Consider the following 115,588-nt stretch of genomic DNA (forward strand, 5'->3'; position numbering starts at 1 on the left):
CATGAATCATGCTGCATGTCAGCATATGTCAGTGAATGCATTGCATACTGCAAATGGCTGGTGCCCTGACCTGACAAATGTAATAAATCTGTTTCTGGTTGCGAGCATATGTGAACCGCAATGTGATCCCATTCACATACATTAGCTGTGATGCAGCATGTTCAGGGAATACAATAATGCAATTTTTGTCATGGTCAAAGCCACTGTGTAGCTCTAACCTAATAGTGTCACCTTTTGTTCTTCATACAGTAATATTGCCTGACCCACACTAAAACATTGGTCTCCTCATTGCCGACAATCAGATGTAGAGCCAATTTTAGGCTTCACATAGTAATAATTCTCGCCTTAATGCCCCTCACTGTAATACCAACCCTTACAAAGTAATACTCCCTTTGTGCCCTTTACAGTATCATAATTCTCCTTACAGCCTACTCAACCTGATCACACAACTATTTGATAAAGTATACACAACACTGCGTTACTAAACACAACCATATGACACAGAAAACTCAACACTCCATTACTAATCACACAACCATGTGATACAGAATACTCAGCGCTCCATTACTAATCACGCAACCATATGATACAGAATACTAATCGCTCCATTACTAATCACACAACCAGATGATACAGAATACTCTACACTCCATTACTAATCACACAACCATAGGATACATAATACTCAGCGCTCCATTACTAATCATACAACCATAGGATACAGAATACTCAGCACCCCATTACATGACCATATGATACAGAATACTCAGCGCTCCATTACTAATCACATGACCATATGATACAGAATACTCAGAACTCAATTACTAATCACATGACCATAGGATGCAGAATACTCAGCGCTCCATTACTAATCACACAACCAGATGATACAGAATACTCAGCGTTCCATTACTAATCACATGACCATACGATACAGAATACTCAGCGCTCCATAACTAATCACACAACCATAGGATACAGAATACTCAGCACCCCATTACTAATCACACAACCATAGGATACAAAATACTCAGCACCCCATTACTAATCACACAACCATATTGTTAGGATTCGGCAGGCTGGATGTGGATCCTCTGTGTCAGCGAGGGATTGGCGTGGACCGTGTCGGTGGACCGGTTCTAGGTTGCTACTGGTATTCACCAGAGCCCGCCGCAAAGCGGGATGGTCTTGCTGCGGCGGTAGCAACCAGGTCGTATCCACCGGCAACGGCTCAACCTCGCTGACTGCTGAGAAGGCGTGGGACAGAAGGACTAGACAGAGGCAACGTCAGACGTAGCAGAAGGTCGGGGCAGGCGGCAAGGTTCGTAGTCAATGGCGATAGCAAGAGGTCAGGAACACTGGTAAGGCAAACACTATAAACGCTTTCTCTGGCACAAGGCAACAAGATCCGGCAAGGAAGTGAAGGGGAAGTGAGGTTATATGAGCATGGAGCAGGTGGAGGCTAATTAGACTGATTGGGCAAGGCACCAATCATTGGTGCACTGGCCCTTTAAATATTAGAGAGCTGGCGCGCGCGCGCCCTAAGGAGCAGAGCCGCGCGTGCCAGGACGTGACAGCCGGGGACTGGGACAGGTGAGTGACTTGGAATGCGATTCGCGAGCGGGCTCGTCCCGCTATGCGAATCGCATCCCCACCGGCAGTGTCAGTGCAGCGCTGACCGGGGCGCTGCAGAGAGAGGAACGCCGTGAGCGCTCCGGGGAGGAGCAGGGACCCGGAGCGCTTGGCGTAACACATATGATACAGAATACTCAGCGCTCCATTACTAATCATACAACCATAGGATACAGAATACTCAGCGCTCCATTACTAATCACACAACCATATGATACAGAATACTCAGTGCTCCATTACTAATCACACAACCATGTGATACAGAATACTCAGCGCTCAATTACTAATCACATGACCATATGATACAGAATACTCAGCACTCCATTACTAATCACATGACCATATGATACAGAATACTCAGCAATCCATTACTAATCTCACAACCATATGATACAGAATTCTCAGCGTTCCATTACTAATCACATGACCATATGATACAGAATACTCAGCGCTCAATTACTAATCACATGACCATATGATACAGAATACTCAGCGCTCCATTACTAATCACATAACCATATGATACAGAATACTCAGCGCTCCATTACTAATCACATAACCATATGATACAGAATACTCAGCGCTCCATTACTAATCACACAACCATATGATACAGAATACTCAGCGCTCAATTACTAATCACAAGAACATATGATACAGAATACTCAGCGCTCCATTACTAATCACATGACCATATGATACAGAATACTCAGCAATCCATTACTAATCACACAACCATATGATACAGAATACTCAGCGCTCCATTGCTAATCACACAACCATATGATACAGAATAATCAGCGCTCCTTTACTAATCACATTACCATATGATACAGAATACTCAGCACTCCATTACTAATCACATGACCATATGATACAGAATACTCAGCAATCCATTACTAATCTCACAACCATATGATACAAAATACTCAGCGTTCCATTACTAATCACACAACCAGATGATACAGAACACTCAGCGCTCCATTACTAATCACACAACCATGTTACATAGATAAAAAAGGCAAAGTCCAGCGCAGTATCAATGCAATACGTGTAATTTATTCAGCAATCAGCCAACATGGAGAATAGGTGACACGTTTCGGCCACGGTGAGTAGCCTTAGTCATGACTATGGCTATGACTAAGGCTACTCACCGTGGCCAAAACACGTCACCTGTTCTCCATGTTGGCTGATTGCTAAATAAATTACATGTATTGATATGATACTGTGCTGAACTTTGCCTTCTTTATCAATTTACTTCAGGAGACCTTGATCCGGTCTCCTCCGTGCTGCAGTTTAGACGGGAGGGTAAGCTGTACCAATAAGCTTCGGTGAACCATGTTACATAGTTATATAGTTAGTATGGTCAAAAAAAGACATACACCCATCAAGCTCAACCAAGGAATTTAAGGGAAGGGGTATAGTGGGATGAAGAGGAAAGGGTGTGATTATATTTCTGCATAAGCATTAATGTTATTTTGTTGTAGGAATGCAACTAACCCTTTTTTAAAGTTTTCAACTGTTTCTGCTGTGACCAGTTCCTGAGGTAGACTGTTCCATAAATTTACAGTTCTTTTGGTAAAGAAGGAGTGTCGCCACTTCAGACCAAACCTTTTTTTCTCCAGACGGAAGGAGTGCCCCCTTTTCCTTTGAGGGGAGGTAACCTGGAACAGTTTTTCTTCATATTTTTTTGTATGGGCCATTTATATACTTGCTTTATAAAGGGGAAGTATTATGTCCCTGTCCCTTGAGTCCATGCCTCTTTTGAGACAGAGCAATATCCTGCTGGCCTGAGAAGCAGCTGCCTGACACTGCATGCTATTCTGTAATATATGATCTATAAGTACACCCAGATCCTTCTCTACCAGTGACTCACCCAGTTTAAAGGGGTAGTCCAGTGGTGAAAAACGTATCCCCTATCCTAAGGATAGGGGATAAGTTTGAGATCGCGGGGGGTCCGACCGCTGGGGCCCCCTGCGATCTCTCTGTACGGGGCCCCGGCTCTCCGGCCAGATATCGGGTGTCGACCCCCGCACGAAGCGGCGGCTGACACGCCCCCTCAATACATCTCTATGGCAGAGCCGGAGATTGCCAAAGGCAGCGCTTCGGCTCTGCCATAGAGTTGTATTGACGGGGCGTGTCGGCCGCCGCCTCGTGCGGAGGTCGACACGCCCCCCTCCCGCGGGCTGTCGGGGCTCCGTACAGGAGATCGCAGGGGGCCCCAGCGGTCGGACCCCCCGCGATCTGAAACTTATCCCCTATCCTTAGGATAGGGGATAAGTTGCTCACCACTGAGTCACCACTGGACTACTCCTTTAACTCCACCTAAGACATAGGATGCATGCAGATTTTTAGTAACCAAATGCATAACTTTACATTTACCCACATTGAACCTCATTTGCCAAGTGGCTGCCCAGAGACTTAGTCTATTCAAGTCATCTTGTAACTTATGCACATCCTCTATAGACTGTACCATACTACAAAGCTTGGTGTAATCTGCAAAAATAGAAACAGAGTTGTTAATACCATCCGCTATATCAGTGGTCTTCAACCTGCGGACCTCCAAATGTTGCGAAACTACAACTCCCAGCATGCCCGGACAGCCGTTGGCTGTCTGGGCATGCTGGGAGTTGTAGTTTTGCAACATCTGGAGGTCCGCAGGTTGAAGACCACTGCGCTATATCATTAATAAATAAATTAAACAAGAGCAGGCCCAGTACTGAACCTTGGGGTACACCACTAATAACCGGGGACCAATCAGAGTACGAATCACGACCACCACTTTCTGGGTACGATCCTTAAGCCAGTTTTCAATCCAGTTACAAACTAAAGTTTCCAAACCTAAATACCTTAACGTACCTATCAGATGTCTATGAGGGACAGTATCAAACGGTTTTGCTAAATCCAACACTATATCCACAGCTATTCCTCTGCCAAGGCTTCTACTTACATCTTCATCAAAGCATATTAGGTTGGTTTGACAACTTCTATCCTTAGTAAATCCATGCTGGCTATCACTTTTAATACAATTATCCCCTATGTATTCCTGTATGTAATCCCTTATGAGTCCTTCAAACTATTTACCCACAATGCACGTTAAGCTTACAGGTCTATAATTACCTGGAGAAGACCTAATCTTTTTGAAGATTGGTACCACATTCGCCTTGCGCCAATCCCTCAGCACAATACCAGACACCAGAGAATCTCTAAATATCATGAACAAGGGTACAGAAATGACTGAGCTTAATTCTCTAAGAACTCTTGGGTATAATCCATCTGGTCCTGGAAATTACATTTACTTTACTTAATTTATCTTGGACCATATCTACATTAAAGCCAGTTCAGTACATTACATGATGTGTTACCAGCACTGGCCCGGCATGTGTCAGCTCCTCCCTCGTCCTTGGTATATACAGAACTAAAGAACCCATTCAGTAGCTCCGCCTTCCCTTGATCACCAGTGACTACCTTCCCATTATCTGTTTCAATAGTTTTTATTGAAAAAAAAAATTAGTTTTTCATAATAAACATCAAACAAACACCGGTTATCAGTGCCATGTGAAAAAGTTGATAACAATGAAGGCTACATGAGCCAATTCTGCATACATCATAATAAACAAGAAACATATCACAAAACATGTGAACACATGCAAAGAAAAGCACAGAATGTGAGGAAACAGGTCAGAAACACAGTAATACAATTCAGTTTCATTATGCAAACAAAACACGGCTCAAATAATACATAAGGAAAGAAATAAAGGCATTGTCCACACATTCGACCCAAGATGAACGGTCTGTTATTGGCTATGGGAAACTAGTCGTTGGACATGCTCTGGGTGGGACAACAAGAAAGGGCTAGCCCTCCAGAGATATGTAGGAGAGGTATTGGAGTTTTCATGCAAGGACAGTGATCTGGCCAGGACATGAATTCAATGGTAGATGCCGCTAAGCTAGATAGCAGGGATCGTTCCACCAGGAACATGTCCAAGCGAGAACATGTATTATGGGTCAGAGAGTGGTGGGTGAAGTCTTTGTCAATCGGATGCTGTATTCGCCAAGTGTCATATAGTTCTTCAGACCAAAGCAGGTGAGCCAGAGAGGCAAGAGATATACGTGCAGTAGAGATGGAGTCTAGAGACGGGTCCACGACCAGATTAAAATCACTGCTTATGACCAGTGGGCCCTTCTTTATGCGGTTGGCAAGTTTTAAGGTGCTGAGGAGAAAGCGGTGCTGGCCCAAATTGGGTGCATACAGCTATACAAGAGTGTATGGCAGGTTATTTATAGTGCTGGAGAGAATTATATATCGCCCATGAGGATTAATGACAACGTCAGTAACAACAAAAGCTACTGTGTTCCTGATCGCCAGCATCACCCCACTGGATTTAGCTTTGTGGTATGAGTGGAAGTGAGGGTAAGATGAGTGCTTCAACCTTAAAGCATCCTTATCAAGGAGATGTGTCTCCTGGACACTAATTATATCTGCTCCCAGTGATACAGCCTCCTTTCACAGATAGGCACGTTTATGTGGACTATTTAGACCGTTCACATTAATACTAATCAATTTAATTACCATAAAGTAATATGAAAAGCATAACAATAGTTGGTAATGACAAATAGGAGGTTGACCCCAAGCGCCTCCCAGCCATCGTGCTTGGGTCACAAGTGAGTGGACAATGCTTAAAGGACAAAAGATTAGTGCGCCACCTCACAGGACACAAAAACACATTAAACAGTGCAAACCAATAAACTAATAAACTGGTAAAGGATATGACAGGTGAAGGCCGAAGCTTATCTTCCTGAGTGGGGGTAATGTCCATGCCAAAGCCAGACCAAACTTTAAAGCCGAGCAGCCCAAAATGAGAATGATGATCTCAAAGTCCAGAGTCAGCGAACTGTGGACCAGTCATCATGCATTTTGCGTAGGGATGTGCGAGGTGGACCTTTGCTGAATTCCATAGACAAGAATTAGAAACAGATTAGGAAAAATCGAGTATATTTCAGTATTTGGCTCTAAGGCTGGGTTCACACTACGTTTTTAGCAATACGGGACCATATACAGCTGGGGGGAGTGAAAACCGTGTGTTCCCGTATATTCGGCCCGTATGTAATGCATTTCAATGAGCCAACCAGAGTCAAACGCTGACTCCGGCCGGCTCATTTTTGCTTCGTACATGGTTCTCTAACTGGACCTAAAACCTTTAGTATACCACGGTTTTAGGTCCGGTGGGAGATCCGTATACGGGACAAAAATGAGCCGACCGTAATCAGGATAGAAGTAATTTACAAATCTGTTTAACTTTCTGGAACCAGTTGATTTAAAAAAAAACATTTTCCATCGGAGTACCCTTTTAAACAAAACATTAACCTTTCTAATATCCTTCATAAAAAAATTAAGAACACTATTATTTTAATTCTTTTTCATAGCAATCATGGCTTATAAAAAACACCACTAGAGCAGTGGTTGTCAACCTTTTTTGCCTGAGTATCCCTTGACAGCCCATTTGCGAACAATTGTACCCCCATATTAGAGACATTTTGTAATGATTATAGCATAATTAATGTGCTTTACTTTCCTCTATACCAGGCCCCATGTTCCTCTTCCTATCTCCCCAGTCCCCCGATTTACAGGTGACGTCTTTTCTAACCGGAGTTGTTTACTTTTCTTTTTTTCACTATCTGGCCTAGACCGCCGTTAAGATTTCTCCCATACAAGGCTTCTCCACAGAACCAGCCAAACAAACATTTTAGGCTCCTTTCTGCAGTACAAAACCCACCTATTTACAAACTCCCAATGTTTATTGTCACACACAGTAATAGTACCCACTTTGTATCCCCATAAAATTGTTAGGCCCCCTCTGTTCCCCCAAATATAGCTGTAGGCCCCCAAACTGCCCCCATATATATAGTTGTAGGCCACCATACTGTCCCGCTTTGGTGCTCCACTGCTTCTCTGATCTGGGGACCTATTGCTATGGCTCATAGCAGTAGGTCCCCAGTCTGCAGGGGCAGAGGACCAACAAAGCTGATGCTAGTTATTGCCCACAGCAGCCCCGTGCCCACGCTTCCCCTTTTCTGTCCTCTTGCTCTGCTCCTGGGTGCAGTGACGTCAGCCTACCATTTCTTTTAAAGTGGTCCAGACCAGTAACCAGTGGCTGTGGCTGCCATTACTGATTTTTTTTTCAAGTACCCCCTGGAGAACTGCTAATTACTCCTGTGGGTACTTGTAACCCAGGTTGAGAACCACTGCACTAGAGGGTCCCTATACTATCCAGAACATAATCCTGTCTGGCTGAAACACAGGCTTGGACAAAGTCCAGTAAGTGAGGGAGGAACACTCCTCTGTGCTCACTCCTGTTCTATCAGATTGCAGCACTAAGACAGGAGGGAGTTACAGAGCAGCTTGCAGTGATTGGATGAAGAGACCCAGAACATCACAGCAGAGTCAGGGAGAAAGATGAGTTATGCAGAGTGAGGGCAAGAGACAGAAATGCCCCCTCCAAAACACAGGATAAAAAAAGTGTTCTGGCTGCCTTAAAGTGGTTATTTAATATAAGGCGACTTTAGTATTTACCTGCGAGACAGTAATGAACATGCTTAGAAAGTATCCATGCTTGTCTTGGGGTTAAATGGCCGTGTTGTGAGTTCACTATAATGCAGCTGCTTTCTTTTTGTTAAATGGCTGTTTCCTGTTTGAGTTCCCTCCCTACAAAGTCCCAGGATCTCTTGTTTGTAAGCATAAGGTCACTTTTCTCTCTCCCACACATCAGTCACCCCACCCATTGAGGCACAGCTAAGATCCCTTCTATGCAAGCTATGCTTGAAACTACAATTCCCTGCAGCCCTGTGGAGAACGATCTCCCTCCAACCCAGTGGCTGTTCCACCCACTGAAGCACTGCCATGCTCCCTGCCAGTGTCAGCTCCTTGACTAGTGATGTAATGTCTCGGGCTGCACTGCAACCTGTGAGAAGCACACTCATTTTGTATTTTGCTAAAAATTTACATTGGGGAAAAGATCACATAAAAATTGTGAGACCAGCCATCAAAGACAGGTGCAGACACTATATTATCAACTGCACTAACTTTACAGCCCCTGTGGCACAGTCAAAAGAAAATCCAGGAATACCCCTTTAAAAAAAAAATTGCATATTCCCCTGCCCTTGAATGCTGCCCGTTATGCTGTTCCATTGATAGGCTCTCAGCTAGGATAGCAACCTATTGGTATCCCGTGACCACGGCATCTAATGGGTTAAAAGGCATTGATCAGATTTATTTCTGAGCCCAGTCATTAGAGCAGGGTGTTGACTGTATAAAACGCTGGCAAGGTATGCTATCACATGTCGAATCCTGAACAGTATGAAACAAACAAAGAACAATTCTATTTCCAGCTCCAGGGTCTATTGAAACTTTATTCCAAACCTAATAAAACTTTAAAGCTTTGTAAAAAAAAATGCAGCACTAACGCCAATACGTTTCAAACAGGAGTGCATTTATATTCAATTTTATGCCATGGATTCACAGGAACATAATAGTATGTCGTAGGACAGCAAGAAAATACTTGTTTTTTGTTCATATACTGTATTTAAATCTCAATTAAACTAAAATGAAATACACAAAGCATTGGCTTTAAATAAGTCATGAAAGAGATCAGCGTTTAGAAGGTAAATCTTAAAAGGGTACTCCACTGATAAACATCTTCTCTCCTACCCAAAGGATAGGGGATAAGCTGTCTGATCGTGGGGGTCCCGCTGCTAGGCGATCTCCCACAGAATCTGGCATTCTAAACAAATACCGGGTTTCTGCAGCAGTGACTATGACGTCACTGTCAAGGCCCTTGTGACATCACGCCCCCTCCATTCATGTCTAAGGGAGGGGGCGTTTCTGCCATGTATTCATGGCAGACTCCCTCTCTTTATGCACACTATCCTTTTCACTCAGATGTGTGGTCATCAAAGGGAATCATGAGAAAATAATTTTTCCCACATATAGGTGGTCATCAGCAACAAATCATAATACTAATACAATGCAAAAATTACAATGTATGGTATATGGATGTATTCTGTACTGACATGTGAATGACACCCATAATCAGGCTATTTTATTATATTTACTTGCATCACTGCTGGTTACTGAGAAGCTACTATTAATTTGCATATGCAGGACAATGAGGTGACATATCAATACCACATGCATCTATATTTGGGATAGAACTATTTATTATGGCACTGTCTCTAACTCAGGGTTAGTGTTGTATTCTACTGTTTTTAAAGGGCTAGTGTGGTATTAGCCACAATTGTCAGTATATGAACAGTATCTTTTCTGACTTGTTAGGTGTGTTTGTAGGTTTTATCATCTACATGTTATGACACCCATGTTATGGTCTTTAATTATATGCTTTTGTCTACATTATTGCTATCTCATTGAGTATTCTCCCCCGGACTCCTGAGGACCCCATCGTAAAATATGGGAGAAACACGTAAGGATGTCAGGGCATTGATGATAAAAAAAAATTTAAAAAATCATCAAATACATAAAAAGGGGTTATTTTTGTGATTTAGATTTTTCCTCCTCACCTTCTAAGACCCATACCTCTTTTGTTTTTCTATCTACAGACCCATATGAGGGCTTGTTTTTGCGCTACCAATTATTCTGTGTAATGACATCTTTTATTTTACTATAAAATCTACAGCGCCACCGAAATTTTGTTATTTTTGGTGGGGAAATTGATAAGAAACCTGTTGTTGGGGCTCGTAACTTTGGGACAGAATTAGATTTGGCTCCAAAGGTTATACAACCAGTTAAATATCTGCAGACCATGCCTCTGAGGTCATCAATGGCTGAGACACAAGAGGAACAACTATCATAAATGAAACACACAAAATAATATAACTGAAAAAATACTTAGCTTTGGGGAACGTTTACGGCAAGTATGAGAAACAAAGACAGGAATCAGAAGTAGCTGAAGTCCTTTTTCTCAGGATCAGGCCCAAACAGGAAGTTGAAAGGGAGTTGGTGTCCCACCAGGAAGTGGAATGGAAGGTGTTATGGTTGCTGGCCCGGAAAAGAAAGAGAGGCTTTTGGTCCCTTTCAATTGTGTTATATCCGCCCCTTTTTCCAGCCCACATGCTGGTTGGTTTTGTACAAAAACACCTTGCCCGGCAGATATGCCTGGGATACCCAATTTACCTGTGGGACAGACTCCATCCTGCCTTTCTCTAAACTAACTCCATGTGGCTTTCTGGTACAGAATCACAAATAGACTGCAATAACACCTGTAATTTTGCAAGTTTTTCTTTTTATGTAGTGCATTTTATGGTAAAACCTACTCTTTATTCTGTCAATCAATACAACTAAAATGATACCCATCTTTGCACGCTTTTCCAACTTTTTTAAACAAAATGAGTATGTTTAAAATTGCCCTATTATGATTCCCTTTAACTCTCTCATTTTTCCATGTAGAAAGCTGTATGAGGGCTAATTTTTTGCACTGAGATCTGTTGTTTCCATTTTTATCACGTTATACCACACGTATATGTGATTTTTTAAAATTATTTTTATGTTTTTCTGGGATGTGATGTGAAAATCAGCAATTCGGGAGTTTGATACTTGTTTTACGTTTATGCAGTTCACCGAATGCGGCGATACCAAGTATGTTGACACTGATCAATGTAAGCAGCCAGAAGTCAGACCCAGAGAAGATGACCCTGTGATGATGGCTGGAGGCAGGTGAGGAAATTTGGCTTATCTGATCTCCGCGGTCATGTCGCTGGTGATTAGATCAGCTATCGGAACCGCTGCATTGGCATGGATGATCGCTGATGTCTGCCATTACTGGCAGGTCCCTGGCAGCTGTTAGCAGCCGGAATCCTCAGTCTATGATGTGAGCACAGCTCCTTCACTCACTTCATAGCCTCAACGGGACTCAGGATGTACCTGTACGTCATGGTGCACAAAGTCCAAGGTGCCCAGCCGTACCTGTATGCCCTGTGTCCTCTAGGGGTTAAGTCAGTGTTTTTTTTTTTTTTTTTTTTTTTTTTACAGATTAGAGCCAGATACAAAGATACTACCAGACACTATCTTTTTCCATTCTGTTTCTGTTCTATTTTTTGATTGTAATATATTTTTTATTTATTTTCAGTACATTATTATTGGGGCAGCCATCTTACCTGATATGTTTTTAACAGCATTTAGGGGTGCTGTAAAGCCCCATGGACATAGGCACAATAGACCGGCTCAGACCTTACTCATTTGTATTAAAGAGGGTTGTAGGCATGCCCTGTGACCTGTGCATTGGTCATTCCATAGGCATGGGAGGTTGAGCTGATACGGTCTTATCTATACACTGGTGTCACTTTTTACTGTAATATTGTCTGTTATAATGAGGAGGACACTGCTGGAAAGTGGTCTGTACAGAACAGGTCAGAATGAAAACAGAAAACATTTTAGGATTATTTTAAAATACAAACAGTATAAAACTAGAAATAAACATTACTAAAGACTGTTTTAAAATGTATTTAACAATAAAACAATCTAAACAATAGGCCATTTTCTGATCACATATTCCCTTAAAATGAACATTACTTAATTTCGGGAGCAAAGCATTGCAGGTAAAAGTTGAGTCCTGATGCCTGAGCTGTCCTAAGGGCCCCATTGCCTCATGAAAAGACATCAGTATTATAGATTATTACCCTCTCATTTTGTACAAGATCTCAGGAGTTTATTGAATAAAAAAAAGTTAATATTTATATATTAAACTGTACCTGTCATTTTGATTAAATGTAGATAGCACTATTATATGTATATTTGTAATACAGTATACATTGATACATGGTGAAAAATGCTGTCCCTGCAGCTATTGCCTGTGTGTCCCCGTGAGGAGACCAAATACAGGAAGTGAGGACAGGACAAGTAGGGCTCTGTGCAGGCTCCTGGCTTGTCAATCATCCTGCTGTGTGAACTGGGAGCGTGTAACAGAGACTCAGTGCACAGAGCCCTGCTTGTCCTCAGTGCACAGAGCCCTGCTTGTCCTCAGTGCACAGAGCCCTGCTTGTCCTCAGTGCACAGAGCCCTGCTTGTCCTCACTGCACAGAGCCCTGCTTGTCCTCACTGCACAGAGCCCTGCTTGTCCTCACTGCACAGAGCCCTGCTTGTCCTCACTGCATAGAGCCCTGCTTGTCCTCACTGCATAGAGCCCTGCTTGTCCTCACTGCACAGAGCCCTGCTTGTCCTCACTGCACAGAGCCCTGCTTGTCCTCACTGCACAGAACGCTGCTTGTCCACTAACACTTCCTGTATTTGGACTTTTCACAGAGACACACAGACAATAGCTGAAGGGACAAAACACAAATTTTTTAACCAATTGTATATACAGTATACTGGTATTACCTACATTATATAAAAAGTTTTTGTTAACGTCAGGTACACTTTAAGTGTTTTCCTTTGTATCTCTCTGGAGAGCAACACTTGGGCATTTAAGAGCTACAGTCAAACCTCTAAATCTGCATTAAAAAGTGGTCTTTTATGGTGGAAGGTCTTCTCAAAGAATCAAGTGCACAGAATGCTGGTTAAACTGTCTAATGGAGCTGGCGAGCATATACAGCACTAAATTATAATAGAAAATGATGAAAGAAATGAAAAAATAATGTCTTTTATCACATGTTAAATTACTGGTCTCCAATATGACTCTCAATCCTTGTCCCCAACATCGCTCTCCATCTGATTCATAATCCCTAGCAAGGCTACAAATTTCATTCCTGGATCCCAGTCTTGCTCACCATCTTGTTCCTAGTCCACAGCATGGCTTCCCATTTCATCTTTCACCCTTAACATGATTCCCCATATAATTTCTAATCTACAGTATAGCTCATTTCTAGTCCACAGCATGACTCCTCATCTCATTCCCAGACCCCTTCAGGGCTTCTCATTATCTCTTCTTTTCTTCATCCCAAGCATGGCTTCCCATCTCAAGCCTGTACTTTAACATTGCTATTCATGTCATTCTTGGTACCAAGCATGATTCCTATCTTATTCCAGGTCATATGCATAGCTTATTATGTTATTTTTGGTCCCCAGCATACTCCCCATTTCATTACTATACCTCAACATGGCTCCCCATCTCATTCCTAGTCAACAGCATGGCTCCACATCTAACTCCCAGTCTAAAGCAGATATTTCCATATAATTTCTAGTTCTCAGCATGACTTACTATCTTATTTCTAATCCCCAGCATGACTCTCTACTTAATTCCAAATCCCCAGCATGGCTTTCCATCTTATTTTTTTGCCCCATACTTGGTTCCCATCTCAGTAGTCGTCCCAGTATGTCTCCTTTCTCAAAAAGTTTCCCTGTATTTGACTTTGCTGTTGTGACCTTCCTCTGTATTCTAGAAGGTCTTATCTTTCATATTTGGTACATACTGTACATGTAAATAATATCTAATAAGAATGATGATAAGAGGGAGAGAGCTTTGGAGAGAATGGCTGCCAGTTTTTGTGAAAGAGGCTACCCAAGAACATTGGTGGAAAAACAAAAAATGGCAATCATAAAGAAAAATCTGAAGAAAAATGACAAGAAAAACGTAAAATGTATACCATTTGTGACAACCTATGGCGAATGCTCCAACTTGGTGGCTAAAAGTATACGTAGACATTGGCATATTATCAAGGACTGTCATAAACAAGTACCTGATTTTGAACATTCTCCCCTAATGTCATACCGCAGATGCTCTAATTTGAAGGACAAGCTGGTAAAAACCGATGTAGCTATTCCGAAAAATGATACACAAAAATATTTAACGGTCAAGAGAAAAGGATGTTATCCATGCTGTATGTGTGTGAGTTGTAACTACATGTGCAAAGGGGAAAGATTTGTCCATCCACACACAAAAAAAGAATATGACATTAGATTTTATCTTAACTGTAATTCCAGTTTTGTCATCTATGTCTTGTGGTGCCCGTGTGAGATGCTTTATGTAGGAGAAACCAGTCTAGATATCAAAACTAGACTGAACCAGCACCGTTACACCATACGGAAGAAGAGACTGGATTTACCAGTCTCAAAGCACTACAGAGGCTGACCACAAAGAAAGAGACCTAAAGTTTATGATTATTGACCATATCCCAGTGCCAAAAAGAGGTGGTAATAGAAGTTTACTTTAAAAAAAACGTGAACTGCAATGGATCTGTAGACTGGGCGCATTAAAACCTAGAGGGCTAAATGTAGATTTTAAAGTAACCCCTGGTATGTCAATCTAATATTTGTAATTTATTTTATAATACCAGATAAGCTGGATTAATATTTAGGATTTATTCATATTATTTTATCACATTGATATTATTAATTACACAATTTTATGGTATTTTTCTGATACATTATTTAGATTTTAGACTATTATGATGATGTGAAATCAGGAGATTGAGTCTACATGGTGGGATTACTTGGATTGGGGCACCCCCGCAGTGGTCCTCAGGGTGATGGGTTTGCGGTGATCCGAGTAGGATGTTCATTTGACAGTAACATATTCTAAACACTTTTTTTCTCTTTTATTTTTCTAGAAACGTGGAATGGGGAGGCGTTTGCACATAACCATTTACTTTAGAGTCAAGATCCTCATTAATAATGCTCGTCCAAACAGTGTATATCATTGGAAAACTCTGAGTATCTATACTTATCACCTATGGCTTCCAACAGGTCCCATATTATGCATGAATGATTTGACACCCTATACCCTACACTGTGAGCGGCGGTGCGGGGTAGCCAACTGAGTGGGAGGAGCATTGCACCGACTATGTGGTTGGTGCGGTGCCTCGTTCCGCTTTTTCCAGGGACCGTGGTGCTGATGGCTCCATGGTCTCTGGATGGGTCTGCTCACGCACCGCCGACAGGGTTATGGGGTAATCTTTTATATGCACGGACTTTATGCAACTTGCCCATATCTAAGATGGCGACTTGGGGAGCAAAGGAGGTGGGCGTGCATGCGCAAATCATTACTGAAGAGTTTCCGTGACTACGGTGAAGCTTCTACACTATTGGATGAAAATGGGAGCTACAACTTCTGGCTTATCCGGTGCGCGGCTGCGCACCAGAGAGGATCCACGCCAATATGGAGGACAAGCATGGAGATGGGATGTACTGTGTTTACAATGGTATGTGCAACGCCCCCCTCCACCGATTATCGCTATTATTGTTTTTATGAAACACAGGTGGATTAGTTTATAAGGTATTACATGCACTGGCACTTTATGTTTGTAATGTTCTTGAATTTGCACTTATTTTTTATGTGAGACTGTACACTGATGCACTTTATAATGTGTTTACTTGAAAATTATACCTTATATGCACTTTATGATGTTAAATTATGTATAATTATGTAAAGACACTAATTAATGGGAGGGGCTATATATACCCTCCCCATAAGTCACTTGAACATGCTTGAAAATGGCGGCGTGAGGCTGCTGAAACGTAGCACCTATTTTGTAACACTGGGAATGGAATAAATCACCTTCTCTTTTTTTGGATAAACTCCTGTGTGCTGTGGAATCATTGGATGTAATAAGAATGACAAATATCTATCTTACATCCGGCATGCTTTAACTGCACTTCTGCAAGGTTACTAAGGTTAATTGTTCCAGCTATGTTTTGTCCTATTGTCATTTAGCTTAAATGAACAGTTTAGAACATGTAGCCAGTTGTCAACGTTGTAAGCTGACAGCTATTATGATGTGCTTTAAACTAACAGCCATGCACTTGTAAGGTTTGCCTGAGGCACTTTGTATTTTAGTTGAAATTGTTGCACTATGTAAATTTTTTTATTTTTTTTTACCAGGTTGTAGATTTTCATGAAAGGATGAACCCCCATATTTGTTTTCAGTAACTGCTTTATACTTTTACAATGTATTTGTGACAATTGTTTGTTAATCTTGCACCATTTTATGTTCTTTTACATTCCATGTTGCCCTGCCTGGGGCATTGTGGTGGGGCTAAGAGGCAAAAGTCAGTCTAGATCATGTGAGTGCCTGGCACATGGATGGGGTAAGGATAGAGGAAGTGATTGATATAAGGGTTTTGGCACCAAAGGGTTATTACTAGATAATATACTTGGCCAAATTGACCTGTTAGAAGTAGAGTGAAGCATGGTGTACTCCAAATGTAATTGTTTTTGAAACTTTATTAACCAAGGACAAAGCTTAAAGCAGCTGTAAAAAGTGCTATAGTTTTTGGTCCTAAACATTGGTGACTTTCAGACATGAAATGATGCAACCAAGAGAAGTGTGACTTACACGCATGAAGGATTGTGGCAATTACATTATGTACAAGGTTAATAGATTTGGCACAGGTTCTCTCTTTTCAATCCTAAATTTATGCATCACTAGTTGTAAATCTCATCACTAGTTGTGATGGCCTTTTAACGGGGTCCCGTCTTGTTTCATGTCTGCTCTTTTGACAGAAGAAATATCACTGCCAACTGCATTATTCTTCCCATCCAATCTGACAGAACTACTGGGAACACATACTTGCTTCAGTAAGTATAAATATAAATGTACCAATGTAACATTTATACCTAATTAATATTGATTCACCTGAGCCCACTGGTATGTATTTACACATATTATCTATCCATCTATCTATCCTTGCACAAATGTATGGGTGAATAAAACCCACATAATAATGTAAAGTAAGCTTGGTTGCTTTACTGAAGAAGTACTATGTATATTTTGAGGACTATTTACAACTTGCTGTCTACCGCTAAACTGGCAGAGTTAATAGCGAGCAATGAACCATTGCTTGGAAGTGCTAACACTATATGCAAGAGTGAGCATGTTTACTATGGGCTATTGTCTTGTGTCCAGGTCTGCCTGGTGTCTACTTTGAGTCTTCAAGTGTATTGTCAATTTTTCAATGACCCCTATCTCCAGCGTCAAAAATGATCAGTTTATTTTCAACAAATGGTGAACACAGTTCAGTGCAAATTTTCCATGGCTGCGGAGAACAAACCAGTGCATAAGCAGAATGTATGATGGACACATATAGGACTTTCAAAGGATTACAAAAAATATTTTTTGGATTAAAGGAGTACTCTGGTGGAAAACTACAGAGGAAGTTGTATTTCTTTCTTGAATTCATTTCACTCTGACCACAGTGCTCTCTGCTGACACCACTTCCCATGTCAGGAACTGTCCAGAGTACAAGCAAATCCCCATAGCAAACCTCTCCTGCTCTGGACAGTTCCTGATACGGACAGAGGTGTCAGCAGAGAGCACTGTGGTCAGACAGGAAAGAACTCCAGAAAGGAATACAACTTCCTCTGCAGCATACAGCAGTTGTGTCACGATGCCGGCTGGCAGGAGGTGGATCCTCTGTGCCAGAGAGGGATTGGCGTGGACCGTGCTAGTGGACCGGTTCTAAGTCACTACTGGTTTTCACCAGAGCCCGCCGCAAAGCGGGATGGTCTTGCTGCGGCGGTAGTGACCAGGTCGTATCCACTAGCAACGGCTCAACCTCTCTGACTGCTGAAGATAGGCGCGGTACAAGGGAGTAGACAAAAGCAAGGTCGGACGTAGCAGAAGGTCGGGGCAGGCAGCAAGGATCGTAGTCAGGGGCAACGGCAGGAGGTCTGGAACACAGGCTAGGAACACACAAGGGAACGCTTTCACTGGCACAATGGCAACAAGATCCGGCGAGGGAGTGCAGGGGAAGTGAGGTATAAATAGGGAGTGCACAGGTGAACACACTAATTAGAACCACTGCGCCAATCAGCGGCGCAGTGGCCCTTTAAATCGCAGAGACCCGGCGCGCGCGCGCCCTAGGGAGCGGGGCCGCGCGCGCCGGGACAGGACCGACGGAGAGCGAGTCAGGTACGGGAGACGGGGTGCGCATCGCGAGCGGGCGCCACCCGCATCGCGAATCGCATCCCGGCTGGAGGCGGTATCGCAGCGCACCCGGTCAGTGGATCTGACCGGGGCGCTGCGGGAGCGAGAGTGCAGCGAGCGCTCCGGGGAGGAGCGGGGACCCGGAGCGCTCGGCGTAACAGTACCCCCCCCTTGGGTCTCCCCCTCTTCTTGGAGCCTGAGAACCTGAGGACCAGACTTTTATCCAGGATATTGTCCTCAGGTTCCCAGGATCTCTCTTCAGGGCCACAGCCCTCCCAGTCAACCAAAAAGAAGGTTTTTCCTCTGACCTTTTTGGAGGCCAGTATCTCCTTTACAGGAAAGATGTCTGAAGAACCGGAGACAGGAGTGGGAGAGATAAGTTTAGGAGAGAAACGGTTGATGAGTGGTTTAAGAAGAGAAACGTGAAAGGCATTAGGAATACGAAGAGAAGGAGGGAGAAGAAGTTTATAAGAGACAGGATTGATCTGGCACAAAATTTTGAAAGGACCAAGATAGCGTTGTCACGATGCCGGCTGGCAGGTAGTGGATCCTCTGTGCCAGAGAGGGATTGGCGTGGACCGTGCTAGAGGATCGGTTCTAAGTCACTACTGGTTTTCACCAGAGCCCGCCGCAAAGCGGGATGGTCTTGCTGCGGCGGTAGTGACCAGGTCGTATCCCCTAGCAACGGCTCAACCTCTCTGGCTGCTGAAGATAGGCGCGGTACAAGGGAGTAGACAGAAGCAAGGTCGGACGTAGCAGAAGGTCGGGGCAGGCAGCAAGGATCGTAGTCAGGGGCAACGGCAGAAGGTCTGGAATCACAGGCAAGGAACACACAAGGAACGCTTTCACTGGCACTAGGGCAACAAGATCCGGCGAGGGAGAGAAGGGGAAGTGAGGTGATATAGGGAAGTGCACAGGTGTAAACACTAATTGGAACCACTGCACCAATCAGCGGTGCAGTGGCCCTTTAAATCGCAAAGACCCGGCGCGCGCGCGCCCTAGGGAGCGGGGCCGCGCGCGCCGGGACAGAACTGACGGGGAGCGAGTAAGGTACGGGAGCCGGGGTGCGCATCGCGAGCGGGCGCTACCCGCATCGCGAATCGCATCCCGGCCGGAGGTGGTAACGCAGCGCCCCGGGTCCGTGGAACCGACCGGGGCGCTGCAGTGAGGGAAGTGTAGCGAGCGCTCCGGGGAGGAGCGGGGACCCGGAGCGCTCGGCGTAACAGTACCCCCCCCCTTGGGTCTCCCCCTCTTCTTGGGGCCTGAGAACCTGAGGATCAGACTTTTGTCCAGGATATTGTCCTCAGGTTCCCAGGACCTCTCTTCTGGACCACAACCCTCCCAATCCACTAAAAAAAAAATTCTTCCCCTGACCTTTTTAGAGGCCAAAATCTCTTTGACAGAGAAGATGTCCGAGGAGCCGGAAACAGGAGTGGGAGGAACAGATTTAGGAGAAAAACGGTTGAGGATGAGAGGTTTAAGAAGAGAGACGTGAAAGGCATTAGGGATACGAAGAGAAGGAGGAAGAAGAAGTTTGTAAGAGACAGGATTAATTTGACACAAAACTTTAAAAGGACCAAGATAGCGTGGTCCCAACTTATAGCTCGGGACACGGAAACGGACATATTTAGCGGAGAGCCATACCTTGTCTCCAGGGGAAAAAATGGGAGGAGCTCTTCTTTTCTTATCTGCGAATCTCTTCATGCGAGAAGAAGCCTGTAAGAGAGAATTTTGGGTCTCTTTCCATATGGTGGAAAGATCACGAGAAATTTCATCCACAGCGGGCAGACCAGAGGGCAAGGGGGTAGGGAGGGGGGGAAGAGGGTGACGGCCGTACACCACGAAAAACGGAGATTTGGAGGAAGATTCAGAGATTCTGAAATTATACGAGAATTCGGCCCAAGGTAGAAGATCTGCCCAGTCATCCTGGCGGGAGGAAACAAAATGTCGTAAATAGTCACCCAAGATCTGGTTAATTCTCTCTACTTGTCCATTGGATTGAGGATGGTATGCAGAAGAAAAATTTAATTTAATCTTGAGTTGTTTACAGAGAGCCCTCCAGAATTTAGACACAAATTGGACGCCTCTATCCGAGACGATCTGTGTAGGCAACCCGTGAAGACGAAAAATGTGTACAAAAAATTGTTTAGCCAACTGAGGCGCTGAAGGAAGACCAGGAAGAGGGATGAAATGTGCCATTTTGGAGAATCGATCAACGACCACCCAAATAACAGTGTTGCCATGGGATGGGGGTAAGTCAGTAATAAAATCCATACCAATCAGAGACCAAGGTTGTTCGGGGACAGGTAGAGGATGAAGAAAACCAGCGGGCTTCTGGCGAGGAGTCTTATCCCGGGCACAGATAGTGCAGGCTCGCACAAAGTCCACCACATCAGTCTCTAGAGTCGGCCACCAATAGAAGCGAGAGATGAGTTGCACAGATTTCTTGATGCCCGCATGACCTGCGAGATGGGAGGAGTGACCCCATTTGAGGATCCCAAGGCGTTGACGTGGAGAAACAAAGGTCTTTCCTGGAGGAGTTTGCCTGATGGAGGCTGGAGAAGTGGAAATCAGGCAGTCAGGAGGAATGATGTGTTGAGGAGAGAGTTCAATTTCAGAGGCATCTGAGGAACGAGAGAGAGCATCGGCCCTAATGTTTTTATCAGCAGGCCGAAAGTGAATTTCAAAATTAAATCGGGCAAAGAACAGAGACCACCTGGCCTGACGAGGATTCAGCCGTTGGGCAGACTGGAGGTAGGAGAGGTTCTTGTGATCGGTGTAAATAATAACTGGAAATCTTGATCCCTCCAGCAGATGCCTCCATTCCTCAAGTGCTAATTTAATGGCTAGAAGCTCTCGATCCCCGATGGAGTAGTTCCTCTCCGCCGGAGAGAAGGTCCTGGAAAAAAAACCACAAGTAACAGCATGCCCGGAAGAGTTTTTTTGTAGAAGGACAGCTCCAGCTCCCACTGAGGAGGCATCAACCTCCAATAGGAAGGGTTTAGATGGGTCAGGTCTGGAGAGCACGGGAGCCGAAGAAAAGGCAGACTTGAGTCGTTTAAAGGCGTCTTCCGCTTGAGGAGGCCAAGACTTGGGATCGGCATTTTTTTTTGTTAAAGCCACAATAGGAGCCACAATGGTAGAAAAATGTGGAATAAATTGCCTGTAATAATTGGCGAACCCCAAAAAACGTTGGATGGCACGGAGTCCGGAGGGGCGTGGCCAATCTAAGACGGCAGAGAGTTTATCTGGGTCCATTTGTAGTCCCTGGCCAGAGACCAAGTATCCTAGAAAAGGAAGAGATTGGCATTCAAACAGACATTTCTCTATTTTGGCATAGAGTTGATTATCACGAAGTCTCTGAAGAACCATACGGACATGCTGGCGGTGTTCTTCAAGATTGGCAGAAAAAATCAGGATATCGTCCAGATATACAACAACACAGGAGTATAGTAGATCACGAAAAATTTCATTAACAAAGTCTTGGAAGACGGCAGGGGCGTTGCATAGACCAAAGGGCATGACCAGATACTCAAAGTGTCCATCTCTGGTGTTAAATGCCGTTTTCCATTCATCCCCCTCTCTGATGCGGATGAGATTATAAGCACCTCTTAAGTCCAGTTTGGTAAAAATATGGGCACCTTGGAGACGATCAAAGAGTTCAGAGATGAGGGGTAGGGGGTAGCGGTTCTTAACCGTGATTTTATTAAGACCGCGGTAGTCAATGCAAGGACGTAGAGAGCCATCTTTTTTGGACACAAAGAAAAATCCGGCTCCGGCAGGAGAGGAGGATTTACGGATAAAGCCCTTTTTTAAATTTTCTTGGACGTATTCAGACATGGCAAGAGTCTCTGGGACGGACAGAGGATAGATTCTGCCCCGGGGTGGAGTAGTGCCCGGGAGGAGGTCAATGGGACAATCATAAGGCCTGTGAGGAGGTAGAGTCTCAGCTTGTTTTTTGCAAAAAACGTCCGCAAAGTCCATATAGGCCTTAGGGAGACCGGTTACATGAGGAAGCACAGGGACACGGCAAGGTTTACTGGGAACCGGTTTTAAGCAGTCCTTGGAACAAGAGGGCCCCCAACTCTTGATCTCCCCAGTGGACCAATCCAGGATTGGGGAATGGAGTTGAAGCCAGGGAAGTCCAAGAAGGATTTCAGAAGTGCAATTGGGGAGGACCAACAGTTCAATCCTCTCGTGATGAGATCCGATGCACATTAGAAGGGGCTCCGTGCGGAAACGTATAGTACAGTCCAATCTTTCATTGTTTACACAATTGATGTAGAGGGGTCTGGCGAGACTGGTCACCGGGATGTTGAACCTGTTGACGAGGGAGGCTAAGATGAAATTTCCTGCAGATCCAGAGTCCAAGAAGGCCACAGCAGAGAAGGAGAAGGCAGAGGCAGACATCCGCACAGGCACAGTAAGACGTGGAGAAGCAGAGTAGACATCAAGGACTGTCTCACCTTTGTGCGGAGTCAGCGGACGTCTTTCCAGGCGGGGAGGACGGATAGGACAATCCTTCAGGAAGTGTTCGGTACTAGCACAGTACAGGCAGAGATTCTCCATGCGGCGTCGTGTCCTCTCTTGGGGTGTCAGGCGAGACCGGTCGACCTGCATAGCCTCCACGGCGGGAGGCACAGGAACAGATTGCAGGGGACCAGAGGAGAGAGGAGCCGGGGAGAAGAAACGCCTCGTGCGAACAGAGTCCATATCCTGGCGGAGCTCCTGACGCCGTTCGGAAAAACGCATGTCAATGCGAGTGGCAAGATGGATGAGTTCATGTAGGTTAGCAGGGATTTCTCGTGCGGCCAGAACATCTTTAATGTTGCTGGATAGGCCTTTTTTAAAGGTCGCGCAGAGTGCCTCATTATTCCAGGATAATTCTGAAGCAAGGGTACGGAACTGTACGGCATACTCGCCAACGGAAGAATTACCCTGGACCAGGTTCAACAGGGCAGTCTCAGCAGAAGAGGCTCGGGCAGGTTCCTCAAAGACACTTCGAATTTCCGAGAGGAAGGAGTGTACAGAGGCAGTGACGGGGTCATTGCGGTCCCAGAGCGGTGTGGCCCAAGCCAGGGCTTTTCCAGACAGCAGGCTGACTACGAAAGCCACCTTAGACCTTTCAGTGGGGAACTGGTCCGACATCATCTCCAAGTGTAATGAACATTGGGAAAGAAAGCCACGGCAAAACTTAGAGTCCCCATCAAATTTATCCGGCAAGGATAGTCGTATTCCAGAAGCGGCCACTCGCTGCGGAGGAGGTACAGGAGCTGGCGGAGGAGATGATTGCTGGAGCTGTGGTAGTAACTGTTGTAGCATAACAGTCAGTTGAGACAGCTGTTGGCCTTGTTGCACAATCTGTTGTGACTGCTGGGCGACCACCGTGGTGAGGTCAGCGACAACTGGCAGAGGAACTTCAGCGGGATCCATGGCCGGATCTACTGTCACGATGCCGGCTGGCAGGTAGTGGATCCTCTGTGCCAGAGAGGGATTGGCGTGGACCGTGCTAGAGGATCGGTTCTAAGTCACTACTGGTTTTCACCAGAGCCCGCCGCAAAGCGGGATGGTCTTGCTGCGGCGGTAGTGACCAGGTCGTATCCCCTAGCAACGGCTCAACCTCTCTGGCTGCTGAAGATAGGCGCGGTACAAGGGAGTAGACAGAAGCAAGGTCGGACGTAGCAGAAGGTCGGGGCAGGCAGCAAGGATCGTAGTCAGGGGCAACGGCAGAAGGTCTGGAATCACAGGCAAGGAACACACAAGGAACGCTTTCACTGGCACTAGGGCAACAAGATCCGGCGAGGGAGAGAAGGGGAAGTGAGGTGATATAGGGAAGTGCACAGGTGTAAACACTAATTGGAACCACTGCACCAATCAGCGGTGCAGTGGCCCTTTAAATCGCAAAGACCCGGCGCGCGCGCGCCCTAGGGAGCGGGGCCGCGCGCGCCGGGACAGAACTGACGGGGAGCGAGTAAGGTACGGGAGCCGGGGTGCGCATCGCGAGCGGGCGCTACCCGCATCGCGAATCGCATCCCGGCCGGAGGTGGTAACGCAGCGCCCCGGGTCCGTGGAACCGACCGGGGCGCTGCAGTGAGGGAAGTGTAGCGAGCGCTCCGGGGAGGAGCGGGGACCCGGAGCGCTCGGCGTAACAAGCGTGGTCCCAATTTGTAGCTGGGAACACGGAAGCGGACATATTTAGCGGAGAGCCATACCTTGTCTCCAGGAGAAAAAATGGGGGGAGCTCTTCTTTTTTTATCAGCAAACTTCTTCATGCGTGATGAAGCCTGTAAGAGAGAATTTTGGGTCTCTTTCCATATGGTGGAAAGATCACGAGATATTTCATCCACAGCGGGCAAACCAGAGGGCAAGGGAGTAGGGAGGGGGGGGAAGAGGGTGACGGCCGTACACCACGAAAAATGGGGATTTGGAGGAAGATTCAGAGATTCTGAAGTTATACGAGTATTCGGCCCATGGTAGAAGATCTGCCCAGTCATCCTGGCGGGAGGAAACAAAATGCCGTAAATAATCACCCAAGACCTGGTTAATTCTTTCTACTTGCCCATTGGATTGAGGATGATATGCAGAAGAAAAGTTTAATTTAATCTTGAGTTGTTTACAGAGAGCCCTCCAGAATTTTGACACGAATTGGACGCCTCTATCCGAGACGATCTGCGTGGGCAACCCGTGAAGACGAAAAATGTGTACAAAAAATTGTTTTGCCAACTGAGGCGCAGAAGGAAGACCAGGAAGAGGGATGAAATGTGCCATTTTGGAGAATCGATCAACGACCACCCAAACAACAGTGTTGCCACGGGATGGGGGTAAGTCTGTAATAAAGTCCATACCAATCAGGGACCAAGGCTGTTCGGGGACAGGCAGAGGATGAAGAAGACCAGCGGGCTTCTGGCGAGGAGTCTTATCCCAGGCACAGACAGTGCAGGCTCGCACAAAATCCACGACATCCGTCTCCAGAGTCGGCCACCAATAGAAACGAGAGATGAGTTGCACGGATTTCTTGATGCCCGCATGACCTGCGAGATGGGAGGAGTGACCCCATTTGAGGATTCCGAGGCGTTGGCGTGGAGAGACGAAGGTCTTCCCTGGAGGAGTTTGCCTGATGGAGGCTGGAGAAGTGGAGATCAGGCAGTCAGGAGGAATGATGTGTTGCGGAGAGACCTCTACTTCCGAGGCATCCGAGGAACGAGAGAGAGCATCGGCCCTAATGTTCTTATCGGCAGGCCGAAAGTGAATTTCAAAATTAAATCGGGCAAAGAACAGAGACCACCTGGCCTGGCGAGGATTCAGCCGTTGGGCAGACTGGAGATAGGAGAGGTTCTTGTGATCGGTGTAAATAATAACTGGAAATCTTGATCCCTCCAGCAGATGCCTCCATTCCTCAAGTGCTAATTTAATGGCTAGAAGCTCTCGATCCCCGATGGAGTAGTTCCTCTCCGCCGGAGAGAAGGTCCTAGAAAAAAAAACCACACGTAACAGCATGCCCGGAAGAATTTTTTTGTAGAAGGACCGCTCCAGCTCCTACTGAGGAGGCATCAACCTCCAATAGGAAGGGTTTAGATGGGTCAGGTCTGGAGAGCATGGGAGCCGAAGAAAAGGCAGACTTGAGCTGTTTAAAGGCGTCTTCCGCTTGAGGAGTCCATGACTTAGGATTGGCATTCTTTTTGGTTAAAGCCACGATAGGAGCCACAATGGTAGAAAAATGTGGAATAAATTGTCTGTAATAATTGGCGAACCCCAAAAAACGTTGGATAGCACGGAGTCCGGAGGGGCGTGGCCAATCTAAGACGGCAGAGAGTTTGTCTGGATCCATTTGTAGTCCCTGGCCAGAGACCAAGTATCCTAGGAAAGGAAGAGATTGGCATTCAAACAGACATTTCTCCATCTTGGCATAAAGTTGATTGTCACGAAGTCTCTGAAGAACCATACGGACATGCTGGCGGTGTTCTTCTAGATTGGCAGAAAAAATCAGGATATCGTCCAGATATACAACAACACAGGAGTATAAGAGGTCACGAAAAATTTCATTAACAAAGTCTTGGAAGACGGCAGGGGCGTTGCACAGGCCAAAGGGCATGACCAGGTACTCAAAGTGTCCATCTCTAGTGTTAAATGCCGTTTTCCATTCATCCCCCTCTCTGATGCGGATGAGATTATAAGCACCTCTTAAGTCCAGTTTGGTAAAGATGTGGGCACCTTGGAGGCGATCAAAGAGTTCAGAGATGAGAGGTAGGGGGTAGCGGTTTTTTACCGTGATTTTATTAAGACCGCGGTAGTCAATGCAAGGACGTAGGGAGCCATCTTTTTTGGACACAAAGAAAAATCCAGCTCCGGCAGGAGAGGAGGATTTGCGGATAAAGCCCTTTTTTAAATTTTCCTGGATGTACTCAGACATAGCAAGAGTCTCTGGGGCGGACAGAGGATAAATTCTGCCCCGGGGTGGAGTAGTGCCCGGGAGGAGGTCAATAGGACAGTCATAAGGCCTGTGAGGAGGTAGAGTCTCAGCTTGTTTTTTGCAAAAAACATCCGCAAAGTCCATATAGGCCTTAGGGAGACCGGTTACAGGGGGAACCACAGAATCACGGCAAGGGTTACTGGGAACCGGTTTAAGGCAGTCCTTGAAACAAGAGGGACCCCAACTCTTGATCTCTCCAGTGGACCAATCCAGGGTTGGGGAATGGTGTTGAAGCCAGGGTAGTCCAAGGAGAATTTCGGAAGTGCAATTGGGGAGGACCAAAAACTCAATTTTCTCGTGATGAGGTCCGATGCACATTAGGAGGGGCTCCGTGCGGAGACGTATGGTACAGTCCAATCTTTCATTGTTAACAGAATTGATGTAGAGGGGTCTGGCGAGACTGGTCACCGGGATGTTGAACCTGTTGATGAGAGAGGCCAGAATAAAATTTCCTGCAGATCCGGAATCCAAGAAGGCCATAGTAGAGAAGGAGAAGGAGAAGGTAGAGGCAGATATCCGCACAGGCACAGTAAGACGTGGAGAAGCAGAGTTGACATCAAGGACTGTCTCACTTTTGTGCGGAGTCAGCGTACGTTTTTCCAGGCGGGGAGGACGGATAGGACAATCCTTCAGGAAGTGTTCGGTACCGGCACAGTACAGGCAGAGATTCTCCATGCGGCGTCGTGTCCTCTCTTGAGGTGTCAGGCGAGACCGGTCGACCTGCATAGCCTCCACGGCGGGAGGCACAGGAACGGATTGCAGGGGACCAGAGGAGTGAGGAGCCGGGGAGAGAAAACGCCTCGTGCGAACAAAGTCCATATCCTGGCGGAGCTCCTGACGCCTTTCGGAAAAACGCATGTCAATGCGAGTGGCTAGATGAATGAGTTCATGTAGGTTAGCAGGGATTTCTCGTGCGGCCAGAACATCTTTAATGTTGCTGGATAGGCCTTTTTTAAAGGTCGCGCAGAGGGCCTCATTATTCCAGGATAGTTCTGAAGCAAGAGTACGGAATTGTACGGCGTACTCGCCAACGGAAGAATTACCCTGGACCAGGTTCAACAGGGCAGTCTCAGCAGAAGAGGCTCGGGCAGGTTCCTCAAAGACACTTCGAATTTCTGAGAAGAAGGAGTGTACAGAGGCAGTGACGGGGTCATTGCGGTCCCAGAGCGGTGTGGCCCATGACAGAGCTTTTCCAGACAGAAGGCTGACTACGAAAGCCACCTTAGACCTTTCAGTAGGAAACTGGTCCGACATCATCTCCAAGTGCAGGGAACATTGGGAAAGAAAGCCACGGCAAAACTTAGAGTCCCCATCAAATTTATCCGGCAAGGATAGTCGTAGGCCAGAAGCGGCCACTCGCTGCGGAGGAGGTGCAGGAGCTGGCGGAGGAGATGATTGCTGAAGCTGTGGTAGTAGCTGCTGTAGCATCACGGTCAGTTGAGACAGCTGTTGGCCTTGTTGCGCTATCTGTTGTGACTGCTGGGCGACCACCGTGGTGAGGTCGGCGACAACTGGCAGAGGAACTTCAGCGGGATCCATGGCCGGATCTACTGTCACGATGCCGGCTGGCAGGAGGTGGATCCTCTGTGCCAGAGAGGGATTGGCGTGGACCGTGCTAGTGGACCGGTTCTAAGTCACTACTGGTTTTCACCAGAGCCCGCCGCAAAGCGGGATGGTCTTGCTGCGGCGGTAGTGACCAGGTCGTATCCACTAGCAACGGCTCAACCTCTCTGACTGCTGAAGATAGGCGCGGTACAAGGGAGTAGACAAAAGCAAGGTCGGACGTAGCAGAAGGTCGGGGCAGGCAGCAAGGATCGTAGTCAGGGGCAACGGCAGGAGGTCTGGAACACAGGCTAGGAACACACAAGGGAACGCTTTCACTGGCACAATGGCAACAAGATCCGGCGAGGGAGTGCAGGGGAAGTGAGGTATAAATAGGGAGTGCACAGGTGAACACACTAATTAGAACCACTGCGCCAATCAGCGGCGCAGTGGCCCTTTAAATCGCAGAGACCCGGCGCGCGCGCGCCCTAGGGAGCGGGGCCGCGCGCGCCGGGACAGGACCGACAGAGAGCGAGTCAGGTACGGGAGCCGGGGTGCGCATCGCGAGCGGGCGCCACCCGCATCGCGAATCGCATCCCGGCTGGAGGCGGTATCGCAGCGCACCCGGTCAGTGGATCTGACCGGGGCGCTGCGGGAGCGAGAGTGCAGCGAGCGCTCCGGGGAGGAGCGGGGACCCGGAGCGCTCGGCGTAACAAGTTGATAAGTACTTGAAGGGTTAACCTCTTAAAGACCAGGCCGGTTTCCTTTTTTTGCACTTTTGTTTTTTCCTCCTCACCTTCTAAAAAATCATAACACATTTTCCACAAACAGACCCATATTAGGGCTTGTTTTTTGCACCACCAATTTTACTTTGCAATATCATCAATAATTTCACCACAAAATCTACGACGATACCACAAAAATAAAAAATATTTGTGGGACAAAATTAAAAAAAAAAAAAAAAAACACACCCCATTTTGTAACTTTTGGGGGCTTCCGATTCTACCCAGTGCACTTTTCAGTGAAACCTTTTCTTTATTCTGTTGATCTATATGATTAAATTGATACCGAACTTATATACGGTAGGTTTGATTTTGTTAATTATAATAAATAAATAATTATAACTTTTTGCACCAAAATTTGTACGTTTAAATTGTCCTCTTCTGACCTCTAAGTTTTTTATTTTTCCGTATACAGGGACTTGCGAGGGCTCATTTTTTGCACCATGATCTGTAGTTTTCATAGGTTTGTTTCCATATTTTTGTTTTGATAGGCCTTTTTTTTGTGTACGGGCTCCATACATGTACTAGTGACAGGAAAGATTGCCTATATACCTATACAAGATCCTACCCTAGCATAGCGGTCTGAGCTGTGCCATAACCGCGCAATGAGGGCACGCCCAATGGTGAAGGAATAAAATAAGGGAGGGTTGGGAGGGTTCCACAAACATCACATGCTCCACCCCTGGAGGGGAGAGTTATATACACATGCCCCCACCTGTTCCCAATAAGCCCCACCTGGAAGTGCAGGGAGCGATAATTACTTCCGCCCCTCTCACAAATGCAGCCCTGCAGGCTTTAAACTTGTGTTCGGGCTCCATACATGTACTAGTGACAGGAAAAATTGCCTATATACCTATACAAGATCCTACCCTAGCATAGCGGTCTGAGCTGTGCCATAACCGCGCAATGAGGGCACGCCTATAGAGGGCAAAAAGCAACCATGCTAGGATAAATACAATTCCTGAAATAACACATCCTACACCCAGCATCAATCTTCACATACCCAAAGTAGATTATACCTAGTGTGCTGAGAGAGTAGCCTCGACCAATTAGTGACTACTAGAGGTGGTAACCATACCTTGGAAACTGTGGCAGTAACGTCCATCTGTAAAGAAAGACCTGAGAATGATAACATTCCCTGTCAAATAGTAACTGAACTATACCTATTACCATCCCTACTTGTGACATTACTTTAAATGGACACAGAATGGCTAACTTCATGGCAGGTCTGACAAGCACCAATCCCCTGCTATTTATGAGGCAAAACTAAGCTGACAGGTAAATGACAAGAAATACCTATCTACCTGATAGACCGTGTGGATCATGTCGCCTGACAAGGTTCACAAAGGCACCTTACCTGATTGAGACTGTAACAACAGACATACCTAACTAGCCAATGTACTGACCCAACTGGACTTGGGAGTGATGACCCGTTGCCGATGACAGAGCAACGTACCTGTAGACGTGACCAGTGTTTAGGTGAACCATCATGCCTGTAGACCTGACAAGTCTTTGTGACACAGTCGTGCCTGAACTCATCACAGGTCCCCGCAAAACCCTCGAGCCTGTAGACATGACAGGTCTGTGTGAAATCATCGTGCCTGTAAACGTAACAGGTCTTTGTAACCCCCTTTTTTTCCCATAATACATAAGTGTGAAAGGCCATAGTGAGACTGTATGCGATCTGAAACGTGTCAGATTACCTGCACAACCATGTAAAAATCAATTGCTCTGAAATTAGACAGCAGTAACAACGATTCAATCCCCGATCCTAAAGAAATGAGTCATGTAACTGTATTAAATACACAATATATCTGCAACTAAATGCCGACCCTCCTTAAAAGAGAACGTGCAACTATGCCGGATAGTTGAATCTGTGTACTACAACGAAATGATAACATAATCGAGAAATACAACAGACGAGGTTTTATCTGACCTGAAAATGTGTCAGGTCATAACAAATATAACAAACGACAAAATTGCTCTGAAAACGAGTCAGTAACAACTGACATTACCCCTTTAACCTGATTTTTTTCCCTCTGGCCCCTGAGACTGCTGTGGACAAGTGAGGAACAATCAACCATATGGTCTGCTCTGAGGACGCGTCAGCAACAGGTGTGTAATGTTGCTACCCCTACCTAAAGACTATTCTGAGAAATGGGTCAGGAACAGTGGTCTGCGTGGGCTGCTCCGGGAACGTATGAAATAACAAGTACGTGAAGCTGTAGTATAAGTACTGAGACTGTTCTGAAGAAGAGTCAGGAACAGCGGAACTACGTGGCCTGCTCTGAAGACGTGTCAGTAACAAGCATGTGATACAGTACTAAAGAACTGAGACTGTTCTGAAGACAAGTCAGGAACATTAGACTACGTGGCATGCTCTGACTACGTGTCAGTAACGAGTATGTGGATGACGTACTTAACAACCAAGACAGTGGAATTACGTGGCCTGCTCTGAAGACGTGTCAGTAACAAACGTGTGATGCAATACTAAATGAACTAAGACTGTTCTGAAGAGGAGTCAGGAACAGTGGACTACGTGGCCTGCTCTGAAGACGTGTCAGCAACAAGCATGTGGATGACGTACTTAACAACAGACTGTTCTGAAGACGAGTCAGGAACAGTGGAATTACGTGGCCTGCTCTGAAGACGTGTCAGTAACAAACGTGTGATACAGTACTAAAGAACTGAGACTGTTCTGAAGACAAGTCAGGAACAGTAGACAATGTGGCATGCTCTGAATACCTGTCAGTAACAAGTATGTGGATGACATACTTAACAACCGAGACTGTTCTGAAGATGAGTCAGGAACAGTGGAATTACGTGGCCTGCTCTGAAGACGTGTCAGTAACAAACTTGTGATGCAATACTAAATGAACTGAGAAGGTTCTAAAAAGGAGTCAGGAACAGTAGACTACGTGGCGTGCTCTGAATATGTGTCAGCAACAAGCATGTTCACTGATACCCCTACCCAGACTATTTGAGAAAGGAATCAAATTAGTTGTTTGCGTGGTCTGCTCTGTGGACGTGGGCGTGACCCGTGGTACTGTGCACCACCCAGACCCTGAGACTGCTCAGAAGAAGAGTCAGAACCAGGCGACTGTGGCATTGCTCTGAAGATGGGTCAATAACAAACGTGTGCTGCTGTGTTTATGGGGACTGTGACTGATCTGAAGAAGAGAGTCAGAAAAGTGGGTAGCGTGCTGGCTTTGAAATACTTGAGTAAAACGTGAGGGAACGTGTGACTTAAGGAAGCCTGCTCTGAGGACGTGTCAGTACCAAGCCACCAAAAAACCAAAAAAAAAACAAAAAAAAAACCCGACCCTATGAGTGCACTGCGGACATGTCAGGAATGGTCAGTTTACATATGCCGGAAACTAGTTTTTTTTTTTTTTTTAAAACCAATTCCCTGATAGTAACTACACACACCTTAGCAGCACTTAGGAACTTTGATGTTGACACGAAGAAAACTGCATAAACAAAACATAATGACTGCACCTGGCCACTGAATGACAGTGGCTACACCGACCCTCTACTGAGACCGTGGGCCACCTAAATGCCCTGAGAGCCTGAAGGGTAAGAAAAAACAAAGGGGGGGGGGCGCCGCTGGGGTTGCTATGGCGAGTCAGGCAACAGGGTAACATTGTGAGTATTCCTGAAATTGGTTGCTCTGAATGTGAGTCAGTAACAACCGCGATTCAACCCCTAATCCTGAAGGAACGAGTCAGGTGACCGGGTATTGAACAGCCGATTAGTGCCACTAAAATGAATGACCACCCTTTGAACGAGTACATATGCCGGATAGTTGAATATGTGTACTATAACTAACTTATAACGTAGTCGTGAAATACAACAGAGGAGGTTGTATCTGACCTGAGAACGTGTCAGATCATGACAATAAACAACAATGCGATTGCTCTGAATGAGTCAGTAGCAACAGACATTGACCCGTAGACGCTATGGATGAACATGCAGAATAAATACCATTACCCATGTGCAGTAAACGCTATGGATGTTAGTGCAGAGAACATAACAGAATGAATGCTACATGTACGCAGAATAAGTATTACAACGTGTCAGCATAATAAACACTACCATCGTATGTACAGACTGAATGCTACGAATGTCCGTGTAGTGTATTGCTACAATTATATGTGCAATATACATGATGTGAGCATGTCTGTGGTATGAATACAACGAGCGTATATGTGGTATAAATGCTATGAGCGTATAGTGGTATGATACTATGAGCAGTATAATGCTATGAGTATACTTGCGGTATCAATGCTAAGAGCGTATGTGCCTGATGTAGGCCATGTGTATGTGCAGTATAAATGCTACAAGTACCTGTGCAGTATAACCGTCGAGCGCATGTGCGTCATGAGTGCTATGAATTAATATGTGGCTATGAGGTATGAGTACTAAGAGCAGAATAATGCTGTAAACATGCTATGAGCGCGTGGCCACAACCGCATGACACTACGTGTGAGAACAGTATGAACCTGCGTGTATGAATGCGGTGAACAACTTAAGAACCGTGAGCGTGTGGCCACTATAACTGCCATGAGTGTATGAACCGTATAATTGCCATACGCAGTATACTGCCGTAACCAATATGAAATACCATTAACATATGAACCGATTGACACTTTGAGCGTATGAACCAGTGATAAGTACGAGGTGTTTGACTGCCATGAACGTAACATGGTAGAAAGAACGTAAGACCATGAACATGCCAAGAATATGTGAACAGCATAAATGCCAAGTTTGTGGAGCGTGTATAACACCCGCGAGTGAAAGAATAACCATGAGGTGAACAGCATAAACAAGTTTGCACAGTATAAATGCTGTGAATATATCGTCGGTGAGTATATGTACCGTATATAATGATATTAGCACATGAAAATGTATACATACTAAGTGCGTACAAACAGTGTGCCATAAGCGTATGAGTGTTCGGACGATAAGAAACTCATGGAGCAATCAAACCGTGAAGATGCTCTACTCGTGTGCACCTTGTACCAGTAATGCGTGTATACCCATTATAAACCAAGCGTATGAACCGTATGGATACCATGATCGTGCAAATAACGAGTATTACACTGTGTATACTATGATTTAAATAGATGTAGCCTATGTTATATCTCTACAGAGCATTGCACCCTACTGAATACTATATTGAAACAAGACACTCTGCAGAGCACTGCATCACCACACACAGCATATGCTATCCTGCAACGAGATCCTCTGCAGAGTATTGCACCACACCAAACACAGCACAAGCCACCCTGTGTTGCAACGAGACCCTTCGCAGAGCATTGCACCACACTGCACATGCTAACTGTAACGACCCTCTGCAGAGCATTGCACTATACCCTATATAGTATGTTATATTGAAACCATCCCATCTGCAGAGCATTACACTAACTGTATAAAGTTTGTTTATAATGAGACCATCTGCAGAGTATTGCACTATGCTGTATATAGTATTATATTGTAAAAAAGACCATCTGCAGAGCATTGCACCACAACTGTATATCATGTATACTATATTGTAACAAGACCATCTGCAGAGCATTGCACCATAACTATAGATCATGTATACTATATTGTAACGATACCATCTGCAGAGCATTGCACCATAACTGTATATCATGTATACTATATTGTAACGAGACCATCTGCAGAGCATTGCACCATAACTGTATATCACGTATACTATATTGTAACGAGACCATCCGCAGACCACTGCACCATACATTACATGTTATATTGTAAAGAGACCCTTTGCAGAGCATTACACTGTACCGTATACTGCAAGGGCACCGTATACCCGCAGAGCACCGCAGCACACAGCAAAAGTTATATTGAAACGACTCTTTGCAGAGCATTGCACCACACTGTATACAGCAAATGTTATATGGAAACAACCCTCCGCAGAGCATTGCACTATACTTTAGATTAACGATAGCAGACAAGCTGACAGGATCGCCTGACGAGCGGCCATGCAGAGAACTGGGCAGCTGCTGCAACCTGTCCCAAGGGCATAGACAATTGTAGCTGTGCAGGTGGCGGGCGGTCCACATGCCGCCATGAGGCAGCCAGCGGGCTGCGCGAAATGCTGAGGCCGCGCCACCCCCAGCACCGATTTAACTCACCTGCCTGCCGATCCTGGCCCCCACTACCTCTGCAGGCAGAGCCAGCCAGAACCATACCTGCCCAATATTACCTTATAATCAGAGTGAGACACAGCATCCCCAGATAAGACAGCCAGCGGAGCTGCCACACCTGCACCCCCCAAGCCAGACTCATGATCAGCGAGGCCTCGGCACTGTGAGCAGCAGCTCTGAAGATTTTTGTGGACGATTCAGACACCAGACACAGGAAGCAGAGATTCCATAAACGTCACATGCTCCGCCCCTGTAGGAGAGGGGAGAGTTATATACACACGCCCCCACCTGTTCCCAATAAGCCCCACCTGGAAGTGCAGGGAGCGATAATTACTTCCGCCCCTCTCACAAATGCAGCCCTGCAGGCTTTAAACTTATCGCTTTTTATAAAAAAAATTTAGGTATGCAAAGTGACCAAAAATATGCAATTTTGGACTTTGGTATTTTTGTACTTAAATGCCATTGACCATGCGGTTTAATTAACACTATATTTCTATAGTTCGGACATTTACGCATGCGGTGATGTTTTTACAAATTTTTAGGTAATTTTTTTTACATTTTTTTATTAAAAAAATGGGAAAAGGTTAATGCATGTTTTTTTTACACTTTTTTTTAGTCCCCGTAGGGGACTATAACATGCAATCTTCAGATTGCATACACTGATCAATGTTTTTGCATAGCAGACCATTGATCAGTGTTATCGGTGCTTGTTAGGTTCAACCCCAAAGGCCGAGACGTCTTCTGTCTGTGGAGTCCCAATTATTAGTTATGTAGAAAAACAAAAGTCTTCTCAGACAAAAATGGAGTCTCCTCTACCCAATTCTATCAGTGCTCCATTGCTTCAGTCTGGCATAGCGGACTGAAAGCCTGGAACACTGATCGGACGGCAGGGAGGAAGGTAAGAGATCTTCCACTGTCCACTCAGCTGATCGAAATGCCTCGGTTTTGCCACGGCAGTTCCGATCAACCCACTGAGCTAGCCAGAAATGGGATTTACCACTTTTAGACGCCATGATCAACTATATACGTCCATTTGTGGGAAGGGGTTAAGATTTATGAATAGAAGTAATTTACAAATCTGTAGAAATTTGTGGCATCAGTTGAGTACCCCTTTAAGGATTTGCAAACCTGAAAAGACTAAAACTGAATGTGTCTCTCTATCTATGGCATCAATTATGACATTAAGGACTGGAACCAGATAGGTTTAAGTAGCCAGCAGTCAATAGCATGCACCAGTGATTGACTTAGCACACATTTCTCTGATTTGCAGAGTGGGAGACTGCCTGCAACAAGAGTTGCTTTGCAGGGCGAGAAATGGCTTAAAAAAAACTGCATCCCAGAGAGAGATATGGCCTGGTACCAGAGGTCCCAGAGGAGATATTAGTCAGCATGAGAACCCAGGGAATAGCAAGACAAAACCCTAAGCTATCGTACAGCCATCAGACCAAAGATAAATGGTATGTAGAGTATGAAGCCTCTAAATATGAGGGAAATACAGACATCAGCCATGACAACATTTCTCCAGGAAAATGTTGCCATGCTGTTCCAGTACGCTGGTGCTGTCATCATTGCAAGTATTGTAGAGACTGTTTCCATATTTATATGAAGCTCATTTATATTAAGGTGTTACGTTTGCATTGATATGCAGCAGATCCTGTACGTGTGAACATACCCATGAAGCTACATTCATTTTCATAGAGAGGAAATTAACAGAGTTGGCCACCTTCTGACACTTTTAATGAAACACATACTAATTATTGTAATATTGGACTTACTGATGCTCTGATTTGTTCCTTCTGCTGAGCCGTGACTAACAATGAAGCTTGGCCCCAGGTACCCCATCTATCCTTGCAGTGTGATCAGCTCTCCTCTCCATAACATGTCTGCCTATGGTGGACGGTGGACCATGTGACCATTAGTGTTGCTCGCGAATATTCGCAATTCGAATATTATTCGCGAATATCGCATATTCGCGAATTCGCGAATTTCGCGAATATAGCGCTATATATTCGTAATTACGAATATTCGTTTTTTTTTTTTTTTTTTTTTTTCTTCACAGTACACATCACAGTGATCATCCCTCTCTGCTTCCAGCTTGTGTGGTGTAAAGAAGGCTGTAATACTACTGTGTGAGACTGACGTGCGAAAATTCGCATACACAAAAATGCGCATATGCGAAAATTAGCATATGCTAATTTTCGCATATGCGAATTTACGCGCGTGTTAATTTTGTATATGCCAATATTCACATATGGTAATTTTCGCATGCGCGAAATATTCGCATACGCGAAAATAAACGAGAATACGACGAATATGCGAATATTCGCGAATATATGACGAATATTCGTCCATATATTCGCGAATATTCGCGAATTCGAATATGGCCTATGCCGCTCAACACTAGTGACCATACACATCTCTCTACTTTCTTCAATGCCTGCACCAGTTTGTTTTGTGCAGTGAATGTCTATGGAGCAGACAGAGTGACATGTATGGTCGCATGCTCCTCCATAGGCTGACATGTTATGGGCAGGAGAGCTGATCACACTGCAAGGATAGATGGGAAATCTGGGACCGAGCTTTATTGTTATTCATGACTCGCAGAAGTAAAGTAACAGATCATTAGTAATTCCCATATAACAATGATTAGTATATATAACCCCATTATATATATGACCCCATTAACTCCAAGGTGTCTAACAACTCACAGCCTATGAGTTGAGAATAAATCAGTGTGAATACAACACATGTAATGTAGCTAAATACAGAAGAGAAACAATGAGCATTCATTTTAGAAATGATACTACATTAATGCAGAAGCCAGTCTACTTAGAATCAATACATTGCTCAGTCTTCAAAATGTTGTAGTTAAAGGGGTTATCCAGGAAAAACGTTTTTTTATATATCAACTAACTCCAGAAAGTTAAACAGATTTGTAAATTACTTCTATTAAAAAAAAATCTTAATCCTTTCAGTACTTATGAGCTTCTGAAGTTAAGGTTGTTCTTTTCTGTCTAAGTGCTCTCTGATGACACCTGTCTCGGGAACTGCCCAGTTTAGAAGCAAATCCTCATAGAAAACCTCTTCTAAACTGGGCGTTTCCCGAGACAGAAAAGAACAACCTTAACTTCAGAAGCTCATAAGTACTGAAAGGATTAAGATTTTTTAATAGAAATAATTTACAAATCTGTTTAACTTTCTGGAGCCAGTTGATATATATAAAAAAGTTTTTTCCTGGAATACCCCTTTTATGTTAAAAAAAAGTTTCATGTTTGTCAAGGAGGTACTTTGTAATTTGTTAGTCAATAATGTCGAACATTAGCTTTGGGGGAATTAATCTCAGCCCTGGTTATTTTGCAGCCAGACACTTGACTTTTTAAGGGATCACCAAATGTAGATCCAATACTGTACATACTGTACATATATCCTATTAGAAAATGTAGTTTTTATAGAGGGCTCCTCAATTCAGTATCCTCATGTGTTGGCTAAAGTCCAGAGCAGTTAGGGTATGTTCACATGATGGAATTTCTGTGCAGAATTCCACATTAGAATTCTGCACAGAGATTCCACAGCAGCAGAGTCCTATTGATATGAATAGGATTCTTCTGCACTGTGCACACGGCGTATGTTTCTGCTGCGGAAATCCTGATTCCAGAGTCCACAGAAAGAATAGGCATGTGCGGTGTCCACACAGAAATGCATTGCCATCTATGAGATGGCACATTTGTTAGGCCATGTTCACATGGGAGAATGTCGGCACAGAAAATTTCCGAGAGGACATTCCCCTGTTAGCGGTACGCGTACCGCTGACAGGGGAATGTCCACTCGGAAATTTTCTGTGTGGACATTCTCCCACATGAACATGGCTTAACAAAATGCATTTCATACTGTGGAGGACCTGTCCCACAATACAGAGATAGCCCTCTGAATTGGGGGAAACTGGGGGTCTCAGCTGGCAGACACTTTACAATCAGATTAATCTAAAAGAATGCTTCAAACAAGTGGAATGGTCCAAAGCAGAGAATGATCTCTTTTAAGATGTACAATGTTTCCCTAAACAAAAGCTCTGTGCCCTCTATGGCATGTGTGCCCACGTACTGAGGTGTATTGGTTTATAAAGAAGATATGTAGGATCCATAAATAAATACACATGTACAAACATAATAAAGTTTCCTTAAAGGGGTTATCCAGGGAAAAACTTTTTTTTATATATCAACTGGCTCCAGAAAGTTAAACAGATTTGTAAATTACTTCTATAAAAAAATCGTAATCCTTTCAGTACCTATGAGCTTCTGAAGTTGAGTTGTTTCTTTTTGCCTAAGTGCTCTCTGATGACACGTGTCTCGGGAACAGCCCAGTTTAGAAGAGGTTTGCTATGAGGATTTGCTTCTAAACAGGGCAGTTCCCAAGACACGTGTCATCAGAGAGCACTTAGACAGAAAGGAACAACTCAACTTCAGAAGCTCATAAGTACTGAAAGGATTAAGATTGAGTTGTTTTTTCTGTCTAAGTACTCTCTGATGACACGTGTCTCGGGAACCGCCCAGTTTAGAAGAGGTTTGCTATGGGGATTTGCTTCTTAACTGGGCGGTTCCCGAGACACGTGTCATCAGAGAGCACTTAGACAGAAAGAAACAACTCAACTTCAGAAGCTCATAGGTACTGAAAGGATTAAGATTTTTTAATAGAAGTAATTTACAAATCTGTTTAACTTTCTGGACCAAGTTGATATTTTTTTTTAAAAAAAAGTTTTTTTTCCTGGATAACCCCTTTAATCTGTATGAAGCAATATGGCTGTGAATGTTGTCTTCAAAGTGATTTTTAGGACAGTCCAGCAGGTAGGAAGAGACATATGAGATTAATCTGTACTTTCAGTTGATGTTTTCAGCTCTTCTCCGTGACCTGGACCTTTGTAACCAATCCATTGTGATCGTCATCATCTATATGAGCTGCACTATTTCCCATGGAAAGCTTTTAGAAAGAGCTGACACCTTCTAATATCAAGGTCAACTGTAGCACAATAGAAGCTGTTGACACACGCAAGACTTGAGAAATTAAAATGTGAGCAGGAACTGACATCTTTCAGAGGACGTTTCGGAAACACTATTTTGAAGCTTTTGACAAATGCCAGAAATGTTGTCGAAATTGTTAACCACTTAATGACTTGACAGTGAGCCCACCTTCACTAATGTGTAGTGCATGACTTTAGAAGGGGAATATTTATTTTCTTCTTTTTACCTACAACAACAAGTTTACTGTTTTTGTCAAGGACTTTATATAACAAAAGTTACTGTTTGGGAATATTTTTTTTGTAATAACATGAAAGGATGAAATGAATTTATTTATACCTATAATCTGCTTGGAGACCATTATTAGAAGCATATTCCTACACAAATTAAAGCTAAAACTATAGAATTAAATATTTGTACTTTTATTTAGTTAGCAAGGTTGTGTACATACAGTTTATTTTACACATTTTTCTCACAGAATCTCTTTACGCCAAAACACTGTGGGCGGTTGTAGATAAGCAAAGAATTTTGCAAACCAACCTGTTTTAAATAAAAGCATTGAACACATGGAAAGATTGTTTACTAGCTGGGTTATAAAATGACAAGAATTTATTTTTAGATATTTTTGATTTCAGGACCTGTATGCTTTATGGTCTTCATGATTTATTAAAAACAAGCTGGACCATGTCCTCCAACAGGGAGTGAACTCAGGGGAGGGACTTTCAAATCCAAAGGAGAGACTTACCATATATACTCAAGTATACGCCGAATTTTTCAGCACGATTTTTCTGAAAACGCCGCCCTCGGCTTATACTCGAGTGAACTCTCCGCCTGTCAATCTCTTCTCAGTGGTCTTCAACCTGCGGACCTCCAGATTTTGCAAAACTACAATTCCCAGCATGCCCGGACAGCCATCGGCTGTCCGGACATCCTGGGAGTTGTAGTTTTGAAACATCTGGAGGTCCGCAGGTTGAAAACCACTACGACCTTCGTCATCATCCAGACCTCCCTTTAGTTTTCTACTCACCTCTCCTCGGTGGGAAGGAAGGGTGAGCTGGTCCGGGCCATCTATGCTGCTAAGACCGTCCAGTGGGGAGGGTTAGCCGTTCCAGGCTGTCCATCTTCACCAGGAGGCCCTCTTCTCCGCTCCGGCCCCAGACTAGTGATGTTGCCTTGACGACGATGCACAGGGACGTCCGTGCGCAGCAGATGTCCATGATGTCCCTGCGCATGAACATCCCTGTGTGTCGTCATCAAGGCAATGTCACTAGTCCGGGGCTGGACTTAGGGGCCTCGGCTTATATTCGGGTCGGCTTATACTCGAGTATATACAGTATCATAAGTCAAAAGTATGAACTGTCCTTTCTTAAGGAGGATGCTGAACTCTTTTATATCTGTCAGTATGTGGCCTGTTTTAGGCCTGGTTCCAGGGCCAGCTCTGCCTATAGACGAAATAGGCAGCAGCCTAGAGCCTTCTCTAGATGGAGGGGCGCTGCTCTCCTACCTGAAAGAAAGTTAGACAACCAGCATCCAAACCACTCGCTCAGCCAGCAGCTGACATAGCAACTGATTACATGAGGAGGGGGTTTGTTACAGTGTGTCACTTTAATAGTAAGGTGGGGCATGTCAAAGGGTTGGCCAATGGGCAAAGTCAAGGGGGCTGCAAAATTAGCTTTTGCCTAGGGTGGCAAAAATCCTTGTACCAGCCCTGCCTGGTTTTCACTGGAATGGAGGCTATGGGGACTATGATCTGCTCACTGATATTTGTTGATGAAGATAGAACACATCATATTTAGTGGAACCCTTAAATGGGTAAGGGGAGTGAGTTAGCCCCTAGTTATATTGATTTTGGACAGTGGTCAAAGACTACGGTACAATTCTTGTGCACGATTCTTGCGTCACATTTTTCCATGTAGTACACCAGAATTTTTATGTACACCCAACAAACACTACAGTTTGTATTCTGAAACCTACAGGGTTGGCATGTAAAAGGTTTTTAGCTACAAACCATGAAATGTATTTGTTAGATTGTATTTCATTTTTTAATACACAGTACAAATGGTTATCCCCTTAAAGGGGTACTACACTGGAAAAAAAAAATTATCAACTGGACCCAGAAAGGTAAACATATTTTTTAAATTACTTCTATTTAAAAATCTTAATCCTTCCAGTACTTATCAGCTGCTGTATACTACAGAAAAAGTTATTTTCTTTTTGAATTTCTTTCCTGTCTGTCCGCAGTGCTCTCTGATTGACACCTCTGTCCATTTTAGGAACTGTCCAGAGTTGGAAAAAATCCCCATAGCAAACCTATCCTGCTCTGGACAGTTCCTAAAATGGACAGATGTGTCAGCAGAGAGCACTGTGGTAAGACAGAGAGGAAATTCAAAAAGAAAATAACTTCCTGTGGAGCATATAGCAGCTGATAAGTACTGGAAGAATTAAGATTTTTTAATAGAAGTCATTTACAAATATGTTTAACTTTCTGGCACCAGTTGATAAAAAAATGAATAAATGTTTTCCAGTGGAGTACCCCTTTAAAGGACCAGTTACTGATTTTTGCTGATGGTATTAATGTATAGGATTATTATCATTCACACTTGGTCATCTTGGGGCAAAATGCAGTCTGAAAAATACCTGGACATTCGCCATTTCCTTTGACACAATGCATTTCTGAGCAGATTTCACCAAAAGAAAGAAAATGTTTGGAATTTGAATTTCTGCAGTGTGCAGCAGAATCCCATTAAAAACAATGGGAGGCTGCTGCATTGGCATTTCCGAGTGAGATTTCTCAGGGTTTGGAATAAGAGGAGTAGGATTTTGTAGAGTGGGGCTTAAAATCAAGCTGAGCCAGATTCTAGGTACAACTTTTGGACAGGCGAGGTGCTGTTTCAAGAATTTATTTTTTCTTTTTTTAACCGGTGAAGTTTTCAGTACCACTGTAGGTGAAGAGAACAAGTAAAGTAAAAGCATTTACCTCAGTTTGACCAGTGAATATCTTTGTTGAAGAAGAAACACACTCACCTTACATATGTTTACTATAGAATCCTGACACTTTTCCATCCTGAAGATGTATTATTTCCATGTATGTGATGCAACCCAGAGAGAATGTATAAGAAACAACCTGTAGGTTGATTGGGACTTGTAATGCTATGCCGGTCATGGATATTGTCATTCTTGTCACATGGGCATGAGGGCTCCCACAGGAGGCTCCACTGGTTGGCACAGTGAAAGGGGGGCTGCACAGGTGGTAGTAAATGGTTCCTCTGATGCTAGTTTTCTAGCTAGATCTTATATGGGGTGCTCTTGGTATTTGGTGCAGAGAACCCAGACACAGGTATGATGTATATAACAGTTTTTTTTTTACTAAGGAAAAACACTCAAGGTTATGAAGGCACAGTCACTTAGATACTCACAATAATTGATTTTGGATAGATTAAGGGGGTCACCATTGAGGCAGTATAGTAGAATGTGGGGTCCCAAAAACTCGTTAACTCTGCTTTATCCCCCAAAAGTTCTAAACCAACACTTAATCTTGAGTTGCATTGGCCATTGCAGTGAATTGGCTTAGCCAGGTGCTGTAAGGGGTCCTAGAATTGTTATGGGGTATATACAGAAATATTCATTTTTTCTCAACCTTTTCTCCTCCAATTGGGACTTGGAGGATTTTTAAGGATAGAAAGACTCTGTAAGAGCTGTTAGCCCCAAACAATCCTGGGTGAAAGGCCTACTTCTAGAAGGAAGAGGATTGGTTGCTCATCTCTTTTCTTTACCCTGTACCAGACTGTACTGGTTTCTGCTCTCTCTGTACAAGGTTCCCTGTAGAAGCATGTGGGAAGATGTGTAATGTATAGGGGTTAACCCATAACTCACAGCCACTACCAGGATAGATAATAAAACAGTGCAGCAGAGGTATAACCCATTATTAAAACAGTATAATAACAGTATATTTAAAGTCATAGATGAACATAGCATCACCTTGTGACACCCAACTCACAGACCCAACAAGGTATACAGTGGGACACTGCATGTTCTGAACCATTAAAGGGGTACTCTGGTGGTTAAGATTTTTGGCTATATTGCATCTTCTTTTAATGTTCATGTTTTTTGCAATTGACATGTATTATATGTTTGTGTAGCATGTGTCTTATTTTCTTACCTGTTTGTGGGCCAGGAAGTTCTGTAGTTCTGTGTTGGATCTCTTACTGTTGTACACATGTTAGGATTAAGCTGTGGACAACATGTCATGCCTTTTTTTTTCTCTGTTCTTTCAGAACTGCATGACAGAGATAGGCCACGCCCCCTCATCTCCGCCTCCTGCAGGGCGCAGGTGTGCATGAGAGCAAAAAGCTCCTACACAGCTCCTCATCTCCCCTCCCCCTGCTCTGTCTTCTGAGGATGCAGGTCTGCACTGAAAGAAGACAGAGAAGATAAGAGTGTTATCTGAAGGGGAGGATAACAAAGTGCACGGGCTGGGGATGTATAGACTGCAGGGGAATAAATCTGGGACTGGGGATGATTTCTGTGCGTGAAGGGGGGGGGGGGGGACTCCTGAATGACACATGCTGGAAGTTGTAGTCCCTGTTATGTGTGTGTATGCTAGTGTTTGCTAACCAGTTTGCAACACCTGGAGGCACCCTGGTTAGGAAACACTGGTGTATGTCCTATAGAAGTGTGGTGAATTACAACCACCAGGAGACTACAGAGGCAGCATGCTGGTGTTATACCACAGACTGAAGACTCCTGAATGATACATGCTGGGAGTTGTAGTCCTTTTTTTGTGTGTGCATGCAAGTGTATCCCAACCAGGGCTGATTATATTAGTGTATTGTGTATAAGGGGGGCGACACGGGAAAATAGTAGGGTGGGTAAAGGGTGGAACAAACAAACAAAAAAAAAGGAGCTGCCCCAAACCAGCAAGGTATGTGGCATTCTGGGATTTGCAGTTTTCAGCACAGCAAGAAACAGGAAATAGAAGCAAAGATAGGAAAAGAAAGTGGGGGATAAAAAGACAACAAAGAACGGAAATAGAGTAGGCTAAACAACAAGAATAGAAATGAAACAAAACTAATAGGGTAAGTCAAAAAGGGAAAAACACGTTGACCACCGGAGTACCCCTTTAAGTACAGTGTGGAGTATGAAAGATTAAATACCATGATATAACTTCTCTGTATAAGTCAAACTACAAGCTATGTTATGACAGTCTGCAGCATGTTCCCATAGAGAAACTATACTCTGCTCAGTTTGACCATGGTTAATCTATTGTGGACTTTTTCTCCTTTTTGCATCAGGATTGATTTCTGATAGCAGTATATGAACAAATAGTAGATATTGCTACTTCCTAATATGAGCTTAAATGCTAACTATTTAGATGTACTATCTCAGTTCTGCATATGTGTTGTCATTACTTACAATGAGAGCAGAAATTCATGTTCCTTTATATAAAATGCAGAACTTAATTACTTATATTGAAGGCAGAAATCCATGTTGTTCCTTGATATAAATTGCGAAACCTAATTTTCCCTATTTACAAATTGGCCCATCATCTTCATTAGTTTAAACCTTTCATTTCTTCCTATTAGACTGCACTCGTATATATTTAACAGAGCTCCTGGAAGTAGAGGAACATTGCGTCCGCCTTTATTACAAGTGATGAATATTTAAATTTCCTATTTTAAATACATTAATGTGTGCATTCAAGTGTATTATTCATTATTTGTGACTCAATAGACTTTGATTGGAAAGAAACAGTTTTTGGCTAACTGCTAGGTTATACAAGTTTCAGGTTCACTTTCATGACTGAAGGCTTCTAGTTGACTACTATTCTAGTTATGTTTCCATACCTGTATAATTTTCACACTCTCTATAAAAAAAAGATATTTCAATATAAAGAAAATGGTTGCATAGTTTGTCCTGTTTAACTTCTGCACACATCCTGGTCACTGGTCCCTCTAAGTTATGCACTCCTTGTAATAGAGTAACAAGTGTAGACCAGCTGTTTTGCTGAACTGGCTTGTCTTTGGTCAATCGTGGTGCAGAATCTAAGTAACCACTAGTTTTCTCCTTTCCAACTCCAGGATGTGGAAGTAGGACTTGTGGAATCTGCTAGAGTTTACAAGGTTGCCTCCCAAGAGTTGTCCTGGGATGAGTAGCTGTTTGCCCAGCAGACATGTCCCATGTCACACTAGGAAATAGCACTGAAAGGTCAGGGAAAGGTAGGTCAAGGTCTCGGAATGGATCAGGAGCAGGCATCAAGGTGGTGGAGCCAAGTACAGGATAGAGAGTCGAGCCAGGTGACATAAATTCGGGGTCAACAATTAGAGGCAGGCACAGGAGAGTTGGTACAATATGCATTTAGTGCAGGCGTGAAATTGCAATGCAGGTCAGCTGAGTAGTAGTCCTTCAGATGTTATGTCATGTGGAACAGTAGTGTAGCTAACCTGATTGTTCTTCAAGAGTCCATCTATCGTTTGTCACTTGAGTTGTTACCGTAAAGCAAAGTGCTAGAATGAGGCCTCTGGACACTAGGATTCCAGCAAACAACTTTAACACTTTAGTGAAACCTCTTGCTCAAAGCAAATATAATATACAGAAGTTACTTTAGCACATACTTATATTGGATATGTTGTTAATTATGAAGCCTCTAGAAATCTTTTAAAAAAACAAATCAAACTGTTACACTATATCTTTCCATGTATGCCTCCCTCACTGGGATTCATAGCCTAGGGTAGCAGCTCTGTTACTTACAAGCTTTACATTGCTGTATCTTCTTGGCCCATTGCTTGTTCCACTTTGAGGTAACTTTAACTTTGCTTTTAGCTGGGGGGGGGGGGGGGGGGGGGGCATTACAATAAAATGTGTTATACCAAAATTTAAAGGGGTTAACCCACAAACCAAACTTGGTAAAAGCAGATGTGTACTACATACATATATGCATTGGAGGACAAATGAGCTGTTTGTAACTTAAGTAACTTACATCCCTGTACAATTCTTCTCCCCCATACATATAATCGCTTTCTGGTTTTCTCTCTAAACTGTGACTCTGCTGTTGCCAGGCAACAAAGCCTACAACCCCCCCTTGCTTACATGCACAGTGGTGACCAACTGCAATTACCTTCAGGAGACTGCTGAGACCTATTTATCTTAATTGGACCACCCCTTTATTTTTCACAAAACCATGTACCCTAATAACAGCATTATAGCAACTTTCAGACACCTATTTTTAGCTAGTCTTCCTGCTTCCAGTTCTTCTATATGTCTTTCTCTCTCATATACAAGTTACATCGTTTGTAAGGTTGAAAAAAGACAATAGTCTATCAAGTTCAACCTAAAACCCTACTGTGTTGATCCAGAGGAAGGCTAAAAAATCCCCATGAGGCTGATGCCAATTGCCAATTGCTACCGCACATGCACTGTCTTGCTACAAAGAACAAGAAGGATACCTGCTCTAGAAGAATAGTGTGTGGAAAGTATGCATGCCTGCCCTCGGGGGAAGGACTTATCCTTCACCATTCAAGTACAAACTCTGATAACAGGGTAATTACCTGTATTTGCCAATCTTTTTTATTTTACTAGTGGAGGGTAATGTGATTGCTTTTATCAAAATACTCCTTTACTTTTATTGAACATATACAAAGGATTGTTTGGCCGCGAGATCCCCTCTCAGCACTAATCAACTGTTTTCATTGGACAGAAATGCAAAGCCAAAGCACTCTTGTATATCCCTTTTTATTAGAGAGTTTCCCATTCATTTAGTATTTCTCATTGTATCTGAATTCTTTTACTATAAAGTCCCCTTCCTGGCAGTACATCTCAGATTTCCACCCTCCAGCTTTAGAGCATGACCTCTTCTTCTAGCACTTCTCTTCCTCTAAAGTATATGCCCCTCCTGGAATATTTTGGATCCCTTTTATATTTCAGTAAATGTTTGGCACAGTTTTAGCTCTTTGCTGCTTTACTCTCCGGCCATCATTAAATGAGTTCTATATTAGGAAACTGACTTGCTGGTGTTTCAGTCCCATGGCTAACCCTAAATGTTCTATGTTGTATACTCTTTCGTCTTATATTTTTTCTGCAATAAAGGCTTTACAAACATATTCTTGCTCCTGCTGTGAACAGTTTCTGTCTTTCAGAAATGATTATATAGCTTTATTATTTAGCTGAATTTGCTGTATAAACTAGTGTCAGTAAATTAGCCATTACTGATACCTCTCAGATTGGATGATCAAAGATAGACACTTAACCCCTTAACGACAATGGATGTAAATGTACATCCTGGTGTGGAGGTACTTCGCGCACCAGGACGAACATTTACAACCTGCACATGACCGCGCAAGCCTCAGAGCGATGCTCTGGTCATGCACGGCAAGTCCCGGCTACTGAAATCAGTCGCTTCCTATAACCATCAATAAGCTTCTTACACTTCTCGGCCGGAATGTTGGACCACTCTTTCTTTGCAAACCGCTCAAGGTCTCTCTTATTAAAAGGGCACCTTTTCACAACAGCAATTTTAAGATCTCTCCACAGGTGTTCAATGGGATTTGGATCTGGACTCATTGTTGGCCACTTCAGAACTCTCCAGTGCTTTGTTGCCATCAATTTCTGGGTGCTTTTTGACAGGGGCTTGGTAAGGCAGCAGTGGGGCTTCCTGGCCACTGGGTCATTCCCCTGGTGGGCTTGGTGTCTCGGAGGCAGTAATTACTGCCCAGCACTATGCCAGTGTCAGATTAGGGACCCAGTCTGACTAGGTGGCCTTGACATGGCGAGTGGGCTTGTACTTTTTGATCAAACTAGTTTTTTAAATTATGCTGAGAAGCAAGTAGATCAAAATACAAATGGTGGATGTGCAGCTATGTTTCTCTATTTTTGTTGTGCTTTTTGACGTATGTTTGGGGTCATTGTCCTGCTGGAAGACCCAAGATCTTGGACGCAAACCCAGCTTTCTGACACTGGGCTGTACAGTGCGACCCCAAATCCATTGGTAATCCTCAGATTTCATGATGCCTTACACACATTCAAGGCACCCAGTGCCAGAGGCAGCTAAGCAAACCCAAAACATCATTGAACCTCCACCATATTTCACTGTAGGTACTGTGTTCTTTTCTTTGTAGGCCTCAAAGAAAAACAGTAAACAGTAGAATGATGTGCTTTACCAGAAAGTTCTATCTTGGTCTCATCTGTCCACTAGATGTTTTCCCAGAAATGTTTTGGCTTACTCAAGTTCATTTTGGCAAAATGTAGTCTTGCTTTTTTATGTCTCTGTGTCAGCAGTGGGGTCCTCCTGGGTCTCCTGCTATAGCGTTTTATTTCATTTAAATGTCGCCGGATAGTTCCCGCTGACACTGATGCTCTCTGAGCCTGCAGGACGGCTTTAATATCTTTGGAATTTGTTTGGGGCTGCTTATCCACCATCCAGACTATCCTGCTTTAACATCTTTCATGAATTTTTGGCTTCCATCCACGCCCAGGGAGATTAGCTACAGTGCCGTGGGTTGCAAACTTCTTGATAATGTTGCACTGGAGATGGACTTGTAACCTTGAAATTGTTGAAATCCACAATTTTGGTTCTCAAGTCGTCAGACAGTTCTCTTCTCCTCTTTCTGTTGTCCATGCTTAGTGGGGCACACACAGACACACAATGCAGAGACTAAGTGAATTTCTCTCCTTTTTATCTGCTTTCAGGTGTGATTTTTATATTGCCCACACCTGTTACTTGGTCACATGCTTGAAACAATCTTATTTTTCCACAATTTTGAAAGGGTACCAATAATTTTGTCCAGACCATTTTTGGAGTTTGGTTTGACATTATGTCCAATTTGCTTTTTGCTTTTTTTTATTTTTATTTAGTTCCAATACACACAAATGGAATAAACGTGTATAGCAAAACGTGTTACTGCAATCCTTTTCTGTGAGAAATACTTCATTTTCTTGAAAAATTTCATGGGTGCCAACATTTACGACCATGACTGTATATGGCTATGAGACTGCTGAAGAAACACAACAATATCTAAAAATGTAGTTACTGAAATTAAAAGTAAAAAAAATAAATATTTCACAAGTCTAGGCTTTTCAATCTATGGATTTGGCGGAAAAGCTATTGACCTGCGTAAGTCTCAGGCTTCAGCGGCAGCATGAACATGTAATGAAATATCTTGAGCCATCACTGGGGTTGCACTTTAAAGTGGAAGGGGGTCCTCTTACCTACTGGCCACATGTGCGACTGCACAAACTTTACATATTATTTATTCACTCCTAAGAGCATGTACTATTCAACAAATAATTGACCCATAATAATAAATAACAATATATAATAACAATAGCTTGTTGTCACTTTATGTAATGGGAATACATCACAAAGACGAATGCATGAAATGCTTTGTTATTTCACTGACTGCTCCTCACAGTATTTAATATCTAGAAGTTATTTTTTCATGGTATCACTAAACTGTTATGATTTATGCCGTTTCTCCTCTGTATTTATATCTGAAAATTATAATTTTGTATTATTATGCAAAGTTGAGAAATCACTGACACTGTCCTTGGTAAGGCAATAGATTCTGTCCCCTCTGGCACAACAAAAGCTGAAAATGGGCATAATGTTATTATAGCTGAATGGAGTTCTTTACAAACAAAGTAATATTTATTTTGCTTTCTTTCTCTTTTTTATGCATGCACTCATAACCAAGTCTAGACATTTACTAAACGGGTCACAAGGTTATATACATATCTTAAATCCTTCGTAACCATTTTATAGGTTTTCCAGAGAACAATAAACTCAGCAATATAGGGATGAAGAATATGTCCTACTACTTATATATATATTTTTAAATAATATACCCTTATTTTATTAATTTGTAAATTTCATATCTTAAGACATTAATATAACTATTTTGCCACAGGCTGTAACCTTCCTTGCAATAAATGGTAAACTTAAGAAAAGTAATGGCATTGCTGGCTCACATGGGCCGTTTTGTGGACAGTCTTACGTCAGTGTTGGATTGCTCTTGTGTACTAATCCAAGTAGACGTAAGGACGTGTACTATGTGATTCACTTACACAATACTGATAGACATAGAGAAAAGGAACATAAGCATATGTAAGCTTTCATATTTAGTCTAAGAGACACTTTCAGTTTCCTAGTTGCGTTTGATAAGGGCCATTTTCTAGTTACAATGTACTTGTACTTTCAAAAGATTTTTAATAACCTGCATGGTTTTGTTACCATAACCCTTCAGTGCAAAACGAGTGCAAACAATTGCCAAAATTTCTCATTCTCTCCATTTCAGAGTTGGATCCAGAGCTAGATTATTTGCCGGCAGTACTCACACTTGGACTTTCTTTCCTTTTACATCCCTGGCCATTCACAGGACGTAAATAAGGGTGTATTCCCATCACGATTTTCTACTTGCTTCCGTATACGGTTTTGTATTAAGAAAATGTATACAACTGCATAGCAAACTGTACACATTGACCTCTCATACAAAAATGTACACAACAAGATGTATCTGGTTATGTAAGATTTTGTAATTGTATGGCTATGTGTATTTTTTTGCAGGGCACAGTCAACCACGGTTTTGTGTCCAGTTGTGTCCTGTTTTTCTGTTTACAGGATTGAGCATGTATTGAGCACGTGATTGCATACAGTTTTGTCAGTTTTTGAGAAATACGTTTTTTAAAACAAAAACTGATTCAAAACAGTATGGCAAAATTGTGATATGTAGCCTAAAAGATTTTTGAGGGGCAGGGTGGCATCAAAACTCCCCTTTAAATTGCTTCTAGACTAATTTGTTCTTATAGCCCAAGATTGGAAGTGGTTTGCCTGGTAAAAAAAAAAAAAAAGTAACAAAGGTATAATAAAACATAAAAAAAGACACAAAATGTAATTTATTTTTGACAAGTACATCCGGCATATTTATTATTTAAAAATTATACTTTGCAAATTAACTGAGAATGGGCTTCCTGATCATAAAATGAGATCAGCCTCTGTATGTTGCAAAAGATCATACACATAATTTGCATATCACTGTATTATCCTATAATACAAGATGAGCATACTTGTTTTTAGCCATAATCGTTATTATTGTTGACTGACTCATATAAAACAGTCATTTCTTTTACTGCACTGACTTTAACTAGGTAAATGGACAATCTCAGAAGTAGGAATTTCTCTGGCTATTAGTTCACGTTCTCTCTTCTTATGTTCTGGAACATTTTTAGATAAATGTTTTTAATTACTGCGGAAATCTTCTTCCCAGACCAGATGAAAACAAGAAAAAGAACACAACGTAGAGAATTCCTACAATACTTTTCTGATCCAACTGTTTTCAGTATGTCCAAGCAGTAAACAAATTTGGTAAGTATGGCAAGCGCTAATTATTCGGAATCCATGCTGTTTTGCTGCAACAATAGATACACAAATTGCCTTAGTGGAACATCCTAATGTTAATGCAAATGTTTAGATCATAATGAGAAGGGTTGGCAGTGTAGAGGAAGCTCGATGCCAATATTCTTGAGTGTTTGAAGTTGTTCCAAAACTCTGATTATCCAGTCTGTGCCACAACATAAAGTGATGGAAAGGTTCTATAGTTATTAGATAAGTGGCACACAAGTTTCCATGTCCATTCAGCTATATAGGCCATTTATACTTGGACTAGGCTAATGAAAATATTCCTGTACTGCAGTTTCAGTCGAGGACAGAATGCAAGTTTACATGTGACACAGAGACCAGTAATGCAGAATTGAATTGTAATGGTTAACTGTTCTGTGTTATTTTGCTTCTGAGGTTTGTTCTGTTGCTTAGAAACAAACCATTTGGCATGTAGAAGTATTCTTAATTGTGAGAAATACAATTGTATTTAGGACTTAATGCAATTTAAAGAGCAACTCTCTCTTAAAGTGTACCTCTCACTTCAAAAAAAACTTTAAAATGTTGTAAAGACATGTCAAAAGTTTTCATCCGTCTGGGTCTGAGTGTTCATCCCCTGACAGATCACTAGAACATCCCTGGCAGAGAAGGGCAAGGCTGTGCAATTCTCTATCCCCTTTCTGTGCACACTAGTGAGATGGTCCCATGACATTGGGGGTCCATCTTGGTCACATATCACAGGAAAGTGCTTTGTGTTCACTTTTCCTTGATCCTTCTAGTGATCAGTCAAGCAATTAAAGCTTTTCACATGTCTATGACAAGGTGACAGTGCCTGTTTTAGGAAAATATCCACCCTTAAACAACATTCAAAATTCTGCACTGAATAATTTTATTTATATATTTTTATAGCCCTCTAAGCTTTATTTTTATTATACAGAGCTCCAATATTATACAGAATTCCAAATATTAAGACATTTAGTCATTCATGCTACAGGATACATTTTGTGCATCATGTGCACCATTTATTGGTACACTATCTCATTTCAATGACCCCTTCTGATAAACCATGTCTCTTTACCTCTAAAACAAGAAACAGACAGTGCTCCGTAGTGTGATACTGTTATCTAACGGGATAAAAGGTAGAAGTGGTGCTTATTACAAAAAGTTACACTCCGCCAAGTGTAACCATGGATAAAAGCAATAGTGTTAGGTGCCTGCAGCCGCTCCATGTCCTATTCGACATAAATGCAAAAGAAACCTCCAACCTAATGACGGGATTCAAAGGCGCTGGACACACAATTGTAGGGATCTCAGGTTTATTCACACATGATGCAACGCGTTTCACAGTAAGACTGCTTCCTCAGGCATGATGAATGCCTGATGAAGCAGTCTTACTGTGAAAAGCATTGCATCATGGGTGAATAAACTTGAGATCCCTACAATTGTGTGTCCAGCGCCTTTGAATCCCATCGTTAGGTTGGAGGTTTCTCTTTCCCTCTAAGGCCATGTTTACACTGCAGAATTTATGAGTGGAATTCCGCAGATATATTCCACCTGGAAATTCCCATTGATTACTGCTGCACCGTGCATGGTGGAATTTCCACGGCAGATGTTTCTGCTGTGGAAATCTTGTTTTTGGCGTCTGCAGAAACAATAAACATGTTCATGGTTTCTGCAGATTCTGCTCAGAAATGTATTGCTGCCTTTGAAGACAGTGCACTTCCGGGCGGTCCTAGCGCCGTGTTTTACAGGCAGACATTCTGCACATTGTACACCATGTGAAAGTGAGCAAAAAAGTATCTAAAACACAATTAATGTAAAGGGATACTCTGCCCCTAGACATCTTATAAGTGGTATGCACTTATGAGGGCAGGACAGTGCGCTACAATATGATTAAAAAAGTATTTGTGTACAACACCAGCCGGTGAGTACTTTTGCCTGGCCTTTCACAGTATCTAGGCCCTAGAGACTTTAACGGGAACAAGATAGTACACCACTTAGATGTATGTATGTGTTATGCACCTATGAGGGGAGGACAATGCGCTACAGTACACTTAAAAAAGTATTTGTGTACAACACCAGCAGTACACACCAGTGCTGCAGCACACAGTCACTGTGTATTACACCCAATATTGCACCTTCTCTCTCAATATCACTCCCTTACCCTTTCAGTGCTTCTAGGCAGGATTTGTGTTTGAGCAGAATCACTGCTGTTCTGTGCAACACACTGTGAAACACACTGCTCTCTGCTCCTTTCTGTAATAGAACGCTGTAGTGACTGGGAGGTGAATCACTGTAGTAAGAATGCTTTTCTGTGCAACACACACTGCTCTCTGTACCTCTGTGGATGTGCGACCATGTCTTTTCTTTGTCTCTGTATCCACATTTTTGTATTCTCCTTTCCGTTTTTTTTGTTTTTGCTTGGTCTGCACTTCACTCCTCCCCCATAGCCCTTGCACATATAAGTGAGTAGGAAGTGCTCTAGGGCCCCTTCCTGCACCGTGTCTGCGTGGGGGGCGTCCCGTGGGCTGGTTCGAGTGGCATTTGGGGCTGCTCGGCCAGCAGGTCGTTCCCCTCCCGTGGGCACTGGTGTTGTGGCGGTGGTGGTCGCTGCGTGGTGCCGCATCATTTTATGCTAGGGATGTTAGGGACCCGCCACATCCAGGTGGCCGTGACGAGGCTGGCAGGCTTCATGCACTTTATGATCATAAAGTACACAAACGACCTGTTTGTTTTATATATATTGCTGGGAAGTGTTAGATCATTTGTGCATATTGTGGATGTGCGACCATGTCTTTTTTTTTGTCTCTGTATCCACATTTTTTATTCTCCTTTCTGTTTTTTTGTTTTTGCTTGGTCTGCACTTCACCCCTCCCCCATAGTCCTTACACATATAAGTGAGCAGGAAGTGCTCTAGGGCCCCTCCCTTCCTGGCTAGGCTTCCAGTCTCTGGCTGGAGGCACATGGTAAGTGAACTGTTACACCCTGTTCACACTGGTGTGGTACTGCGTGGCGGCTGCTCCCACCGTGGCACCGTGTCTGTGTGGGTGGGGGGGGAGTCCCATGGGCTGGTTCGAGTGGCATTTGGGGCTGCTTGCCCAGCGGGTCATTCCCCTCCCGTGGGCACTGGTGTCGTGGCGGTGGTGGTCGTCGCGTGGTGCCACGCCATTTTATGCTAGGGATGTTAGGGACCCACCACATCCAGGTGGCCATGACGAGGCTGGCGGGCTTCATGCACTTTATGATCATAAAGTACACAAACGACCTGTTTGTTTTATATATATATATATATATTGCTGAGAAGCGTTAGATCATTTGTGCATATTGTGGATGTGCGACCATGTCTTTTTTTTGTCCCTGTATCCATATTGTTGTATTCTCCTTTCCGTTTTTTTGTTTTTGCTTGGTCTGCACTTCACCCCTCCCCCATAGCCCTTGCACATATAAGTGAGCAGGAAGTGCTCTAGGGCCCCTCCCTTCCTGGCTAGGCTTTCAGTCTCTGGCTGGAGGCGCATGGTAAGTGAACTATTACACCCTGTTCACACTGGTGTGGCACTGCATGGCGGCTTCTCCCGCCATTGCACCATGTCTGCGTGGGGTGTCCCATGGGCTGGTTCGAGTGGCAGTTGGGGCTGCTCGGCCAGCGGGTTGTTCCCCTCCCGTGGGCACTGGTGTTGTGGCGGTGGTGGTCGCCGCTGCGTGGTGCCGCGTCATTTTATGCTAGGGATGTTAGGGACCCGCCACATCCAGGTGGCCATGACGAGGCTGGCGGGCTTCATGCACTTTATGATCATAAAGTACACACACGACCTGTTTGTTTTTGTGGTAAGTGAACTATTACACCCTGTTCACACTGGTTTGGTACTGCTTGGCGGCTGCTCCCGCCGTGGCACCATGTCTGCGTGGGGGGGGGGGGGGGGGGGGCGTCCCGTGGGCTGGTTCGAGTAGCATTTGGGGCTGCTCGGCCAGCAGGTCGTTCCCCTCCCGTGGGCACTGGTGTCGTGGCGGTGGTGGCCGCGTGGTGCCGTGTCATTTTATGCTAGGGATGTTAGGGACCCGCCACATCCAGGTGGCCGTGACGCAGCTGGCGGGCTTAAAAGTTTCTAAAACACAATAAATGTAAAGGGGTACTCTGCCCCTAGACATCTTATAAGTGGTATGCACTTATGAGGGCAGGACAATGCGCTACAATATGATTAAAAAAGTATTTGTGTACAACACCAACCGGTGAGTACTTTTGCCTAGCCTTTCACAGTATCTAGGCCCTTGAGACTTTAACAGGAACAAAATAGTGCACCACTTAGATGTATGTATGTGTTATGCACTTATGAGGGGAGGACAATGCGCTACAGTACGCTTAAAAAAGTATTTGTGTACAACACCAGCAGTACACACCAGTGCTGCAGCACACAGTCACTGTGTACTACACCCAAAATTGCACTTTGTCTCTCAATGTCACTCCCTTCCCTATCAGTGCTTCTAGGCAGGATTTGTGTTTGAGGTGAATCGCTGCTGTTCTGTGCAACACACTGTGAAACACACTGCTCTCTGCTCCTCTCTGTAATAAAATGCTGTAGTGACTGGGAGGTGAATCACTGCAGTAATAATGCTTTTCTGTGCAACACACACACTGCTCTCTATCCCTCTGTGCAAAAGAACACTGATATGACTAGGAGCTGAATCGCTGCTGGAAAAAAGCTTTTATGGCCAACACAGCGCTGTCTGTCCCTATCTATCTCTCTGCAAAGAAATGCTGAAGTGACTGGCCGCAATATGGCTGCCGATTATATAGGGCTGTGACATCACAGGGGTGACTGGCTGCTGATAGGCTGCATGCTTCATGTGATTCTGGGTCATCCCACCTACCCTTGTTCTCACCTTCACAGGATTCCTTGCCCCATGTCCTCACAAGTGGATCCGCCATTTTAGATGCCCTGGAGCCTGGACCGCACTAAATGGAGTTTAAGGAAGCGATTTGCGCAATTGATATTCACATTCGTTGCAAATCAAGTTTTTTCTGAAATTCGTAACAAATTCAGACTCGTCAAATTCGATTCGCTCATCCCTAGTGCAGATAATAGCCTATTGCTGCATATATCTCTATATTAAACTATTTTCTGTATTGCAGAAAATACATTCTATCAAAAAGTTACACTTCCTTTTGTGGCATTGCCAGTATTAAATATACATAACATCCATCTCCAATATGACGAGAGGAATACGTGAGAACATAGAGCAGACTGTCTTTTATCAGCATAGTGTGCTCTTGGCCGCTTGCAGCTTATGTCAGCTTGGTTACTTCGTCTTGAGATATATCTGTGCCATTTTCACACTGTCATTAAGTACGCTTCTTTTTATCCTATTCAGTCTTATTAATCCGGCCTGTGAGGCAAGCTATTATTGAAGCAGAGGTGCAATGTTAGCACTTTGTTGACTCTATTCTTTGAAGTACTGTCCAGAAAACCGTAACCCTCGTGTTTCTAAATAGGCTTCACAATGACACCCGAACGGCGGCATACGGCAGATGAACGGCTTTGTAATTAGAATCATTCATCATTTGTATTCTGAATACATCATTAAGCAATTGGATATTGTTAGAAAATCTGGTGAGTTTTCTGTCTCCTGATCTTTTTTGCAGGTATGGTTTTTTATTATAGCTGCACTAATTTTAATGGTTTTAATTATCTGCAATCATCAAATTATTTTCTAAATTTAATAGCATAATTTTGCATCTTGATTTGTAAGTCATTTCTTGTGAATTTCAGCTCTGCTCAGCCTATTAATGCACATTGTATAAATCTGAATATTATGGAGCGTTTGCAGATAGGCAGATCATCAGTGTTGTGCTGCATGACTGAATGGTGCCCTCTTGTGGTAGGAAACACTGACACTTGCACTAAGGATTTATAAATATTCATTGTATGGGGTATTCTGGAGCAAGGGAGCACTAGCAAAACATATTGACACCGTTTTGGCTACAAGGGTGCATTTAAAGGTGGATTTTTATGCCTTGGGTTGTAGTTAAAATGCAAGAACTAGTACAACTGGACTGTTGTTGCCCATGGACCTCCATGCAGCTGCAACTGTACCCCATGTTTGCCATACCTAACATGAAACGTAGAGATGTGAGCACTGCAGAAGAGAGCGGCAGATACTGATAGTTGCCATTGCAGCAATCTTCAGGGCAGGGGCGGATCCAGAGTCTAGTCTCGGGAGGGGCACTATTAGAGAATTTAGTTTTGGTGGACAGAAAATAAGGTGTTTCTTAAAGAACTTACAATATTATTAAATGTATCCAGTATAATAATCAAATACACCAATTGCCAAAGAATGGGAAAGCGCTAAAGAAGTTTTTACAATTTAAAACTACAGCTCCCAGTATGACCTAAGTAGTGGTGAGGAGATGCTGGGAGTTGTTGTTTCACCCATCATTACTGCAAAACTTACAAGTGACTACAGCTCTGATGGGACAGTCAGGACAATACACAATGATATCAGTGACTACAGGTGACGTCTTTTCTATAGTCTTTCCTTATCTAATTCAGATGGTACATACCACCGGGTCCAGCTAAATGTTCTCGCTGAAGAACTTGATGTCCAGATGGCTCCTCTCTATGTCAGCGGATTCTGAACCTCTATATAAAAACAAGTATTATTATAAAACTGCCAAACATCCCATCCTTTGAATATAATTCTGACACACTGTACCCTCTGAATATACTACAACTCACTTTATCCTTTGAATATAATACTGCCACACACTGTACCTAATGAATATAATACTGCCACACATTGTGCCCACTGAATAATACTGCCACACATTGTACCCACTGAATACTGCCACACAATGTACCCACTGAATAATACTGCAACACATTGTACCCACTGAATATAATACTGCCACACACTGCACCCACTGAATATAATACTGCCACACAATGTACCCACTGAATAATACTGCCACACATTGTACCCACTGAATACTGCCACACATTGTACCCACTGAATATAATACTACCACACATTGTACCCACTAAATATAATACTGCCACACATTGTACCCACTGAATACTGCCACACATTGTACCCACGGAATATAATACTGCCACACATTGTACCCGCTGAATACTGCCACACATTGTGCCCACTGAATATAATACTGCCCCACATTGTACCCTCTGAATATAATACTGGCACACACTGTACCCACTGAATATAATACTGCCACCCATTGTACCCGCTGAATACTGCCACACTGTGCCCACTGAATATAATACTGCCACACATTGTACCCGCTGAATACTGCCACACTGTGCCCACAGAATATAATACTGCCACACATTGTACCCTCTGAATATAATACTGACACACACTGTACCCTCTGAATATAATACTGCCACACACTTTACCCACTGAATATAATACTGCCACACATTGTACCCACTGAATACTGCCACACATTGTACTCACTGGATATAATACTGCCACACATTGTACCCACTTAAAATAATACTGCCACACACTGTACCCAATGAATATAATACTGCCACACATTGTACCCACTGAATAATACTGCCACACATTGTACCCACTGAATATAATACTGCCACACACTGTACCCACTGAATATAATACTGCCACACATTGTAACCACTGAATAGTACTGCCACACACTGTACCCTCTGAATATAATACTGCCAAACACTGTACCCCTGAATATAATACTACCACACACTTTACCTCTGAATATAATACTACCACACACTGTACCCCTGAATATAATACTGCCACACACTGTACCCTCTGAATATAATACTGCCACACATTGTACCCACTGAATATAATACTATCACACACTGTACCCCTGAATATAATACTGCCCACACACTGTACCCTCTGAATATAATACTACCACACACTGTACCCCTGAATATAATACTACCACACACTTTACCTCTGAATATAATACTGCCACACACTGTACCCCTGAATATAATACTGCCACACACTCTAACCTCAGAATATAATACTACTACACACTGTATGCTCTAAATATCCCTCTGAATACAATACCGTGATGTATTGTGGCTTATGAAAACCGTACTACCCCAGAAATTCCTTATACTCTGTGCCCCTCATATATAGTAATAATGCCCCATCCTGTGCCTGCACATATAACTATGACCTGTCCTGTTCCCCCTCATTATAATAATGCCCTCTGTCCTGTGCCCCTACCATATAATTCCCCCCTGTGCTGTGCCCCTCACTTATAATGCCCCTGCAATGTTCCCCTCACATATAATGCCCCCATCCTGCTCCCTCAGGGGGCATTTTAAATAAGGGGCACATAACAGGGTGTATTATAAGTAAGGGGCACATAACAGGGTGCATTATAAGTAAGGGGCACATAACAGGGCCTTATAAGTTGAAGTACATTATATGTTAGCGGCTCAAGGGGGGCATTATAAGTGAGGGGCCCAAGACAGGGGGGGCATTATAAGTGAGGGCCTGTAATGCCCCCCTGTCATGTGCCCCTCACATTGAATGCCCCCCTGTCATGTGCCCCTCACATTTAATGCCCTTGCAATGTTCCCCTCACATATAATGCCCCCTGCCCTGCACCCTCAGAGGGCATTTTAAGTAAGGGGCACATAACAGGGGGCATAAGTGAGGGGCACATGACAGGGGGCCGTAAATGTGAAGGGCACATGACAGGGGGGCATTACATGTGAGGGGCACATGACAGGGGTGCATTATACGTGAGGAGCCCCCCTGTTATGTGCCCCTCACTTATAATGCCCCCCTGTCTTGGGCCGCTAACATATAATGTGCTTCGACTTATAATGCCCCCTGTCCTGCACCCTCAGGGGGCATTTTAAGTAAGGGGCACATAAAAGGGGGCATTATAAACCAGAGCACATTATTTGTTAGCGGTACAAGACAGGGGGGCATTATAAGTGAGAGGCACATAACGGGGCCCTGTCAGTCTGCCGGAAGTGGCCATTCCAATGTCCCCCGCAGGAAGCCGCGGCCAACACATGGGATACATGGAGGGGCATGTTGGCCGGCACTCCGTGCAGGGTTCAACACACCCCCTTACAGCAGACTGCAGGGGCCCTGTTCAGGAGATTGTAGGGGGTCCTAGCGCTTGGATGCCCCACAATCTATAACTTATCCTCTGTCTCGGCGTCTAAATAGGCTGTAAATAAATGAAAAATAGATGCTGGCAGCAGTGGAATAGATAGAAAGATAGATATGAGATAGATAGATATGAGATAGATAGATAGATATGAGATAGATAGATAGATAGATAGATATGAGATAGATAGATAGATGATATAGAGACAGATATGCGATAGATGGATATGAGAGATAGGAAATAGATAGATAGATAGATAGATATGAGATAGATAGGTAGATAGATAGAAAGAAATGAGATAAATAGATAGATAAATAGATATAAGAGATAGATAGAAGATAGATCGATAGGATATATATATATACATATATATATATATATATATATATATATATATATATATGGGATAGATAGATAGATATGAGATAGATAGATATGAGATAGATAGATAGCTATGAGAGAGAGAGAGAGAGAGAGAGAGATAGATGATAGATATGAGATAGATAGATATGAGAGATAGATAGGAGATAGATAGATAGATATGAGAGAGATAGATGATAGATATGAGATAGGTAGACAGATAGATCAGTGTTCCCCAACCAGGGTACCTCCAGCTGTTGTAAGACTGCAACTCCAAGTATGCCCACAAAGCAAAATACAAGCTGGGAGTTGCAGTTTTACTACAGTTAGAGGCCTCTGCTGGGAAACACTGATAAGAGTCCCCCTTTACCACTCACTGTCTCCTCCCCCCCCCTCTTCCTCACCCCAAAGTTACTTACCATGAAGGGCAGCATCAGGGTGGGCAGGGGGGGGGGGGTCTGGAGGCATTGGGTGGGTGTCCAGGCCTGTGGTGGAGGTGCAGGAAACTCAGCCCGGCCTGCAGGAAATACAGAGGAGTGAGAGGGGGAGGAGCTTATCTCTCTTCCCAGCCCCTGCACAGTGTAATGCCTGCAGACTGAATGATGCTGAGACCGAAGCATCCTCAGTACTGACAGGCAGCCTGCAGAGGATGGTGTCCCCGCGGTTAACATGCTGCAAATGCTGCAGGTGAGGGGACAGTGGAGCCGGGGCTGACAGCTCCCGCTCATTAATACTATAGTATCGGGAGGGGCAGCAATTTCTGGGGGGGGGGGGGGATGGGGGGGCAATTGCCCCTTTCCGGCCCCCCTGGATTCGCCAATGCTTCAGGATCACAAGACTGCTTTGCTGGCGTGATGTCAGTGTTTCAAACAGGCAGTCATTTAATTGCAACGCTGGTGTTTCAGTCATAGTCATGTGACCCAGTGGTCCTGCACCTAAGAATCTTGTTGCTTGATTCTTCATTCTGCCCCTTGTGGCAGACACGATCTTTAAATAGGCATTGTCAGATAGAAAAACTTTTGATATGTTGTGAAGCATGCAAAACCAGTAGGTTTTACAATTGCTTTCATTCGAAAATTTTCTGTATTTCATACTGAAAAAGCCAGCCGAATAACTGCCCCCCCCCCCCCCCCTGCCTGCTTGGACACATACTAGTCCTGCTGTGTCCATATGTCATCACCTATGTCATGGACACACTTCCTTGATTGACAGCTGTGAGTGCAGGGCTCACAGCTGCAGGACAAATCCTGTGTCCCGCTACTGTCAGTGAGGACAAGCTGGGAGTTGTAGTTTTGCTAATGCTAGGGGAGATGTGAGCCACGCCCCATGCACCCTCCCTTTGAGAGAAATTCAGACTAGTGAGCTAAATTGAAAGTGTAATAAAAAAAAAATAAAGGTGCTAGACACATAAAAATTAGATGTACATGGTCAGGATTAGGTACTGAGTGATATATAAAAAAAATAGTTTTGTTGTTTAATCTGACGGGTACGCTTTAAGTGTGACAGGAATGATATCATAATCATTCAAGTATAATTTTTGTGTGACCTAGGTCCTGTAAAATACACCCTTGGCCATATTACTTCTCTAGTGCCCCTCTGGTTATTGTATTGTGGTAACCTTGGGGGGTGTAGGATAGTTGGGGTGTTGCTGTTCTGGATAACAAAGGGCGCTGTTAACCCTTGTCACTCGTGACGCCAGGGTGAGGGTTAAATACTGTAATGGTGCTGGGCCTATTGCCACCCTTCCCAAGAGCAATAGGTGAATGCGTAATAAATGGATTGTCCACAACCCCTGTTTAACTAAAGAACTTTTACTGAAGATTTTCTGTAGCAGGCAATAGCAATAACAGTCCAGATAACAGAGTATATTCACAGTTGAGCAGCGATTGACAGTTGGTTTGGATCAGATAAGCTCAGTTAGGCTTCTAAAAGATTCCGTAGCATAGATCCGCTGGATTTAGGGGTGCATTTAGGTCCAGTGATCTTGCGGAGAGTAGCAGAGAATTGTAGAAGTACAACAGCTTCGGTATAGGCCGAGGCTGCAAGGCTTTGGCCTAGTAAACGTACTTGAAAGTTGCGGCGGTCCTACCTCATTCAGTGACAGCAACCCAAGAGAGAGAATAATGGCGGCAGCTCCCTTATATGGGCAGGGGCTGAGCCATTTTGGATTGGTCCATAACAACTGTCACTCACCGTTACACGGCATTGTGGGTGAACACGTGGCACAAGAACCACCTAAGGTCCTTCAACATACCATAGAGTTCTGAGTAACGGGTCACATGACCTAAGGTCCTGCGACGCCAAACAAGTGGGTAATGCAATATACATATTTACAATGATAATTTCTATAAATATTAACTTACTAAGGGGTGACTAGGGGCTAACTAGGAATACAGACCCCCTCAGTCCTAGGGACTCTGACTTTGGGGACTAATAACCAAGGTAAAGTATGAAATACTGTACCGGGACACCACAAACCCCCTTACTTAAAACAAGTCGACCCCGACGCTTGTCCCCTAAGGCAGAGGGACTAGGACAAAGACAGAATTATTAAACATTCTTTACATCCTGACAACATTTTCTTTTAATTTGACTAGTATCCTTAATAGACAACTGAAACTCTCTACACATTCTTAGACTAGCGTTCTCACTAGACAATTATGAAGCTATCTAACAAGTAGTCTCAAGCTCCCTAAACATTCATGAAGCTTACTAGGCATTTATGAAGCTCACTAGACATTTATAAAGCTCACTAGACATTTATAAAGCTTACTAGACATTTATACAGCTGCCTACACATTTAGTCTCAAGCTGTCTAGACATTCTTTTTGAAATCTCAACACATTTTTTTTTCTTTTTGCCACGATGAGTCACCTGTTAGTACACAAAAGTTATACTGGCTTGCCTGAGGCCATCTACCAGTAAGTTTAGCTACTAGGGTCTATCGGCTACACGCTACTTGCCGCTAGAACACAACAGAATAACCTTACCTAGGTTACCTTTAGAAATACGTGTTTAATTTTTAAGCTCGCATGAGCACCTACTGGCCAGGTAGAGCATCTCACACACGTAATAAAGAGAAGAGAGAAGTTAGTGTACATAACAGTGGCAGGAATTGAATATTGATAGGCTACAATTCCTAAAGTGTTTCTTGAGTGTGAGATATTTTTTTATTTTTGTGTATTGGAGAAGACTGAAGTAAGTACATTTAAGTGAGCTATTTGAGGTACTATTTTTGAAGACTGAGGTAAGTATATTTAAGTGAGTTATCTGAGGTACTATGTGTGCAAGTACTGCTTGGAAGTCAGTCTTGGTACCTTAAGGGTAGTTTACCCTTAGTAGTCCTTTGAGACCGGTGCTAGCGATTGGTGACGGTAATGCCACTCTCGGAGAAGCCGGGAGAGTCACCTATTTAGCACCTACTAAACACCTTATAGAATTTCCTCTACATTTGTATGTACAGGTAAACAAAAATTATTGAAGTTTTTTCCTTTGGTGTACATATGCATCAAGCAGACATTTTTTCCATGTACAACCTTTACCTATTTTTTATGTTCACTGACACGAGGATACTTTCCTGTGTACAAGAACCATATACATTTTTATTATACAGACTTACACATTTATTAACACTCCAACAAGGTTCAGGCGCATATAGCTAATAAGTGCAATTTTCTTGGCACAAAAGTCTTATGAGTATGTAGGTATATACACAAAACTGGCGTGTATGGATCTGCAGTACGCCTACACTAAGAGTCCATGAAAAACACGGCCTTACCACAATCAGCCTGGCACAAAACTTACGAATCTCCTACTGGCTGGGAGTCTCTTGACCTAATGGTCAGGCACAAGCTTAATGGTTACATTGCAAAAGTTGAAACTGGAACAGGCTTAGCATAGTCCTGCTAGGTACATTTGTTTTGAACTTTTCTGTTACTGAAAAACAAAAGAGATGAACAGCAAAACAACAGACATTACATCACAGTCTCTCAGAAGACATTTTTCCTTATTCTCCTCACTCCTCTTCTGGTTCCCCTATACCTCCCAACATCTGGAGTAGGCAAGGAGTTCACATAACTCTCCCACACCACATTTGTGAGAGTTGAGTGGGACACTGATGGATTCAGAGTGACCAGTGGCTTACTGGCCGCTGGTTTCTTTTCTGGGACAAGTGTGGTTGGTGCTCAATAACTCGACCCCATCCCTCTACCTGGAGTGGGTTGCAGCACATAAGTTGGTTGGTACCCTGGAAACAGGCAAGCTCTCCACGTCGGGAGAGGGCCTTGGTACAAATGTTGGTACCCGTGCAGGAGGCAAACTCTCTTTGCTCCGAGAGGGCCTAGGTACAGTCGTTGGTGCCCGAAGTTTAGGTCTACTTTCCTGGTCATGGGCAGGCCTTGGCACTTTGCTGCATTCTGAAGAAAATGACTGATGTTGCAGAGGCTCCTCCTCCTTGAGTACGTTGGTGGAGTCATCAGGAGCAGGCCATTTCAGCCTCAGGTTGAAGGGATCGGACTCCCAATCAGTTGAAGGAAAATATTTAAATAGAAGCTGTGTTGGAGCTGTTGGCCTGGTGACCGCAGCAGCCCATTCTCCTCGCAGACCCTGGACGGGGTGTATTTCACAATTTCACCCACCTCCAGGGAGTAGAACTTTTTGTGAAGATATGGCCTCTGCACTGCTCGCCAGTTTACGAGGATGGTTTGCCCTGTGTGGCAATCTAGGAGTGTCCCATACCCTCTGACCTTGTCGAACTTGGCCACAGTTGCTCTTCGTCATTCTAAAGGCTCCTCCCCTTCTCGGGGATGATCCCACTTGCGGATGAACAGTGCCTCCATCTCTTTAGTGTTCTCCTGATAACGAATTCTCTCCTCAGGAGGTAAATGCACATGCTTAGGGGCATACAGTTCTCTGTGTCGGGCCTTGATTTTGTCCATCAACTCAGCCAGCTCGGCTTCCTGACGGGCCCTTTCTCTTTGTGCGGTTGGGATTGATGGGAGCGGCTTTCCAGGTGTAGGCTGTAAAACCACGTGCATATATTCAATGAATCCTTGCTCGTCCCCAAAAATCCACTGGGGCAAATTTGATGAGCGCGGTCGTGCACTCCACAAGCTGGACAGGGGTACTTCAGGCTCAGGGCTGGAGGAGGAAGAAAAGGCCGCCTCCGGCCGCCTCCCAAATTGTGAGTTGTACAAACCAGAGGAAAAAAGTAGTCCAGCGCTTGTAGAAAAATGTGGATAAAAATCTCCCTCTAAGTCTTTATTGCAAAAATTCCATAAAATGAACATGTACCATGTACAGAATTTACAGCTTGATGAGTTTCATAATGACCCACTTTATCAAAAGCTTTTGATAAAGTGGGTCACCACAAAATGCGTCAGGCTGTATATTCTGTACATGGTACATGTTCCTTTTATGGAATTTTTGCAATTAAGACTTAGAGGGAGATTTTCAAAACCTGTCCAGAGAACAAGTTGCTGAGTTTCCCATAGCAACCAATCTGATTGCTTCTTTCATTTTTTTAAAAGGCCTCTGAAAATGAAAGAAGTAATCTGATTGCTTTTGATAAATCTCCCCAAAGTGTTTATCTACTTTTTTCCTCTTATTAACAGAATAGGTTATATATGTGTGATTGCTGGGGGTCCGACCACTAGTACACCCACTAATCTTAAGAATGGAAGTTCTGGATTGCCCTGTGAGAACGGAACGAATTAACATTTGTGTGACCACTGATTGATTGTTTCACTTGTATGGGACTATCAGAAATTGCTAAGTGTGAACAATCCCATACATAGTGACTGGAGCAGTGACCATGCAAGTGCACTAACGCCCCATTCACATGGGGCACTTGGGAATTGCCCTTCCCAACATTACTGGGGTACGATTTTCAGTGATCACACATATATCTCCTACTCTTTGGATAATGGTTTGAGGCCATAAAGACTACTGCTGAAAATGTATAGTTGTAATAACACACGTCATGTGACCTTGCCACATTACAACTGGACCCTGTCACCTGTGGGCAGCAACCTGTATGGTAGGGACATATGCTCTGTGACAAAGAGAAGGTGGATCCAATGGTAACTGTATAAATCAAAAGGTGGAGATATTAGGAGGCAAGGAGACAGTCAAACATGATACTTTACTCACTCCTAAGTCAACATGTACCCCAGCTCTGCTCCAGTGTCCCCTGTGTGTGCCTGTTACAATGACGTCCATACTTTTTTCTTTTCACACTGCAGCCAATCTCAAGCCTCGCTGGTCTCTGCGTACATACCTGACACGTGACTACTGATACCCGTGATTGGCTACAGCATCACAAGAGTACATGATGTTATCACAGCAGGCCTAACAGGGTACAGTGAACCAATGGCAGTACTAAAGCACATTTTCTTTTTTAGGCATATTCCAGCCTGTAATTTTTTTTTTTATTCCGAGAAAACTCCCTATATAATTACTAGAACACAAAGGAGGAGAATTATTAAAAGCTGTGGAATATGTGGAACTCATGATTTATATTACAACCTTGTTACTGATAAGTCATTTTCTCATTGCAGATCCTTTATGGCAGATGATGTAAAAACAGATTATGAGTTTCATCTGGCTATATCTGACATGACATTGAAATATTATTTTTAATGACAGTAATGCTTTAAATCATCACTGTTGTTTTAAGTAACTTCACTCCATTTGGTAGCCTATGTGATCTGTAACATACAGGGTGGCCACCTTTCTTTCCCAAAAATACCTGCCATTCGAATTTGCATAATTAATTATATATGCATGACATCACATTAATCATCCCCCTGATCCCCCTGTGCCATAATCCTTCCAGTTGAATCCCCCCCACCTGCCATGTTCTTTTACTTATTTCAATTGATCCCCCCCCTCTGAACCCTGTATAATAACCATTTCAATTGATTCATCCCCCCCCCCTTTCCTCTGATCCCCTTGTGCCATAACCATTCCAATTAATGTATCCTCCCAGCGGTCAAGTCCTGGGGAAAAAAATGTGGGAACTCACCCATGATTTCCACTCAAGGGCTAGTCCTTCAAGACTCCTGCTAATGGAAACTGTGTTCATGCTCTGGAAAGAGTGCAGGAACTCCGTTCCTGAGCGTTCCTGCAGGACTTGAGCCCTGATCCCCCCCCCCTCCCACCAATCCCCCTGTGCCATAACCATTTAACCATTTTCATTGTTTCCCCCCTCCCCTGTGCCATAATCTTTTGCAGGGCCAGGGCAGCGGGACTAAGGGTACATTATTTGATTCTGTCCGCAGGGGCTCTTTCCTAAAAAAAATACCAGCTTTTGCATATTTTTTCTACAAAATTACTGGCAGAGGCATTAAAATACCGTCTGTGCCAGTAAAACACCAGCTGGGTGGCAACCTTAGTAACATATAACCTATGTGATCTGTTCATCACTTCATTTACCAAACGGATTCCTCATCCCCAAAAAACAGCTCTAAAGTTTTGGCCACTATCAGTTCTGATTCCTCTCTATGAGGGGAGGAGATAGTAGTTGGAGAGTGTGAGAGGAGGTAAAACAGCTTGGCTCTTCCTTTATAGTTTATCTCTGAAGATCACCTTTAGCTTGCATGAAGCTTAAAGGGGTACTCCGGCCCTAAGACATCTTATCCCCTATCCAAAGGATAGAGGTTAAAATGTTAGATTGCAGGGGTCCCGCCGCTGGGGAACTCCGCAATCTCTCATGTAGCACCCACCTGTGTGAGCTGCACACAGCGCTGGAGGCTCCAAGTCTGAAGCCTCACGACCACGGGGCCAGAGTATCGGGACGTCATGACTCCATCCCTTGTGACGTCATGCCCTGCCCCTCTATACAAGTCTATGGGAGGGGGCATGACCTCCAACTTTGGATAGGGGATAAGATGTCTTAGGGCCGGAGTATACCCCTTTAAGCCCAGAAAAGTCAGTAGTTGAGATGACTATACTGTATTTTCTACAAGCCAGTGAGGAGTAGGTCTACAAGTGCCTCATTGCTGTCTAGTATCTATTGGGCCTCATTCTTGGCCTAGTCATCAGAGTGGCTGAGTGGACTTCACATGTATTGCCTGGACTCCTCAGCTTTGGGTATTGCAGAACATCAGGATAACCACAAGTGTCAGGATACCCTCATGGAGCCAATTAGATTGGATTAGCCCCCTTTGATGAAGCCGAGATTGAGTGGGCTGTCATTGCTAATTGTGCCAAAGGGACTGAGCATGTTATAAAATACCATGTTGTTTTATGCTTTATGATGACTGGCAAACCTGAAGCCTTGACACTTTCAGCATACCTAAAGGAAAGGTTCCCTGCAGCATGCTAGAAGAAAATGTTCTTCCAGCTTTTATACATTTAAATTCTTGATCAGATAAAGAATCCTTTTCCCGATTGCATGACTAACATTCCAATTGTATCCTATTGGTTCTCTACATGCATGTGCAGTGTGTGTGTGATACAACTCGATGACTTCATCATGATCAACATATGACTACCATATGACTAACATAACTAACTTCTTTGTCCTGTCAAAATCATTATCAACCCCAATACAAAAACAAGTCCCTCACTTCCCTTCACCTCATGCAGTTCAAGGAAAACTGTCAGCCTGTTCACTCACACTAAACCCAATACACTGGATTATAGTGTGGGTGAACAGGAGTCCGTCGAGGGGTCACTTACTTAAATATGTCCAGTAGGTCCTGTGATATGTCCCCCAAAAGATCCTCTGCTAAATTCAGTGAATAGCGCACAGAGGGCGGGGCTTCGCCTGCTACATTTACACATTCATTGTCTGTGACGCCACATCCTAGTGAAGTAGGGTCACAGACAATGGATAGGCAAATTGAGCTGATAAAGCTCCACCCCCTCCACGCAATTCACTGAATCCAGCAGAGGATCTTCTGAGGGACATATCTCAGGAACTACTGGACATATTTACGTAAGTGACCCCTCGATGGACTCCATTTCACCCACACTATAACCCAGTGTATTGGGTTTAGTGTGGGTGAACAGGCTGACAATTTTCCTTCAAGGAAATGGGGCATAGGACAAAACAGGGCGCTTAGAGCTAATCTCCTGCAAGCAGAGGGGAGACAGGGACCCTGTCTCATAGTTAAATATTAAGCAAAGGGAATTTCCTTGCCCAAAATTCTACCAAAGGATTGTAAGGTGTGGGTGTGTTGTTGCCAGAGTTTGAACTGTTTACTTTTTGAACTGAATAACCACATCACCACCAGGGCTCCCCAACCACCCAATGCTCCAAAAGGGTGAATAAACACAAAAACCAGAACATGGGTATGGCATTTCATATTCCTCTGTTGACTCCCAGCTAACATCTGGTCACAGTGTTTTTAAGCCACAAAAAATACACACGAGCATAGCCTTTTTTTTTTTTTTTAATACAAAAAACGCTAAGGGTAATCTAAGCTAAAGATAATAAAAAGTTTGAGATACCTTAGATTTTGCATGTCAAAACAAAGGCACAATTCATTTGTTACACTCACTACTTTACTTAAATTGCATCTTATGACATTCAGTAGCAGAAAGTTTTGCCTCAGGTATGGACAGTTCAGCCATGAGAGTTATAGACAATATTTGTTATAGTAATGTCTCTTGATGTAAGCTCTATAGTGAAGTAATAATGCAGATTAACATCACTCTGAAATACCTAACACCAGGGACACCAATACTCTATAATAAATTGCATCTTGGGCGGCCTTGTTATAGAATATGCATTTGGGGCCCAAATGCTTCATGTTATGCATCTACCTATATATTATTAATAAAAGCTGGAATTAAATATTCTTTTACAATGTCTAAATATTGTCAGTCTCTGAAAGCAATTTGACTCATAGCACTGAAGTCTGCAGTATTTGAAGCACTTCTTAAAGTCCGCTCAGTGACATATTACAATCAATAACATACTCTGTTTTTGGATCTCCCTTGATACCATTCCTCTGGTGCTTAACAGTCTGTACTTGTGCAAGAGCGTTGCTTTGTTGTTCCACTTTCTCTCTAAGGAATGCAAGTACAATGTATTAACTTTGTTTCAGCTCAAGTCAAAGACTTTGTAAACTATAATTAAGTACCCGACAGATAAAAGAATGTATGAGAGTAGAGATGAGCACATTTTTGAAAAACTCGATTCGGCCGTTTTGGCGAATTTCCCCCCAAAATTTGGTTAGGTCCGAATATATTTGTGGCAAATTGCTATTAAAAACGGCTATTTATGGCCTAGCCTCAATAGTGGTGTAGAATCCTTTCCCTTGCTGTAATACGCATAGGGTGTGTGCTGAGTTAATGAAATAATACTGTTATGACATGCAGATCAGAGGCATCGCTATTAGAATCACTGTCACAGAGCGGCACAATGACAGAGCCTGGAGGTGGCATCAGTATGAGGAGACCATATAGTGGCTGAATGACACAGCGTGGAGATGGCAGCAGCATGAGGAGACCATATAGTGGCTGAATGACACAGTGTGGAGGTGGCGGAAGCATGAGGAGACCACATAGCCTCAATAGGGATGTAGAACACTATGCCTTGTCCTAACACCCATGGGGAGTGTGCTATGTTATTGAAATAATACTGTTATTCAGTATGACATGCAGATTACAGGCATCGCTATTCGAATCACTGCCACAGAGCGTCTAGATGTGTCAGCAGGGAAACCATATGGCGTCAATATTGAAGAGAATAAAGATAATTTAAATGTAATTTTTATTTAATTTAATTTAAATTTATTTACATTTTTTGAGTACCCATTCTTGTGGTCATCAAGCTGACGGTCCTCCGCCAGGCGAGACACTACCTGTTCCAGCCCCTGCCTCTCAGCGCCCCCTGACTGTGAAAGTGTGAATGTTTCTTTTAATCAGTTATGGTTCATTGTTATCGCTAGGGATGAGCGAATCAAATGTGACGAATCCTAATTCGTTACGAATTTCAGGAAAGATTTGATTCGCAATTAATGCGAATATTGCCGCTATTCTATTCAGCGATCACTTCATTAAACTCCATTTAGGGCGGTCTAGGCTCCGGGCATCTAAAATGGCGGATCAACATGTGAGGACATCCTGGGAAGGCGGGAACAAATTTTTGGCGCGTACGCCATTGACCGTGCGATTTAATTAACTATATATTTTTATAGTTTGGACATTTCTGTACGCGGCAATTCCAGACATGTTTATTTTTATTTACACTGTTTTTTTTAAAATGGGAAATAGGGGGTTTATTCAAACTTTTATTAGGGAAGGGTTTAAATGACCTTTATTAACTTTTTTTTTCACTTTTTTTTGCAGTGTTATAGCTCCTATAGGGGGGTATAAAACTGCACCCCCTGATCTTTTACACTGATCCCTGCAAAGCCATAGCTTTGCATAGATCAGTGTTATAGGGGGTTGATTGCTCAAGCCTGTAGCTCAGGTTTGGAGCAATCAAATGCCGATCGGACGGGACAGAGCTAGGTAAGGGTTCTAGCTGATCGGGACATCGTGATTTAATCGCGATAGTCCCGATCAGTCCAACTGAGCTGCCGGGAAGCTTTTACTTTTTAAAAGCAGCAATCAACTTTGATCGCCACGTCTGAAGGGTTAATAGCACATGGCACAACGATCCGTTTTAAATACCGGGATCGGGTGCAGGGCGTACAGGTATGCCCTCCATCCTTAAGAGGTTAATAGTCCCCATAGGGGACTATTTATAGCAATCTTTTGATTGCTAATACTGTTCAGTGCTATGCATAAGGCATAACACTGATCAGTGTTATCGGTCATCTTCAATCTCAGACCAGAGCAGAAGATCCGTGGAAGGTGGCGTAGGCAGGTGAGGGGTCCTCCATGCTCCTTTCTGGATGATCGGATCTGTATTGATCATGGCATCTGAGGGGTTAATGGCAGACATCTGTGCGATCGCGGATGTCGGCCATTACCGGCAGGTCCCTGGCTGTGATCAGCAGCCGGGATCAGCCACGCATGATCCGAGCATCGCTCCGATGCTCGTGGTCATGTACGGGACCTGGTGCGCTAAGTTATTTGGTTATTAAGGGGTTAAGGGCCTTGTTACTGTTAAAGGCCAGCCAAAAGCATACATCTGCTGCTGTTGTAGACAAATACTGTTTTAAGCTTAGTGAAGCGTATTGTACTCCCCTCATATACACACTAAGTATGTCAGGCAGAAAAGTGCAAGGACGTGCACAGAGGAGTGGCAGAGGCCTAAAGTCACCAGGTGCAGGCAGAGGTCGCAGCAGACTAGGGGCGAGTGGCAGCCGGAATCGCAGCGAGAGGCCTAATTTCCTGGTATCAGCTAGCCGTCGTGTCTCGACCAGCAACTCATCTGCCATCATCAATTGGTTAACACGGTGATCCACGTAATCACAAGTGACATCTGATACCCCAGTTAACAGTCGGTGGGTTCCTCAGACACAACCCTCAGTTGGCATGGCCCGGGAGCAGTCCCTGTCCTCCCATTGCCTCTTTCCTATGCTGTTCCCTCTCCTACAGAAGTATCTTATAGATCTAATAGAGGACAGTCAGCAGCTACTGCCCAGCTAAGAAGTGAGGAGACATCCACCGTTTCCTCCGCTAGGTGGGCAAGTAGTGATGAGGAGAGTGAGGTGGGAGGTGGTGTTTCCAGCGTTCAGGGTCCTGAAGCAGACACTGTTGAGGAACCTGAGGAGGACATCAGTGACATGCAGACACATGTTGATGATGATGAGGCCGATCGCAATTGGGAGCCGGGTGCAGAAGGGGCTTCATCATCATCAGGAGAAGAAGGTTGCCCGTGAGCCAGCAGCTGAGTCAGCATGGTGGCAGAAGTGGAAATTCTGGAGCCAAATGTGCCCAGGAGAGACCAGCTGCTTCGGGGCAGCCTACCTTCCCGTGAGATAGTGGAGCCGGGGTTCCTGGAGAAGGCAGCAGTAGCAGTCAATTAGTGCGGACTGTTGGTGGGAAAATCAGCTACCTGGCGGTGCGGCAGTTTTACATCAAGCATCTGGAGGAGGTTAACATAGCCACATGCAAGATGTGTCCCAGAAGGTGAAATGTGGCTATGGTTCCAATGTTGGCACCGAGGCCCTGTGTCAACATATGCAGCTTCATCATAAAGCAGCCTGGGAGAACTGTGGCTCCGATGTGGTTGTCCAGCCCGATGTATCACCCAGTGGCACACCGCTCAATGTTTCAGCCAGCCAAGGCTCCACCACCTCTGCTGAAGGGAGCTGTGTGTCATACCCATCTTCTGTCGCTCCAGATGCTCCTGCTCCTCCTTCTTCGAGCCAGTCATTCTGCCAGCAATCCATCGGCGAAGCCATGTCCAAGAGACAACAGTGTGCGCCCACTAACCCAACAGCGCAGAAGCTGAATGGGCTCCTGTCAAAGTTGCTGGTGCTGCAGTCCCTCCCTTTTCAAGTGGTGGACTCTGCACCTTTCAGAGAACTGATGGCTTGTGCCAAGCTGAGGTGGAGAGTCCCAAGCATTCATTCTTTGTGAAGAAGGCAGTACCAGTCCTGCACAATTTTGTGGAAGAGAAGGTGGGCCAGTCCTTGAGCCTGTCGGTGTGTACCAAAGTGTACGGCAGCGCTGACGTCTGGAGCTGTCAGGGACAATACATGTCCTTTGCAGCTCACTGGGTGAATGTGGGTTCCTGCACAGCCACAACACCAACTTGGACAGGTCACACCACTTCCTCCTCCACGCTCTCAGGCCATTGGTCCTGTGACAGTGTGCGACTCCGCCTCCTCATCCTCCACCATGTCCTCAGCCTCCACTGTACGGACAAGTCTCAGTGCCCCTTCAGCATACCATGTGGGTAGGGCATGGCGGTGTCAGACTGTTTTTCACATGGTTTGCCTTGGCGAACAGAGTCACACGGGAGAAACTGCTAAAAGTTATTCATAAAGAAATCGGAGCATTGCTTACTCCATGAAAACTGGCAATGGATACCATGGTGAGTGACAACAGGAAGAACATTTTCCAATATAGTCTGATTTGCGATGTTGCCACACGTTGGAATTCCACTCTCCATATGTTGGATCGACTATACGAGCAGAGAAAAGCCATTACTGATTTCTAGATGATCCAAGCGGATAGGGTGAGACCCTTGTGTAACTTCAATGTCAACCAGTGGCAGCTCATACGTGACACCTGCCATTTGCTCTGGCCCTTTGAGGAAGCCACATTATTTGTCAGTTGCCAGGATTACGGGATGAACAACGTCATCCACTGCTTCATTTCCTAAACACGTGTTGGAAACAATGGCTAGTCAGGGCACTGGAGACGTGGCGCCTACATCTCACGGCCACAGGAGCCCTGTGGGGGCTGAAATGGAGGAGGGGAGGGGCACAGCGGAGCACAGTTTAGGTTTCACAAAATTAGCTTTTTTTTCTAGTCATCTGACAGGAGAGGAGAAGCAGGAGCAACCAGAGGAGTTGAGATTATGCAGGCATTATGCAGTGGAGATGGAGGCAGGGAGTCCCTCCGAGTAACTTGCACAAATGGCACGATGCATGCTCAGTTGCCTGCATAGTGACCACCGAATTGTCACCATTCGGCAGCGGGATGACTTCTGGCTCTCCACCTTCTTTACACCCACTGAGAGGGAGTACAAACTGACCTACTACAGAGACATCCTACATAGTCAATTGGCCGATGCCTATTGGCGCCATCGTCCATCCTGTCGCAGGTCTGACTCAGGGGGGCCCTCTGCGCTCACCTTCCACTGCCATGGCTGCTGGGTAGGGGTGGGGTGGCAGGAGCAGTACCAGCTCCATCACTAGCAGCCTAAGTCTATGGTCGCTGATAAGTACCTTTCTTCACCCGCATAGTGAAGCAACTCATCAGCAGCAGGTAGACCTGGAGCAGGACCTGAACCAGCAGGAGGTGGCATACCTTGACATGCCCCTGCCAACACACCTTGAAGATCCGCTGGACTTTTGGGCAGCCAAACTTGATTTATGGCCGCAAGTAGCAGAGTTTGACCTTAAAAAGCTGTCCGGCCCGGCCAGTAGTAACCCATCAGAGCGGGTGTTTAGTGCGGTGGGGGCCATAGTCACCCCAATGAGAACTTGTCTGTCCACAAAAAATGATGGATCAGCCAGGATTTCCACCCCCCCCCCCAATGCCTGATGCATCCGAGTAGATTGACCATGGTGCCACACCAACACTTCACAAATATGGTTAGTGCAAAACAGATTTAAGGCCCTGCTCCCCAGTTACAAACATTCCTCCACATCAAACTTTTTTTCACCCACCATGGTCACTTTATACTGGTATTGCCACCCACCGCACCAGAGAGAGCCCCCTGAGTCAGACCTGCGAGAAGATGGACGATGGTGCCGATAGGCATCTGCCAACAGACTACGTAGGATGTCTCTGTAGTAGGTCAGTTTGTCCTCCCTCTCAGTGGATGTAAAAAAGACCCTGATTTTGTTCCAGAAGAAAGGGTCCGATAAGATGGAGAGCCAGAAGTCATCCCACTGCTGAATGGTGAAAATTCGGCATTCACTATGCAAGCAACTGAGCATTCATCGTGCCATTTGTGCTAATGATTCGGAGGGACTCCCTGCCTCCATCTCCACTGCATACTCCCATGGTGTGTCAGGGTCCTCTGTCTCGCCTTCCTCATAACCCTCCTCCTGCTCCTCCTCTCCTCTCACATTACTAGACAAACCGCCCATTTCGCGAAATCCAGGCTGCCCCGGTTGACATTGAAGTTACACAGGGAGTCCCCTTATGCACTTGGATCATCAAGAAATTGGTGATGGCTTTTCTCTGTTCGTATAGTTGGTCCAACATATGGAGGTTGGAATTCAAACGTGCGGCAACGTCGCAAATCAGACTATGTTGTGGGATAACGTTCTGACGCTGCAGCTCAAGGAGGGTGTGCTTTGCAGTGTACGAGTGGCTGAAGTGCATGCAAAGTTTTAAGATGTCTTGCAAATGGGGGGAACACTTCAGGAACCGCTTGACAACCAGATTGAACACGTGTGCCAGTCAGTCACCATGGTTACCATTCCCAGTTTTCGTGGAGTAAGCCATGCTCCAATTTCTTTATGAATGACTATTAGCTGTTCCTCCCTTCTGAGACTCCGTTCGCCAAGGCAAACCATGTGAAGAACAGCGTGACACCGCCGTGCTTTGCACACATGGTATGCTGATGGGGTACTGAGACTTGTCCGTGCAGTGGAGGCTGAGGACATGGTGGAGGATGAGGAGGCGGAGTCACATACTGTCACAGGACCAACTTGCCTGAAGGCTTGGAGGAGGAAGCAGCGTTACTTGTCCAAGTTGATGTTGTGGCTGTGCAGGATACACATTCACCCAGTGGGCCATAAAAGACATCTATTGTCCCTGACCATAGTTACAGCTCCAGATGTGGGCGCTGCCGTGCACTTTGGTACACACCAACAGACTCAAGGACTGGCCCACCTTCTCCTCCACAAAATTGTGCAGGTCTGGTACTGCCTTCTTCGCGAAGAAATGACGGCTTGGGACTCTCCACCTCGGCTCGGCAAAAGCCATCAGTTCTCTGAAAGGTGCAGAGTCCACCACTTGAAAAGGGAGGGACTGCAGCACCAGCAACTTGGACAGGAGCACATTCAGCTTCTGTGCCGTTAGATGAGTGGGAGCATACGGTTGTCTCTTGGACATGGCGTCACCGATGGATTGCTGGTGGAAGGACTGACTCGAAGTAGAAGGAGCAGGAGCATCTGGAGAGACAGAAGATGGGTATGACACACAGCTCCCCTCAGCTCAGGTGGTGGATCCTAGGCTGGCTTAAACAGGGAGCGGAGTGCCACTGGAGGATGCAGCAGGCTGGACCACCACATCGGAGCCACTGTTCTCCCAGGCTATAAGGTAGCGCAGCATATTTCAAAGCAGGGCTGTTGTGCCAACATTGGGACCCTGGCTACGCTTCACCTTCTGCCGACACATCTTGCATGCTTGATGAAAAACTGCCACACTGCCGAGTAGCTGATTTTCCTACCAACAGTCCGCAGTAATTGACTGCTACTGCCGCTGTCTTCAGGAACCCCTGTTCCACTACCTCCCGGGAAGGTAGGCTGCCGCCAAGCAGGTGGTCTCCCCAGGGCACGTTTGGCTTCAGAATTTCCACTTTTGCCACCATGCTGACTGCCAACCATGCTACCACCTTGCTGGCTCAGCTTCTGCCTCACAGGCAACCTTCAGCTCTCTTCTCCTGATGATGATGAAGCCCCTTCTGCACCCGGCTCCCAATTGTGATCGGCTTCATCATCATCAACAGGTGTCTTCACGTCACTGATGTCCTCCTCAGTGACACCACCTCCCATGTCACTCTCCTCACCACTACTTGCCCGCCTAACGGAGGAAGCGGACAGATGTCTGCTCCACTCTTTGGCTGGGCAGTAGCTGCTGACTATGCTCTATTAGATCGTCCTCACTGAATAGTGGAGCTGATCCCACAGCATAAGATACTTCTGTAGGAGAGGGAACAGCATAGGAAAGAGGCAATTGGAGGACAGGGACTGCTCCTTGGCCATGCCAACTGAGGTTTGTGTCTGAGCAACCCTCTGACTGTTGACTGGGGGTATCAGATGTCACTTGTGATGAAGTGGATGACCAAGTTAACCAATCGATGACGGCAGATGAGTTGCTGGTCGAGACACGACCGCTAGCTGATACCGGGAGATAAGGCCTCTCGCTGCGACTCCTGCTGCCACTTACCCCAAGTCTGCTGTGACCTCTATCTGCAACTGTAGAATTTAGGCCTCTGCCACTCCTCTGTGCACGTCCTGGCACTGCTATGCATGACATACTTAGTGCATATATGAGGGGAGTACAATCCACTTCACTAAACTTCAAACAGTATTTGTCTAGAACAGCAGCAGGTGTGTACTTTTGGCTGGCCTTTAACCTCTTTAGGACATAGGACGTTCTGGAACGTCCCCGCTACCTGGGCTTTAATGCCCAAGGAAGTTAGAGAACATCCTGTTGTATATTCGGTCTCTGCCGCGCGCCAGGCAGAGATTGGAACAACATGTCTGCTGAAATCTTTCAGCAGGCATGGCGTGCAAATGCCGAGGGGGGTCCCGGGACCCCGCATGTCGGCGATCGCAGAAAATCGCATGTCAATTCAGACATGCGATTTTCTCCTATTCTGGGCTGATCGGGTCTCTGGTGACCCGATCACCTGGAAAATGGGGATGCTCAGACCTGTGAGTGACAGGCCCCAGCATCCTGCAGGGTAGGAGTGAGGTCGCAATGCTGCGATCTCCTCCCATCCCCTGCCATTGGTCAGAACTGATTCTGACCAATGGCAGAGCAGGACAGTGGGTTGCCATGGAAACCCCCCCATTCTGCCCACCCCTGGATGTCAGGCAGAACGGGGGGAGATCATGGAGGCCGGTACCTGGAGGAGAAGACTCGTGGGGCCCGGCAATCATCACAGATATTCACCGGAGTTCCCGGCTCAGGTAGGGAATCGACAGTGGGGGGGAGAAATGAAACTGAAAGTAAAGTGATTTTTACTGTAGCAACCAGTAGGAAGGCCGAACTGCAATTCCCAGCATGCCCAGACAGCCAAAGGCTGTCTGGGCATGCTGGGAGTTGTAGTTTTGCAACATCTGGAGGGTCACAGTTTGGGGACCACTGTTACAGTGGTGACCAAACTGTAGCCCTCCAGATGTTGCCAAACTTCAACTCTCAGCATGCCTAGACTGCCCAGGCATGCTGGGAGTTGTAGTTCTGTAACATCTGTCCCTTCAGATTTTGCAATTTTCATGACATTTTTGAAAATTGCTGCTCTACTTTGAAGCCCTCTAATTTTTTCAAAAAGTAAAAGTATGTCCATTTTATGATGCCAACATAAAGTGGACATATTGTATTTGTGAATAAAAATAAAATTTATTTGGAATATCCATTTTCCTTACAAGCAGAGAGCTTCAAAGTTAGAAAAATGCAAAATTTTCATGAAATTTTGGAATTTTTCCACAAAAAAAGGATGCAAGTAACGCTGAAAATTTACCACCAATATAAATTTGAATATGTCACGAAAAAACTATCTCAGAATCAGAATATTCGGTAAAAGCATCTTAGAGTTTTTAATGCTTAAAGTGACGGAGGTCAGATGTGCAGAAAACGCTCTGGTCCTAAGATGTAAAATGGCCAGGTCCTTAAGGGGTTAACAGTTACTAGGCCCTTAAGACTTTATCAGGAACAAAATGGTATAACACTTATATATACATATGTGGTATGCACTTATGAGGGCAGTAGAATGCGCTCCCTTATCACTGACAGATTGACACAGATATGAGTGATCATTTGCATACTATTCTCTGAGTAGGTGTGATATTCTTGATATATAACTCGGTTGATAATAATTGCCGCAATTTAGACCTCTGTATTAGACCAATTGAGGACGCATCCTTTGCCCTCTGGAAATGTCAACTTATTCATAATCTACCTGTTATGTGGAAGAAAATGGAGCTTATCTGATCTATCAGTTGGATTCATATCCAATGTATCATAAACTATTGTGTATCAGGTTGCTGCTATTCTGAGGATATACAGCAGACAAGACACTTAAAACAACACATGCTGAGGCTGTTTATCTGACCTCTAAAGTGTGAATTTTATATGAAACACCTACATTGCTATGTATTGTTGTGTGTTTGTTTGCTTATCTTTGTCATATATATGTAAATCTGCTCCTTATGGATATTATTATCTTCTATCTCTTTGCGAATCCCCAGTCCTATTTGTAAACTGTATTTGTAATCCCCTGATGAACCGCTGTATATAATAAGATACACGGGGAAACGCGTTGGGATATACAGGTGTTCATACTTGGAGAATTTTTTTTAAATATATTTATATATATCTATATATATATATTTTTTTTTTTATAGTTATTTATGTTATAGTTTTTTTTATAATAATAAATTGTTTTATGAGCTTCATGTACTTAGTGGTTTCTTCAGTAGAATGCGCTCCACTACCATTAACAGTATTTGTCTAAAACAGCAGCGGTTGTGTACTTTTGGCTTTTCTTTCACAGTATTTAGGCCCTTAAGACTTTATCAGGAATAAAATAGTACACCACTTCGATGTATGTATGTGGTATGCACTTATGACGGCAGAAACATGCTCTACAGTACACTTAAAAAAGTATTTGTGTACAACACCAGCCGTTGAGTACTTTTGCCTGGCCTTTCATAGTATCTAGGACATTGAGATTTTAACAGGAACAAAATAGTAAACCACTTAGATGTATGTATGTGGTATGCACTTATGACGGCAGAAAAATGCTCTACAGTACACTTAAAAAAGTATTTGTGCACAACACCAGCCGTTGAGTACTTTTGCCTGGCCTTTCATAGTATCTAGGACATTGAGATTTTAACAGGAACAAAATAGTAAACCACTTAGATGTATGTATGTGGTATGCACTTATGACGGCAGAAAAATGCTCTACAGTACGCTTAAAAAAGTATTTGTGTACAACACCAGCCAGTGAGTTATTTTGCCTGGCCTTCACTGTATCTAGGCCCTTGAGACTTTAACAGGAACAAAAAAGGACACCACTTAGATGTGTCACGATTCGGCTAGCTGGATGTGGATCCTCTGTGTTAGCGAGGGATTGGCGTGGGCCGTGTCGGTGGACCGATTCTAAGATGCTACTGGTATTCACCAGAGCCCGCGGCAAAGCAGGATGGTCTTGCTGCGGCGGTAGCAACCAGGTCGTATCCACCGGCAACGGCTCAACCTCGCTGACTGCTGAGAAGGCGTGGGACAGAAGGACTAGGCAGAGGCAAGGTCAGACGTAGCAGAAGGTCGGGGCAGGCGGCAAGGTTCGTAGTCAATGGTGATAGCAGAAGATCTGGAAACACAGGCTTTGGACAACACTAAACGCTTTCACTGGCACAAGGCAACAAGATCCGGCAAGGAAGTGCAGGAGAAGTGAGGTAATATAGCCAGGGAGCAGGTGGAAGCTAATTAGGCTAATTGGGCCAGGCACCAATCATTGGTGCACTGGCCCTTTAATTCTTAGAGAGCTGGCGCGCGCGCCCTAAGGAGCGGAGCCGCGCGCGCCAGGACATGACAGCCGGGGGCCGGGACAGGTAAGTGACTTGGGATGCGATTCGCGAGCAGGCGTGTCCCGCTAGGCGAATCGCATCCCCGCCGGTAATGTCAGTGCAGCGCTCCCGGTCAGTGGGTCTGACAGGGGTGCTGCAGAGAGAGGAACGCCGCGAGCGCTCCGGGGAGGAGCAGGGACCCGGAGCGCTCGGCGTAACAGTACCCCCCCCCTTAGGTCTCCCGCTTTTTTTGTCCGGCAATTGCTTCACATGGGACGAGGACACTGGGAGCGATTGTAGGGTTTCCTCAAAGGCAGGCAGTACAGCAGGAGTGGGAATGGGGAGGGAGGTCAGAGGGTGAAGCTTGGCATGGGGCAGGGTGTCACCAGGACGGGGCTATGAGGAGGCACAGTCCTGATAGGCCTTGGGGAGACCAGGCACAGGAGGAGACACTGAGGCCCGACAGACAGGACTGGGAGCAGAGGTGAGGCATTTCTTACAGCAAGCAGAACCCCAATTCTTGATCTCCCCGGTGGTCCAGTCAAGGGTGGGAGAATGATGCTGGAGCCATGGCAGACCGAGGAGGACTTCAGAGGTACAGTTGGGAAGGACGAACAATTCAATCTTTTCGTGATGGGGTCCAATGCACATTAAGAGGGGTTCTGTGCGGTAACGCACAGTACAGTCCAACTTCACTCCGTTGACCGAAGAAATGTAGAGCGGCTTGACGAGACGGGTCACCGGGATGCAGAACTTATTCACCAAAGAGTCCAGAATAAAATTTCCAGAAGCACCAGAGTCCAAGCAGGCCACGGCTGAGATGGAGGAGTTGGCAGAAAGAGAAATCCGCACGGGCACAGTGAGACGTGGAGAAGAAGACTTCGTACCAAGGGACGCCACACCCACGTGAGCTGGGTGTGTGCGTGCGTTTCCTAGACGTGGAGGACGAATAGGGCAATCCACCAAGAAATGTTCAGTACTAGCGCAGTACAGACAGAGATTTTTTTCCCTACGGCGAGTCCTTTCTTCATGGGTCAGGCGAGACCGATCCACTTGCATAGCCTCCTCGGCGGGAGGCACAGGCGTAGATTGCAAAGGATACTGTGGGAGAGGTGCCCAGAGATAAAGGTCTTTTGCCTGGCGGAGCTCCTGGTGTCTCTCAGAAAAACGCATGTCAATGCGGGTGGCCAAATGGATAAGTTCTTGCAGGTTGGCAGAAATCTCTCGTGCGGCCAGCACATCCTTGATGTTACTGGATAGGCCTTTTTTAAAGGTTGCGTAGAGAGCCTCGTTATTCCAAGATAATTCGGAAGCGAGAGTACGATATTGGATGGCGTACTCGCCTACTGAAGAATTACCCTGGACCAGGTTCAGCAGGGCAGTCTCGGCAGAAGAAGCTCGGGCTGGTTCCTCGAAGACACTACGGACTTCAGCGAAGAAGGACTGGACTGTAGCTGTGGCAGGATCATTGCGGTCCCAGAGCGGTGTGGCCCAAGACAAAGCCTTTCCAGATAGAAGACTCACTACGAACGTCACCTTAGACCGTTCTGTAGGAAATTGGTCCGACAACATCTCCATATGCAGGGAACATTGAGACAAAAATCCACGGCAGAGTCTAGAGTCCCCATCAAATTTGTCCGGCAGGGACAAGCGGAGGCTAGGAGCGGCCAGTCGCTGCGGAGGAGGTGCAGGAGCTGGCGGAGGAGATGGTTGCTGCTGTAGCAGTGGCAGAAGTTGCTGTAACGTGGCGGTTAACTGCGACAGCTGCTGTCCTTGTTGGGCAATTTGCTGCGATTGCTGAGCAACCACCGTGGGTAGGTCAGCGAGACTTGGCAGCGGCACCTCAGCGGGATCCATGGCCGGATCTACTGTCACGATTCGGCTAGCTGGATGTGGATCCTCTGTGTCAGCGAGGGATTGGCGTGGACCGTGTCGGTGGACCGGTTCTAAGATGCTACTGGTATTCACCAGAGCCCGCGGCAAAGCGGGATGGTCTTGCTGCGGCGGTAGCAACCAGGTCGTATCCCCCGGCAACGGCTCAACCTCGCTGACTGCTGAGAAGGCGTGGGACAGAAGGACTAGGCAGAGGCAAGGTCAGACGTAGCAGAAGGTCGGGGCAGGCGGCAAGGTTCGTAGTCAATGGTGATAGCAGAAGATCTGGAAACACAGGCTTTGGACAACACTAAACGCTTTCACTGGCACAAGGCAACAAGATTCAGCAAGGAAGTGCAGGGGAAGTGAGGTAATATAGCCAGGGAGCAGGTGGAAGCTAATTAGGCTAATTGGGCCAGGCACCAATCATTGGTGCACTAGCCCTTTAAATCTTAGAGAGCTGGCGCGCGCGCGCCCTAAGGAGCGGAGCCGCGCGCGTCAGGACATGACAGCCGGGGGCCGGGACAGGTAAGTGACTTGGGATGCGATTCGCGAGCGGGCGCGTCACGCTATGCGAATCGCATCCCCGCCGGCAATGTCAGTGCAGCGCTCCCGGTCAGCGGGTCTTACCGGGGCGCTGCAGAGGGAGGAACGCCGCGAGCGCTCCGGGGAGGAGCAGGGACCTGGAGCGCTCGGCGTAACAAGATGTTTGTATGTGGTATGCACTTATGAGGGAAGTACAATACACTACAGTACGCTTAAAAAAGTATTTGTGCACATCACCAGCCGGTGAGTACTTTTTCCTGGCCTTTCACAGTATCTAGGCCCTTAAGACTTTAACAGGAACAAAATAGTACACCACTTAGATGTACATTTGTGCTATGCATTGATCAGGGTAGAAAAATGGGCTACAGTATGCTTAAAAAAGTATTTATTCACAACACCAGCAGTACACACCAGTGCTGCAGCACACAGTTGCTGTGTACTAAACCCAAAATTGCACTTTCTCTCTCAATCTCACTCCCTTCCCTATCAATGCTTCTAGGCAGGATTTGTGCTTGAGCTGAATCGCTTCTGTTCTTCTGTGCAACATACTGCTCTCTGTGATAGAACGCTGTAGTCAGTGACAGAGAGGTAAATCGCTGCAGTAAGGATGCTTTTCTGTGAAACGCACGCTTCTCTCTTTCCTTCTCTGAATTGACTAGGAGGTGAATCGCTCCTGGTAAAAGCTTTTCTGTGCAACACACAGCACTGTCTGTCCCTATCTATCTCTCTGCAGTGAAAGGCTGAAGTGACTGGCTGCAATATGGCTGCCGATTATATAGGGCTGTGACATCACAGGGTTGACTGGCTACTGATAGGCTGCATCCTGCATGTGATTCAGGGTCATACCGCCTACCCTTTTCCCCACCTTCCCAGGATTCCTTGCCCCATGTCCCCACATGTGGATCTGCCATTTTAGATGCCCTGGAGCCTGGACCGCACTAAATGGAGTTTAATTAAGCGATTAACTTTTTCCCGAAATTCATAACAAATTCGGATTCCTCACATTTGATTTGCTCATCATTGTTTGAGAGCATGAGAAAGTGAATTACTTTTTATAAACAGCTCTCCTATTACAGAACACTTAATAAACTGAGACTTTGCATATTCATATTTGGGGATTGTGTTAGCTGTTAAGTTAAGGATATATTGATAACAACCAATTTAAACAGGATGCATTTATTTTATTTATTTATATAGCGCCTACAGATTCCGCAGCGTTTACAATTATGGGGTACAAACAAAGACAAGTATCAGACATAATATTACACAATAACTATTCAAACAAGAGGTGTGGGGATATATTGAGGATATATTGAGAGAATTAGAGAATGTTATAGGCCTGTCTGAAGAGATGTGTACTTAGGCCACGTTTGAAACTATGGATGTTGTTGTTGAGTCTGAGGGATTGAGGGATAGCATTCCAGAATTATGCATTGATATATAGGTTGTTTCAAGCCGCTTACAAAAAAAGAAACAGACAATTAAAGAGGTTATTTGTGCAGAGATCTTCTTTATAAAAAAGGTCAGCGAGGTGATCAATGAAAAAAAAAAAAAAAATCATATACTTTCCTTCCTTGTTCCCCATCCACTAGTATCAGGGAGCTCTGGTCCCTGCTGCGAGGTGTTTCAAGGGATACAACTTTATGGGTCTGCTCAACAAATCAGTGGCTGAGGCAGAACACCCCTGTGGCAGCTGATTGGCTGAGGGGGCCGATGACATCCCATCACCATATCCAGAAGTGCTGCACAGCAGGGACCGAAGCTCTGTAAAACCTGTGGCAGAAGTGGAGAGAGTGGGTAAGTGCATTTATATATTTTATTTATTTATCACTTTTCTGATCTTAATTACAAAAAAGAATAACAATTAAAAATAAGGTAGCTCAACAATAGGAGAAAGGGAACGAACGAGAACTGGTAATTAGGTTGTGTATCCTATACAACCTCAGAGTAAATAAATGTGAAGAGAAAAGGTAACTGTTCTCTAGTAAGATCCTTGTGTATGTAGTGTATGGGAGCTTAATGTGTACAATGAATCAGATATATTCCACTATACCACCAACAGATTGCACAGCATCTGTTTGTAACATCCCCCTGCTTTCCCAGGATCAGAAAACAAGATTTTCTGCTTAGCTTTCAGGAAATAGAACTATCATACCTTTGCAAATATCCCCTTATATAAGCTTTAAACCAGGACTCATTTTATACTTAAGTGGCAGTACAATTCTCATTTTTTTACGTTTATTATCATTTTAAGGTTTTTTATGAAATATTTTTATCTACAGTTTAATACAGTGGGCTTCTGAAAGAGGCCCTGCAGACAGCTCGAGTTTGTAATTATATACTAAACTAGCTGAATACCCGGCGTTGCCCGGTTTTTCCTTCCTAATCCTTGTTGGGGAGGAAAATCAACAAAGGAGGAAGCTTTTGACTCCAAATACCATCCCCATATATTGTTGTCATATCCCCACCCCATATCCCATCCTCCTATCCCGACCTCCTATCCCGACCTCCAATCCAGTCCTCCTATCCAGTCCTCCTATCCTGTCCTCCTATCCTGTCCTCCTATCCCGTCCTCCTATCCCGACCTCCTATCCTGACCTCCTATCCCAACCTCATATCCCGTCCTCCTATCCCGACCTCCTATCTCGACCTCCTATCCCATCCTCCTATCCTGTCCTCCTATCCCGACCTCCTATCCCGTCCTCCTATCCTGTTCTTCTATCCCGTCCTCCTATCCCGACCTCATATCCCGACCTCCTATCAAGAACTCCTATCCCATCCTCCTATCCCATCCTCCTATCTTGACCTCCTATCACATCCTCCTATCTCAACCTCCTAACTCGACCTTCTATCTCGTCCGCCTATCCCGACTTCCTATCCCGTCCTCCTATCTCCACCTCTTATCCCGATCTCCTATCCCGATCTCCTATCCCAACCTCCTATCCCGTCCTCCTATCCCGTCCTTCTATCCCGTCCTCCCGTTCTCCTATCCCGTCCTCCTATCCCGTCCTCCTATCCCGACCTCCTATCCCGACCTCCTATCCTGTCCTCCTATCCCATCCTCCTATCCTCCTATCCCATCCTCCTATCTTGACCTCCCATCCTCCTATCTTGACCTCCTATCTCAACCTCCTAACTCGACCTCCTATCTCGTCCTCATATCTCGACCTCCTATCCCGTCCTTCTATCCCGTCCTCCTATCTCCACCTCTTATCCCGATCTCCTATCCCGATCTCCTATCCCGACCTCCTATCCTGACCTCCTATCCCGACCTCCCATCCCGTCCTCCTATCTCATCCTCCTATCCCGTCCTCCTATCCCGACCTCCTATCCCATCCTCCTATCCTCCTATCCCATCCTCCTATCTTGACCTCCTATCCCATCCTCCTATCATGACCTCCTATCTCAACCTCCTAACTCAACCTCCTATCCCGACCTCCTATCCCGTCCTTCTATGCCATCCTCCTATCTCCACCTCTTATCCCGATCTCCTATCCCGAACTCCTATCCTGACCTCCTATCCCTTCCTCCTATCCCGTCCTCCTATCCCATCCTCCTATCCCCTCCTCCCATCTCCTATCCTGTCCTCCTATCCCGTCCTCCTAACCCGTCCTCCTATCCCAACCTCCTATCCCGACCTCCTATCCCGTCCTCCTATCCTGTCCTCCTATCCCGTCCTCCTATCCCATCCTCCTATCCCGTCCTCCTATCCTCCTATTCCATCCTCCTATCTTGACCTCCTATCCCATCCTCCTATCTTGACCTCCTATCTCAACCTCCTAACTCGACCTCCTATCTCATCCTCTTATCCCGACCTCCTAACCCGTCCTTCTATTCCGTCCTCCTATCTCCACCTCTTATCCCGATCTCCTATCCTGACCTCCTATCCCGTCCTCCTATCCCTAACTCATATCCCTAACTCCTATCCCTAACTCCTATCTTCACCTCCTATCTCCAACTCCTATCCCGTCCTCATATCCCGACCTCCTAACTCGACCTCCAATCCTAACCATCCTGTCCTCCTATCTCGACCTCCTATCTCGACTTCCTATCTCGACCTCATATCTCGACCTCATATCCTGACCTGTAATATGTGTACCAGGTATTGAAATATCTCCAGCCGTACAGAAGTTATGTGAGAACATACATTTCCCATTGATTTGCATAGGACGTTAAACAAAAACCCAGACCCTCACAAATGGGGGTAGTTAAGGGTTAAATTAACTATCCTATATTTTAAGTGGACATATAAGTAACATGTGACCAAGTATTATCAAAATATCTCCAGCCGTTTGGAAGTTATGCAGTAACATGTATTTCCCATAGAGTTGTATGGGACTTTAAACATAAACCCCTCCCCAGGCAAATGGGGTTGAGTAAGGGTTAAATCACCTATCCTATGTTTCTTGTTGACATATAGGTAACATGTGTGCCCCGTTTCATGTTAATATCTTTAGCCGTTTGGAAGTTTTTGTGGAACATACACACATACATACACACATACACACACACACACACACACACCTTGAGATTTATATATATACATATATATATATATATATATATATATATATATATAGATAAATATGTATATTTCAATGATGTAATTTTATTTCAATTTTTCTACTGATTGGATACAACATCAATATTGTACATATGCAAGTAATATATCTGATTAAGTGTATACATTAAGCTCCCATACACTACATATACAAGGATCTTACTATAGAATGGTTACCTTTTCTCTTCACAAAAAAACATTTTAACAGTGGAAACCATAATCATCAACCTATTGAGGGCTGGATTTCACATCACACCCAAATTTAAAGCAAAAATAACTGAAATCAAAGGCAGTGTGTGTAGCACCAAAATGCCTGCAGTCACCCCCCAAAAATGTCTTGGCAGGCTTCTGATAATACGGTAGATGGTGTCCTGGGAGATCTCCTCCCAAACCTGGATCACAGCATAAGTGATCTCTTGGACAGTTAAAAGAGAATCTGACACCCTGTTCACCCACACTAATGTGGGTGAACAGCTTTACAAAGAGGGGTCACTTACTTAAATCCGTTCAGTAAATGCAGAGTTCTGGCACTGTAATCTTGAGCTGCACTGCAATGGAGGCAGGGAGCCAGCTCCCTTGCCTCCTCCATATTCTCCGTCAGCCCTGCCCCCTGCATTATTATGTTAATGAAGGCTGCACATTAGCGCTCAGAAAGCATTATTATTTGTTATTATTATTAGCATAATAATTAAGGGGGCGTGGTGGCCCGAGAATATGGAAAGGCACAGGAGCTGGGTGAGCCGTCTCCCTGCCTCCATTGCACACTGGAGCACAATGCAGCTGAAGATTACAGTGCTAGAATATATAATGAATGGATTAAAGTAAGTGACCCCTCTTTGTAAAGCTGTTCACCTGAAATATTATCCAGAATATTGGATTTAGTGCGGATTTAGTGGATGTCAGATTCTCTCTATATAGTGGTGGTAAATGCACTTAAACATATGTCCCTGGTCAGTTCTCCTCATGTTATGGTCTGTGTACTGGTATCTGCTCCTTTATATACACATATTTTAAATAGGCAAGCATTTGAAAAAGAAGTGCTACTGTGCCTGTATACAGGACAAGAGACATGGTACAGTGCAGTGGCATACAAAGGTACACTAGACTACCAATGCACTAAAATGGTAGGCAACATAATTCTATAATTTAGTATGATTCTAATATAACTTTTTATATTTTATTTTACCTTCTCTTATTTTGTAGTTTTCTTTTAATGTAGTTGCCAACTGGAAGCTATCACCAAGCAGGCCTGCTGCTGGTGAAATGTGTAAGGCCACAGTCACACATGGGCTATTTGGTGCAGTATTTTGGTTCCCCCTAAATAGAAAATAAAAAAGCCCACACTATGTTAATATTAAAAAAGTGATTTGATAGCGTAGATGTTTGTACATGGACAAATATATGCTTTAAGTTATCAAGAGAAATAAAAAGGGGAAAAAAAAAAAAAACGCTGTCCAGCATGCAAAATGTCAGCAAAGTATGCAGTCATTTAATCTGGTACTATAATTGATAGCTTGCAGATCACTTGTACAGTTTCCTGGAAAATTATATGCTTTCCTTTCAATGTAACAGAGAACATTTTCTCTACTAATGGAAGAGTATTAATAGGTCGGTAAAATCAGTTGTAATTACAGATCAAGGAACAGTAGATGGGTTACATTAGGGCCTATAGATACTAACATCAGAAACCCTGTTAAGTATTGTGATTATGCTTACTTACGTGAGGCAGGTAAAGGGGTGCCAATTTCCCTGCTGACTACAAATGGCCTTTGTTCAGCGTCCTTTATTTAATACCCCTCAATCCAATGTGCAGTTCTGCGAAGGGGAGAGCCGCGTCGGAAGGTCAAATGTTTTCTTATTTTCTTACAGGTAAGGCGAATGCTATTCATTTGGGGGCTAAATATCGCCTTTAATATATAGGCAGAAAATCAAATGTAAGATAGTCAATATAATCTATGTTTCCAGGTGTGATAGACAGAGCGTTCGGCACAGCCTCCGTAGCAATCCTGCTTTACAAGCACATACCACTGAAGGACACTTAGACCCGTACACAATTCATCAGGGTGCTCAATCCAGAGACAAGCAAGGAATACGAGCTAAAAGAATGACGATGGCACTCACCGGAGATGAAGGAACGGTGGCTCTTTATTGGTGACAACCGGCAGATTACAGCATAGGGATGAGGGACGCCGCGAGCGTGATAGCTTCAGACCACCATGAAGAAGTGTGCCTAGCACACAAAATAGCTGTCCCTTATGCCTATGCTGTAGCCTGCTGGTTGTCACCAATTTAGAGTCACCGTTCCTTCATCTCCGGTGAGTGCCATCGTCATTGTTTTAGCTCGTAATCTATGACTGCGGTCTCCAAACTATAGACCCTGGATGTTGCAAAACTACAACTCCTGGCATGCCGGGAGTTGTAGTTTTGCAGCATCTGTAGACCACTGATGTCTAAAAAAAAAAATATATATATATATATATATATATATATATAAAAAGAATATTTGATATACAATCAACGTACCTCTTCTGACTATTCTATGTTGCTTATTAAATTGATTTACTTGACTGTGAATTTCCAGCATTTTATCCACACATCATCGTTCCCTTGAATACTCATCTCTGTCTGGCGGAGGGGATTTTGGAGCAGTGTTGCTGATCACATCAGACTCTTGGCTCAGCTTGTTCTGCTGTGGTCAGTTCATTCTGTCTCTTGTCCAGGATTACTTTAACCAGCAGGAGCCGCAATGTCTGCCGCTCGAAATGATATAAAATGATAAAATATATTGGTCCTCAGCTTCATGATAAATCAATAGATCTTCAAGTACTGTCAGGCTAGGAGGAGCAAATGTATATCAAATTGATTTTTTTCTTTTGCATTTATTTTTCATTTACAAAAAAATGTCTTTTTCACATTGTTGTGTTTTTAAAAAAAATCTTTTCACCAGTATTCTGTTTAACTTTGTCTTTACAATCTATTTACAGTTCTTGTTTCTTTTTTTTTTTTTTTTTAAGAAGTCACCGAATCGGTACAATACAAAGTCTCTGACAGACAATAATGTCCAAAGCATTCAGAGTAGTGGGACTATCGCCAGCAATGAAATCACAGAGAATAACCTACCCTTTTAAGTATGGATTAAAATAGTATGATAAAGCACAATTTATATTAGGCCTTAAAAGGGTCCCAGTAACATGTGAACCACTTCATCCTAAGAATATTTTAAGAATACCTCATAAAAGATATGTTTTATCATATTATTTTGATCCATACTTAAAAAGTAGGTTATTCTCTGTGATTTCTTTGCTGGCTATAGTCCCACTATCCTAAGTACTTTGTACGTCATTGTCAGTTGGTGACTTTGTATTGTACCGATTCGGTGAATTCTTAAAAAAGATACAGTATTCTCAGTGTTTTTTTTTTTTTTTTTTTAACAACAATACATATAGCCTGCTCCATAAAATATCATGTTGAATTTAAAGGCATTGGGGGGAATTCATCATTTCTATTTCCCTTGCTTTTTCTACCTTGTTTTTGTTTTTTTTGAGCAATGCTTCTTTTTTTTCTTTTTCTTGTTTTACTAGCTAAGTGCTTTTTCCCAACTGGTTTTAGTAGAAACGTTTAGATGCAGAGGTAACTAAGTTACCATTTGTAAAGAATCAAAAAGTCACAATTTTACACCGTAAAGCATGAAGATAAACCGCGAGTGTAGACCACTGCTTTACAACGTGAGAAATGGTGTTGTGAAGTAACTTTGTTAGTTTTAGCACATTATTTATCACACATAGTGAGACTATAATAAATGATGTGCACTTCTGCCAAAAACCTGCAACAAAATGGACTTACAAAACAACTTCAGTGATAAATCCCCCATTTTTTTTTTTACTTTTGCACAACCCCACTCCAGATAATGTTTTCTCCTCAGTATTATAAATAGGATGAGTTGCAGGGACCAGCAATCAAATCATTTAGGGGGTTCTAGTAAGACATTCTATCTTATTGTCATTCACAATTATTTACCAGGAAAGCCCTGATTGATAAAGAAGAGATACTGCTTAATACAATTGGGCAAATACACTGGTGCTTTCTGCATTTAAAATGTGGTGAGTTTTGTGCCAAAAGTGGGCATGTTCACCAGATAATCGAACATCTGATTTTTACCCTGTTCACGGATTGAGAAGATTTTACATCTGGGTTTAGTCAACAGGTTTCCTGATGCATAAAGTAAAACAAGCAAAAAACAAAGAACTATTTTTTGTTAATTTTAATTACCGTATTTTCTGGCATATAAGATGACTGGGCGTATAAGACGACCCCCAACTTTTACAGTTAAAATATAGAGTTTGGGATATACTCTCCGTATAAGATTACCCCTCTACAGCGATATGGTACCTTACCATTGTTCCTCCACACTAGGTTGTTAGCATAGTTCACCCCACATTAGGTTGTCATCATAGTTCCCCCACATTAGGTTGTCAGCATAGTTCCTCCACATTAGGTTGTCAGCATAGTTCCCCTACATTAGGTTGGCAGCATAGTTCCTCCCACATTAGATTGTAGTTCCCCCACATTAGGTTGGCAGTATAGTTTCCCCACATTAGGCTGGCAGTATAGCTCCTCCCACATTAGGTTGTAGTTCCCCCACATTAGGTTGTAGTTCCCCCACAATAGGTTGGCAGTATAGTTCTACCACATTAGCTTGTAGTTCCCCCACATTAGGTTGTAGTTTCCCCCACATTAGGTTGGCAGTATAGTTCCCCCCACATTAGGTTGGCAGTATAGTTCCCCCCTCATTAGGTAGGCAGTGGACCCCATAGACATACAGCCTTCATATATACACATTGTATGACTGAAGGCTGTATGTCTGTGTACTGCCCCAATTCAGTGCTCCGACCACTGCTCCTCCGGTCCTGGGTCACTATCTACTGCTATGGCCTGTAGGCCATAGCATGAGGTTCCGGGACTGGAGGAGCACAGAAGATGACGTGCTGGTAACTTACCATGCCCACGCGTCTTGCTGCTCCTCTCCGCTCTGCTGTTGCTATGGGCGCATGCACGGGATATCAGGGATGTCCTTGTGTGCGCTACCTCCCGGCTTCCCCTTTGTTTTTAAAGTTAATGCAGGACACAGGGATGACACAGGGATGTCCCATATGTGACGGGGGAAGTTAATCTCGGCCGAGACGCCCAGGGTATGGATAATTCATACCCCGGGCGTCCCAGCCGACTGCAGCACCCGGTGTATAAGACAACACCCAGCGTATAAGACAACCTCTGACTTTTGAAAACATTTCACAGGGTTAAAAAGTCGTCTTATATGCCGTAAAATACGGTAAGTCATTTTGAAGTTGGCATAGGCTATGTTCACACGGCAAAAATGTGCTGAATGTCCGTCTGGAAAATATGGGTGGACATTCCACACATTTGCTTTATTCGGCAGCACTAGGACCATTTGGAGTGTGCTGTCTTCATAGACAGCAATGCATTTCGGAGTGGAATCTGCAGAAACAATGAACCAGTTCAATGTTTCTGCGGACGTCGCAATCAGGATTTCCGAGCCAGAAACATCTGCCGCAGAAATTCAGCTGTGTGTTCAGTTCAGCAGAATCCCATTAAAGTTAATAGGACTTTAAGCCTTAGAAAGGCAAAACTTGGGGCTAGAAACCCCTATAATTAAATGTAAGGAAACCCCTTCATTTATGATATAGGCACATTAAAGTAGATGATCCTCTTAAAACTTGTAAGACTATAATTAATTCTTCCCAGTGCATCTATTAATAAAAGTTTACCATTAACCTAAAACAGTTTTACATACTAACAAGAGCTTCTGCTTAGCAGTGGCTATGAATACTGAAATACAAATAAAACTTATAACTGCGTCCTTGAAATTTGCCGAAATAATAGTAAGCAGGGTGGACTTCACAGCCTATCTGAAATACATGGATGCACTAGGTTACATGTTTCACCTAGAAGTCAGTAGGAGATGTGTTTCCCAACCAGTGTGCCTCCAATTGTTGTAGAACTACAGAATTTGGCTGTCCAGGCACGCTGGGAGTTGTAGTTTTGCAGCAGTTGGAGGCACACAGTTTGGGAATCGCTGATCAAGAGCAAAAACATGGATTTTTTTTTTGCTATGCTTCATGCTAGTTGACAAATTTGGGTTTTAAATGGTGCTCCTCCTTAATAACTCAATATTCCCCAATAGTATATTTTTTCTAAACTTGACAACTCCTTTAGGTACAGTATTATAGTAGTACAGTATTGGCTACTATAAAGCTCAACTAGTGTAAAAGAACAATAACCCACATCTTAAAGGGAGGATTAATGCTCTATTTTAGGTGGCTGCATTAAAGGAGAAGTATCATGGGGAAAACTTATCCCCTATCCAAAGGACTGCTGGCACCCCCTGCAATCTCCTGTACGGGCCCCTGGCTCTTCCCGGGCTCATTGTGTCACGAACCCCCGCACAAAGCGGAGACCAACACACCCCTTCCATATATCTCTATGAGAGAGGTGAAAATAGCCGAACAGCTCTCCTATAGAGATATATGGAGGGGGTGTGTCGGCTGCCGTTTTGTGCGGGGGTCGTGACGTGCCACTCCTGGGGAGAGCTGGGAGTCCCAGCGATTGGACCTCCCGCAATCCTAAACTTAACCCCTTTGGATAGGGGATACGTTTTTTCCCCTTGATATATCTCCTTTGAGGGACTATATTTTACATATCAGTGACAGCAGCAACTATGATCTCTTTCTACTGTTTATTAGTATAAAGACAAATAAGATGTCTTTCTTTACTGCAGTAGCCACTTTATTTTTCTTTCTGTAAATCATAGCTTTATACTGGTGAGTTATTTCTTCTAAAATGTGTATTCTGTATTTTGTGTCTACTATACTTGTAATCTTCTAAATATGTAATCTTATAAAAATGTCATGTTTTTTTTGTCACACTCTTATCTTCCTTAGGTATGCTGTTGTTTGTTGTAATACAAATATTACTATGGACTGCACCAGCTTTTGCCATATTGAGCCTTACAGCTAGCCCGTTCTTTACAACGGAGTCATTGAATAGTACTGGAATCGAAGAGCCCAAACAAACATTTACTGTTCCTCTTGATTTAGACCTTGAAACCATTGAAACTGATCCAGTCACAGATGGAGGAACTGAAGTAAATTCCCAGAGTGCTATGACATCAACAGTGACCCCTGTTTTAAGCAATGTGACAGATGGAGGGGAGAACAATATTAAACTGCAAGAACTGTCTACTACCAGTATTGATCTGAAGCAACCAATTACTTTGGATGCATTCAACATGTCCAGCACTGAAGGTCCTGCTTCTGCAATAGGCAGTGCTTCTAAAGAGACCGGGAACAATAGCACCTTAATCCCATTACTAGACACTAACAAAGCCAATCCGTTTGATGAACAGTTAGAATCTTTCTTGGAAATTCCAATGGAAAACAGTACAGTGGGAAAAGAGTGCTTCTGTAATATTCCCGGACCTGCTGGACAAAAGGGAGATAAAGGTGACACAGGGGATCCAGGTAATCTTACCTGTTAATGGCATCATGTATCATGCCCCATTAGTCAGTGAGAGATAAGACAAGTAGTATGTCACAGTCATTCGATCACATGGGAACTTGCTATAGGTTATATGTCAGGGGGACATCTTGTCTATAAAATGCTTACAAAGGTTTACATTCATGTACTTACTTTGCAGAGATTGAAGTTAGAAACCTTAAACTGAGCTCTTTGGCTTTTTTTTGGATAATGTATTGGGTATACAACGTAACTGAGTTGAGTTTCACATGTAAGAAAGCTGAGATTGTTATCTGTTTTACCTGTGTTTTTTTTACATTAGATGGTAGAGAAGGCTACTGAATTATTGTAATTTGTAAAGGTAGGATTTTTCTGAAATGCTTCTGCTTTAAAGAGTTAAATACGAACTCAGGACTCTACATCTGTACAATACAACTTTTTGTTTGTAAATGATAAAGGTAAAAATGGATTTAATATTTATATCAGGAAAAAGAAAGACATATAACAGGAATACATAGTATGCGTCCTGTTAAAGAAATACAAATTCTGGACATATTGGAAATTTAGTACTAAAAATATGTATTTTTTCTTGCAACATTTTGGAATTTGTGTCAGAGAAATTTCAGGCTAACCCTCAAATTTCTGCCGTGGATTAGTACCTTGAATGCTGTGGATTTGGACATATTTTTTGTGTGTCAAGAAAAGACATGCCTCGCCTCTTTTTTGCAAAGAAATCCACTTTATTATTAATATATATATATCTATATCTATATCTATATATATATATATATATATATATATATATATATATATATATAATTTTAATGCATGGGAGTTCTAAATAATTTACTATACAAGTGGTCTCAACCTGTGGCCCACTGACTGCCTCATGTCCTAACAGCAAGTAGCTGTCATGGCACACTGGAGTTTGCAATTTTGCAAGAGCTGAGGGCTACAGATTGGAGATCACTTTGCCATACTCTATTGTAAGATTATTCAGTACATCAGTCTTTTGACAACATTACAATTTTATGAACGTATTAATGACATACTTCTAAATCTTGTAGGTGAACCTGGGAAAGATGGTAAAAGAGGACCTCAAGGATTGGAAGGTGTCAAGGGAAAAAAGGGCCTTCCAGGTTCTAAAGGAGATACAGGCCTTAAAGGTGATAAGGGAGATGTAGGCCTCATTGGACCAAAAGGGGAACAAGGAGCCAATTGTGCTGTTTGTGAAAGAGGTGAAAAGGGGGAACAGGGAGATCCTGGTAAAGATGGTGCTGAAGGATTGCAAGGTACCAAAGGTGAACCAGGTATTGACGGTACAAAAGGTGACAATGGACCTAAAGGAGATCCTGGCGAAAAGGGATCAAATGGCATGAATGGGGCACCTGGAGTTCCTGGGGAAGCTGGGACAAAGGGAGCTATGGGACCAAGAGGCCCTGCTGGACCAAAAGGTGATCAAGGAATGTTAGGAGCTATGGGACCACCAGGTAATCGTGGATCTGCAGGAATACCAGGAAGGAAGGGAGATAAAGGGCAGAAAGGATCACAGTCTGACCATGACAACATTGCGTTTTCTGTGGGTGTCCGAGGACAGAGGAACATTTTGTTACCAGGACGTCCTATAAGATTTGATAAAGTTTTTATTAATGAAAATAAACCATACAGTGTAAACTCAGGTATATTTGTAGCCAATATTGAAGGTGTGTACTTTTTTACATATCATATAAGTATTTTGCACCCTCTTATGATTGGCCTGGCTCACAATGGTAAGATTGTTATACAGACACAAGCCAGGCAGTGTGAGCGCAGTGTTTGCCAAGCTTCCGGATCGGTTCTGCTCCATCTTAGAGAAGATGATGAGATTTGGCTTCAGGTTTTAACTGGTGCCCAAAAAGAATTGATTTCTGATGAATCCGACTCGCTCTTCACAGGATTTATACTGTATTCTCTTGAAGACTAAGGCTATAATTTAAGAGACTGAAAGCTGTGCTTGAGCATTTTGCATTTGAATTATTAAATAATGGAATGCATTTCACCACTTATGAGCAGTAAAGAGACGGAAAACATTGTCAAGCCTGTCATTTTATAAATTCTCAATTGGCTGCATATGGGACAGTATGACCCTGTCATCATCACACAAGTCATGGTTACTTTTCCCAGATACTGAGCATGAAATTGCCCAAAACTATCCCAATTCATCAATTTATTTATGCAATTTTCATTATAATTATGTTAAATATAGATTTTTAAAAAGCAAAACTGCCATAATGATATGATTAAAGTTTATAAATATAGGCATCGTGTAATAAAACCTGTGACCAGGCAATTAAAACTAGTAACACAATTAAGGTTGTGTTTTTACATAATGTAACACAGAAAGTCTAGCTGTAAAGGCCACATTTAGATATAGTATATTTTCGGATGAAATTCTGAAATTGTGGCATGGATTTTATTGTTCCACAGCAGATGTATTATATTATGGCACATGTGCAAAACGCTTAGCAAAATTAGCTTGTAATGCATGCAGATTTGGTTGCAGACGAGTGGCAAGATCCACAATTAAAAAAATTCCTAATATCTTATCTCTAACCATGCAGAGTCAACTTTCTGTTAGATTGGAATACAAATTTACCAAAGGGAAAACAGATAATTAGGTCTTTATTGCAAAGTATCCTGGGTGACAATGGGTTAAAGGGGTTATCCAGGAAAAACTTTTGTTATATATCAACTGGCTCCAGAAAGTTAAACAGATTATTTCTGTTAAAAAAATCTTAATACGTTCAGTACTTATGAGCTGCTGAAGTTGAGTTGTTCTTTTCTGGCTGAGTGCTCTCTGATGACACCTGTCTCGGGAACTGTCCAGAGTAGAAGCAAATCCCCATAGCAAACCTCTCCTACTCTGTGCAGTTCCTGAGACAGACAGAGGTGTCAGCAGAGAGCACTGTTGTCAGACAGAAAATAACAACTCAACTTCAGCAGCTGATAAGTACTGGAAGGATTAAGATTTTTAATAGAAGTAATTTATAAATCTGTTTAACTTTCTGGAGACAGTTGATACATAAAAAAAAAATTCCCCTGGAATAGCCCTTTAACAACAAATACCTGTAACTCATAATGTATACGGACCTAGTCCTACTCCTCCGGGAAAACTTAAAAGGTGTACTTCACTATTTTAAAATGTGTCCCCTATAAGCAGGATAGGAGAAAAGCATCTCATTGTAAGGGGGTGTGACCTCTTAGACCTCCTGTGTTCTCCAGAATGGGGTCCAGGCTCTTCATGTGCATGTGCTCCCAAAGAGAATGCATGGAGCACATGCCGACATGCCACTTTATGCACAGGGAGTGCTAGGGCTATATTCAGAAGATTACAGGGGGTCCCAGAGGATGGACTCCCCCGCGATCAGACACCTATCCCCTATCCTGTAAATAGGATGAAGTAGTGGAGATCCTTTTTAAAAGGAATGCATTGATAAACCAGAATCATATTTAGGATTACCGAGGGTTGGAATGTCACTGATCACAATGTAATGGCATGCCCAAGTAATAGACTACCACTTTTTAAAGTGTTACTGTCACTTATATAAACTTTGCAGACATGTCAAAAGTTTAGATTGCATCAGGTCCCAGTACTGAGACCTACTGTGATTGTAAGTTATAACTGGCTCAAGTGCATGGTAGGAAGCTTCACTCCCTGGATGGCCATTTTGACTAATGTGCCCCATAAGCTATAATCGAGTGTATTAGGGGGTTGGAGGGCAGGCAAGAGAGTAAAGCATACCACTGTGCACTTCAGACTGTTATAACTCACAGTTTCAGCAGGTCTCATGGCTAAAACTTTGTGAGATCTGAACTTTTGACATGTCTGGACAACATGCCAAATGTTTATATAAGTGACAGTAACACTTTAAGTTGAAAAAATCCCTTAAGTCATTATTTACATAAGACTAAACAATCCATAAAAGCTTTTATGTGACATGAAATATTAAAAGAACATGTGTTACACATTAATGTTAGGCAAATTCCAGTATAATATGAGTCAGTGTAGGATGTTGCATTTTTATTGCATGTTTCAAAAGGTAAAAAGAACCAAAGACTAAAAATATGATGTGTAAAGTGAACAATGGCAAAGCTGAACAACATCTATCCAGAATATAACTTATACTGTATTACCTTCAATACTAGGTGGACCACATATTAACTGACATTTAGATATTTTGTAATGCTTTTGATACTGATGTATCACTCTGTTTGCCTTCAGGTTTATTTAAAGAATTTTAATTTTCATTTCACCTTTCCAGGTTTTTCTTTTGTTGATGGATTTAATCTTTTGTACACAATAAAATGTTGTATAAAATGGTTTCCTGTATTCATAAACCATATTAGAAATAGCCAACAGATAATGTTCATAAATGAATCTGACAACAAGCATTTTCAGTTATTTTTTTTTGGTAACTTTTGCTTTTAATAGTTTGCATTAGTAAATCAGGATTTAACTGATAAATATGGCAGATGGTAAGGGGGGAACCGGGCTACTTTCTAATCCAAAATAGTTGGGCGTGGGATGTGAGAAAAACAGAAATTGGCCAATGCTGTTAATAAGTGTATGCATCATTGTGGCACACTTCATATGCTTAAGGAACATGGTAGACAAAACTGTCACATTGTGGGATGCCTAGTACCCTTGGAGGAGGTTGAGTATTATGTGTATCATAGCCACCCCTGGTGGTGAATATTCATCATGGCCACCTTTGGTGGGGAGTATTCATAAAACTCCTGACCCCATGATACAGTAGAGAGCAGAATAGAAAACTCTGTTCCTCTAAATACAAGCAACAGACGTGAATTTTTAACAAACAGAACATACTTTTTGTTACTTCTTGTATGCAGAGGTTCAGGTGCTTGGTTATCACAAAATAGGCATATAACAATATTTTCAGTGGTTTTTAACGTACAGATCCTTTATTTGAAATGTTTCTTGAACATTATAATCTGATGTGCAGTAGTGGGATATGTCACAGAGTTGCCTATAAGACAGTCCATATATATATATGTTAAAGGGTTCTAGACAGTCGGCATGCAAGATGAAAGGTTCTTATATAGCAAACCCCAGTTTCTGATTTAGCAGTTCACAAACCTTTATTTTTGGGGTTCTTCTTTGATCAGGAACTGCAAATGTATAGAGTTCACACAAGTGTTGTTTCTACCAGCGTTTGGCACCTGATTTTTTCAGAAAAGAGGAACTGTCTCATAATATGTTTCTCCTCTTGAGTTAGGGGGTCAGGTCTCCCACAGCAAACATCTCAGTGTCAAGTGTCAGGCGTAACACTTGCTGTGATCTGTCCCCAACTGCAGGAACTACTGTTCCCAACATGGAGCACACTCTGCTCCATCCTGGGAGCTGTAGTTCCTGTATTAATAGACAGATCACAGCGGGTGTTACTTCTGACACCTGATGCAATCGTCCTGTATAATGTATAGATGCGGGCGGCCGGCTGCTCTTCTTTGGTCCCACTGTAGTATGAGTATATGCCTTATATACACAATATTCATATTTCCTGCAGATAGATGTGAGCGCTGGAACCATCTTGCCAAGCACAGCTATCTGCCGGAAATATGAATTAGTGTTGTGAATTCTATTCACATCACTGGCCGGCCGGAGAATAGTGCAGAGATGCGAGCGCAGGAGAACATACTTAGGAGATAGCCGCTCCATCTCTGCAATTGTAAGAACAATTGCATCAGGTATCAGAAGTGACACCAGGGGCGATCTGTCTATTAGTACAGGTACTACAGCTCCAATCATGGAACAGTCTGTTCCATGCTAGGAGTAGTAGTACTACCTAAAAAATGTAAAAAATAGAGAGAAAAAAGTGTAACACACACACTTTATTAAACACAATATTAAAATACATTACTAATAAAAAAGAAATTAAGAATTTATTATAAAAAATATATTATTTTTACATAAAAATTGTCAGGGTCCGGACTAGCGGCTGGAAGGGGATCCTCTGTACCTGAGAGGAGATGACGCGGGTCGTACTGGGGAATCGGTTCTAAGCAGTTCACCAGAGCCCGCCGCAAAGCGGGATGGACTTGCTGCGGCGGTAACTACCAGGTCGTGTTCCCCAGTAGCGACTTGACCTCTCAGGCAGCTGAGACTGGCGCGATACACTAGGACTAGACAGAGGCGAGGTCAGACATAGCAGAAGGTCAGGGCAGGCAGCGAGGTTCGTAGTCAGGGGCAACAGCAGAAGGTCTGGGTACACAGGCTTGGGAACACACTATAACGCTTTCTCAGGGCACAAGGCAACAAGATCCGGCAAGGAAAGGAAGAGGAAGTGAGTATTTATGAGTAGGGAGGTGATTAGAACTAATTGGGCCAGGCACCAATTAACGGTGCGCTGGCCCTTTAAATCTCAGAACATCGGCGCGCGCCCTAGGGAGCGGGGCTGTGCGCGCCGGGACGAGACAGTAACAGGAGGAGGGTGAGTAGAACGGGGTGCGATCCGTGAACGGGTCTGACCCGCCCCACGGATCGCTTCCCCGCCGGCATGAACACAGCAGCACTCGCGGTCAGAGACAGAGACCGGAGCGCTACTGTTACTACAACGCCGCGAGCGCTCCGGGGAAGCTGCGGGACCCGGAGCACTCGGGGTTACAAAAATGGCCCCTTTCTACATTTTTATTATTGTTGGCTACATTTTTAGGTCCCTGCCCGCCCACATAAATTGATCCCTGTTTAAAAACTAACATTAACATTTATTTTTTTTGGTGCCTTTATAATTTTTTACACAACCAAGAATGGAGTCTACGTTTTAGGCTGCTTTCACGCTATTTCACACAGTATTTGTCCATTATTAAACATCAGTTTTCTGTATTGTATAATTAAAAAATGGTTGTATAATAACAGATGAAATAACGGGTGCTAACGGCTGAATAATGTCCTTCAAAATAACGGGCATATTCATCCATTAAGACCCGTTATAACATCTGTCATGTACCGTTACTTTATGGCCATTTTAACACCTCTGCCTTCAGACTCCCGCAGTTGGGACTACTAATACTCCCATTATGGAACAGACTTGTTTCCATGATGGGAGTAGTAGTTCCCCGGCTGTGGGAGTCTGCCGGTGGCTGGGGAGGCTACATTAGTGTTTTTACTACTACCCCCATATCATGGAACAGACTCTGTTCCATGATGGGGGTTGTAGTGCATGGGCTGAGGGATTGATCGCACCGTATCTCACTTCTGAGACCCGATGCAATCAGAAGTTATTAACCTGTTAAGGACCCATGACGTACGCGTACGTCATGAGTCCGCTCCCGATCTATAACGCATTGATCGCGGTGCCGCGTGCTATTAACCCTTTAGACGCGGCGTTCAAAGTTGAACGCCGCATCTAAAGTGAAAGTGAAAGCATGCCAGTTAGCTCAGGAAGCTGTTTAGGATAGCCGCGGCAAAATCACGGCATCCCGAACAGCTTACAAGACAGCTGGAGGATCCCTACCTGCCTCCTCGCTGTCCGATCGCCGAATGACTGCTCAGTGCCTGAGATCCAGGCATGAGCAGTCAAGCGGCAGAATAATCGATCAGTGGTTTCTTATGAGAAACCACTGATCAATGTAAAAGATCAGTGTGTGCAGTGCCCTAGGAGCTATGACACTGCAAAAAAAAAGTTAAAAAAAGTGAATAAAGATCATTTAAAAGTTTGAATCACCCCCCTTTTCCCATAAAAAAAAAACCCAGTGTAAATAAAAAAAAAAAAAAAATAAACATATATGGTATCGCCGTGTGTGGAAATGTCCGAATTATAAAAAAATATCGTTAATTAAACCACACGGTCAATGGCGTACGCGCAAAAAAATTCCAAAGTCCAAAATAGTGCAGTTTTGGTCACTTTTTACATCATGAAAAAATGAATAAACAGTCAATAAGTCCTATCAATGGAAAAATGGTACCACTAAAAACGTCAGATCACGGTGTAAAAAATGAGCCATCATACCGCCCCATATGCGGAAAAATAACAAAGTTATAGGGGTCAGAAGATGACAATTTTAAACGTATTAATTTTCCTGCATATAGTTATGATTTTTTCCAGAAGTACGACAAAATCAAACCTATATAAGTAGGGTATCATTTTAATCATATGGACCTACAGAATAAAGGGAAAGTGTCATTTTTACCGAAAAATTTACTACGTAGAAACGGAAACCCCCAAAAGTTACAAAACTGCGTTTTTTTTTTTTTCAATTTTGTCTCACAATGATTTTTTTTTCTATTTCACCGTAGATTTTTGGGTAAAATGACTGACGTCATTATAAAGTAGAATTGGTGGAGCAAATAATAAGCCCTCATATGGATTTTTAGGTGCAAAATGTATGAGTTATGATTTTTTTAAAGGCAAGGAGGAAAAGACGAAAATGCAAAAACTGAAAAATCCCGGGTCCTTAAGGGGTTAAACAGGGGAGCGGGCGGCATGTTCCGCTCCCCTGCGATGTACAGTGTATTTTTACTTTCACTTTTAAATTTTCCGCCGAGAGCTCTAAATGGCAGCCACCGAGGACTTTCAGGCCTCCCGGCTGGGTTTTTAGACTACTAATTTGACCCCCAAATGTATGCCTTCCCTCTGGCTCCCTGCCCTTCATCTTCTTAGAACTGGGCAGCAGTGTGACATGTTGGGAACTGGAAGCAGTGAATGAATAAATGAAGCGGACATGTAGTGCTGGGCGATATACGAGTTCATACCGAATACTGGTGTGTTTTTTCTGTACAGTATGAATTTTTTCCAATACCAGTCAGGCCCCTCCCCCCTCGAATGAATGAATTATCAGCCGCATTGCGCTTGGGAACTAATCATATATGACCCACAGGCGCTGTCCTGCATTTTCTCCCCCCCCACCGAATAAACGAACTATCAGCCGCAGCACTGTCCCCACATCGGGGGACTAATCATGTTACCCGCAGGTGCTGATCTCCTTTTCCAGCGGCGCTGGAAATGAATGAGTTGTGAGCCGCGGGCGCAGCAGGTCGAACGCAGGCTGTGACCTCCCCCTGCACCTCCCGGGTAACATGATTAGTCCCCCAATGTGGGGACAGCGCTGTGGTGAGGGGAGGAAAAGCAGGACAGCACCCGCGGATCATATATGATTATTTACCCAGCGCACTGCGACTGATAATTCATTCGAGAGGGAGGGAGGGGGAGAGTATGGTGGTAAGGGGGAAATGAGTGAAAAAAAATACTGTCAAATACTGTGGAACCGCCATAAGCTTCAAAAATACTGTGAAACACATTTTTTGGTCATACCGCCCAGCACTATCGACATGTCTCGCATATAGGCTTCATTCACCGCCGCTTCCCGACATGTCCCCACTGCTGTCCAGATCCTAGTACAATCAGTGCACCGCCGGGACATGTCTATTCTCTGCTGCTTATCTCCGTACGGAGATGAGCAGCAGAGAATGGACATGTACGGAGATGAGCAGCAGAGAATAGTCATGTCCCAGCAGTGCGCTGATTGCACTAGGAGCAGGGCAGCAGCAGGGACATGTCGGGCGGTGGCAGTGAATGAATGAAGCCTACATGTCGGCTTCATTTATTCATTCACCGCCGACGGTTCCAGACATGTCCAGCTGCTGCCCTGCTCCAAGAAGATGAGGGGGAAAAAAAGGACACTGGGGGGAATAAGGATAAGCACACTGGGGCCAATGAGTTATTATAAACACACTGGGGCCAACGAATTATTATAAACACATTGGGGCCAATGAATTATTATAAACACACTGGGGCCAATGAATTATTATGGATATGCATGGGGGCATACATTTGGTGGTCAAATTAGTAGTTTAAAAACCCTGCTGGGAGCCCTGAATGGCTCCTCGGTGGCGGCCATTCAGGGCTCCCGGCGTGGAATTTAAAAGTGAAAGTAAAAATACACCGTATATCGCAGGGGAGTGGAGCATGCCGCCCGTTCCCCTGTTTAATAACTTCTGATCGCATTGGGTCTTAGAAGTGAGACCCGGTGCTATCAATCCCTCAGCCCATGCACTACAACCCCCATCAAGGAACAAAGTCTGCTCCATGATGGGGTTAGTTGTACAAACACTAATGTAGCCTCCCCAGCCACCGGTAGACTTCCACAGCCAGGAACTACTAATCCCATCATAGAAAAAAGCCTGTTCCATGATGGGAGTAGTAGTAGTCCCGGCTGCGGGAGTCTGTAGGCAGAGGTGCTAAAACGGCCATAAAATATTGCTAATGACGGATGTTTTAATGGGTCTTAACGGATGAATATGCCGTTATTTTGACGGACATTATTCAGCCGTTAGCACCCGTTATTATACATCCATTTTTTTTAATATACAATACAGAAAAGGGATGTTTAATAATGGATGAATATTCATAGTGTGAAAGCAGCCTTAAATGTAGACTCCATTCTTGGTTGTCTAAAAAAAATGTTAATGTTCATTTTTAAACAGGGATCAATTTATGTGAGCGGGCAGGGACCTAAAAATGTAGCCGACAATAATAAATATGTAGAAAGGGGCCATTTAAATGTAAAAATAATATAATTTTTAGAATTTTTTTTTTTTTAATTAGGAATGTATTTTAATATTTTGTTTAATAAAGTGTGTGTGTATGGGTTATACAGGACAATTGCATCGGGTGTCACAAGTAACACCCGCTGCGATCTGTCTATTAATGCAGGTACTACAGCTCCCAGCATGGAGCAGAGTGTGCTCCAAGTTGAGAGCAGTAGTACCTGCAGTTTAAGGACGGATCACATCAGGTGTCATTCCTGACACCCAATGTGATCGTCCTATCTAGATACGAAAAAGCCGCCCCCATCTATACATTATACGGGACAATCGCAAGGGTGTCAGGAGTGACACCCGGGGCGATCTGTCTATTAGCACTGGTACTACTACTCTTATCATGGAACAGTCTGTTCCATGCTGGGAGTAGTAGTACTACCTAAAAAAAATAAGAAAAAAAGTGAAACACATACATTTTATCAAGCACATCATTCAAATACATTACTAATAAAAATTTGCCCAGAATTTATTCCTAATGAATAGATTTTTTTTAAATTGGGCGAATCGGCCACATCAAATTTTTCAAAAATTCCCTCATCTCTAGTTCCAGACTTGCATTTTTCCCTGACAGCATTGCAAGACAATGAATGATACAGCTCTTTGTCTGCAGCACTGCTATATTATTGCTGACTAACAGACTCCTAATGGTGCCATAAATTAGTTTTCTATAGGCCTCTCCACTCCCTTTGAATACCACTGCAGTGCTCAGTTATAATGTAATGCCACTCATGACTTCAAAAGGGCTCTGGCCCAACTTGCTTTCAACCCCTGAAGAAGGTACCTAACCCAAAATGGCCACTGAGGACTGTGTGACTACCACCACTTTAAGGCAAGGGGCAGCTATACTATCAAACATAGTGATCCACAGTAGTGCCTTAGCGTACAAGTGCAAACAGGACACACAGCCTCCAAAAGTAAACTTTTTTTTTTCAAATATTTCACATAAACATATCAAAAGTATAATTTTATACTGTCTAGTGTAAGTTTTAAGAATTCGACAGTATTTCAGGGCCAATATATAAATTTTACCTGGTAGATTTATTGGAACCATGATATTAAACACTAAGACCAATTGCAGCAACCCAGAGGGAGCATGTGGTGTGAAGGCCGAGAGATGGCTTCTGCCTATAGGTTGAATGCTTGTGATAGTAGTCCATTGTTACAGTCTGGTCATCATCTGGATACAGTTGCTTAGCCTTTCCACTAGACATCCTGCACTCCTTCAACGGGATTTCCACTATACCATTGTGGTAGTGTGGTAGTAGTAGCTTCCCAGGGACACTCACATAACATATTTACATAACACATTTTACAGGCTTGCTGGGGCTTGAGCAGGTTTCTTAGGTTTTACGATTTCCAGTTTCTTACTAAATCCTTAACAATCGTGTTACTTAGATACTGGTAGACAAATTCACAACCCTCCAGCTAGTTCCCATTATAGCAGTTTACCGCTGTGGGGAGCACAACCCCAATGCTCAATTGCAAAATGAAGATCTTTCAAAACAATGCAGTAGGTCAGCTGCCAGGTTACTAGGCCAGGTCGGAGCATACATACATTTCTCCTCACAAACTTCTCAGCTCTGTCTTCACACACTACTATTTCTACTTCTGCTGCTCTGCTTGAGATCCAGTCTTTAACTACACTCAGTTTAATATGGCTGAATTAGGACAACTTAACCTTCTACGGACCAGATTTCTCATGCCAAATTTTAAGATTTACCACATATTATTGTATTATGCCTACTGCACTTAACCACATTTGTGGTTACTTATGTCCATAGTGAAGGTGGGCTGTATTAAGTAATCTGATATTTCTGAAGGACTTATGCCTGCTTTTCCTGAGTCTGCTCCTTGGGTAACATACTGACTCTCCTGTACCTCCCCCAGATTGCTGATTACAAACCTGTGCCACTTACCAAGACTGGTCTGCTAGTTCTTGACTGCACTGCCTTGCCACCTGCCTATTACCTATGCATGAATCCTGGCTTTCCTTAGCTGACCGCTTTATTGGTGTTTGGTCTACTGGGCCAGCTACTACCAATATCCAGACAAGGGCTGGACTGGAAACAAAAATAGGCCTGGGCATTTTAGACTAAGCAGCCCATTATGGTCATAGGTGAGGCTATATAAAGGTGGAGCCACAAAGGAAAGGTAAGAATGCCAATCATAGTTGAGCATAATATGGCACACAAAAGAAAAAAAATTATATATATATATATATATATATATATATATATTGTGACAGTGTGGTAAGGAAAGAGTGTATTTCCCTAGCTAACCCTGGATAAACCTCCACTTGTGGCCTAATTAATGAGGTAGCAGAAAGGGGAAGTGTGTTTAAAAGTAAGTCAAACAGAATAATCTGGGCTCTCCCCAGAAGACAGCAAGGTGGCATTGGGGGGAGGCAGGGGTCCTGGTGAGGAACACACAGCCCGAGCTGTGAGTGGCCCCAAGATTGATGTGGAGGAGACACACAGCAAGAGGTTGCAAACGCTGTGTGTGAACTGTGAGTAGAAGGTTGCAGGAGGCATAAGTTTAACTGGCCGGGAAAAGCCCACCAGTTGATAGACAGGGCATGCTGTATTGTTTAGTTAGTGAGTGGATGGTCTAGGATTTTGTTTTGTTCCTGTGTTATGTCTTTATTTATCCTGCAACCTGTCTAATAAAGCTGGCGAGGGGCCGGACTTGCATAAAGTACTGTTGTTTGCCTGTTGATTGAAGTGGAAATGTGTCCTGTGGCAGTGTCAAGGACGATCCCAGAGCTATCCCCAGGGTGAAATCCTTACAATATATAAACACATGAACCTCTATATAAATCTTATATTTACCAAATAACAATGGTATATATGGAGGAATATTATCGCCATACATATTACCATCATACTGTTACTTACCAAATACTGTATACTGAGATCAATATTGCCAATAATACAAGCATACAAGGAGGAATATTATCACCATACATATTACCATCATACTGAAACTGACAAAATCCTGTATACTGAGACCAATATTACCCATAATACCGGTATACTAGGAGGAATATTATTACCATACATATTACCATCATACTGATACTAACCAAATCCTGTATACTGAGACCAATATTACCCATAATACCAGTGTACAAGGAGGAATATTATCACCATATATATTACCATCATACTGTTACTGACCAAATCCAGTATACAGAGACCAATATTATCAATAATATCAGTTTACAAGGAGGAACATTTTCCCCATACATATTACCATCATACTGTTATTGACCAAATCCTGTATACTGAGGACCAATATCACTAATAATACCAGTATGCAAGGAGGAATATTATCACCATATTTATTACTATCATACTGTTACTGACTAAATCCTGTATACTGAGACAAACATTACCAATAATACCAGTATGGAAGGAGGTGTATAATCACCATACATATTACTATCATACTGTTACTGACAAAATCCTGTATACTGAGACAAATCTTACCAATAATAACAGTATACATGTAGGAAATATCTGCCCCTACAGTGCCCATATAGTGGTAGATATCAGCTTTACACTGCTCTGCAGACCATATTAGTGATTACATACAGTTAAATCTGGTGACTTGCAGGTGACATCTACTCTGATTGGAGTCATTCACTTTTCCTTTTTTCTTCTTCATCCGGCCCAGACCGTCATGATGATTTCTTCTTTCAGCCACAACCCGTCTCCACAGAACCTGCCAGACAATCATTTTAGGATCTGCACTTTTCCAAACAGTAATAATAACCCTCTCAGTGTTCTTCATAATACAAAGAGTAGATAAGTGGGCTGGGAAAGAATATGTAAATCCCCCCCCCCCCCCCCGCCGCCCATGAAGTAGGTTGCTTCAATAGGTATACCGGTCCCTTGATGTAGGTTCCCCCACTATGTAGGTGCACTGAGTAGGTAAGTACCCCTGTAGGTAGGTGTCACCTGTAGGTAGCTGCCCCTTGAGATAGTTACTCTCTTTAGGTAGTAGCAGCCCCCTATAAGTAGGGTTTACACCCTGTAGGTAGGTCCCCTGTAGATAGTAGCCCCATGTACATAGTAGAAGCCCTTTTTAGGTAGTTGTAGTGCAGAAACCCACTTTAGGTAGCTGTAGGTGCAGCAACCCACTTTAGATAGTTTTAATGCAGCAGCCCCCTTTAGGTAGTTGAAGGTGCAGCAGCCTCCTTTAGGTAGTTGTAGGTGCAGCAGCCCCCTTTAGGTAGTTGTAGGTGCAGCAGCCCCCTTTAGGTAAATGTAAGTGCAGCAGTCCCCTTTAGGTAGCTGTAGGTGCAGCAGCCCCATTTAGGTAGTTTTAGTGCAGCAGTACCCTTTAGGTAGTCATAGTGCAGCAACCTCCTTTAGTGCAGTAGCCCCTTTTAGTGCAACAGCCCCCTTTAGTGCAGCAGCCCCCTTTAGTGCAGCAGCTCTCTTTAGTGCAAGAGCCCCCTTTAATGCAGCAGCCCCCTTTAGTGCATCAGATCTCTTTAGAGCAACAGCCACCTTTAGTGCAGCAGGCCCCATTAGGGCACAGGCCCCCTTTAGTGCAGCAACCCCCTTAAGTGCAGCCACTAATGTTAAATAAATAAAAAAGAACAAACTAAACTTACCTGGCTCTCCCTTAGTCCTCAGCAGTGCCTTTCTTCTTGCCTTCTTCTCAGGTCTTTGCTCCGGCAGATGATGATGACTTCACGAACACAGAGGATGGACACTCGGTCCTCTTGTAGCCACCTGCATATCATGTGCAGCCGCAAGACTGGTTTACAGGGTGAGGAGCCAATGGCTCTTTGCTCTGTCAATCAGCCGAGCCCTGCATTTAACTAGAGGCACGTCTGTTAAACGCGGTTATAGTTAAATTTGTCCTGGACTGGCCGGGCCTGAGGATGGCCCAGCCCACCTGGCAAATGCACAGTATGCCCCATGGCCAGTCCAGCCCTGATCCAGATCATGGGAAGTATTCTTATCTCTAGCAGTGAGATCAAGTTTCCACATCCTGGAGTGTGATATTCGGCTCTGGTCTGGATCAGGGCCGGATGGCCAGTCCGGCACTGATCCAGACCATGGGAATGTTAGGCAACATTCATGAGTTTCTGACTTCATACAAACAAGGTAACCTTCTCCTTTGGGATCACCAGTCTAAACAGAATTAATGTATGTAAATTATCTTTATTGTGATATCATTTCATGTAGCGCAGTAAACTTGCTCTTTGGCTCTTCAGTTCTGCAAATAATAGCTAAACTTGCATGTCAGTAGAGAGTGCGTCACTCATCGCGTCAGATCAAATGCAGCAATTCAAAGAACCTTTCTGGAAATGTATAGCTAATGGGCTGTGTGTTGCTTTAGAATGAGGTAAAACTAGCATTCAACATATCCATAATAGAAAAAAGGAAACAGTTGCAAAAATTTTTTTTATATGTTTTATTAATAAAGTTCTATTTTGTATGATTTAAGATATAAAATGCAACACATTATTAACTTTTTTCTCGTGATGATCTGCTATTATTTATTCTTTCTCTTATTTTTCTGCCTTTACACATATTTATAGCTAAAGCTATTTCATGGTGACAAACTATACTTTAGAAAATAACCTTTTTACTTGATTTTCAAATGGTACAAGATACACGGAAGCTTCCATAATAGCAAGGACCAGTGAAATAATGTATAGCCGTACATTTTTGAGTGTAAAGTATAGAGGTAAATTAGCATCAGTATTTCTCCACCATGAATGCTCTGGATAATAGAGTGCAGAGGATGGACGGTCAGTCCTCTTGTAGCCACCTGCATTTCACGTGCAACCGCAAGCCTGATTTACAGGGCATGGAGCTAATGGCTCTTCACTCTGTCGATCAGCCGAATCCTGCATTTAACTAGAGGCACGTCTATTAGATGCGATTATACCTGTAGTTAAATTTGTCCTGGATTGCCCAGCCCACCGGGCAAATGCCCAGTGTGCCCGATGGCCAGTCCAAACCTGATCCAGACCATGGGAAGTAATCTTATCTCTAGCAGTGAGATCAAGTTTCCACATCCTGGAGTGTGATAAAGAGTAAAAACCTAGAGGGTACCTAGGATCTTGAGAAAGGTCCTAGGCAAGATTGGTTGGGTAGCACAGCAGGTCCACACCTGTTTCTTTCTTACAACTACACATATCAAGAAGCACCACAACATTTCAAGTCCCAAAGATCTTCCCTCAGGCATTCATTTAGAAAAGGATATATTTAAAGTAATAGTCATAAATGTGTTCTTTTTTAGATTTCATTGTAGAACATGCCCTAAAATTTGTGAGAATTGGATGTATGACAACATGAAGCAGATGACATTTCACAAACCTTTCCAGTCATAAGGGGTCTTACGAATTGAAATCTGTAAAAAAATACAACTTTATAGCACTATCGTTTAAGTATACAGAGCTGTATTTTATTGTGCAAGATATATCTTTTTTAAGGTTTTAGCTTGTTTTCATATTGGGCAAATGGATATTATACACATTTGTTTTCACAATATAAATGTTTCTGATACTATGTCTCTTGAAATACAGTAGATGATTAAAATGGCATGACCAAATTGCTTATATTTTGACCACTAAAAACAAAATATCATGAACTAGTTTAGCAGAAACATATAAGTACCTAGTTCAGTTCTTGCCAAAGAATTGTAATATAGCCCTACCGTGCATGACTCACCATCGTAAAATAAGCTGCTCTGAAATAATGGCTCATTTCTTCATCATAATCAGCAGTCCCCATAATAGCTATGAAACATGCTGTTTTGTAAATGCCTATACTTATTATTGCACAATAGGTAAATGGTGACTACATTCTAGTGGTCACACTGTTTCATTATCTTGATGTTGTTGTCCTTAAAAGGGTATTCCAGGATTTTTCTTATTTGATTATGCTACAGGGGCTTAGTGAGAGTAATTCATTTTGATGAATGGTCTCACAATTTTTATGTGATTTTTTCCCCAATGTTCATTTTTATCAGTATACAAAATGAGTGTTGCCTCAGCTTTTCTCAGGTTGCAGTGCATCTGAAGCATTACATCACTAGTCAGTAGTGTTGATCGCGAATATTCAC

The 115,588-nt window shown here is 43.8% G+C and overlaps 1 protein-coding gene across 4 annotated transcripts; it reads left to right on the forward strand.

The window, feature by feature from the left end:
- The first annotated feature begins 46,743 nt into the window (after window positions 1–46,743).
- LOC130361730 (complement C1q and tumor necrosis factor-related protein 9-like) lies at window positions 46,744–102,319 on the forward strand. Of its 4 annotated transcripts, XM_056565080.1 has the most exons (4): window positions 46,744–46,767; window positions 52,729–52,826; window positions 97,329–97,907; window positions 98,970–102,319. In XM_056565080.1, exons 3-4 carry the CDS (start codon window positions 97,331–97,333, stop codon window positions 99,863–99,865), a joined length of 1,473 nt encoding a protein of 490 aa, XP_056421055.1. In that variant the 5' UTR covers window positions 46,744–46,767; window positions 52,729–52,826; window positions 97,329–97,330; the 3' UTR covers window positions 99,866–102,319. The 4 variants fall into 4 exon arrangements, with proteins under 4 accessions (XP_056421055.1, XP_056421056.1, XP_056421058.1 ...); XM_056565081.1 differs by lacking the exons at window positions 46,744–46,767; window positions 52,729–52,826 and adding an exon at window positions 58,373–58,444; XM_056565083.1 differs by lacking the exons at window positions 46,744–46,767; window positions 52,729–52,826 and adding an exon at window positions 87,536–87,605.
- The last annotated feature ends 13,269 nt before the right edge of the window (window positions 102,320–115,588 follow it).

This window comes from Hyla sarda, chromosome 3 (assembly GCF_029499605.1).
Source record: "Hyla sarda isolate aHylSar1 chromosome 3, aHylSar1.hap1, whole genome shotgun sequence".
Taxonomy (NCBI): Eukaryota; Metazoa; Chordata; class Amphibia; order Anura; family Hylidae; genus Hyla; species Hyla sarda.

What these genes read in the sequence shown, in the direction of transcription:
- LOC130361730 (XM_056565079.1), top strand. Translation starts at nt 92,217, where the DNA reads ATGTTTTCTTATTTTCTTACAG. An exon ending in GTTTTCTTATTTTCTTACAG is followed by an intron (nt 92,239 to 97,328) that starts GTAAGGCGAATG and finishes TATCTTCCTTAG; the next exon opens with GTATGCTGTTGTTTGTTGTA. An exon ending in AGGTGACACAGGGGATCCAG is followed by an intron (nt 97,908 to 98,969) that starts GTAATCTTACCT and finishes TAAATCTTGTAG; the next exon opens with GTGAACCTGGGAAAGATGGT.